Consider the following 121896-nt stretch of genomic DNA (forward strand, 5'->3'; position numbering starts at 1 on the left):
AGATTTACACACAAGTATAGCCATGTGATACTTGATGAAGAGGCAAAAACATACACTGGAGAAAAGACGGGCTGCCAGGAAAACTGAATGTCTAATCATCATCAGAAGGAAATTATATGTGTGCCTATCAATCACCGCACACCAAAATTATCCATCTCCAAGTGGGTCAAAGACCTTAATTTGAACCCTGAAACTCTAAAACTCCTGGAAGAAAACATAGACAGTACCATAAAAAATTTAAGAGAGCAAAGGGACTTTCTGACCAGGACTCCTTTTGCCCAGAACTTAATGTCAACATTGAACAGTGGAACTTCATAAAATTAAGATGCTTCTGTGCAGCTAAGGAAAAATCTACTGAATGGAGATGAAGCCTACAGAATGGGAGAGAATCTTTACAACAGTCCATCTGATTAAGGATTAATATCCAGAATATACAAAGAGCTGACAAAAATGAAGAGAGGAGGAAAACAAATGGCCCAGTTGAAATGGGCTCAGGCTCTAAACAGAGAGTCTTCAACTAATAAAATAAAATAAAAATGGCTAAGTAATACCACAAAAAGTGCTCATGGTCCTTAGCAATTATGGAAGCACAACTTTAAGCTATGCTGAGATCTCGTCTTACCTCATGCAGAATGGCTAGGTCAGCAAAATAACTAAAACTGACGTCACTGTGGTCATGGGGAATCGTCACTCATTGTTGGTAGAAATGAAAATTGCTGTAGCCAGTCTGGAAATAAGTATGGAGAATTCTCCAAGGAAAACATGACCAGAGCTGAGAAACTCAGAAGGTTTTCTTGTGCATGGTCAGGTCTGCTTTTTTTAAAAAAAGTTAAAATTAAATATTTTTTTTAAATCAAAACTTATGAACTCTTTGGATGTGAAACAAGCCCAAGGAAGAACAGGACAGTCTGTTTCCATACTGCTGTAACCAAAATCGACAGGATTTGTGTTTTATTTATAGACTCTTACAGTCTTGAAAGATGTTTCCCAGAAAGCTGTTCTGTTAAGTTCCGACCAGCTACAATTCCAAGGTCACCCTTGTCCTGTTGACCTCTGGCCTCCCTTCCCTATAACTGATCCTTTCCTGCCAATGCCTCGCATTTGCAGCCTCAACTTCAGGCAGCTCCTGAGCCAGTCCTGACTGAAGCAGGAAAGAGAAACTGAGCTTTTCAGACACCCGAAAGATACAAAGATTGTGTTACCATTGATTCTGGAAGCCTGTAGTGAAGTCTGGGTGTCCCCCGTGCCCACCAGGTCATAACCCTGAGTCAATCTACATCCAGGCTCTCCACAATGTCCCCTTCATGGGCACGCAGCTGACTAGGTCCCTGTTTAGGTCTGGGAGCGCCCTTCTTAATGAAGCAAATCATCTAGACCCCAAAACTATATCCACCATCCAATGAGCCACTGTAGAAGCCACCGCTTACTTACTTACTGTGATCCTGGGCAGTTCTAATGGAAGAGACCTGAGAATTTGTCCTGCATAACTCTGCCTGAGTGAACTGAAGCCCCAGCCCAACCCCCAGACATATTCCAATGCTTTCCTGTGCTCCCTGCCAGCTTCCCAGTCTTGCCCACCAAGAAGCAATGTGGTCCACAGCCTTTTATTACTCTCTGTATCCTATTTCAAACATCCTTTGTTCACGGGACATGTGCTCTTTCCAACCTCACAGAATTCTAAATTGCATCCTGACTCCAGATCTCACTTACATGTAGACTCCGGCACACACCAAGAGTTAATTAACTCTGTATCTGATGGCGTATTGTTCAGCCCTAAAAGGAGGAGATACTGTCAGTCACTTGCCACAGAGGAAGGGATGCACCCAGAGGATACTGTTGTGAGCTAAGTAAGCTAGACACAAAGAATTAAATGTTCTCCTTTAAACCAATACGGAGGCTAGTCCAGTGGTTGCCAGTGAAAAGGACAGGGGGAAATGGGGAGACATGAGTCAAAGAATGTAATGTGAATTTAGGAATGCAGTGTAGAGCTTGATTCTGAGGAGGGCCTTGCCTCTGGTATTTACTCTAGCAAACAAGCCACAGTCACTACCACACTGTATTCGCAGAGTCTGCAGAAAGAGTGCAGGTTGTCTCCCCGATGACATACAAAAAGAATTGCACAAGGTGACAAGCCTGAGAAGTTGTCTGAGAGTGGTCATAACTTCACTGTGTATAAAGCCATCATCATATTTCTGTGCCTACGGATCCGGCCAACAGCAGAGCTTGGGCTGGAAAGTTCTAGGAAGTAAAACTTGAATTTCACACTCCAAACACTGTACTGCTGAGCACAGACCATGTGATGGACACACACCCTGCTCCAGCCTCCTGAGCTCCACGGCTTCCTGGGCTCTGTATGTATCTCCCCACTGGGGCTTGTTTGCCCAGACATTTCTAGTTGACGTACTGTATGATCAAGACCATGATGTTGTCCCTGCTCTTCACGTGGTAAATGTTCTCTCTAAAATTTTCTCCCAAAACAATGTAGTCTACGCATAGCAACACAGTATCTAGGGTGCGCTTAGATTATCTTCATATATTACATCAGACTGGGTAAGGGTCCTGAGTATTAGTGGGCTTTGGTATGCTACCTTTGGAAATCCTAGAGCCAACCTATTCAGATCCTGGGCTCTGCATGCAGAGATGGTAAAACGTTGTGTTGAACACTTTACATATATACAATAAAAGTTTCATTACAAACTAAATAAGTTACATATATGGCAGGGACGTGAGACTCATTTAAGAAGAAAAGATTATTAAGGAGAAATATGTGTTGATTCTTCAAGCTGAGTATTTAATGAGCTATTGTTGTACAGAAACAGATAAGTACATTAGCTCAGGGAGAAAGCACTTTATGTTCTGTTCTGTCTGTCTTTATTATATTGATGCAGAACATGTATCTGTGTGGGAATTCGGAAGCAAGCTCTGCCTTCACCGGAAGCAAGCTCTGCCTTCACCCCTACAGCTGTATCTCTGAAGGTAGTCTGCAGTGTAAACACCCCACTTTGTGGGCAGAGGACTTAGCTGTGTTTTACTCAGTGAACTCTGGACACACAGAGAAGGTAGCAATGTGACTGTCTCATTTCCAGGACTTTCCTGTTAGGGAGAGGCCCCTCTAGGCCCAGGTCCCCTGCTGTGTTCCTTTCTGAGTTTTTTTTTTTTTTTTTTTTTTTTTTTCATCATGATTCACAAGACATAACATGGGAGCTTATATTAGCATAGAGACTGACAGGAAGAAATTGAGTCTGTGGGAAATGCCTTCCGCTTTCTTCTTTCTCCACAATTATCATCCAACTGCTTCAGTAAACAACAAAATTGTTCCCCACACACATCATTACCATTTACAAGATTAAAATAGTCTAGAGGTCGGGAAGACAAACACAGGTTGGCTTGAGCTTTCGAGATGAATTGCTCTCCCTAGCTAAAACTTTCCTAACCCCTACTTTCCTGGGGGGGGGGGGAATGAAGAACAAGAGGCCAGGCAAATGTCAAGCTGGCATCTCTGTACCCACACAGGAAACTTTTTGGAGACAGACCAAGATGAGGAAAAGACGGTGCTCCACAAAGCCTTGGCCAGGCAGATTCTCCTCCATGAACCCCGAATTGCTTTACCACCATTTTTTTCCTACACTACTCAGACTTGAAGCCTTAGAATTCTTCCCAGATCCTGGTCAAGTCCAAAATTGGGAGTCCTGAAGAAATCATTTTATGTTGCTCTCTTTGTTAGAGGTGTGATTGTTGCTGCCTCTGTTGGACAGTACTGGAGGTGGACTAGACTCGGAGTCCTGCTATGCGCAGCTGTTGTCTTTGACTTGATAAACCCCATGTGTGTGGTGTTGTTGGCTTGGGGTCACGACTATAGCACCTATACCAGGATCCTTGATACCCTGTTCCAGGTAAAGATGGAAATAAAGAAACGCATAACAACCATGTGCTGGATACTTTATGTCAACTTGGCACAAGCTAAAGTCACTAGAGAGAAGGGAGTCACAATTAAGAAATGTACTGGTTGGTTTTGTGTCAACTTGACACAAGCTGGAGTTATCACAGAGAAAGGAGCCTCAGTTGGGGAAATACCTCCATGAAATCCAGCTGTAAGGCATTTTTCTCAACCAGTGATCAAGGGGGGAGGGCCCAGCCCATTGTGGGTGGTGCCATCCCTGGGCTGGTAGACCTGGGTTCTATAAGAAAGCAGGCTGAGCAAGCCAGGGGAAGCAAGCCAGTAAGTAACATCCCTCCATGGCCTCTGCATCAGCTCCTGCTTCCTGACCTGCTTGAGTTCCAGTCCTGACTTCCTTTGGTGATAAACAGCGATATGGAAGTGTTGCTTCTTGGTCATGATGTTTGTGCAGAAATAGAAACCCTTACTAAGACAAGAAAATATGTGTAATTCCATTCACAAAATAAATATTTTTAAAATGTATGTGAGGTTTTGGGTAATAACACCTCCCCTCTCCAAACACATTTACGCACCCCAGGAAATTCTGAGAAGTCCATATAACTTTTCAGAAAGAGACAGCAGACAGTGCTTGTTAATCTCATCCAAGCAGCAATAGAACCAGGCAGAACCCCAAGGGGAGCCAGGGAATGGAACCATCTCTTCAAGGCTGCCAGGGCTCTTCACATCCCTCTACTTCCCCCCCACTCCCCCTGCTCCCCATGCAGAGAGCTCCAGGCAAAGGGCCTGGTGTGTGCCTTCCCTGCAGGGAAAAGTCCCCTGCTTGAATGTGCAACCCAATGCCAGTACAGAATGCAGGGAATGCTGGTCACCTTCCAGACGGCAGCAGGAAGCCCAGGATTCTAGACCAGTGCCTGTCTGTTCTGTGCTGTGTTGTGGGAGGCAGCACCTGCCTGCTTTACTTCATGCTGTGAATCTGAAGTGGAGCCCCTGGGGCCTGGGAACACGTAACCAAACAAAGCCGGAGCTCCGTTTCTGAGTTAGAGAGGACTGAATTTTTTAAAGTCCATCTCAAAGTGAAATTCACTAAGGAGAAATCCAGATGAGGTGCCAAAGGAAAGCGAACACTCAGTAGAGGGACAACATTGCCACAACAGGATCTAGAATCTTCCCATGTCCCCAGTATCCCCAATTCTCAACCTCTGGGATCTCAGTGGCCACTTAGCATCTCAGCAGAGTTTATTAAAGCCAAGGAGAGTGTTCATTGTGGTTATCTAGAGGTAGCCACCATGAACTCTTGACCCCCACCCCCATCTGCAGCTACGGAGACAATGAAGGTGTAGTAGTGTGGCATGTGTTCTGGGTGAGCCAGGATGGGACAGAGGCAGCAGGTGGCGTTCATTTGTCTGAATGATATCAAACTTTCTGATGCCTCTCTAAGATCGAATTTTCTAGAGAACACGATGTCTTCAGCCTTGCCCAAGGTGTTGGTAGCCCTGTGTGAAGCTGAAAGATGCCCCTCCCTGCTGATATCTGCCTTTCTAGTTCAGAGGCGAGAACAGGAAGAGCTGGAGCCCCAGTCACATAAACCTGGCCCCAGGGGGGTTTGGAGGGGACCCACCAGCAAAAGTCAGTGTGTTTACAAATAATACATGTAACTACTGGTCAGAGCAGAGTCCTAGCCACAGACCTGGCCCAGGGCTCCACACTCAACATGGTTTTCCCTTTCAAAGACGTGTGCCCTTTTATAAATAAGATCTAGGCAAATTGCAGCAGCCTTAAGCAATAACCTCTAGCCCTCTGTCATTCCTTCCGCCAGAGTCTGTTCATAGGAATCACTCCACTAGAGTTCTCCATGCTGTGGAGATAGAAGACAGCTCACACGCACACGCATGCACGCTGGAAGCTTTGCTGTGCACCAACTTTCATTATCACGTTGTTGAGGGCCACCATTTAACACTGTCCATTAAAATAGTAACAGATAGAGGGCCCAGTGATACTAGACACCGAACATGGCTTGATCTTTGAGGACACAGTGAGAGGCGGGGCTAAGACACTTGCCCGACCACAGTGAAAGGCAAAGATAAGCTACAAAGGCAATGACAACAAGGACACAGGGACCCTCTTCCATTTAATATAAAGGAATAAAATTGCTTTGCATAACACTGAGGCTTGATGATAAAACATTAGAAGGAGATTATTCTCACTTTTGCTCAGCAGCCTGTTCAATAAAGAGACCAGGGAAGTGGGGACAGACTGGAGGACTCCTCGGTCTCCGGGAAGCCTGGGCTTTTTTTGTCGGTGTTGATCTGGGCCTGCTTCCAGAACAGAAGGTCTCAGAGGACCCTGGCTGGCAGCAGCTCCCGAGGGCTCATTCTAACTCAGACCCTCAGGTTCCAACCTAGCCCCACTGAATCAGAAAGGGGTGTTGGGAGGAAGCCATGACCTGTAAGTCTGGTGCTACTCAGTTGAGAACTGCTATCCTGAGAGAAAAGGCCAGGGTGACCTTGCTTGCTCTGTATGGGCTGAAATTGCAGGCCAGATGTAAAGCCAGCCCCAAGCCCAGATCTTGTCCTGGGGCAGATCCCTGAGCCAGAGCATTCATGACTGTGACTTCCTGTGACTCCGAGAACCACCTGGGAGGGAAGTGTGCTCTCTCCTCAGCTACAGAAGTAGAGCACATTTTGAAACTCCATTTCTGCCTGCCTCTTGCTCCCTTGCCAGGTTGAGGAAGGGAGAACCCCAAGACTACATTCAGCCAACCTTCATAAAGTGTCTAACCTTTAGCTGGTCTTCAGGTGAAAAACTGTTCTGTTCCTTCTTGAATCTTCCCAGAGCATAGTACATCCCGGTCAATTACTTTGATACAAAAGGTATCACAGAGCCTCACTAAGTGCCTAATGTTGGGATTCTGTAAACCCCAGCCCTCAGTTACCTAGCAACAGCCAGGTATACCCCACCCCTCAATTACCCAGCAGTAGCCAGGTATGCTCCGCCCCAGTGACCTGACACTATAAAAGGAGCTGCTTGACCCCTCCTCTCTCTCTTGCTCTTGTGCTCTTGCAGCCTTGCTCTCCCACCCCTACCCCTTGTCTTCCCCTTCCCTTCCCCCTCTCTCCCCACATGCTCATGGCTGGCCTCTACTCCTCTACTTCCTTCTCTTTCTCTCTCTCTACCTCTACCACCCTCTTAACTCTCCCATGACTTGAATAAACTCTATTCCGTACTATACTGTTGTGTGGCTGGTCCCTCAGGGAAGGGATTCCCAACATGTGCCCCTCAGAGGCATCTCCCTTGCCCTCAGGCCTCGCTGCACCTCCATGGGCCATATGCCCCCCACTCTCTTCATCCTTCCCCTAACATTGGTGTCGAAACCCGGGACATCATCTTTTCACAACATTGGTGCCCCGTGACTTTTTCCTTTCAGTGACTTTTCCTTTCATTGGTGCCCCGTCATCTTTTCCTTACACCTAACACAGGCCCTTGGGAAACAAGGTCCTGGATCATCATTTGGTCTGATCATGAGTCCCTCATGGCTCCAAAACCATACAGGGCCTCGTTACTTAAATACATAGTTTGACCTTGTGCCGCACAAAGGCAAAGTCACCATGGAAAAACATCAGTTGTGTGAATCTTTTGTCAGCTGGAACATTCTTATCTCCAGATGCCGTGCAATGCACTGTGGGCAAAGAGCCATTATTCAAAAAGGATTTGTCTGCTTCTCTTTAAAGAACAGGAGGGTCTCTTGGCTTGAGAGCTCTAAATATAAGTGTATGTAAAATATATTACCCTGATATTTTTACTATCAACCATCAGCAACTACCACTCTCAGACATTAGAATGCATGTTCTTTGATACAGCTCGGGTAAAAACAGCTGTCCTATGACAGACAACAGGGAGCCACCAGCAAAGAGAGAAGCCCACGACTGCTGATTGGCAAGCTTCTATTTGTGGCTTATATTCAGGGAAGTTGGTGAGACTGGCTCTATTTCTTGTGACCCAAACTCTGTATAGTAGGGGATGTTTAATTGGCAAGTTAACCAGGAAGAGATGGGGCATCCACGGACTGTCTGCTGCCCCACTCATCTGGAAGCTGCTCTGTTTCCTCTGCAAAAAAAAAAAAAGGAGCCCTGAGCAATTGATCATTTGTCTGCCTCAGGGGCCTCTGAATTCTCCAGAGTTCAGCAAGCCAGCCACTTACCTCCCATAGAGGAGAGGCCACAGGGGCTGGAAGCAAATTATCTTTAATGAGCCTGGAAGGGTCCCACCTGGGCCCAACCTACTCTCTGCCACATAAAGGTCCCTTTCTTCTTACACCCCTTTATGCCTCATTTAAATGACCCCCACAAAGGGCTTCCAGACCTCCTCCATCTCAGAGTCTAAGTTCATTAATACAGTCGGGGGTGGGGGGATAGCAAAAGCACACTTTCAAAAAATGAGACGTGTTGCTGACACGGCCTGACTCCCAGTCACTAGCCCTTAGGTACAAACACTGAACAAACAGTGCTGGCCTCTATCTGAAAAGACAAGAGAGACTCCTTGGAAAAGACATTTATTTGTTGAACAAATCATCTTTAAAACACATACTTTAAACCAGATACTCTGCTAAGTCTTAGCCATGATAGATCTTTATCTGTTTTGTGCTTATTATAACAGGCCACCTAAGACTGGGTGATTAAGTTGTAAGAGAAAAGAGGAGTTCATAATACATCATTTTATATTTCCTGTTTACTGTAAGACTGTTTGGGACTGGTTAATTAGAGAGAAGGAGAGAGAAGAGAGGAAGGGAGAGAGAGGGCTTGAGATTCTAACAGTTCTTCTGACTAGGAAAGCCAAGGTTCTGGGACTTGGAAAATCCAAGAACGTAGAAATCCAGGGTCCTCTAGCTCCAAAGTTCTGTCAAAGCAAAACCAACTTCCTTTCAGTCTGTGATGCTAACGGACAACCAAGAGCATCTCAGAGAACAAGACTGGGTGAGAAAAATCCTGTGAATGCTTTCCTGCTCATGGATGCCCAAGGGCATCTTTCTATATAGTCTTGTTAATTAAGAGAATGGAGAGGTGTGGATGGAGTTCTTCAAGGCAAGGATAATCTCAGACATGAGGCACCCACGTGTGCTTTCTCCAGCTCCACTCAGTAAACCAACCTCCACACCCTGAAATGCAAAAGTACTTAATGCAGACACGGTCATGAGTCCCCTGATAGCCAACACAAAACTTAGAGTGCTTGTACAAGGCATAAATAGTAACTCTAGGAATCCAGCTCAGCTTCAAGACTTCTTTCCTGGTGGGCATCATGTCTTAACTTTACACTGATCTTTTACTGCATGCTTTGAAGACAGTATCTTTAGCATGGTCCATGTATAAAGAATTTTTGATGATGATAATGGTGATGGTGATTATAATAATGATGTCTTATTACGACAACGATGATAGTGATTTTGGTGATCATCATCATCATGTGATGGTGATGAAGAATTTGCCTATAGGGAATTGAGCTTCTCCCACATAATTTCTGAGTTCACTGAGTGCTTTTGAAAACTGTGGACGAGGGAAGCCTAAGGCAGACAGAGTAAGGCACAGCAGCATGGTCATTTACAAGCAGGGCTTTGGCAAGCCTCTCTGATCGCTGCTCTAACTCATATTGGCTAAAGAGTCATCACAGAACAGGCAGAATCTCCACTCCACCTCTTTCTTTGGTCCCACACAAATGGGCTTTCGAAGCACAATACCCCTGACAGTGCCCATAGCTGCCTTCCTTCCTGGGAAAGAACACTGACTAGATCCCAAGGCCATTAATAACACCCATGGGAGATACAGACCAAGAGTAATCAAGAAGCGTAAATGCTGGTGTGATGTTTAGCACTGACTGCCTGGAAAATGATCTCTGTGCATGCCTGATTATGTTCATCATCTTAATTAAGATGGGAAGACCCACCCATGGAGGAGACCTGCTTCCCAATGGGAACTAAGGAGCAGCATACTCACTCCTTTCTGGTTGTGGATGTCACATGACCAGTTATTGCCTCAAGCTCCCGTTACCTTGGCTTCCGTCATGACTGTACCCTTCAACTGTGAACTGGAGTAAATCTTTCTCCCTTAAATTGCTTTTGTCAGGGTATTTTGCCACAGAAAGAAGAGAGGAAACTAAGACGAGAATGACAAGGATGCTCTATCTCCTTCCGGTTGATCCCTTCGCTAGATTAAGAACAATACCAAGGCTATTTTCTGGTTTTCCCCAGCCACTGGCCGCTTCATTGTCTCCGCCCCTTCTAAACTCCTCAGGAAGCCCCCTTCTCTTTGCTTTGCTCAACTCTCCTTCCTCGGCCTCTGAGATATTAAAACAAGAAGAATGGAAGGATGAATGGATGTAATTGATCAATGCCTGCCTTCTCCTATGACTCTCAGGCATAGCCAATGCAATGCCAAGCTAACGATCCAGATGACAGTAGCTATTGTCACACAGGTCCCCACAATCCATGCCTATCTGCAGAGGTCAGAAGACACTGGGTTAGAAAAACGTCTGTAGGAAACACTGATAAATGTAAGAGTCGTGATGAGCCTTGGTCATTGGGTGATTTAATCTTTACCACCAATGGGGACGGCAACTGTAAAAGCAGAAGAGCCCAGTGCCATAGTCCTGAGCTCTTGGGCTTGCACGGCACTCGGACTTTTATTATTTACGTACCCCTGTTATTATTGCTGCTGTGACAAATTACCACAAACTCTGGAGATTGGAATAACACAAGCTTATTATTATGGTTTCTGCAGGTCATAAGGCCACCCTGGGTCTCGCTGGACTGAAGTCAAAATGTATCAGGGCTACACTCTTCTCTGACCCGGAGGAAGAGCTCAATTCCGAGCTCCAGTTATTGGACAAATAAATCCAATTTCTTGCATTCTAGGACAGAGGTCTCAATTTTGTTGCTGGCTGGGAGGCAAGGCAGTCTTCAGTTCTCGGGGGCCTTGCGTAGGTTGTTGTGTAGGGCACCTACATCTCAGGACACATCTAATTTGCCTCCTGCCTGGAACATCTCTGCCTTGGGCTTCTGCTGCATTTCATGTCCCTTCATCTCTACTTTAAGACCCTGCATGATCATAATGGGTCTGCTTGCTCAGACGACCCATGATTGTCTCCCTGTTTTAGAGACTTTTCTGAATTACAGGTTTCAAGTCCCCTTTGCTGTGTTATCCAATCTATTCATCCAAAGGCTTCGTGTGCTCGCATGTGGATATCTTTGGGGGATATCACTTGAACCACCGCTCTTGGTGCTAAATGACTTTCCTAATCTGCAGGAGAACAAACCATATTCTCAGCAGGATAGAGCAACACAGAGTTGAAGCCAGAATGGCTGAATTTAGAGAGAGGCCCCCAGAACTCAGGAAAAACTAGCAAGAAGACGTTGGGCTGCCGCTGTTTGGAGATGGACCACAAGTAGTCAACCCAGAAAGAATTTGGAGAGTGGGGGAGCTAACCAGGAAGCAGCTCTTACCAGAAAAACTAGGCAGACTTTCTGCTCATAGAGGCAGAGCAACCTGGAGCCAAGTTGACTAGATGTTAGGCCTACTGGGCTCCCAAATCAGAAGTCCTTCCCTTTCTGAGACTTATAAGAGGGTAGCTTAAAGCTCTAGGTCACTTTTCCATGTTCCAGTTGGACAAATTTGGGGTTGAAAGGAGCGTACTAGCCTCAGATAACCCAATTGCACCAGCATCACTCACTACAAACATTCACATACTAAAAGGTGGACCAACCCTGCTTTCTTCCTCTGTGTTTTTTATGTGTGAGTTAACAAGAGACCAGCTCCTCTGAGCCCCATTACCTGATAGGATGCTAATTACACTCCTACCCATAATAAAGATAAAGATAAAAAGGGGTGAGGTCTGTTCGACAATGGAAATACAGGAGTCACTAGAGGGCTCCCTTAAGCATGTCACCTGTGACAGAAAGGCCCCACAACCTGTACAGAAACAGTTCAAAGCAAGTCTCAGCTCTTGGCACCTTCTCCTTCACCAGGGGCAGAGCAATTGTTCTGGCTTCTGGAACCAACAGTACTTGTTCCTACACCCCATACTCCAACTCCTCTCCAGATCCCAGAGGCCACTTTTCTTTCTGGCTTCTCTGTCCTCCTCTTGAGTTCTATGGCCCGCTGCTCTGATTAATTTTAATTCCCAACTCCTACTGTAGTAGGAATACCCAAATGAAACTGTTGAGTATCTGTGAAGGTATTCCCAGGCAAGACCCTGCATTCCAATCTACAGACTTGAGGAAACAGATCACCCTCCCTAAAGTGAATGGCATCATCCAGTCTGGAGAACAAAAAAAAAAAAAAAAAAAAAATGAGAGCTCATAGTGGTGGCCCTGGATGTTCCAAAAGCTGGGCCAGGAGCATTCCTTGAGCCCAGGAATTTTTCCCTTTCTGCCACCTGCTTGAGATTTGGAATTGATCTTTTTATGCCTTTGGACTGGCTCCTTGGGTTCTCTAATATTTGCAAGTCCAAAATGAATAAGCATCTTTACTGGGTCTCACATCAGCCAACAGCAGGTGGCAGGATGTCTTCACCTCCCTAATCATATGAGCCAGTCTGGCTTAAGTTTCCTCCTCTGTACATCTTACTGGCCATATTCCACTAGAGGACCAGCTAGACCACTGACCTACCTGTGAGTTCTATGTCGATGATAACAGCTTCTCTGGGTACTTATTTAAAGCAAAGTTTTCCAGAAGAGAAGTAGAGTGTCCCATGGAGTGAGATGTCTACCTACCAATGCCTTTGGGTTAGTTTTTAGCACCCAAGTGTCTAACAGGCTTTTCTGAGACTTCCCTTGACTTGAGGAATGTGAGAAGCGAAGTCCAGAGCATCAGACCTGCACAAAACCCTGAGGAGCAGGATGGCAGAGTTGTGGGGAATGACTGCCAATTGACTCTAAAGCTGAGGTTACTGCCTTGCGATGTGTTGAGTTTGTCTGTCCCAGGATACTCACTACTGAGATTCTCATGTAATCCCGAAATTCTCTTTCACACACCTCCGAGAGCTTGCTGCATGGCTCCTAGGGGATCACACCACCTCCCGGGAACTCAGTGTACTCTGCTGTCAGCAGAGGAGCTCAGATGACATTACAACACTTTAGCACAGTGGACTTCTGATCCTGGCACACTTCTGCCTTCCCCAGACCCCAGTGACAACACTGACCTGTGCACGCTGTGGAAAGGCCCACGTTTGCCCTGTTCTAAGGTTTTCCCAACATAGGCAGGTTCTACAGTAACCTTATAAATATGATCAAACACAAGTCCGGGATGTTAATGGTTCCATCATAGACATTAAACTCCTCAAAGTTGAGGGGTCTGTTGTAACACATCTATAATTTCACAGTACTTCCCAGAGGGTACACTGCAGTTCTCAGTGTAGTTTGCAGGTTCTCAGATGCATCACAGTGAAAAGTGGGGGTGCCAAGCCTCACCCCAAAGCCAACTCACTCAGAATTGTGAGGAGAAGGAAACGGTTGTGATTTGTTTTGGTTCTGGTGTTTGTATGTATGTATGTGTATTCCTTTATGTTCATGCACATGTGTGTGCATACCAGAACATGTGTGCACAGAATATAAAGGCCAGAAAGCCTCAAGGGCCATCCCTTAGTTGTTATCACCTGTTTTTCAAGACAGGGTCTTTCATTAGCCTTGAAAGAACCTAGAAAAACCTGAAGGATGGGTTTCTGTGTGTGCCTTTGGGGCATCTTGATTACATGAACTGCTGGGAGAAGATACTTCTTCACTCTAGGTGGGCGCTGTTCCCTGGACAGGGAATCTTGAACTGTGTACGTGGAGAAAGGGAGCTGAGCAGCAGAAAGTGTGTTCTGCTCTAGATGAGATGTGACCAGCTGCTTCAAGCTCCTTGTGATAGATTGTGTCTTGAACTGCCAGGGTCCTTTATTACAGAAACAGGAGAGGAAACTGAGCCATCTTGACCTTTGCCAGTTAAGCTGGGCTGGCCATCTTGCAAGCCTTTAAACATGCAGCTTCTCCACCTCCACAGAGCTGGGTTCTGTAGAAGCATGTATCACCACAGGCAACCTTTCATACAGGCTCACACTCAGTGTGCCCTAGTTTCACAGAAAGCCCAAAAGTGTATCCTTTACAGTCCCCCCCCCCCCAAACGATTCATTCTAGTGAGAGTCAAGCTTCAGACAACACAGGTAGAGGAAAACACATATAGGTACTCTTCTATTGATTGTATATTGGGATCTAACCATCTGGTCAACCAACTTGGTCAACAAAAGGGAAAGAGTTTCTACTTCTGCGAGTAAGACATCCTGTGTCTATCCCAACTGCAGGAGTAAAGTCAGGGCTGCTTCCTGGCTTCTGTTTCTGGTCAGTTTCTTCACAGTGATTATGCCTGCCCTTCGGCATCGTATTATTGTTTTTGGAGTGATGGGCACACACGCAAAAGGCCAAGTCCTCCCACCAGCTTTTAGGTAAGGAAAGGAAGCTTGGCTATTAAGGGGACAAAGCTAGCCTAAGAATAGGAAGACAGAAGTCGGTGCCTTTGGTCAGTCGCCTCTGTTTGTCGTTTGTGTTTGTTAGATGTTAGAATGCAAGACGGTGCCTGGGGAGGGAGGTTTGGAAGGCTAGAGAAGATTCTTCGGATCTTTTCTAGTCTTTCTTCCTGAACATCCACTGGGGAAAGAAATCGTCCTTGGCACTTTGCCCTGCTAATATTGATAATGGTTCCCTCGATGCAGACGAGACACAGCTCTTAACACAGGCAAGAGATAGTATGTCACAGCCACCAGTCACTTGAGCTCTTTCCTCTGCCCCACGTCAGGCATGTGGATGCTGAACAAAGGAAAGAAAAGCTGGACAAGTGGAGGAGTCAAGGCAAGGCTTCGGTGGGCAGTTCAGACACTTTGTATAGGAGCAGTGAGATAGCTTGTCAGAGCCTCTGCCTACAGCTCAACTCCTAGGCCTAGCTGGGTGCGAAGCCTTGGGCCCTTATAGAACAGCACCTCATGGGGAGAAGGAAGAGACTGTGACCTTGGAGGATATGAGAAGAACAAATAGTGACTGGCCTTATTAAAGCAGTTCCCCGGGTTACTTGGTACCAGAATCTCCCAGGAACGCTTGTAAACAAAACAAAACAAAACAAAAAACCCTCATGTTACTGGTGCCCACCCACAGAGGCTTTTGCCCCAATACCATTATGTTTATGAGTCATTAGGAAATGATACAGCCTCCTCATGACTTCCTCACAAGCTCATCAGCCATAGTCTGTTTGTCTTTTAACAAAGCAGTGAGAAAGCGAGTCTCCAGCAGGGCAGCTCGCCCTCAGAACTTGGGTTGCGGCTCAACCTACCCTGGCGGGTACTGAGATCTCATTCTGAAACAGTTAGCTGGCCTGGCCTCACCTAAGGGGAAACTCAGCTGTAGGTATGTGTCAGGAAGGCTGTGTGACACTTGAGAACTCACTGACAATGTGACCAGGGTTAGATTACTGCCTTTTTGAGCTGCTCTGGTCAGATTTCCAGATGTGAGAGAGGCCATGCAGGGACAGGAGTGCTCTGCATGGACAGTGTTCCACTTTGAACTCACGATGCCCGGCAAGGGGAAAGATGGTGTGCTCGTGTGTATGTGTGTATACACAGACTTAGGGCACACAGCAATTCATGGGTCTCAGTGGACATATAGAGTGAGTGTGTGTGTGTGTGTGTGTGTGTGTCTGTCTGTCTGTCAGTCTGTCTGTCTGTCTGTCTTTGGGTTGATTACTTTACCCTTTATAATTGCCTTTTGAATGTCCATGTATTGAACCATGAGATGCAAAAGTGCTGTATTAAGTTTTTCCAGAAAAAAAAAAAAAAAAAAACACAAGAGAACGGATGGTTTACTAGATTGGATTACATTATTGGAGACTGGGTAGTCCCACGGTGACGTTTTCCACACTGGTGAGGCAGAAACCCACTGGCTACTCAGTCAAAGAAGCTAAAAGCCACATATCATTGGGGACCAGTGGAGTAGTCTCAGTCCAAAGCTGAGGGCCCAGAAACTGCCTGGGCATCCCCTGGAGAGTTGCTGGGTGGTCGGTGTTAAATGGCTGAAGTCACGGGAGTCTGAAGTCAGACTGAGACCCATAGGCACTGGCAGCTGTGGCGGCCACTCGTTGGGGAGGATGGAGTTTCCATGTGGCTCTCTTCTCTTCCAGTTCGTCTGGGCCCCAGACTGCCAGCTGGTGCTACCCACGTTCACAACTGGTCTCAGTTTTGATCTCATGTCAATGCTCTATGAAAATGTCCTCAAAGGTACACCAGAGGTTCACTTTACTAATCTCTTAGGCATCTCTCCATCTAACCAAGGTGACAGTTACGATTAACCACCCCTGAAAATATAGAATATTGGTGTGGATATATAGAATATTTGTGTGTGCGGGTGTGTCTGTGTGTGAGTGTGTATGTATATTTGTGTGTACATGTGTGTATACGCAAGTAAGTGTGTGTGTGTGTGTCCCTACACTATTAGAATCTACATCCACATTAGAGAACTCTGCACCAGAGGGGTAAATCTTCACCCTTTCCTAATCCATCTATACCCTATTTACACCAACCCAAATTTTTTCCTACTTCTCAAATAAAGGCAACCATTTCTGTTTAGTCTGTGTTTATTGACCTACATATTCTGCGTGCTGCAATATACCAAGGATATGTAATAAATTAATCATCAGGAGAAGACTGGAGGACAGTTTCTGATGTCAATAATATGTGTATAATTCAAGGATCTTTCTATCATCTGGGTTTCGAATTAGGATAACGATCAGTGAGTCCTCTCTAAAGAAAACACTCAGGAACTTTCCATTTTATCATAGCACCAATTCATGCCTAAGTATGAAACTTGGCTCTTTTTTTTTTAAGCTTACAAACAAATTCCAGGGGAAAATCTGTATAAGACACACTAAGAAGAAAACATTTGAAAGACTAATAATATTCAAATTAACAATACCAGTTTAATGATGGTGTTTTTCTGAAACCAAATTAGTAGTGTTGAGTTCAATACTAGAAAGCACCTCAGGTCTGGCTCTGCCTTTAATCAGCTTTGAAGTTTGTCTTTTGTGGTACTAATTCGGCAAAGGCCTATTTACAGAAGAGAGCTGCTCGAAATGACTATATTAATGGTTTCAAGGCTTTGTCTGCTAATCGAGAATAATCAGACCTCAGACTTAAACAAAACTTACAAGCATGAAATTCTCAAATGAATCTTCAGAACTGTATCTTCTGATAACACTGGAGGACTCCTTCAATTAAAGGCAAGCTTAGCATGGTGACACTCTTGAGTTTGTGTCAAATTTCATCTTGCCACTGCTTGTATTAAGAAAAAAAATTTTTTGCAAATGTAATACTATAGTTAGAGAGGGAAAGGAAGAGAGGGTCAGTGGATGGAGGGGTGGGGAATCCCACGATGTTCCTACCCTAAGCTGGCCTCAAACTCTTGATCTTTCTGCCTTGGCCTCCTAGGTGCTGAGATTAAAAATACCACCCCACCACCAAATTAAGATATGATACCTACTTTAACAAACTTTAAGTTGCAAAATTCAGTTGAAAAAAAATAGTGTATCTGCTTTTATTTAGCACCACATTGACGGGCTGGAGAAATGGCTCAGAAGTTAAGGAGCACTGTTGGCTCTTCCAGAGGTCCTGAGTTCAATTCCCAGCAACCACATGGTGGCTCACAACCATCTGTAATGGGATCTGATGCCCTCTTCTGGTGTCTGAAGACAGCGACAGTGTACTCACATACAAAAAATAAATAATTCTTAAAAAAACAAACAAACAAACAAACAAAAAACAGTGCCGTTCGGCATCCTGTACCACTAGACTTTATCAGATGACAAGGCTCAGCTGATCATTGGATAGTAAAAGCCTCACTTCATCAATCACTTTGATTTCCTCTGGTTTCTACTTAGACCAAAGTGGATTGGGTACAGAAGTATAAATCTAATTACAAGAACATTATGATGTTCAAAAATTAGCTATTTAGATTAGCTTAGATTCATATTTTTAGTTTTTTACTAGAACAAAACTAAAACTAAGAAAAAATTATAAAGGGTGGTTGGAGAGACGGCTCAGGGGTTAAGAGCACTGGCTGCTCTTCCGGAGGTCCTGGGCTCAATTCCCAGCAAGCATGTGACAGCTCATGATTGTCCGTAACTCCCATTCCCGGAGCTCTGGTGCCCTCTTCTGACCTCTGCATCAAAGTGGATCACAGACATATATAAAGATAAAATATCTATGCATACAGAATTTTAATTAAAATGACAATAATTATAATAAAGAAATCATATTATAAGAGGCAAGCCACAGAGATAACACGTGTAACCTTCATTTGAACCAGCTTTCTCCTTTGGGTCTCCATGCCAGCCTATACGAAACTCTGCTCACAGAAATTAGATTAGTGAACTAAATGCTCAGTACCCAATGAGGAAAGGATAGAGCAGGGCCCTAAAGAAACAAGACTTTACTAGCCTCCGAATGGAAAGCAGCTACAACTTGATTTCCTCACATGGGTGCCAATGGCCTGGAAATCCCTCTCCTGTCTCTCTTCATTGCATTTCATTAGGCTTCCTGATGTGGGATCTCCCCTTACCTTCCTGTAACCAAATCCTGTGAACCAAAAGCAACCTCAATGTCCACCACCACCCCTTTCTCCTCATTACCTCATTTTCCAAGTGTAAATCACTTGAGTGGTAGAAGGGTCTGAGAATTCTCCAAGGTAGTTGTTGCTATGGCTTGAATATATACATCTATACATATACACATACATATATATGTGTGTATATGATTGGATGTATATGTTTATATGTACATATATACATGTATGTGTATACATATATGTGTATATACATGTATATGTATGCATATATGCATATGTGGGCATATGTGTACATGTATATATGACTATATGTGTGTGTGTGTACATATGTACATGTGTATATATGTATATGTGTATATGTGTATGTATGTATATGTGTATATATATGCATGCCCTTGAACACTCATAGAGAAACAGAATTTCCATTACAGAGAATTGAGAGATGGAGCCTTTAGAGGCTGTTAAGCCATGAAGCACTGCCTCTATGGATTCATAAACACTTTATAAGATGACTTAATAAACAAGTCAGCATTTTCCATTTCTGCCATCATGGGAGACATAACATTTAGCCAGTCGCACCACAGGATGTCGAGAAAAGAACCCCCATCAGACCCAAAACTTTAGACCTCCTAGCCTCTGGAACCATGATAAATAAAGTTCTCCTTTTTATAAATCACTAAGTATGTGGTATTTTGTTAGAGCAGCAGAACCCAGCGATGTCAACCATTATATGCACATCAAACGCCACAGAAATAGCCAATAGAGCCTGGAAAGATTGGGCCTTTGGGGTCAGGATGTTCTTGTGGTATCTCCCCTGCATGGGCCAGAGGCTTTACAGTTCTTATCAGAGTGACTTTCACAGGCCTGTTTGTACACAAGAAAAGATGTTCTTAAAGATCATTGCTTATTTTATGAAGAAAACATATCTGACTTGCAACTTCCAAGGTACCATCTTCAGACCATGGTCTTTGGGGGGAAGAATCACATTATTATACAGAATCATGCTTTCATCCCTGCCTCAGTCCCCAGTGGACTACGTAGGAAAGAAGAGAGTGCATTCTTTAGTAACGGTAGAGTTGGTCCTATAGAGACGAAAGCAGCTCTGACCACTCCACCAGACTGTCTGGATTTCCCATCCTTGGTTTTACCCCACGGGACCTGACACTGGATCAGGAGGACACTGTGCAGCCCACGTCTGATTATGACCTCTCTGTTCTAACACAGGAAAACCTAGCATGTCCTAGAGTTTCCAACAAAGCTTCATGAGCAAGATGAGAGCTAAGAAGAGACTGGGCAGATGGGACTACACCTGCTGGTGTAGGTGGGGTGGCTGACAAGGAACCCATTCCCAGATGGGAGGGCCCGGTGCCTGAAATACTCCCATCTGTGCAGACTTCAGAGGTCCTGGGTTCAATTCCCAGCAAGCATGTGGCAGCTAATGATTCAAGGCAGTGTTTCTCAACCTGTGGGTTTGGGGTCCTCTTGGGGATTACATATCAGATATTTATGTTATCATTCATGACGATAGCAAAATGACAGCTATGAAGTAGTAACAAAATAATTTTATGGTTGGGAGGGTCATCACATGATAGGGAATTGTATTAAAGGCCCACGGCATTAGGACAGTTGAGAACCGCTGCTCTAGGGAGTAGCAGAAGACGGGCTGAACCAGCAGGACAGGCTAGAGCAGAGCCAATAAAACATCAGAGTCTAAGCTTAGTCCAAATGCCACACAGAGCTACCATATCCTTGAGCAAAGAACAGAAAATGTAGGAATGAACCAGTGTTTGAAGGGAATTAATTTAGCAGTGCCTGGCAGGATGCATTGGGCTGGAAACAAGAACCCTTTCATATCACCAATATTGGTGCAATAATCCATCCACCATAGCCCCGGATGGTAAACTTGAGTTTCACATAGATGTGTCATGCATGATAACCCCTAAATCTAGAATTGTACTTCCCAGACAGTAGTTCCTTGCTTCACTAACTAAATTCACTACATAAAGCTTAGTAATGGAGACACCAAGAATCGCAGTATCCCTTCCCCTATTCTAATAGATCTTTCTTCGCCACACACACTAAGTCTACAGCCATGATTTCCTGTTTGCTGTTACGCTAAAACGAGTCACCAAACCTCCTAGTACCATCCCAATCCTCTCCCACTAGCCAAGACAGGAAGTGGAGAGGCCAACTTGACTCTATCAGAATCTCAAGAGCAAAACTACCATTAATGCTGTTCTAGTCCAGTGCCACAGGCCAGAAGTAGTGACCAGCGTCTGGCATCCCAGCTGCACTGAATGCCAAGGCAGAAGGATTGGTGTCCTGAAGGCCATAACAAGATCCCTTCCTCAAAACAAAAGCAGTCTCAGTGCCAGGATCAGTACCTATGGTCACAGTGTGTTGTTGCCCAACAGCCATCTACAACACTACGGGGACCTTCAGCTATAAACATTTATTTTTGCTCATGAATTAATGGATGGGTTGTTCCGTGCTGCTGATCTGAACAGTCCCACTCCTGGTTCTAGTCACCTCTGTGACCTTGCAAAGTCACCTCCATGCTGCTCCGGTTTGGTGACCGCACCAAACTCTAGTTCCCCGAGTCAGGGTAGTCAAGGGTGGAGCATGACAGGACGAAAGGCGAGATTTACAGAAGGCATCCACGGGTCCCTGGTGATGTCAATTTTCTACAGAGCCTGGAAGGAAAAAGGCTAGATAGAAGAGACTCAGATTCCAAAAGCAGACCAAGAGCTTGAGTTGAAAAGGGGAACTTCGCGGTAGAATTAGGAAAGGCTTGGCAGAGTTAAAGAAGAGAAGGCAGCCTTTAGCATCAGGATGTATGTGTTACTGGTGGACCTAGTGATTTATTCTCAGTTTCCATCCCTGTCTGAAAGCCTCCTTGTTTTCTTCACTGTCTACAAGTACAGATACTTTGTTTCCCATGCTGGCTTTGCCTTTTCCTTCTGCATTCAAACACAGTCTGTTCACCTTGAATAAACACACACTTGACCTTCTGTGCCTCTCCAGATACCAACATCCTCTGAATAAAAAAAGAAGGAAGGCAGAAAATGTATTGGTGTCCCGACATGGCTGTTTCCTTCAAAGCAGCTCGGGCCATGACCGTCTGGGGAAAATGTTGGCCTTGCCACCGTTTGTGAAGCTAAAAGATGAAGCCACTGTGAATCCAGTCTCTCTTGACTAGGGATGTGGAATAACAATCCCAGGAGCTCGCAGCCTGTGCAGAACTGTGCAGAGAGGAAAGCGCAGCTTCCACAGAAAAGCCCACCGCCCACTTCCCAATGACAGTTCCTATAGAAGACAGGTACAAAGGACATATCTGTGGGGCCTGGGAAGGGCCCCTGGTTTCTCAGTGAGGAGACTGGATCTTCAGCGTTGGGCACAGCAGAGGAAATGTCCAGGACCTCAGGCCATTGGTATCTAAGAAAAATGGAAGTCCCTAAGCAAAAGTATGTCACCCGGGGAGACTGTCAAAGCAGGGCTCAGAGGAAACGGAGGCACCACCAGTAGTAGCTGGTTCAGTAGGCAACCATAAGTGTTGGCTACAGGACCATCAGCCAACCCAGACGAGAAAACAGAACCCAGGGTGCTGTTTGGGGCGGGGCTGGGGGGGAGGAAGTTAGCATCGGTAAAGTGGACGGTCTGAAGCAAAAAGCTGTGTTTAGGCTAAAGCATGTAGACGAAAAGGTGTGAATTCCCATTATTCATGTTAACCATTGCCAGACAATGCCAGTGACCTAAAGTGGGTAGACAAGTGCTCAATCTGCGCCAAGCTGCCAGGGTGGCAAGCTTCCTCTCCACTGCCCCTAGAATCCTCAGGGTTTCGTTGTCAGTGCAGACCAATGGTGTGCACATAATGTGGAATGTGTCCCAAACAGGAGGGACAAGTCAGGCCAGGAACTCAGAATCTACAAAGGAGTCTCAGCCACCTCCTATATCTTCTGCCTGGACCATGAAGAGCTTCTGGCCACATCCTAGCGCTTCAAGGTCAATCTTAATGTCCTCCCCTTAGTCTCCAAACACAAGATTCACCATCCTCACTTAGACCCGCAGTTAGACTGGGTATATTTCTACTCCCTTCCCCTCCTCTGCATTGACAATAATTAATGCTGACACAAACCGCCACAGAAGACACATTCTTAAGACTGTAGACCACTGATTTTGACCTTAATGTTGCTCTTCTCAAGCAACATTAAGCAACAAATGCAATGGATTAGGGCAGTCGCAGGCAAACACAAGCCCGTGGGCGGCTGGGGGCGGTAGTACCTGCTCCCACCCCGCAAGTTTCCTTTCTCCTGGGAAGAGAGTGCCATCTTGTGGACAATCAGTGAACTTAGGCATACGCCACTCCATTTTCTTCTTTCCTTCCTTCTTTCTTTCCTTTCTACCTTTTTCCTTCCTCCTTCCTTCCTTGCTTCCTTTATTTTTTAAGTTATTTAACTTATTGACATTTCAGTCGTTGCCCTTCCTCTGTCCCTTCAACTTCTCAGAGGGTGCACCCCACCCCCACCAGGCCACTCCTTTCTGTGGGTCCTCGAGTCTCTTGAGGAGTAACATCTTCTCCCACTGTGGCCAGACCAGGCAGACCTCTGCTGTATATGTGCCAAGGGCCTCGGACAGGCCTTCGTATGCCCTTGCTTGCTTGGTGGTTCAGTCTTTGAGAGCTCCCTGAGTTCTGGGTTAGTTGAATCTGCTGGTCTTCCTATGGGGTTGCTCTCCCATCAGCTGCTTCAATCCTTCCCCTAATTCAACCTTAGGGGTCCCCAACTTCAGTCCAATAGTTGGGTGTAAGTATCTGCCTCTGTGTCAGTCAGCTGCTGCCAGGGCCTCCCAGAGGACAGCCATGCTAGGCTCCTGCCTGTAAGTACACCATAGCATCAGTAATAGTGGCAGGAATCGCCCATGAGATGGATCCCAAACTGGGCCTGTCAGTGGGCAGCCTTTCCTTCAGTCTCTTCTCTGTTTTTGTCCTTGCAGTTCTTTTAGACAGGAACAATTCTGGGTCAGAATATTTGACTGTGGGTTAGTAACCCTGTCCTTCTACATGAGGCCCTGTCTATCTTTGAGTTCCCTCTCCCCACACCCCACAGTGTTGGGCATGTCTGCTAAGGTCACCCCCTGAAGATTCGTGCACCTCCCAGGTTTCCGGCACTTTCTAGAATGTGCACCCACCTCCCACTCCCCGAGGATGCTTATTTCGATTCATTCTCTTGGCTCTCTGGACTTCTCTCCTGTCCCTCCATCTGATTCTGTCCCCCTTTTCTCCTCTCCCTCACCTCTCCCACCCAGATCCCTCCCTCCCTCTGCCTCCCCTGATTATTTCCTTCCCCCTCCTAAGTAGGATTGGAGGCTCCTCACTTGGGCTTTTCTGTTTGTTACAGGTCTTATAGTTTGCGGGTTGTTTCCTAGGTTTTCTGTACATTTTGTCTGATATCCACTTATTAGTGGACATATCATGTATGTCCTTTTGGACCTGGGTAACCTCACTCAGAATGACATTTTCTAGTTCCATCTATTTGCCAAAATTTGTGAAGTCGTCGTTTTTAATAGCTGAATAGTATTCCATTGTGTAAATGAACCACACTTTCTGTATCCCCTTTTTGGTTGTAGGACATCTTGGTTGTTTCCAGCTTCTGGATATTACAAATGAGTCTGCTATAAGCATAGTTGAGCACATGTCCTTGTGGTATGATGGGGTGTCTACTGAGTATATGTCCAAGATTGGAATGGCTGGGTCTTCAGAACTATTTCCAATGTTCTGAAGAACCGCCAGATTGATTTCCAGAGTGGTTGTACTAGTTTGCAATCCCACCAGCAATGGAGGAGTGTTCCTCTTTCTCCACTTCCTTGCCAGCATCTGCTGCCACCTGAGTGTTTGATCTTAGTTGCAGAAGACACACATACTGTATCACAGCTCCAAAAGCATACAGCGGAATGAGTTGACTCCACTTATCTGTAGAGAGGAACTCTCCTGCTCACTGCTCAGAGAGTGCCAGCACTTAAGAGCCCGAGGCAGGAAGGTTGAGAGTTCAAGACCAACCTGAATTACACAGCAAGACTCTCTCAAAAAGGGGGGGGGGTGGGGCTGGAAGGATGTCTCAATGGTTAAGAGCAGTGACTGCTCTTCCAGAGGTCCTGAGTTCAATTCCCAGCAACCACATGGTGGCTCACAACCATCTGTAATAGGATCTGATGCCGTCTTCTGGTGTGTCTAAAGACAGCTACAGTGTGCTCACAGACAGAAAATAAATAAATCTTTTTAGAAAGAAGGAAGGAAAGAGAGAAAGAAACCTAGAAGGCCGGATCTAGAACCCCATGATCTAAAGAATTGCCAGGCAACACCAGAAATGACCAACGGAGAAGCCGTGTCTCCTTTAGAGAGACAGAGTTCACAGGTCTCAGGTGTCTGGCTCTGAGCTGCTTTCTCAAGAGAGGTGGTGGCACATAGGAGGCAGCACTGTGACTCCTGTTAAAACTCCTCAGTGCCATGTACCTTGATAAATATGTGGTTTTCTTCAGGCAAGCTCCAATCTCATCTCCTCTACCTAGGAGGTTCTGAGGATTCTCGCCTCGGAATCAACAGTGGGATGAGCAGACTGTCCTCCGAGCAGGATAAGGCTTCTGAGACAACAGGACTTGTTCAGTGCCTCATGAATGCCAGGAAACCAGCAGAAGATCTTATTTCATCCTTGGAGCAACTCTGTAACCACCAACTACCAACTCAGTTGGCGAATAAGGAATATGGGAGTTCTAGGGGACAGTAGGGGAGCTGTTCAGGGACATTCCATGTGATAATAGCACAGCTGAGGTGCTCAAATTGTGGCCTTCAGAGCTCAAAGTATGTCAGTGTCTCCATAATGCCTTAAGTGGAATAGACCAGAGTTCAGTGGAGACATTTTCGATATCATATTGCTGCAGAAACAAGACCCCAGGTTTATGCCGTGTGGACTCTTAGAGCCACACTCATATTTCTGCCCCCTCTTCTGTTATCTGAATCGCAGGCCTGTTTTCTCCGTTCTACACCAAAGCAGACTAAAATACCTCAGAGTCATGCCCTTCCCCCTTCAGCCTCCTGTTTGGAATATGATCCAGTGAACCCCGAGTTAGATGCAGACTCTCAAGGACCCAGATGTGAGGAGCCAAGGCCAGAGCTGTTGACCTGGGTGTGGGCAAGGTAGGAGCAGGGGAGGGGGGGAGCAGGGGAGGAGGGGAGGGGGGAGCAGGGGAGGAGGGGGAGCAGGGGAGAAGGGAGAGCAGGGGAGAAGGGAGAGCAGGGGAGGAGGGGGAGCGGGGAAGGAGGGGGAAAGGGGGAGGAGAAGAATCAGGGGAGGAGGGAGAGCAGGGGAGGAGGGAGAACAGGGGAGGAGGGGGAAAGGGGAAGGAGAAGAATCAGGGGAGGAGGGAGAGCAGGGTAGGAGGGGGAGCAGGGGAGGAGGGAGAGCAGGGGAGAAGGAGAAGCAGGGGAGGAGGGAGAGCAGGGGAGGAGGGGGAGTAGGGGAGGAGGAGAGGAGGGGTGTAGGGGAGGAGGGGGAGCTGGCAAGGCGGACGGAAGCAGGGGCCAGCTGCATGGAGTCTCTCAGGCAACCACTTTGTGAAACACGATTGGACACTGACAAATGTGTGTGAATGGCTCTTTGGCAGTGAAGAAGCAACTGTGGTCACATCTGGTGGCCCTGGTGTGGGAGACAGAGTGCACAAACTGTGCTCGGGGGCTGGAATCCATAGTAGCCTAGCTACACTAGAACTCCGGAGAAAGAAAGCTGAAGAGTCGAGCCACGCTGAAGTACTCCGCGTGTCCGTGGGGCTCCACACTGATGCTGGCTTATATAAGAGCAGATGGCAGGGGGAGAAAACAGCAATTCCAACATGGAGGTTCAAGGGGAGCTTCATGGGGCCAGTCTGGTTGACGTTTAATCACCCAGGTGCAGCAGGGCACACGCGCTTGAGCCCCTTGCCCTGTTTTCCTACAGATATCCCCTGCCTGTGGAAGAGCTGAGAAAAAATATGCTGTTGGAGTGGGGGTGGGGGTTGGGTGTCCATCATAACAAAAGGACCTGGGCTGGAGAGGTGGCTCAGCAGTTAAGAGCACTGGCTTTTCTCCCAGAGGTCCTGAGTTCAAACCCTCTGCACTCAATTCCAAGAGATCCGATGCACCCAGGGGTTCTGTAGGCACCGGGTATGTATGTGGTGCACAGATATACATTCAAGAAAACACACACACTAATAATAATAATGATGATAATGATAACAGCAATAATAATTTTTAAAAATTAAAGGGGACTGGATAAAGTGGGTTTTCCTCTGCCACGTGTGGAATGATAAATGTGGTTTCGTCCACTCAGAAATGCAGCTCCAGACGGCTCCCCACTGCAAGGACTGCTCATGGGCCCTGTTTGAGGAGGGAAGGAAGGAGCTCCTAAGCTGAGAGGGTCAGCAAGCTGGAAAACTCAAAGTTGAGAAAGAAGAGTTAGGGTCTTGACCGGTAAGAAGGGCGTCCTGCTGGAGACTGAAGAGGGGACCGGATGGTACCACCTGCTGCCAGCAACCGGAGCGAGGCTCCGCCCACTTCCACTGTGGGCTCCTCTGGTTTGCTTGTTTGCTTTGCTCTGACTCATGTTCAAAGGCGGTGGGGTTTGTTGATGTTTTGGATGAAGAATGTGCCTTCTGAGAAACAGAATTCTTCCAGCCTGATCTGAAAGGGAAGGATCAAGAATATGGGAGCAACTTTGGGGACACACCTCCTTAGCAGGAAACCATGTGAACTTTTCCTTTTTCTCTTTTTCTTTGTGAATGTACCAGAGTTTGAACCCACTCAGCTACTGAGCTAAACTCCCAGCTCTTTGCTTTGTAAGACAAAACCTCATTAGATAGCTGAAGACTGGAGACAGAGGCAGGGGGATGGCAGGTCACAGAACCTGTGTATAGTCTGCCTGTGTACAATCTGTCTGTGTACAATCTGCCTGTGTATAGTCTTCCTGTGATAGTTTGCCTGTGTACAGTCTGCCTATGTACAGTCTGCCTGTGTATAGTCTTCCTGTGTATAGTTCTGCCTGTGTATAATCTTCCTGTGTATAGTTCTGCCTGTGTATAGTCTTCCTGTGTATAGTCTGCCTGTGTATAGTCTGCCTGTGTACAGTCCTGTGTACAGTCTTCCTGTGTATAGTCTGCCTGTGTATAGTTCTGCCTGTGTATAGTCTGCCTGTATACAGTCTGCCTGTGTATAGTTCTGCCTGTGTATAATCTTCCTGTGTATAGTTCTGCCTGTGTATAGTCTGCCTGTGTATAGTCTGCCTGTGTATAGTTCTGCCTGTGTATAGTCTTCCTGTGTATAGTCTGCCTGTGTATAGTTCTTCCTGTGTATAATCTTTCTGTGTATAGTTCTGCCTGTGTATAGTCTTCCTGTGTATAGTCTGCCTGTGTATAGTCTTCCTGTGTATAGATCTGCCTGTGTATAGTCTGCCTGTGTATAGTCTGCCTGTGTACAGTCTGCCTGTGTATAGTCTTCCTATGTATAGTTCTGTCTGTGTACAGTCTTCCTGTGTATAGTCTGCCTGTGTATAGTTCTGCCTGTGTATAGTTCTGCCTGTGTATATTCTGTCTGTTTATAGTTCTGTGTACAGTCTGCCTATGTATAGTTCTGCCTGTGTATAGTCTTCCTGTATATAGTCTTTCTGTGTATAGTTCTGCCTGTGTATAGATCTGCCTGTGTATAGTTCTGTCTGTGTATATTCTTCCTGTGTATAGATCTGCCTGTGTATAGTTCTGTCTGTGTATAGTCTTCCTGTGTATAGTCTGCCTGTGTACAGTCCGCCTGTGTATAGTTATACGCATGCCAACCTCAGGCCAACTATGTGCTGGCTCCTGGCTGGCCATCACCTTTTCAAAGACTGGTGCATTTTTAGTTCGCCTACTTACAGCAGTGCTAACTGTGGGCCACAAGCTTTCCAATAGAGTAGGAGACAGGGTGAGTAATGGGATTTTGATCTTAAGAAGGCTGAGTTTCCACATCTAAGTAGCTGTGGCATGCTGGAACAAAGAACTTATTTTTGCCTTGCAAGGTAAGCCAGAGCTAAGAAGGCAGACTGCTGGGGCTGTGCAAGTTGACACATGCTCCTTAGCCCAGAAGCTAGAAAGGGCAGACGGGTCATGCAGGAAGGTGAGTATTGACCCTGCCACCTGTCCTCACTCCTTTAGGCTGGGGTGGGTCTCTCACCAGAGTCTCTACAACTCTGGGAAATCCCAGGGCTGTTGATATCAGCCTGAAACCGCCCACAGACTCCCCGGTCCCCGGCCTTGCCACTTTCCTTTCTACAAATGCCAGGATTCCCTGTGTTTGCTGAGTTTTCCATTCCTTGTCCAAAAGCTTGGGTGTCTGTATGCTAAATACACACATATGCTGGATTCTATCTGGGGCCAAATGTTTGGATTACACAACACTGAGAAAGAACATCCACATGGTTGAGTTTTCCTTTAGATAGCTACTTGGTGCTGGGTAAAGATGGTTACTTTAGTTTTTAATAATAAACAAGAATGGCCGGGCTGGCTAGTGGCAAGATAGAAATCACTTTCTACGTCTAAAGCTGGTGGACATTCTCACGGGACTGAACTTCTGTTTTCTTCTGAGGTCCTTCATTCCAGAGAGTCACATCAGGTAGAGCCCTATGCCCAGCGTAAGAAGCAACTGCAGGGCTGAGGTCCCCTCAGATTAACCTGATGACACCAAATACAGGGGACCAAAGGGCGGGTAAACTGTAAAGAGGGTTTAAAGCGAAGCCAGAGAGGCCCAGATCCTACGCCCAAAGCAGCCAACTCGGTTAAAGATCAAGGAATAATCATCCAAAGATGCATAGATTACAAGATGGCTCCTGTGACCAGGGCTGAGGTGCTGGGCCTTGAGTACAGCAGACTCACTACGTGCTGGTCAGAAGATCCAGCTGTAGACAGGATCCTCATGTCTTCTGTGTCTGTATAAGAACAGCTTTCTTGGAGGACTTCGTCACAGAACCCAACAGCTGTCAGGATCAACCGTGTCACCTCTGTGTTGGTTAAACCTCAACGAATCATTTTCCTCAGTATCATCTAAGTCAGTGTTCCAAGTCCCAACCCCTTGAGTAAAGAGTGAAATGAAAAATAAATTAGCATGACAGTACTAGGGAGGAGGAGAGGCTTAGCACAGGTGAAAGGTGATGAGACAGGAAAGGTGACAGTGACTATGAGGAAAGCCATTATGTACATGTGTCTTAGTCGGGGTTTCTATTCCTGCACAAAACGTCATGGCCAAGAAGCTAGTTGGGAAGAAAAGGATTTATTCAGCTTACACTTCCATATCACTGTTCATCACCAAAGGAAGTCAGGACTGGAACCCAAGCAGATCAGGAAGCAGGAGCTGATGCAGAGGCCATGGAGGGATGTTACTTACTGGCTTGCTTCCCCTGGCTTCCTCAACTTGATTTCTTATAGAACCCAGGTCTACCAGCCCAGGGATGGCACCACCCACAATGGGCTGGGTCCTCCCCACTTGGTCACTAGTTGAGAAAAATGCCTTACAGCTGGATCTCATAGAGCCATTTCCTCAACTGAGACTCTTTTCTCTGTGAAAACTCCAGCTTGTGTCAAGTTGACACAAAACCAACCAGTACAACATGTATGAAAATGCCATAAATAAGCCCATGGTTGGTTGGTTTATTTGCTTGCTTGCTTTATGTAGGTATGTATGTATGTACGTACGTACATATGTACTTATGTATGTATGTACGTACATACGTGTGTACTTATGTATGTATATTTATGGAATACTTATGTATGTATAGTTATGGAATGTTCTGCTTGCATGTATGTCTGTGCACCATGTATGTGCAGTTCCCAATGAGGCCAAAAGAGGGCACTGTATCCTATGGAACTGGAGTTATAGACATCTGTGAACTATCGCGTGGGTTCTGGGAATTAAACCTCAGTCCTCAGGACGAACAACCAGTCCTCTGAAATACTGAGCCATTCCTCGATCCTCCATGAAGCCCACTGTTTTATATAAAATTAACATATGCTAACTGAGGTATAAATTTAAACCAATAAACTGGGGCCCCAGAGCATAACCCCTATTAAGCTGCCATTTCTGGAGGAGGTAAAGAAGTGTAGCCTAGTCTGGAAATAGTAGAACAAATCGCTCACATTATAGTCCTTAGATTCAGGGTTCAAATGCCAGTTTCTACAACATAATTCATGTTTGGACACAAGAAACTGGCCTTCTCTGAGAAAGAGTACAGAGCTTCTGAAATGGCTCATTTTTTCTGAGTGAAAAGGATGCCCTGTGGATGGTGACAAGCATAATGACATCACTGACTTCAGGGGAACATTGTATGCTCAAAGGGCAGGACAGTGGCTTCTCTCTGACCCCAGAGAATGCTGTGGCCTTCAGTGTTTATCACATGCTTTGCAAATGGTAAGACACTCCAGTGTCAGGTGTGCTGTTGTCTGGATTTCTAAAACACTCATGAAGGAAACTCCAAAAGCTGTTTTGAGTGAGCAACAGGAAAATACAATGTTTGTGCCATTTCAAGTTGTTGTGACTATTCAAAGTTTCAAAGGCTGAGTTTGTTTGAGGAACCACGCTGCTGGATGCTTTAGGAAGAGCTAGCCATGGTCTCTGCTCTTTTGAGAAGCTTCTAATCTTGGATGGACACTTACAGTTATATGTGAGAGTGTGTTTGGTTGAAATCAATAGAAGAATACCTGAGTGTGTACAGAGGAAGGGGTCTTTGCATCTGAACAAGAGACTGGGACTTCGTGGAGGAGGAGAAGGTGGCCTCACCCACCACCAAGTCCCACCTCCCTTCTCCCTGCCTCCTAACAGAGCACTCAGTCTCCCAGCCTCCTGTACGGCAGCAAGGGTCTGGCTACAGTGCTATTCCTGCATCCAAGAGAAAGGCTGCTGGAGCCTGTAAATGGTTTTCTATTGGGTGAAAGGGATGCTCACTCATGGGCATGCAGATTCTCTCTCCTACCTTCCAACATGGTGTGTGCCGCTCCAACAGACTCTTTGCAACCAAACTGCAGTGATCCAGCACATCTAGAGTCTGCCTTGAGGCTTCTCCTCATGGGAACAAGTGAGTATTTTTCATGTCTCCGTCACTATTGGTCTAGTCTGAGGTCACCGGCTGTTGAGAGCATCCCTCAGGACAGAAAGCAGAGGCACAGAGGTGAGAAAACCCAATGTTCTTTCCAGGGAGCACAAAGAAGCCCTGCTACGCTAGAGCATTAAATGATAACAACCACCACAATAATAATAATGAGCTGTTTTCTAAAACCAAGGGGGAGAATAGAAAATGCTAGAAATGTGAACTGGGCTCTGCGTTGTGTGGTAACTTTACAATGAACAAGTTAAGAGCACACCAAGCTTTTGTGAGGGAAAATTTTATAAAAAATGTGCTCCAACCCAAAATGCAGAGAAGAGGTGACAGTTGTGGCCCGGCCCTAGAAGGTCACTTATGCTACCCTCTCCACGGCTCAGGGGACATTCCAGGAGAAGGAATGGGCAGTATGTAAGAGCCAGATGATCAGGTGAAAGGCTGTACCTTTTTCTCTAGACCTGATACAACCATTGTAGTTCCTTTCTCCTATCAACTCTAGCTGCCTGCACTGGGCCACAGAGGACTGGCTCTACTGACTGTCCTAGAATAGGGGACCTCGGGGACCCTACCCCCTTTCCTCTGAGCTATTGATAGACTCTGGGGTTGGGGGAGAGAGGGAGCGAGGGAGAGAGAGGTTTGTGGGTTGGGAGAGGATAAGGAGGGATGGTAGTTGTGGGAGTGGCCATTATAGCCAGGGATGATAGCCGTGGAAGTGGTCAGTATATACCATGTGCATGCTCAAGACTTTAGATTAGAACTCTTTAAAAGAACTGTGCTTTAGGGAAGATGAAGTTGGGTAGTTTGGAAGCTAAGAGAGAGAATCCACAGCCACTGGTTCACAAGCTATGGGAGATGTTCAGGGAGAAGGTGAGAGACTTTGGCCTTGGGTGTGTGAAATGAGAAAAATGGAACATGGCTTTTAATGCTTTCTTGGTAACGATGCAGTCTAGCTTTACAAACAGCGTTTAGAGGGCCACATTCGTGGTCAGATTCTATACATGAGTTCTCACCACTTACTATCTCTCCTCCTACACAAAACTGCTTTCAACTTGGCCAGCAAGTGTGACCCAGGGTGTGCACAGAGATCACCTTACGGTATATGGAAAGGACCCACGGATAAGGAAGCTGGGATAGTCCTCAGAATGTATCTGCTTAGGAAGTAAGACGTTGAAAGTTCCGGAAACATAAGGGAGCAATGTCGTCAAGCACGTGCTTGGACGACAGACAGTTCCAGACGTGTTGACACACTTGGCCTCATGTCTGCTGCTTGTAAGGCCGGTGTTATTCCCTTTACAGCCTGGGAGACTAAGGCCTAGAGCGGCTCTTGACTGGCAGGGCTGAAAAGGAGTTTTAACCCCCAAACGCATAGCCTCAATTATAGGCTACGCTGTACCCCAGTACATTCATCTGCTGACACCCTGACCCCACTCTCACTCCAGGGTCTCGGAACAGGTCTACATTTAAAGGTAAGGACTTTAAAGAGTCAATAAAGGTAAACTGAGGGCCCATGGGTGAGCGCTGATCCAATGTGACGAATATCTTTATATAAAGAGATTAAGACAGAGACACACGGGAGGAAGCTGCCTGGGGGCACCCTGGGAAGACTGCCTCCTACCAGCCAGAGAGAGGTGACAGGGTGACAGGGCTGCCCTGCCTATGTCCAGATCGCAGACTTCCAGCCCTCGCTGATGAGACAGTGCATTTGTGCTGTTTAAGCCACACCGTCTGTAGTTTACTATGACGGCTACAGAGAAAACTAAAACAGCATCTTAACTGTCTGTCCCAGCCCAGTCTTTTTCCTCCTCCCTCCTACGTCAGAGAGGCTAAAGATGCTCTCAGTGGGAAGGGAGCACAGCTCAGAAGTCTCTGTGCCTCCAGAATAGGCCCAGAGCATCAGGAAAGATCCAGCAGACTCAAAAGTCAGCAAGGCTCCCCCTCCCCCCCCCCCCGAAAAAGATAAACATTCAATCAGTATTTGACTTGGCAACTGAATCCTTATGTATACAAATTAATTCAAAACCAGTATTTAGGAGGCCGGAGAGATGGCTCAGCACATAGAGCGCTTGCTGAACAAACATGAAGATCTGAGTTCAAATCCCCTGCCATGTAAAAAAGCCACCCGTGCGGTGTGCACTTGTAACTCCAGCACTGTGTAGACAGGAGGATAGAGTGATCCCTGAAGCTTGCTATCCACCAGGCTTAGTAAGGGACGCCTTTAATCCCAGCACCGAGGAGACAGAGGCAAGCAGATCTCTGAGTGTGAGGCTAGCCTGGTCTATATATCAAGTTCCTAGACAGCTAGGACTATGTAGAAAGACCCTATAAACAAAAATTAGGTAAACAAATAAATGGATAAATAAATATTTGGGCCAGGCATAGTAATGCTTACCTGCATCCTAGCCCTCAGGAGGCCAAGGTAGGTGTTTGTCTGTGAGCTCAAGGACAGACAGAGCTACATAATCAGGCTGGCTCAAAAAGAAGAAGAAAGAAAGCAAAGGAAAGAATTGCACTGAATAGAAGCAGAATTCCTCCTGTCATTATCCCTAGACAATACACTATAAGAATTACTACAGAACATTTCCACTGAGGTGTGACAACCAGCGCAGAAGTTACTCCAGCATCCAGGAGGGTCGCAAAGAGCATATGCAAATGCCATGCACTTTACACAAGCTTTTGGGAAGCCTTGGGCGCTGGTGCCTGCAGGGGTGCTGGGCTCATCCCGCCTCCAAGTGCTGAGGGGCAACCGCACGAACTTCTCTAATCCTCTCTAAGCACATCTCGCTTTTATATCATATATATAGTTACTGTCGCAGAACTACACCAGAGAGGCAGGAAGAAAATGCCATTCGAAGAAAGACCCGCCCCCACCGCCAGCCCGCTAAGGGGGAGCAGACAACTCTCCGTGCTTCTGTCCAATTACAGTATGGTTTTCTACCTCAGCATACCACAAGCTCACTGCAACTAATTCCCCGAGACAGTGTGTGTGGATGCACTGTAAACCCCAAGGGTGTGGCGGGCAACAACACTGATGTCCACATGACAGAATCTAGAAGCTCCTTGAAGACCTATCACTGGACAGATCTATGAGGGACTGAGATGAGACTACCTCCCCCTATAAATGCAGGTGACAGCATTCTATGGACTGAGCAAGCACACTGAACACCGCCTCCTCTTCCTGCTCCCCACTGTGGACACGTGGTCAGCTGCCCCCCCGTGCCTGCTGCCGTCCCTTCTTCACTGTGGTGGACTCTGTCCCCTCGAAGCTAAATTGCATCCTCCTTTCCTTAAATTGCATGTATGGTGTATTTTGTCAGAAGAAGAAAAGCAATAAACAAAGGGTGTCACCCTCAAGATAGTGGTGACATACTAGCATCTAGGTACCCAAGATGAGGCCTGGGACCATGAGGAGGCCATAGGACGTCTCTAGTTCCCCACAAACTGTCATTCAGAGAGGACACAGCCCCATCCACATCCATCCCCACTGTGAATGTCCATATGTCAGAAAGCTGTGGTGTGATGCTCTGTACACACACAGACACACACACAGACACACACACATACACAGGCACATACACACAGGCACATACACACAGGCACACACACAGGCACACACACACACAGGCACAAACACACAGGCACACACACAGACACACACACAGGCATACACACACAGGCACACACACAGGCACACACACACAGACACACACACAGACACACACACAAGCACATACACACAGGCACATACACACAGGCACACACACAGGCACACACACACACAGGCACATACACACAGGCACACACACACAGGCACACACACAGGCATACACACACAGGCACACACACACACACAGGCACATACACACAGACACACACACACAGGCACACACACACATAGGCACATACACACAGACACACACAGGCACACACACAGACACACACACACAGGCACACACACAGGCACATACACACAGGCACACACACACAGGCACACACACAGGCACACACACACATAGGCACACACACACAGGCACAAACACACACACACACACATACACACACACTCCATAATATTTTAAGGAAGTCCACAGTTTTGTGTTGTATCACATCTGCAGCTATGTTGAAGCCTATAAGCAGGACACACCTGCAAGAATGATGACAGATGGACAGACAGACAGACAGACAGAATGTAAGCAAATCATGACAGCTGCTAACACTCGCTGTAAGATTAGCCTCTTGAGTGGGTTGAGGAACTGTTCTATTCTTTGGATGGGAACTAAAAACGTTATAGTTTGAAAGATAGCAAACGTGGAGTTTTAATATTGGGGGATGGTCTGTGTTCTTTGGGACAGTTCTTGCTGACATGATTCCATTCTGACATGGGACTTGGGACTCTGATTTTTAGATGTCTTTTCTTTAAAACTATATTTATTTTATCTGCCTTCATGTGTGGTTTCCATGCATGCCAGTCCCAAGGATCCCTAAAGAGGGCATTGGCTCTTCTGGAACTAGAGTTGCAGATGGTTTCTGGGTGCTAGAACCCAAACTCTGGCCCTCTGGGAAAGCAACTGGTGATCTTGATCATGGAGCTGTCTCTCCATCCTGGTACATCTCTAACATCTCTCCATCTCGAATGTTCCCTGGGAGGTGTTGGTTTGAAACCAAGTCTCTATCCCTCCAGCTCAGCTATTGTCAAACTGCAGCCCAGGCAAGTGAAAGTAACTTGCCAAAGGTCTCAAAGCTGTGCCAAGGGCCATGTGGCTCAGTGGTTACTATAACTATGAACATGAGTCACTTGCTGGCCCAGCCCAAACAGGAGAGTTCAGAGCAACTGGGATCTGCAAAGGCTCCCGGAGCTCTTCGCAAACGGACATGGGCCCAGAGTAGAGCCTGGACCAAGGCTTCTGTTTTTTTTTTTTCATTCTCACACACCGGACACCCTATCAAGGCCAAGAACCGGGATCACACGTCTGCTGCCCGAGCAGGCTGCTACCGCACAACCTCCGGCCAATTTCAGTGGTTAGGCAACTCTGCTTCCCCCACAAGAAACAGAGCACTGAAAACCCCGTGCTCACCACTGCGTACTGCAGAGCCTAGTGTGTGGCCTGCTTCCCATGGTAAAATGAACACCAAGGAGGAAGACGCCCGGCCACAGCCCTGGCCTCATCTGAAAGAGCAGGAAATAGCCACGGTGCCGACTGGGCAGGAGCAGCATAAGGGCGGCATGTTTCCCCCACATCTCAGCTGCCCAGGCTACTCTGATTTCTAGAAACTTCCTTCTCAAAATACGTATTTTTTTTAAATATCAGGATTGCTTATGGCACTCAAGGGCTGCACTTCCTGCGTTCACAGCCCGGCTGAGAGGTACGCAGGCTGTGAGTCAGAATCCCAGGGCTTCTAAGTCTGAAGTTCACACTCCTTTTCTGGATTCATTTGGTAAAGGACTGTGATTCACAGCTGCCCCGATGTGGAACCAACTCAGCTGTCCATCATCAGGGGGTTTAAATCTGGTGTCGATGTGCACAGATAGAGTTTCATACGGCCAAAAATGGAGATTTAGAAGTCACAGTGCTGAGGGAACTGAGCCAGAAAGATGGACCCTGTAGTTTTCCTCTTACATTAATCTAGACATTATGTATATAATATAGACAATACCGATATTTATAATACACTTATTTATTTAAATGATACCGGAGTGGAAGAAGGACTATGAAGGGGGAGCAATGATCTAAAAGGTGGCAGGGGAAAGGGAGGGGGAAGGGCTGGGGGAGGAATGACAACTATCACATGTTCACTCCCACACAAGGAATCTAGATATGACATGAAAGCAGAAAAAAGGCTAAGGGTAGGCAGGGACCCAGCAGGAGCCAGGATAGGGGCTCAGCAGAGCAGTGGGGCAGGGGGTCATCATGACAAGCAAACTACAACGGCATGCAGTGACAAATGCCATTTTCAATCCTACTATGCTGTATGTTAACTATATATATATATATATATATACATACATATATATATGTATATATATATGTATTTTAAAAGACAGCAGCTCAGACACGTGGAGTTTAATATTAGGGGTGGTTTGTGTTCTTTGGGACAGCTCTTGCGGCCACTAGTCTCTCCTTCCAGGGTGAGCTCTCTACATCTGCCAGAGCCTCCTTAGTGGGATCATGATCCTAGGACCGGACATCTTGCCACACTCTGCCCATCTGTCTTGGACACTGAGCAAACCTGAGGACTGTGAAGCTTTGAGTCAGCTATGACTCACAGGTGCCACTGCCAAACCGCACACAGACTTCCAAGTCTGAGGACCAACATTAGGCCAAAAGGTCCAGTGACAGTGTCCATCTTCTGTCACAGCGGAGGTGTCCTTGATCTCAGCCTCATTCCTTTAAACAGACGTGGGTTCCTGAGGAAACTTTCCCCAAGTCCATCGAGCTTCCTAGAGAATGTCAAGAAAGTGGAGGTGAAAAATTGAGAAGAAAAAAGTAAAACACCAATATCCACTTTAGGGAGAAGGTGGGGGGAGTTTGTAATTAGATTTTAATTAAAAATTTTAAAATTACTATTCAGCCGTTCAATGGTGATAGAAGCCAGAAAACTCAAGAAAATCAACAGAAAAGCTACCTTAACAAAAAGAATATGGAGTATGTCACAGAATAATCAAAAAGAGGTCAGTGCAGGGAACAGAGACCTTGGTGAGGAAGAAAAAGACAAACAACCAAAACCCATCTTCGTGTGGGAGAAGACTTCAGTGTAATAACAAAATTGACGGTTTATTTTATTAACGCACAAATTAAGAGATTTCATTGTGGCTTCCTCCCTACTGTGCTAGCCACGCCCCTCCCTCTGGGTCCCTCATCCCTGCTCCTGGTCCCTTCCTGCCTCTAAGCACTCCCTCTTCTGCCTTCATGTCCTATCTACATATTTATCTATAAACCTGGATTCCAGGAGTGATTGTGTGACGTGTCTTTCTTTCCCTGAGGGAAAGAAAAACCTTCAAGACAGCAGAAGAGGACCAGGCTCAGAGAAAGACACCAGGTTGTACTAGCACTTGAAATGAATTCCTAGACTTGATGTATCAATGTTAGTCTAAAACATTATTTAAAAATCTCCCAAAAATGTTATGAAGAACAGGGCAACACTAGCAGAGCCTGGTATACGAGATATATAAGAATTAACATACTGATACAGTGCTTTTAGTATATATAAATTAAATTTTATATAAATTAGATTTTTTCCTTTTTAATTTTTTTTTTTACTTACTCACTTTACATCCTGCTCACTGCCCCCCTCCCAGTCATCCCCTCCCACAATCCTTCCCTCCTTCCTCCTCTCCTTTTCTTCTGAACGGGTGGAGTCCCTCCTGGGTATCTCCCCACCCTGTACTTCAAGTCTCTGTGAGGTTAGGCGCTTCCTCACCCACTGAGGCCAGACAAGGCAGCCCAGCTAAAGAACACATCCCACGTACAAGCAACAGCTTTTGGAATTTAGCCCCATCCTGCTCCAGTTGTTCAGGACCCACATGTAGACCAAGTTTCACATCTGTTACACATGTGTGGGAAGGCCAAGGTCCAGCTGTGTATGTTCTTTGGTTGGTGGTTCAGACTCTGAGAGCTCCAAGGGCCCAGGTTAGTTGATTCTGTTGGTCTTTTAGAGTGGCCATGGAGTCTCAAGAGTAGAAATATGGCGCAGTGTGTGGAACAACCCTACTAAAAAGCCAGGGCTCCGAGAAACAATGCCCAAGACTTAGCTTCTTAGAGAAATAGAGAAGAGAAGGGGTGAGGTATATGGCAGAGGGGCTTGCTCATCCCAGAGCTGGAAACAGCCCCCCTTCTTCCCTATGACCTTTGTTTCTCTCTCTGAGACCACTGGACTACAAACTACAAGAAAAAAAAATACAGGTTGAACAGCAACACCCCATTATGATACGGTGGTCAGCATCTGGCAAAAAAAAGCATCCAGCCTCAGCGTCAAAGAGAAGATATTGTAATATTAGCAAAGATGCAGAGGTTAGAACCCTGCCTGACTAGAACAGAGAGCCCGCAACAACGGTACAAACAGAAGCCTGTGAGAGCTATCCACGCAAAACTCTGTGTAGAGGCAGCAGTAAGCAGCTACGGTTTGCTCTTAAAGAGTATAATAAGGTCAACTGAACAAAAAGACATTCAGGGCATAAGTTACTAATCTACTGGGAGGCAGCTGATGATAATAATAAAAATTGCTGCTTTGAAGACAGACTGGCTATAAGGTCTGAGTGTAGGAAGGCTCATTACAACGACCCAAGGTGTCCATACTCTTGCCTGAAGGTAATGGCAGACTATTGTGGGACACTTAGACTTTTCTGTGATAAGTCCCACAGGTGCTTCTGGACGTGGCGGGACCCTGGGTGACTTTCCTATTGGCCACCGCAATGCCTCACACTAGCTCAGATTCAGTAATATTTATATTATTGTTAAGTTCATTGCTTCCACGCTGACCAAGTATGACAGCTTCCTCTCATGTTTGCGCTCGCTGTTTGGTCTCCATCTTGATCGTCTGTCAACAGGACTGATTTGTGTGACCCAGATAAGCTGCTGGCAGCTGCGACTAGCAGGCAGTCGGGACTCTCTGCACCCGGCAGCCCCCATACAAGTGCGTGTGTTTGCACGTTAGGACCTGGGCTGCGGCTGAGTTCTGTTGTGAATCAGGTGTTGAAATTGTGTAGCCTCTCGGCTTTTGGTCGAGACCAGTGTTGTCTGACCTGGAAAGGAAAAGCAATTTAGGCCACGAATATTTTTCCCAGAAACACACTCCCTGTCCCAACCTGAGTAAATGTGGGAGAAGGAGTCCCTGGAAAGTTCTGGCTCCGGAGTGGTGATGGTTATTTTTAGGCTGTGGTTGGCGTCATGGGGAAAGGAGGGCTGGCCCCCTGGGCTGGGCTCCCGGGTCCACATTCCAGGAGCTATGGGCCGGTGAACGGCTCTTTTCTGTGGGAGGAAACTAGACTGTAGGGATGAATGGGGGTTCTGTTGGGGATTTGCTTGCCCTCTTGTCAAACTGTCCCTCTCCTCCGCCCTTCCCCTGGCTGTAGGTCCTTTCTTCCCTCCTGTAGTCTTCCCTCCCATCTTTCAGAATCACACCAGAACGGGTGACCGCCCTAGCGAGCAGAGAATCTCCGGTTCCACTGCCCCAGAAACTGTCTCTCTACTTGTCTGCTTCCCCCTTGCTGGACTCAAATGTTTTCTGGCCCATGACTTAGACTGCGTCCCCGTGGATGAAACTTTAAAATAGTACCCTATGAACAAAATCTGCTAAAAGATAAGAGTGGGTGGTTTCAGGAAGTCTGAAATTGCAGGAAGCTACCAAATTGAGGTTTAGGCTTCCGAGAGTAGCTGGGTGACATAAACTGGTCTTGGTGGGGGCAGAGTAAAAAAGAGAGAGTGGAGGGAGGCTGATCAGGGAGGAGTCGGGCTGAATATGATTGAAATGCATTAATCCTCAGAGAATAAAATTGTTATTTAAAAAAAAGAATCCTTTCTTATGTCTTAAAGATGCCTCATGGTTGTCTAAAAGGCTTAAGATCTGCCCTTCACCTTTGAGCCCTTATTCAATACAGAATGCACCTTTGTACATGATGTGCTATAGGGTGCAGCTTCTTTTCCGTGTGGATGGTGGTCAGATGGCTTCTGCTCCCCTATTATTTCACTTTTCTTTGTCACCTTCCACGTCATACAAATATTCCCAGTGAGCTGGCGTTTTCCTACCCTACACTAACAATTCACTACCTTTTTTTATCATCTGTCTCTCCATGTCATCCGGGCTGTAGTAGAACTTGCTCTGTAGACCAGGCTGGCCTTCAACTCATAAAGATTTCCTTGCTTCTGCCTCCCCAAGTGCTGGAATTCAAGGTCTGTGCCACCATGTCAGACACGAACAATCCACTATCTCAGTGATTGTTTCTTTGTAAAGAGATTTAAAACGTTGACTCTTCTTATTCTAGGCTGGTACTGGCTTTTCTTGGAGGCTTGCATTTCCAAATAAATACTAAAATCAGCTTGCCAAATTCCATGAAAAGCCACGTTGGTATTTTTAAGAGAAATGCTTTCAGTCTAGAGTTCAAAATTAGAAAGGTGGACAGATGTGTATTCCTACACTTATTTGTGTCCTCTCTATGGCTTTTCTATTAGTAAAGACAGACACAATCATTAGATTTGTATCTACCTATTTTTATTTTAATTACGTCTCAATTTTTCCCCAAAGTTCCTCTGGCCTTTGCAGGGGTCTGCACTCAAAGGTACATACACAACTCACATAATTAAAATAAAATACATATTTTTGAAAAGTAGTTAGCAAAGAAAACATCAATACAGCCAAAAGAAAGAAGAATAAAAACAATGAAGGTTTGAGAAGATATTAATAATTAAAAATACCATTTAGACATAGAATAAAATGTTCAATACAGAGAATCTGGGTTTTGCTATGCCTAACAAAGCTAACAAGCATCTGAAAATACTGATAATAATAGAAAGAAAAATAAGTCAATATTAGGAATATAAAAAAATAAAGTATAGCAAATTCACCAAGGTCAGAAAACCACTATAAACAAATTTATACACGTGAGCAGAAACCAATGAAATGGAAAAATTAGTGGGAAAACATGAATTATGGAAACTGGTTTACAATAGAAAAAAAGATTGGATCATTCAAGAATCACTAAATAAATTGAGTTGGGAGTAAATAAATAACCTTCCCTTTAAGATCTTGCCCCCTTGGGTAGTTTTAAAGCAGATTTAATCAGACTTCAGACTTTAATGCTGAAATATCTGACAAACTCTGAAAAGAAATGGAGGATCATTTCCAATTCAGTTTGAAGTTACAGAAATTCTTCATACTGTGTGTGAAAACAATGAGAGGAAATCACAGGCTGATCGTATTCTTGAACATGGGTGCAAATGTTCAAAGCAGACTTTCAGCAAACCATCTGGATGCAATGGTGGTGGAGGCAGGAAGATTATCAGGTCAAGCTCAGCCTACAAGTGTGGCCTGAGATAAAAGTCTAGCCTGGGCTACAAGTCTAGCTTGGACTACAAAGTAAACTAGAAACCAGAGTAGGTTATATAATGAGACTCTGGTTAAAAGTGTTTTTCAGAAACTGAGAAAATTATTTATATGTGTGTATGTGTGTGAGAGAGAGATAGATTCATACATGTGTGTGTGTGTGTGTGTGTGTGTGTGTGTGTGTGTATCCACATACATGGCATATGCATATAGTACATATATATGCATATGTACATAATATGTACACATATGTATTTAACAGTGGTTGTGGCTAATGTGAGAAGTAGAAGACTAATTTAACACTTGAATTCTACTGAATCTCTGGAACAATATTTATGAGTTGAATGAGAAAATCCACATGGTATCTCTGTTGAAATTATATATAATATCGGCTTATGGTGAAGAGTTTTGACAAACCACAAATAGAACTTGCAGAGCGTGATAAAAGGCATCTACCTATAAAATAACCCCTGGTAAACTCAGTGTTCAGCAGGAAGGAGACCTGGATTCCTGCTTTCATACCTCCCAGCTGGAACACGGAAGAAGCAGGGCGCATGAAGAGATGTGGGAGCCAGAAAACAAGAGACACAACAGACTTAACCTGTTGGTAATAACCACGCAGAATTGTGAGTTTGGGAATTGTTAGAGGGGCTCAAAAGGTTTCCAGTGACAAATGTAACGTGAACAAGCCAGCAGGTTTGTAAACTGCAGACATTAGGAACCTTTGCTTAGGTTCTGCTAGAATTCTCTCTGGAGCTCCAGTCCCTGGGAAATGTGAGCCACCAGGCATGCGTGCGAAGGACTGAACTCAGCAGTAGAGCAGTGGCCCTCAGCCTTCCCAGTGCTGTGACCCTTTAATACAATACAGTTCCTCGTGTTGCGGTGACCCCAGCCACAAAATGATTCTGTTACCTCATAACTGTAATTTTGTTACTGTGATGAATCATAATGCAAATATCTGATATGAAGGACATCTGATATGTGACCCCCAAGGGGTCGTGACCTACAGGTTGAGAACTATGGGGTAGATGCCTTTAACCCCCTTTAAATATCTCTCCAGCCTCCCTAAGTTCCTTGATAGTTTGCCATTCTGATTTCTAATATAAGCATCTGTCCGATACTTCCTTACCAGTATCGCAATATCTCATACATTTAGGCTTGTAGTATCCTTAATTACAAAATAAATTATCTTGTTTTTCATGGAATAACATACAGCTTGGGTGCTACCACAAGAGGACCCTAAGTGAGGTGAGTAAATTGTGTTCCTTCTCAGGCACTAAGCTTCCCACCCTTGATGATTTATGATTTGGGGGTGGATTGGTTTTATTTATTTACATAAACAGCTCCATCTGAAACTCTTGATTTGCATTTCTGCCACACATAATCATGCTTGGGAGACAAGCCTTGGTTTTGGGTGTCACCATAGTCTGTCCAGGGCCCCTTGTAGCTTTTTAATTCTGTGACTATGGCACAGTTTATGAGTCATTTCCCTTCTAAGGGACACTTTAAAAATTTTTCAAGTTGGAGCCATAACGAACAAGGTTGCTGTGAACAATCTTGTGGGTTTGTGAGGACACACATACCTGGATGTCAGTTCATTCTGTGCCTCTGAGTAAACGTGCTAGCTCAAAAGGCATGCACACCATCAACATCAGTGGGTAGCGGCCATATACTGCCCAGCACTGTGCCCGCCTCCCATGTTCTTATCACCTCGAGATATCCAACATTTGAAGTTTAACCGTTTTGACTGTCTCAGGGCTTCTACTGCTGTTAAGAGACACCTTGACGACAACAACGTTTATGAAGGAAAATATTTAATTAGGGCTGGCTCACCGCTCAGAGGTTTAGTCCATCGTCAACATGGTACGGCAGCACGCAGGCAGGCATGGTGCTGGAGAAGGAGCTGAGAGTACTACATTCAGATCCAAAGGCAGCAGGAAGAGAGAGAGAGAGACACTGGGCCTGGCTTGACCATCTGAAACTTCAAAGCCAGCTCCCAGGGACACACTTCACTAACGAGGCCACGCCTCCAATTGTGCCAGTCCCTATGAGCCTATGAGAGCCATTTTCATTCAAACCACCACGCTGACCACAGTGATGTAATTTCTATTGCCATCATCCTACCATGGTCATATTAAATATTGCTAATATTGGGTAGAAGAGAATGCCAGCTGTTGCCAATGAAAGTAGGTGGGCTGTGAGAAAAAAAGATTATTAAATATAACTTAAGGGACATAGGCAAACATTTTAAAACACTTTTTATTTTATTTTTCAAGTTCTTTATTCTTTTATTTCATGTGTACTGGTATTTTGTCTGCATGTATATCTGGGTGAGGATGTTGGGTCCTCTAGAACTGGAGTTACAGACAGGTGTAAGCTCCCATGTTAATATTGGGTTTTGAACCTGGATCCTCTGGAAGAGCAGCCAGTGCTCTTAACCACTGACCCATCTCTCCAGCCCCATAATTTTTAAAGCATTTAACATGCTTTATTTGGAATTCTAGAATTCTATTTCCCAAAGAAATAATGGAAAGAAGTAATATTTGAAGCAATAGCTAATTATTCTCTAAAAAAAAAAAAGTCCCATAAATTTTAAGCAGTATATACCAGAATAAATCCCCACTAAGGCCCTTACAGTCATAATTCCAAATACTAATAAGAAATATCTAAAAGCAACCAGAGAGAAAAGAAAAAATATGAACTGTGTTTTGAATGTGAAATGCCCCCTACAGACTTGTGTGTCTGAGCACTCTGTCCCCATGGGGAGAGCCCTAGCTAGAGAAAGGTAATGGGGAGGGTGCTACTTCCTGTCTGCTCTCTGCATCCCAACAGGGGATGCAGTATGACCAGGTGCCTCAGCTCCTGCTGCCATACCAACCTGTATTCCCTGGGCCTGTGTGCCGAAACAAACCCTCCCTTAGGGTGCTGCTTGTTGAGGATTTGGTCACCAAGACAAAAAGAGTGACTGATCCCTTTACTGTAACTCAATGCCCATTTTTAATTAATCATAATTAATTATGATTTCTGAAGGCTGGCAAATGAAGCTGGAAGATACAATGATGTTTATAAAGATGCAATCTGGGTGTTGTGGTCACTTCTAGGAGTCCCAGCAGTCAGGAAAATTTCCTTTAGTTCAAGGACAGCCTAGGGCTACAAATATCTGCTAGTCCAGTAATGTGTAATGGTGGCCAGATACGTGACAATACATAGCTCAAGAAACTAAAAATGAGAGGCCTAAGAAAAAGTCAACTTAGAATGTTTATCTACTAACTGTGTGTTTCAGGAACAAAGATGAAAGAAATATATTTCAGGCCAATAAAAAAACAGACAACTCTTTAATATCAGAAGCTCAGCAAAACCAGCAGCCAAGCAGTTGATAAACTGTTGTGGAAGCCACAGGGTAGGTTTAGTTGGCATAGAAGTCTCTACAGTTGTTAATAAAAGGAACTGCTGAATGCAACTGTTAGATCTGAAACAGGTTGATGTGTTGCTGGAAAATAAACTCCTGACCCCTGGTGGCCTTCCCTACCAAATACAAATCCTTCACTTCTCTACTGAAAAATCTACAGGCTAACATGGAACTTCGGAGGCTGGGGTCTAGTCAGCCAGAGAGGGTGAGCCAAGCAGATATGCAATACTGAAGAGAATTCAAGGACTTAAGAAAGAAAACAACACTCTGGTAGGACACAAGGACACACACATGGACACAATTAACGTGTATCCTTTTACCTCATCTCCTAGTTTGAAATAGTTTTTCTTAGCAGAACAAATCCACATCTCTTGGGCTATGGACAGTAACGTTGGTGTCACACTCTGTCCCTACCCACAGCCTAGGTCACAACTGCCCCAAACTCAACTGTTAGGTGTTGAATTTGGGAACATCCACAGGGCTCCCTATTGAATGAGTGTCTTAGTTAGGGTTTTACTGCTGTGAAGAGACACCATGACCAAGGCAACTCTTCTAAGGACAACATTTAACTGGGGCTGGCTGACAGGTTCAGAGGTTCATTACCATCAAGAGAGGAGCAGGGCAGTATCCAGGCAGGCGTGATACAGGAGGAGCTGAGAGTTCTACATCTTCATCTGGAGACTGCTAGAAGACTGGTTTCCAGGCAGCTTGGGGGAGGGTCTTAAGCCATGCCCACAATGACACACCTACTCCACCAAGGCCACACCTTCCCTGGGTCAAGAATATACAAACCATCACAATAAGGGCGCCAAGACTATCTTTTTGTTACAGCCATGGTAGTTTATGGTCACACTAAAGGAGTAAAAACTGTCTTTCAGAGAAAAAAAAAAGCCACTTTAAGCATGAAGAAATAAGAAGTTAACATAGACTGAGGGAAAGAATAGGGAGGGAGGCTAGAGATAGAAAGAATATGAATGAATGAATGAATGAATGAATGAATATGAACCAACTGTGTGTTCTGATGGCTTTCTGTACACAGCCTAGTCTAGGCCTTCCTGAAGCTTAATAGAGCTTAGGCTTCAGTTTCTGTGAGATGTCCCCACTTCCTTCAATGAAGGACCTTCTTATCTTGAAAGGGAATTAAGTGGAGGGGAAAGAATGAAGCCTAAAGAACAGACACAGAAAGTCTGGGGAGATGGCTCTGTGCACAAGGGCACATGCTGTGCGCGTGTGAGGATCTGAGGCTAACGCCCCAGAACACACACAAGGGGGTGGGCGTGGCTGCACCTGCCTGGAACCCCAGCATTCAGAGGAGGGAATTAGGTCCCAGCTGCTCACAGGCCAGTCAGCCTAGATGAGAGGATAAGGTTCCGGTTCAGGCAGAGGGGCGTAATCACTGACACACTGATGTGGCTTCCAAGTGTGTGTGTGCTTGGGTGTGCATAGGGAGTGTGCTGGCCATTCCTATTTCAAGTAGATACAGAAACTACAGGTATCTTAAAGGAGCCTCGGTTGAGGAAATGCCCCCATAGGATCCAGCTGTAAGGCATTTTCTTAATCAGTGATCAATGAAAGGAAGGCCCAGCTCATTGTGGGTGGTGTCTCCCTTGGGCTGGTGGTCCTGGGTTCAGTTTAGGTCATTTTAGACACCTTGGCTGTCTGAGAATAAGAAAGCCACGAGGAGCTAGCCAATAAGCAGCACCCCTCCATGGCCTCTGCATCAGTTCCTGCCACCAGGTTCCTGTCCTGTTTGAGTTCCTGTCCTGACTTCCTTCAATGAACACTGTTCTAAACCCTTCCTCCCCAACTTGCTTTTTGGTCACGATATCTCACTGAATCAGTAGAAGCCCTAAGTAAGATACTTCACGCCAGAGTTTATGTGATTCTGGGAGTTAATCCAGGGCATCCTAAATACTAGGCCAGTGCTCTAGCAATTGAGCAACACCCACCAACCTTAAGGCAGGGTCTCACTACAGAGCCCAGAGTGGCCTTGTACTTGAGATTTTCCTGCCTCAGCATCCCAAGTGCTGGGATTATAAGTATAACAAAAATGATCATCATATTTGACTCTTGAATATTATTCTAATGTCCAAGCTTCTAAACCAAGACTTAGCCAGAATGTCTCTGGAGGGACTGAGCGGAAGTGGATGGGAGAAAAAGAGGGCTGAATAAAAGGAAGGGAGGCTGGGCAGAAGGGTTTCACTGAGAGCCAATCTGTCTAAAATGACCTAACCTGAACCTGAGATGCAGGAACAGTGAGAGGTTACCAATCGCTTCCCTGTGTAAATGATTTTTTTTTTAATTACACTGGTACATGAGAGCACAAGGGGGGGGACCTATAAAAGGGCTTTTGTGAAACAGCTTTTCAGAACCCGTGAAATAACAAAAGGCCTGGTTTCCATCTTGGGGCTTTTAAGCAGTCACATCAAATAGAAACACAGCAGGTCCCAGGGCCACTGCTGCTTCTAATTAAGACCCCAAGGTAAGGCAGCCCATTAGGGGGCCCAGGGCCAGCAAAACACAAGTCCCAGCCCTGCTGCTAACAGCAGAGGCTGATTTGAGCTCACTCTGCTGTGTTATACCGCGTTTGTTCTCAGCCTGCATTAACAGTAGCAGCCGCACCTGCCTTCCAGACACCCTGCAAAGCACGTTCATTCTGACACCGATTCTCTTGTTCAAACAGCCCAAAGCATGCCAAACAGATGTTAGACAGAGGAGTAGTGGGGAGCGAGGCAGGTTTTCACACATCCTTGTGTGTGTAGTGTGTGTGTGTGTGTGTGTGTGTGTGTGGCTGTGTGCGGCTGAGGGTAATGATCCACACACACAGTTAGTTATTCTTTCTTTCCTTTTCAAAACTGTAACCCACCCACCACACAGGGATCAGCTTGGGGGGGGGTGGGCCTGGAGCGGGGCAAAAAGAAGACCCTGTTTCTGCCATCGGAGACTTATTCTTGAATCTCCCTGACTATTTGGGCCACCTGGAAGGCTTTGGGAAGTGCAGGGTTTTAGATTCAGTACAGTTGGGGTGGAGTCCCCAGAATCATCATTTCTGTCTATTCATCAGGTGATGCTGATACTACAAGTTTAGGGACCGTGACTGGAAAAATGACAGCTGTAAACCAACAACGCAATAGGGAAAAAGGGTAAAGAGACGCACGCTCAGCGCGGCCTCCCCGACCTGGCTTTGTTGATATTTTTGGGACACAGCTGGCAGACAGAAGAGGCAGCTGTGTTTGGAATGAAGGCCGATATGTGAGCTGGCAAGCCCACAGCAGGCAGAGAGGTTTTCAAAGTGATATCCAAGCGTGTAACAACCTAGGCAAAGTGGAATTGACCGCCGCTCTCAAGGGGGCTGTGAGCCTGGGTCACCTCTGCCATTATGGGGACTCAGCACAGGGTCCCCACTCCTCATGGCTTCCTGTAGAAGCTATGTTACCTGACAAGGCTGACTTTCATCTCCCCTGTGGGAAAACCAGCCATTGGGGGAGGCGCTTCCCCAGCTTGGCTCCAAGTAAGGAACCTTACACAGTCAGCACATTCTGGGTTTGCTGTTTTGGCCCTGGCTGTACTGTATACCTCCAGTTCAGCTCCTAGGCAGGCATCCCTGTCACCCACTTAGTCCTGCCAGAGAAGACCATGTTGTTAGTTCTGTGGAGCAGGAGGATCTGTCCTAAGGGCCGGCCAGCAGAGTGAAGGAATTCTGCATGCAGTTTTCCGTGTGGTTTGTCCCCCATCCCCACCCCACCCTCTCTTCACCCAGTTCTCTGTGAGTTTGTGGCTGTGGCAATGACTCAGCCGAAGTCCTTAGTCCTCTCAAACCAACTGTAAGCCTTGGACAAGATCAGATACGTAATTGGAGTTTCAGAACCCAATACAAAAGAAATTATGTCAGACCCCCTCCGTAAAAACAAAATTGGGAAATTCAAGATGCTAAGAGTGAAATGTGAAACTGAGCATTCGTCGGGACAGGGGTCCCTGGGTGGCCGGGCTGATGGGGTAGTGCCTGCTCGTAGGATCCATGCATGACTTCCGTGTTAGGTAGGATGCTTGGCGCTCTCCCTAAGCAGAGTGACTGGTTCTCTGTTGCAGGGCTGCTAGAAGGAATGGGAAGAGGGAAGTCAAAAGGAAACTGTAGGCCCTCAGACAGCCCTCCCTGGCCATGGAAGAGGCAGACAGGCGCCAACTAGTGATGCTCGGGGCAGCTTCACCTGGATGGCATGTGTGAGCAGCCATCTGTACACCTGCAGCAGTTGTCCAACAAGGTTGTCCAGGGAAAAGAAGTGCAGACCTCCTATCATCAAGGCAGGAGAGGAAAAGCAGGCATAAAAGGCGTAGGCACCTTCTGTGGGGTTGCTGCATTACATGGCCGACTTTTGGAGGCCTCTGCCGGTATTAGAACCCAAGGCCTCTACCACTCCATGCCGTCACCAGCCCCGGTATTCAGAATTATAATGTATAAACCAGGGAGCTCTGGGTCCCTCCCAGATGCATGTGCACGTGTCTAGCTTTCTTTCCAGCAAAATCCTAGTGGTCTCTATCCTACCACAAACTATCCTGGAACTTGGTGGCTTAAAATACTCAAACTTCTACTGCATTTCACACTTTTGTTTGTAAGGAGTGCAGGTAGGGCTCTATTGTTTCCCATGAAAGGTATTGGGCAGAGCGGTGTAGAGGACCCTCCATGACTGGTTTCCTTTCTTACCTTTAAGACGGGGGTCTCTCTACATAGCCCTGGATGTCCTAGAACTCACTCTGTAGACCAGCGTGGCCTTGAACTCAGAGAGATCTGCCTTCCTCTGCTTCCCAAGTGCTGAGATTAAAGGCATACACCACCACCACCTGGCTTTTCCTTTTTTTAGAGTCAAGGTCTCTCCACATAGCCCTGAAGTCCTGAAATTCACTATGTAGGCCAGGCCTTAAACACACAGAAATCCACCTGACTCCACTTCCTAAATGCTGGGATTAAAGGCGTGGGGCAGCACACCCAACCAACTGTCTGGTTTCTTGATGGGATGGCTAGAAGCTGAGCTCAGATGGGACCTTCCTAAGTACCCACATAGATAGTGAGCATCTCATGTGGCCTCTCAGTGGGTTGGGAAAGGGCTCCAGCGAACCCAGAGAGTGTTTCGAAGCCAGCTTTGGAAATCCGCAAATGTCACTTTTATCATATCCTGTTGGCCAAGGAAAAGTCCTGACCACACTGAAGTAAAGAATCTTCACCGTGTGGTGAGTAGTAAGGACCACTCCCACTATTGCTCCATGGCAAATACAGTCAGTACTAACAGAAACAAGCTAGTCTAGCCTAGCCTCATAATAACCAGACAGGAAAAAGATAATAGTTTAAATTTAAAGTAGAATCAAGGGCTGCAGAGATGGCTCAGAGGTTAAGAGAACCGACTGCCCTTCCAGGGGGTCCTGAGTTCAATTCCCAACAACCACATGGTGGCTCACAACCATCTGTAATGACATCTGGTGCTCTCTTCTGGCCCATAGGCATAGATGTAGGTATACATAATAAATAAATCTTTAAAAAAATAAAGTAAAATCAAATATATGAGACAGTCCAGTTTTCTTATTTTAATCTATTATTTGACTATAAGAAATGGGATTCTTAGCTGGCCAGTGGCACTTTTAATTTTAGCACTTGGGAGGCGGAGACAGGTGGGTCTCTGAATTCAAGGCCAGCCTGGTCTGCTGACTGAGTGTCAGGACAGCCAGAGCTACACAGAGAATACCAAAAGTAAATAATGATCCCTCTATTGCAAGTTAAAAACAATAATTCACTAGGCAAGGTAGTATAGGACTGTAATCTCAGCACACAGGAGGTAGAAGAGGAAAGATGAAGGGTCCAGGAACAGCTTTACGACACTGCTAACTCAAGGCTAGCTCAGGCAACATGAGACCCTGTTTAAAATATTAGGAACTTCAGTCCATCAAAATTCCTTGTTTGTCTTGAAGAACTCAAAGCACAGACTGCGGGGCGTGTTTGCTAACTCAGCATGCACGTGCCCTGTGAAGCCCCAGACTCTAAAACCAAATGACCTTTGTCACAGCCCCTTCCACCTCATCCCTCCACGGTCCCCTCAGCTGAACCTGCAGTTTCCCAGGATAGGCCTCAGCCCCATCCTTCTCAAACAAAAGCGATTCATTCTCTGCCTGGACCGACGCCAGGCGGTGTGTATCACCCAAAGCTTTCCTTTCTCAAGGTCTGCAGTGTTCTTGCTCTATCTGCCTGTCTGGGGAACTGGTCACTGCACCAGCTCCTGACAGTTTCCCTAGCGGCTCGACTCCAGATGCTACCATTCCCCCATCTCTCACAGCCCATCGGACCCTGCACCTTCACAGTCTTTGTTGCCATGGTGATCACTTCTACACAGTAGTCCTCATGCCCAGGGTGCCTACTTCAACAGCCTCTGGCAAATCTGAACTTTCACTGTTTTAATCACCTTTTCTGTTAAGCGTTTTTCAATTAGCCTTCCCCATGGCTATCCCATTAACACTCAATCCCAGAGCTCCTCAGCCTTCTTCCCTTTTCTCATAACTGTTGAGTCACCATTAGGGTTGTCATGTGCTTGTGTCTCTCCATTCTCCAGTGATATACAAAGCCATTTGAGAATGAAGACCATGGTTTATGCGTGAGGGGCTTTTTCTCAGTGCAGATTATAAGGCTGAGTTTACAATCGATGACCTAAAGAGGTATACTGAACTCAAATGTCTCAAGCAAGCTGCATAAATTCTCTCAGGCTCTGGACTAATGCTATATATGTTAGTTGGTTTTTAAATCTCCATCTACCAGTCATGATCACACATTAACAAAACTGTGTGAAATGAAAAGAATTTTGGAAGCTACACACAGCCCAATGGGATTTAGCATCTTGTACAAATAGAGAAGAGGCTTAAACATCATCAGATGGACCCATAGTAGTGAGGTCCTGGCAGGTAAACTTAATGTAAGGAGTCAGACACTAGACAGAGAAAAGAGAACAAGAAAGGCAAAGCCAGGGAAACCAGCCATTCTTGAGTCCAGAGAGAGAAGAAGTAGGTGCCCCACTCTGTAGGGAAGAGGTCCTGTGGGAAGTGTGAAGAATGAAGTTTTGGATCCAAAGCCCCACACCCTCAAAAAACCAGACTTTAATTATCTTCCATATCTTACAAAACTGGAGCCAGTGAGGAAAAGGACAAACCACAGAAATTCATTCTTGGCTCTCAGCAGACAATAGAGCCCCAAACCACAATCTGAAAGTCTGTTTGCCGCTCAGCAGGCAATTCAGAGACCAAAATTCACTGACATGTCTGGGAAGCTCCCTAGCTCAGAAGCCAAGCCAGAGGGTTAGAAACACTTGCCAGCGCTCTGCTCTGGTACACTCTGTCCCTGCCCAAATCTACTGCCAGAATTAGCTTTGCTCGTTAATTTCAAGTAAAGTATCTCCTTGTCACAGCTGGGGCCCTTTATCAGAACAGTGGACATGAGAGTTTGCAGTAGAAAGATGATTTCCGGTCCCTCAGAATTCCCTGGTACACTAAGTCATGACCCAGAGATCTGAATGAGGCAAGGAAACTTCCAACGGCATTCAAAAAGTAAATAAAGTTCCAAGAAATATCTTTGCCTAAAGTGTTTAAGAGTTGGCTATTAAAAACAAAGACAACAAAAATTCTTTGGGATACTTATAGTGTGTGGACACACACGCACACACACATAACACACACCACACACACATCATACAGATACACACATACACACAGCACACACACACATACATACATACATACACCACTCATACCATACACACATACACACACACACACCATACCAAACCACACACACACACATCCCACACACCATACACATACGCCATACTCACACACATACACACCACACACATACATACACACACACCACACAAACACCAAATACACACACACACAAATACACACACACACACACCACACACACACACACACACACACACAGCACACACACCTGCCTGGCCACGAGCACTCGCATATGTGAAGGCCAGAGGTTACCTTCTACTCTGTTCTCCTTTTGAGACAACGGCCCTCACAGCCCCTGTAACTCATCAGTTCAGCGGGACTGGCTGGTCAGCCCCAGGGCTTCTCCTGCCTCTGCCTTCATCTGCTCTTCCCTTCAGCTGCACAGCACTGAGCCTGCTCACACCAACTGCACATCACTGTGCCTGCCCTTCACTTTTCACTCACAGGGTCTTGTGTTTGCACATCAAGTTCACCAGCTCTGAACACCGAGTTGTTCTGCAATTCAGCTTAATGGTTCAAATCCCTGTGAGGTGCAGATACTAAAGTCACCCCTCCCTTGGAGTGTCTAATGTGGGGCAGGACTGACCAGAGGACTGATAACAAACACAGTAGCCACACTCAGGCTAACAAAAGAACACACAGGGACGGCACCTTACCCAGCATGCATCTCCAGAGAAGACTGTCAGGAGATGTGGCTCAACTGAGAATGACTGAATGCCTGCTTTCAGTCAGAGTCTCTATGAAGCACCCTCTGGAAGCATTACGGCAGGAACGTACAACTTTGTACCAGTGTGACATGCTGCCGACATCTACAAATGTGTTGAGTAACATTCATCGTTCCCCTCCGATATTTGAGGTCAGGGGACCAAAGGACATGATAAATTGTTTAGGGATATTTACTGTTTTGAGGAGAAGATCATTAACAGCAAGACTTGAGGTCAGAGCCTTGGAAATATAGCAGGTGACAGAGGCACTTTGCACCAACAATGTCCCATGGCTACCTCAGGAAGCCAGTGGTGGTAAATTTCCCTTCTCCCCTGGCCCATATGGTCAGCCTGGGGACAATTATTTTCCCTCTGGAATCAAAATCTCCTCCTCCAGCTGTGGGGAAGACAGAACAAAGCTGCCAACTGATTATTATTCAAGAACAAAGCAGGCCATTTATTTTAGCAGGTTCAGGGCCATTATCTCTCCAGGACACAAGCTGCAGTGTGAGCTGCCTTTATCTGCCTGCTTCCCTTCGTCCTCAATCCTTAAAGAAGTTCCTCTCTCTAGAACAACACAAAATGAAACAGGGGAGGGAACTTAGCTACAGCCACCATGACCCGGGAAAGCCTCTTTCTCCCTCCTTCCCAAAGGCATTAGCATCTTGGTCTCTTGAAGAACCCCAGCAGATGAAAGAAGATTTCGGCAGCCATCTTTCATTTGGAACAAGAGGAGCATCACACCCCCAGAATCTCTACCATCAACCTTGGAGATGTCTTTGCTACTGAGAATCCTAAGAATTGGCAGACAAAATGCAGAACTTTCAGTTCGATTTGAATTCCAAATGAGTTTTAGTGAGTGACTATTGCATTGGTTAGATATGTTTAAAATGACCTGCTGTTCATCTCGAACTCAAATCGGCATCATCCTATATTCTCATGTGCGAAACATGGCAGCTGGTCATCTGATCAAATCTCTCCTCTCTGTCCGTCCGTCCGTCCCTGACTGTGACTCAGTCTCCTACAGGACTTCAGTAAAGCAATGAAGAATTCCTTGGGTCTAAAAGAGGATTTGGATAAGGGGTCACAATCAGAAATGTGCAGGAAGAATGTGTTGAACTAAGCATTAAGTAGCAGAGATAACCCTCACCTAGAGTCACATGAACTGCTCGGGCCTGTTTGCCTAAGGTCGTCCTGAACAGATGGAAAGCAAATAGATCGTGTTTGGTGCTCTCGGAATGAACAAAGCCGTTTCCTCCATGGGAGCCTAAGAGAAAATCTTCCCTTGTACACCAGGAAAGAGGTGGAAACACCTCCCTCTCCTGGCTCCATGGGAAAACTCTAAGGTGGCAACCAGATTTCTAAAGCCTCTTGCTTTCAAATCCTCTGCTTGCAGACTCCCCCAGGAAGAGTTGGGGCGCAGGGCCTGAAGTCCTGCTCAGTTCCAACTCCTGATAACAGGAGCCTGCCCCCGCACATACACCACTTCCTCACGGTCCCTGAAGTATTCACACACCTCCAACAGCTCACCTCTCCCCAGCCAAAAGACTGGTCCTAGCAAGACACCCTCATCAGAGTTGGATCCCAAACCCCTGCCTCTCTTTCCCTCGGAGCAATCAACCAACAGTGTCTTAGTCGGGATTAATTACCATGTCTGTGCTGAAATGCTGAGACCAAAGCAACTTGGAGAGGAAAGGGATTTTTCGGCCTATACTTCCACGTTACTGTTCATGGAGGAAGTCAAGACACCCTGGTGTCAGGAGCTGATGCAGAGGCCACAGAGAGATGCTACTTACTGGCTTGCTTCTCATGACTTGCTCTGTCTGCTTTAGAACACAGAGCTACCAGCCCTCGGATTGCTCCACTCACAGTGGGCGGGGCCCTATCCCACCAATCACTAATTAAGAAAATGCCCTGCAGGCTTGCCTATAACTTGATCTTATGGAGGCTTTTTTTTTTTTTTTTCAGTTGAGGTTCCCTCTTCTCAGATGAGTATAGCTTTTGTCATGTTGACATAAAACTAACCAGCACAGTAAGCAACAGATCTTATTCCTGAAAGTGACACTTGAATTGAAGACTAAAAAGCAAGCTTCTAAAACACAAGACCAGACAGGAGGGCTTTATGATGCATGTTAGTGCTTGATAGAATTCACTTTTATTCACTTGATCATAATAATTAATAATTATTATGAAGTGACAATGTACTGTTACATATTACTATATAGCATATTATTTATTGTTGTCGTAATTAACATTAGTATTTGTATGTATTGGTGTGTATGGAGGTGTGAGCATGCCACAGTAGAGGAGAGCTTTGAGGAATCAATTGTTTTTAGTCCTGAAAGAAGACTTTAACCTCTCCAATATTTACCATTTAGAAGACAGAAAAAGAATGGCCATCACAGTCAACAGTACTATTTTTTAAAAAATTTTAAAAAAAGACAGATTAAGAAAAACACAGTCAGATTTTGAGGTAGAGATGTTTCTTTTTCTATCTTACTTGTGACTTTTTCCAGTGCTGAAGCTTCAAGACTGTGTGGCAAATAGTCTCCATGACTTTCTTTCTTGGCTTCTTGTCCTTAGATATTTTGTTCTTGAAGGTTTAAATGTTTCTCAATGTTGCTTATATCCACCAGTGAGAAGACACTCTCTGTGTATTACGGTCTTCCATTGTTTCACAGAAATGAAAAGACGTCTCATAATTAAGCCTGCATTGTGGGAGGGAGCTGAGCCTTCTGTGTGACTATGATGGTGGCTGGTAAGACCATCAGGACCCCAACTGTCACCAGAGAGAAGGTCATGTAGGTCATTCTCCCACTGCCTTCTGCCAGAGGATGCCAGCCTGATGCTTAATAGAATATATTATTATATAAAGCCAGACATATGTCTTTATATGTAATACATTTTATATAATAAATTACATGAAGCCAGTAAGTGAAGGTATGTCCAGAGGCTCAGTATGTTCGTCCATCCATCCATCCGTCCGTCCATCCCATTCCATTCATTTATCCATCTATCCATCCATCCATCCATCCATCCATCCATCCCATTCCTTCCATCCATCCATCCACCCATCGATCCATCCATCCATCCATTCGTCTGTCTGTTCTTCTGTCCGTCCATCCATCCATCCATCCATCCATCCATTCGTCTGTCTGTTCGTTCGTCTGTCCATCCATCCATCCATCCATCCATCCCATTCCATTCATTCATGAATCTGTTTGTTTAAAGTCATTCATTGCGTTTCTCAGATGCCAAATACTATGCGCGATGAGAAACACAAAGCTCAGTAATACACCATCCTACCACCCAGGAAATCACCAACAGACCTACAAGCAATAAGAATGTCATGATGCATCTTGAAACGTAGAACCAAAAGAACATCATATCACAACCAGGGATGACTTCGATCCCAGAGGACATTTGTCATGTCTAGAGACCGCTTTGCCATGGATTGGGTGAAGGCTTTTACTGGTAGCTAGAGGCCAGGGACACATGTAACCTCCCTGCCTCAGTGCCTACGACAGCCCCCCATGGTGAATGATTATCCAACCCAAAATGTCAGTGATACCAGGCTGATGACCTCTGGCCTCACGGGATGTGCAGTGATATGTTCAGTTCTTTCTGTCAGCTTAGTGCTCTGAGGCCTGTCAATCATTTCTGTTCCTCTCCCACCTCCATCGCTGTCTGGCTTTTGCCCCCAGCCAGTTTGCCTCCACAGCTTTGACTTACTTATCTGTAGAATAGAGTTCAAATCTCTAAGCTCTAATCCCTTTCAGCCTGAGAGTCTGTGGTTTATTGGGCCCATGTTTGTGTTTCCACTGAACTCTGCTCCCAACAAGAAGATGCTGAGGCCAGTGACTCTGTTCTGCTTCAAGTCAGGGAGATAACCCGGCTTCCTGTGCTGCAATGGAACACAAATCTCGGAGAAGGCCCAAACAGCCTAGCTCAGGTTTGCTCTATCACAACTTACGCTTCCCCATCAGTACCCAAGAGCCGTTTAACTTGCTCCCCGAAACCCCAGGTCTGAAGAAAAGGTTTGAGCGAAAGAAGCAGAATGGAAATTTACTCAGATGCTGTTTCGGTGGTTAGATCCAACCACAAAGGACGCTTCATTGCCTTTTGGGGGTCTGAGACAGCAAATAGGACAGGAAGAGCCAGCCCAGGGTGTGGGGCAGTGGACTACGGAGAGGTAGGACTCTAGGCGTCTGTGAGCAGCCTTAAAGGGAATCTCTTGTTATCTGTCTCCTTAAGGTCAGGGTAGACTGGATTCTTAGCCACATGTTTCAGACAGTAAGGCTGTGTGAATCACACTCAGAAACTCTTTGCTGTTCCCTTTCTCCTGTGATGTTTTTAAAGCTTGTCCACCAAACAAAAGGAGCCTGTCAGGACTGGAAGACAAGAGCAGGTTTGAGACACGGGGGGGGGGGGGAGCTCGAGAAGGGTGTCCAGAGGCTCCAGGATATAAGGCTACTTCAGTATTCAAGCAGAGCTCACTGTCACCAGAGAGTAGGGAGGCAGCAAGGCCAGGGCTGGCTTTGGCAGACACTCTGGTTCCAGGGTCACTAGACGCACTGTCCTAGCAGAAGTGTATCCAGGTCTGCAACTAGAACGCCTTTGTGCCATCCCCACTGCCACCCAGAGCCATTTGAGGTAGCAGTCTGAAAGCGAAGAAAAAAATAAGCAATCTTTATTCCTTTTTAACTGAGAGAAAAAGAAAAACACTAAATTCCAGACTCATTCCATAACACACCCAAGGTACTTCAGCTGCTAGACTAGGATTAATGCTAGACACTCCATTAATGTCAGATTTGCCCCACAGAAGCCATAGACAATAAATGCTCTCAAGTCAGATGGACACATATCTTGCACTGGCTGTTTGGTCTTGTTTGGGGAGACAACAGTATGATTTGTAGGTAGGAGTATATGGCAATCTTTCTTAAGACTTAATGTCTCTATGCATGTATATGCACATATGACTACAGTGTCTGCAGAAGGCCAGATGAAGGCGCTGCGCTGGTTGCCTGGGAGCTGGACTTGAAGCTGTGAGTTGCCCAGTATGGATGCTGGAAATGGAACTTAGGTCATCTGGAAGAGCAGGAAGTGATCCTAACTGCTGATCCATCAGTACCTGTGCAGCAGATCTTAAGTGTACAGCTCAGTGACGTTCATGTGCATGTACATTTATGCAGAATGCAGGCAGATCAACTACAAATCCTTGGCACCCTAGAAAAACCCCTCACTCTGTTTTATTCACAGTCAATGGCCCTTTCAATAAATATCTCCCCCCCCCCTTACATCATGAGAACTTACTTTTATCTATTTCTCACATCGTCAGAATCTTTCTCTTTTGGTAACATTTTGCACCTTCTAGCATGGGACAAGATGGCATTGTATGAATGTACCCCATTTATCCATCCCCTTGTGGAGGCTATTTGGGTTGTTTTTAGATTTTGGCTTTTACTGCTATTCAGTCTAAAGATAGGAGCTGGGTGGGAACTCGGCTGCTATGGATGTTAACTTAGCCTCTTTTAATTCCTCTCCAAACAAACGCTAATCAAGTCACCCTCCAAAGGTCTCCAAAGCACTGAGTCAAGAGGAAGTGTTAGAGAGCCCCAGGTGACTTTCAGCCCTAACCCTCTAATCTCGCCTTTTTCCTGCCTGGTGGCTGCTGGTCTGTACCTGCTTGAGCGGCTCAGCAGAGGCCTTTATCTGCAGTAAGCACAGAGGGTGGTTATCTCTACACAGGGATGTGACCTATGCACCTGAAAACTCAAGACCAGGGATCTCACTAAGTATAAGAAAAATACCAATCTCTTACCTCTTCAGATGACAACTGGAGGAGGGGAGGATGAGATAAACATTCCCCCCCCCCACCAACACCACCACCAGGAGTAGCTTCAAAAACAAACAAACAAAAAAACAAACAAACAAAAAAAACCCTTTCTGCTTTGGTTTTAATATAGTTTTTCCCATCAAAACCCACACTCTAGCACAGAGGCAGGCCCAGAACAGCACTGAGAGACATAGGCACATCTGGGAGGGATTCAGATCCCAGGAGGAATTAACACATGTCTCTTGGAAATGGGCTCTCAATCTCTCTAGACCGGGTTGGTTACCACAAGAATGGGTTGTTATAAAGCAAGCCTGAGAAGCCCACTCTTTGTCCCCATTTCTCCATCTCCTCCATCTTTTGCATGAGTATCTCTCCTTACCCTTTTGTTCCTCCCGATGTCCCAGTGAAGCACTTTTTTTTTTTTTTCAAGACAGTTTCTCTGTAGCCTTGACTGTCCTGGAACCCACTGTATACACCAGACTGACCTCTAACTTATAAGGAGCCTCCAACCTCTGCCCCCCCGCCCCGAGTTCAGAGATTAAAGGCATGCACCACCACCAGCTCACAGTGAGGTTCTTATCAAAACCAGACAGATGCTCTTAAACTCCTGGAACCAAAATATATTTCTTTGCACTGTAAGTTACCCAACTTCAATCAATCTCTGGTAGTACCAGAAAATGGGTTGAGTCACTTCCTCTTTTGCCTCCATGAAAACCAACATCAGTTTCTCCTAGGGATGCGTAGGAAGAACAAAGCCCACAGTGGAGCCATGAACCGGGTCTCCCTCCAAAGCTCCTCCATCGGGCGCACTTTCTGGGCCCCGCAATGCATCCTACTTTGCTCGTATCCGGATAGGTACGTCTTTCTAATTCCGCCTCTACAGGCTGAACCTAAGTGCAGCATACCACCTCACTCCATCCCAGAGGGGGGCATCCTTGGACATGTAGAGGAAAGAGCAATCATTTGAATGATACACACATTAAATCACTCTGCTGAAGGTTTAACCTATGAGGATCTGCTAAGCTGTAAGCACTGAACTGCCCAAAATCAAAGTTACTACATCTGTGAAACCAAGCATCTTACACAGGCACCCACCAACTGCCTACAGGAGTGATCTATGATTTGTATTAATTGGTGGCTTGGCAGGATCTAGAATTACTGAGGAGACAAGCCCCTGGGCCTGTCTGTAAGGGACTATCTAGATTAGACTCACTGGAATAGGAAGGCTCATCCTAACTGTGAGTTGAACCATCCCATGGACTAGGGTTCCTTACTGAATAAAAACAAGGTGGGGGTGGGTGTCTAGAGGGGTGGCTCTGTGGTTGAAAGCACCTGCTGTTCTTACAGACAGCTCAGGTTTGGTTTCCAGCACCCACAGGCTGGCTCACAACCATCTGTAACTCTACTTCCAAAGAATCTAATGGCCTTCCTGGCACCGGGCACTAACATGGCGTATGGATGAGTGTGCATGTGCAAATGTGGGCATGCAGGAAAACACTCACATGTACAAAATAAATACATCTAAAAAGGAAAATGACAGACAAGACCAATATTCCTTCATCTCTCTGCTTCTTGACTGTAGGTGCATGTGACCAGCCACCCCCTGCCACCACGCCTTCCTGGCCATGATAAACCAAACCCTTCCTTCTTTAAGTGGATTCTTGTTGGGTATATGGTCGCAGCTGAAAAAAGAAGTACCTAATACACCTCCTAAGGTGAGGTTCTCAGACTGCAATCAAAACACCATGTACAGGGTCCCTCTGGGCTCACCCTTGATCTCTCTTCTCCTTCCTTCCGTGGTAGCTCTATTCTTTTGTGGGCTCAGAAGAAAAGAATAGAGAACAAGGAGATGTCACGGTGGCTGCTAAAGCTGCTCAGGTCCCTGTATCCTTCTTTAGAAACTGTTTTTCCCTAAACATTTGCCTATACATGTCTAGGAGAGCCTTCTGGAGACCTCAGCTGATCCAGGGTACCACCATTTCCCCTAAAGCCTTGTGTGGAGTCAAGGTGACATCCCACCCACTTGGCTTTACTAAGAACTGGGAGGAAATAGTTCACTGGGATACTAAGGAGCTGGTGGAAGCCCCAGAACTCAGGGCTCCCAGCCCAATGACAGGCAGAGCTGGCCCTGGTCTGTAACTGCCTTTTTCTAAGCCGGACTCACCCTCAGGACATGAAAGCCACAACATTGTGTGGGCAGCCAGACAGTGCTATCCCACGTCAGCCCATACCTGCCAGAGCTCTCACGTAATTTTCTGACCTCTCGGGCCCTCCACCCACCTCTTGCTCTTTCCAGAAAAGTTCTTCCCCAGAGTTTCCAAATTCAGAAGAAAGAAAAGGAAGATTTCCTTCCATTTTGATTGTGGATGAAAATAAATCAATTGTTAGTTTCTTTCCCAAAATCCGAATCAGAAATGAGCTGGTCCCGGGCTGTCAAGGACAAATGTGAATGTTTTCAGAGGTGTTTTTGGAAAATCACGGACAGTGGCCAGGAGACGAACCTGCTGGGCTGTGGATGTTGGCATGGAGATTCAAAGCAGGAAATTCCTTACATAACTCCCTCCTCTCCCAGGCCTGCTGGGAACAGGAGAGTCCAGCTCCTCCCTGGGCTCTCTCCTGTTCCCTGACTGCTCCCCACTGGGTCTGAACATGGCTGACCATCCCCTTCCATAAGGCTCCACATGTCTTTTCCTCCTGTGTAATGTAGCCAATGAACAAGTGAGGTACTGTCTCCATGGAGCTTTCCATTCTAGAATAATCCTTCTGGTATCATACCCACCCCCACCTTCCACTCTCTAACCTCTAAGAATCTCAGATAGACAGACAGACAGACAGACAGACACACACACACACACACACAACACACAACACACACACACAGTGTATCAGTCAGGGTAGGCTATTTACTACAACAAATGCCCCAGCACCTCAGTGAACACAATGGTGGTTTCTCATTTGTTCACATTTAATAGCAGTGGATCTTCTGTTTTCTTCGGCTCTTCTCTACAATTTGGAGCATAAGGAACAGATCCCAAAGTGCTCGGAGTGAACCCCACAAAGTTGGCAGAGATCTGGTCCCCCGTGTTCAGTCGGTGCAGCCATTAGTGGGCCTAACCCTTTTCCCCCTGACTCCCTGCTCTGGCCAGCGCTCCCAGCCTTACATAGACATGGGAGCTGAATTGCCCAAAGAATTCTTGCACCTGGCAAAGAGCCCTCTGTGCACATGGACACTGTGGGAGGACATTCTGGTCTGGCCTGACACTAGCCTACATGTGTTACTGAGTCACCGACGATGGCAGTCCTAGAGCAATGGATGGATGCTTCTGTCTTGGAAGCCAGCACTTCGTGACTTCATCTGTGCTTCTGTTGTTGGACCAAATGACCTCACTTATGGATTTAAAATAGAATCCAGACAAAAGGTGCTGGCTGTGTAGACAGAGAGGGAGGATTCAGGAGACTCTGGATAGCAAGCCAGAAGAGAAGGCTGAAAGCTGACACAGGCATTCTCGCTGTTCAGAACCGGAGACTTCTTTCTCCATCCATCTGTCTGTTCATTCATCTAACACTTTACCTACAGACCAAATGGGTCTATTCGTCTAGCTGATCAGCATTCCCTTGGCCATGCCTGACTTCTGAAGACCACATCACCAAGCATGATTGCCAAATGGGTCAGGATATCAAGAGGCAAGAGGTGGAATGAGAAAATGAAAGAATGTGAATGTGAAAGTCTGGATAGTAACAGCAAGAACATAGAAAGATCTGAGGTTGTTCAGCTTTAGAGCCAATCAGCAAACACCCAAGAAAGCCCTGTCCCCTCCAGGTTCTTTGGACAATTCTTGTAGATTTATAAGTTCTATGAGAAAGCAAGACACCGGAAGCCGGTTAGTATCAGAGCCAGGAGAACTAACTTCAAAAGGTGTGATCATATGCTGGGTCAGCTTATACAGGATGCCCAAGTGCCAGTCCTTAGAATTTCAGAAGCTTGAAAGCTGCCATTTAAACCACTTAGTAGCTTCAGAGCAGCCCTGGAAGAAGTATGTTCACCAGAGAAACTGGCAAGCAAACTAAGGTTTTCTCCCTGAGAACTACCACCCCCAAAACTGATTAACCAACCCCCCATTAAGGGTTCTGGAAACAAAGGCTATGAGGCAGGCTAGAGAAGGAATTTTGCAGCAGTATCTCATAGGCTTAGGCTGAAACCCCAGGTCCCCTAACAAGGTGGCCTTGAATGGATTCCTTGACCCCTCTGATCCTGTTTCTTCATGTATATGCTTCATCTATATGTTTCTGAATGCAGAGTCTATAGCAGGTATTGGTCTCGGGACTTTTACAATTAATTCATCTATTTCTAATAGCATTCTTCAGAAAGGAAACTGTCTCCCCATTCTGCAGAGGGGAAAATGGAGGTAAAGGTAGATGAAGGAACCACACTAAGACCTCACAGCTAGTAGCTGTCAGAACAGCAAGAGCAAGCAGCCTGCCCCAGAGCTTTGCCTGGCTTCCAGCCCTGAACTGCTTAATCCAGTGGTCACTGGCCACCCCACACTACAGAGGGCTTCATCTTGGTTGATTGGCATTGAAGATGCAATCACATGCCCCAGATTGCACAGAGCTTGGTCTCTGGTTTACTGCAGCCTGGCTTCCCTTAAGGTCTTACCACCATCCTTTGGGAAGTGTTGAACTTACAAGAGGGTTTTGTCTCTGGCTTTTCCTTTAACAAAGAGAAATAGTAAAGTATTTATTAATTAGAACCCAAAGGTCCTTGAACTATATCTTAAACAGAGACTCGTCTGAAGACAACAGCGCAGCCAAGCAGAACTGGAATAGCAGGCAGGTTGTTCTTCGAGTCACTGCAGTGCGTGGGAAATGTGTTCTCCTCTGAATGGGGCTGCGGCCCTCTATGAGATGCCGTCTATGAGATGTTTGTGTGTGTACGAAAGCTTTGTGACTCCGGGCACCTTTATTTTTAAACGTTAATTCTCTAAATTAGTGGAAACACAATGGAGCCACTTCACACTTAGGCTGAGTATGAGAAGCTTTGACTTGTGTGCATCACATGTGTGGTTTTCCAGACACAGAATGTTCAGGGGTGAGTAGGGGTAGAGAGAGTTCATTAATAGAATTAGTCTTTCAACCCTGCCTCCTATCAACCAGAAAATACTTTCATACAATGTCACCCCAAAAAAGAAGACAGTGATGTGAGACACATATAAAACTTCAAAGATTTTTGTGGTGTGTGTGTGTGTGTGTGTGTGAGAGAGAGAGAGAGAGAGAGAGAGAGAGAGAGAGAGAGAGAGAGAGGCCTTGTTAATGCTGCATTGACTGTAGAAACGATACCTTGGAAATGATAAATTAAGTAAGTATAATTAGATTTAGCTACACCTGTTTCTTTGACTTTAAGGGGGCTGCTAGAATTTGTAATTACACGTCTGCAGGGAATACTGCTCCATGCTGACCTCAGCATTGTAAATACTCACCAGTTAATGCAGGGGATGAGTCTAGCACAGAACCTGAAACACGCTGAACAGCCGAGGGCCATTATCTGTATTAGTGACATCAATGGCCCTCACTGATCCGCGGGGAGCTCCAGTGGAGGTAACGGGGACCACGTGGTGTCCACTCTGGTCACTGTCTCTACAGGCCGGAAAGTCATAACAGTAAGAGATTCTTCAAAGTTCTCCAAGTGTTCATATTGTCCTCTGGAGGTCTGGGAAGGTGAGAAAGTGGCACATGATTAAAGATACAGTTCACATGTCCACAACAGCGTTGCCTGTACACGTGAGCATCACATGTGCATGCATGTGAGATCAATGTCAGGTGTCTTCCTTAATCCCTCCCCACCTCACAAACCTGGAGCTTACCAACTCAGGAGCTTACCAGGTAGGTGAACATCTGGTCGCCAAGCCCTGGGGTTCATCCTGTCTCTACGCCCCGCCCCCTCATCACTGAGGTCACAAACACATGCTGGTGTGCCTGCCTAGTTCATACTTGCTGGGGATCAAACCCAGGTCCTCACACCTACACAGCGAGCAAAAGCTATCAATACACTCCCAATACTTTTTAAATGATGATGGGATAACACTTCCATGCTGTGAGAAGGAAAATGATCTAGTTGCTAATTTGGCACAGGACAGAGAGGTTCAGTGGCCTCAGGGGTCAAGTGGCAAGCTTGGTCCCCAGTATAGTAGAGTTTAAAAGTATATAGAACCTTCAAGATGCGGAGTGGGGAGCTTGGTGCAAAGTAGCATTGGGGCATTGTCCTTGGAAGGGATTAATGTGGCTCTTTGGGGAACCTGGTTAGTTAGCATGAAAAGTTTTTACAACTAGAGAAAACCCCTCCTGGAAGCTTCATCATGAGATCTCTCTCTTCCTCACAAGCATCCCCACTGAGGTGTCTTCTGCCATCAGATCCCAGCCAGTGTCATGCTTTTGACCCTCCGGAAAAGTGAGCTAACCAGACCTCTTTTCTTTACAGCCTGTGTAGAAAGAACCATGAATGTGAATGGGCGCTCATCCCCAGCCTCCTGCATAGGCTCAGAAACTTTACAAGGCAATACCTGTCCTCCACATCACCTGATCATTCTGCTTCTCACAACCTGCCAACTCCCCACCTACCCAGAACCTAGGAAAGGCGCCAGACCCCAAGACCCATAAGTCTAGCTAGCTCCAGGGAAGGGTAGCAGGAACACTCCACCCCAGTACTACAATAACTGTGTTGTCCTACAGGCAACTCTGAGCTCCACCAGCCCCGCTGTCTGCCAGGCAACCTCCCAGCTCTTCCTCCAGCCCTCAGTCCTGGCTCTGAAGTAGTATGTGTGGACGGGGAAAACAGCCAACTTCTCGCCGGGCTCTCTAACAAGTTCCGCGGGTCTGTTTGTTAAAGAAAAATTCCAGTGGGCGCATCCAACACATGGGACTCAAGTACAGAAATTATATTTATCCAGCCCACTGCCAAAGAGATCACATGCCCCGTGAGTCACTCCAGATGTGCTCAAAAACAGAGCCTCTGTGTGGAAGCCCAGTCCCCTAATCCCAGAGAGAGTTAGGTTAAGAGAGGTACCAACTTCTGTCCCACCCAGAAGGCAGCATCTACCTCTAGACTGTGGAGCCAGGGAGAGGCCCTTGCTTTCCCTATAGCAAATAAAGGGCAGTGAGAACTCTGTCATCTCAGAGAGAAGAGCAGGGGCCCACCTGTGGCTCCTGGGGTCCTGTGAGAATAGAAGGTTATTTTGTCTCCCTCCTGAAAGATGCTTTGGAAGGTCCTGATGATGCTGCTGGTATTTTCCAGCACCCAGGCCACTGTGTCCTGCAGGTGGAGCAGGGGTGAGTTGTTTTTATTCTTGTGTTTCTCTGGTTCTCATTCATCTCTCTTGAGTAGAATTGTGGCTGTGGAGAGGAGTTAGAGGGAGGAAGACAGGAAAAGTCCTGTGCCTGCTTCATACGCCAACTTTGCCAGTGCCCTGTGCTTCCTGGTGTGGTCCTCTTGGTGAAGGGTGGTGATAGAAATGCCGGTGGAAGAGCATCCGAGCAGCTGATTTGAGAACCTGATGGAGGTGGGGAGGCTATTGCTGTTTCCAAACGGTTGACGGTTGCAGAGAATGGGAACAGGCTCTCTGCAGATTCCTGGCTGCTACTGCTGGGACAAAGCCCCTCAGAGAAGGTGTCAAGCTCTGCTGCCCGAGTGATGGAACGCTGGCCACTGGGACGAGGGAGGCTGCTTGCTGCCTGGGGGACTAACACACTGGCCAAGAATGAGGTCTCCAATATGCTATGGGTGTGCATTTTGGCAACCAGGTAGAGCCTGTCTGTGGTGGTGGGTAAGGGAAAAGGAACAACTGGGGCATCCATCCAATGTGCCTGGCCCCTGACATTCCCATCAAGCCTCCATGTAAAGAAGGTGTATGTGCAAAAGCTTTTCTCTCGTGTGACATCTTCTCTCTCGGACGCCACTTCTGAGAACAAGGGTGGCATCTTTACACTGGTCTGACTGCACTAGGCAAGCACCGGGGACATATTAAGCCAGCCAGTTTATTACGATCAGGAAATGAAGAAATGGGGGCGCTACCCACCCCATGCCAGTCTGAGGAGAAATCTTTCCTCTGAGTTCAGCTGAGTTCATCTTCCCAGAAAGACCTAGAAACACAGTGTTCCCTCAAGTCAGGCCAGATGCTATCTGTAGAGACCCCATGAGGGGATGAGGATTGGCATGGTGACAAGGATGTGCCCCCTCCTCCTCAGGGACGATGTTGGACAGGGAAAAACCGGCCTGAGCAGCAGAGAAGCATTTGCAATGGAAGAGAGGAAGGAGTTTGAGGAACTTACCATTTGTTTTATCCTTTCTGCCTAAGCCTGATATTAGAGACTGGCCAGAACATATGTGTTGCTGAGATGCCAATGACATAGACTTTTCACACACACACACACACACACACACACACACACACACACACACACGCCTGTCTGCTCATCGTGTGCATAGTTTTTAAGAGCAGCACTTGAGGGTGGAAAGCAGAGAGGTCTTAGAATTGGACTCTGTCACCTACACTTGTCTCACTGGGAGCACAACTTAATTTGCCAAAGGAGACAAAGGCGACTTCTCTTCTTAAGGCGCTGGCTGTCAGGAAGTCAAGAGAGGACTGGACGTGTGAGAAGGCTCCTAAACACTCCCGTGAGGACTTGGAGATTTCACTTCTTGCTCTAACGAGCTGCCTGCATGATCTCTGGCAGGTTCCCGATTTCTCTGGATGTTGTTAGCAAGTAGCATCCTGACAATTACAAAACACGTCCTCACAAGGCTGATTTGAGGATTATATTCAAAACTATGCTACAAAAATTATGTACATATATGTTAGTGGCTACTAACCACTCTAGAAATCTAAGCATTTTTCCTTAATAAAACATGCTTGACAGCAACATCTGAGGCTCTTTGGGGAAGGTTTTCCCAGCAAAGACACCAGCTCTAAAGGATCAAGGCCAACACAAATGACCAAAAGGCCATCATGGGACAAGGTACAAAAGGTTAGATGTACGGTCCAAGACAGTGTTCAGAAGCAACAAGTGATGTGGGGTCCATCCAAGTTTCTTCGAAATTCTTCCACAGAGTTGGCTTTTATCTTTGTTTTTTTTAAAAACACTTTTTCTAATTAATTCAATTCTTGTCCCCTTTAGGTCAGCTCAGTTGATAAAGTGAATTCCATGCAAGCATGAGGGCCTGAGTTACCCCAGATTCCATGTTAAAAAAAAAAGAAAATCTGGGTCAGGCCTGTGTTGTAACCCTGTCACAGTGGAGGCTGAGCACAGGGTCCCATCGCTCACTGACCACCAGCCTAACCCAACTGGTGAGCTCCAGGCCAATGAGACACACTGTCCAAAGACAATGGACCATGTTCCGGAGAGTAACATTCTCCAGGCTGTCCCATGGTACGTTCCTATGTGTGTGTACACACACACACACACACACACACACACACACACACACATTTCCCATAGGTGTTGTCCCTTTTACCTTATCCTTACTCCAACTCTGAACTGCCACCCTACTTTCAATGAATTCCCTAAAAGGAGTTTAAGGGACACTCTCCTTATGAGACTGTACTCTTCCATCTTTACCCCCTACTACACCCTCCCCCCACAGACACACTGCTCTATATAAAAAGCAGCCAAATAGGAGTCTGCCCTCTGCCAGGCAGCCTTCCTCTGCCCCCTTTCCCAGCCTCCTTTTAAGAAGTGCTCTCTAGGATTCCCCCCAACCCCCACCTCCCAGGGTGGAGATTTTACAACCAGTTCCAGGACTGCCCAGTCCAGCCCCACCAGCATGACGGAGTCTCGGTGACTCACCTGTGGTTTCTGTGGTTAACAGGGACAACCTGAGGACACTGACCTACACACACAGTCCACGTCTCGAGGCTTGTCGTGGCAATATCTGAGGGGAGTGGGCTTGCCTGACCTTAAAACGGTAAAATAATACATACATAATAACCAACAATCATAAGTATGTTGTTGTTAAGGACATATAAAGTATCTCTATTTTCTTACATTTATTTATGTGTGCGTATGTCCGTGTGCATGTGTGTGGACACATATGTAACTCTGCACACTTTGTAGGAGTCAGTTCTCTCCTCCCAAGACTGGCTGGATGGCAGGCACCTTTCTTGCTCAGCCATCATCCCACCCCCACTGAAGTATTTATAAGACAGGTTAGTAAAGAAGGCAGCCCCGAGGGTTACTGTGTGTCTTAGAGTTGTGTTTGTCCTTGTTCTTAGATGCTCTGCCAGGAAAGGGTTAATGTTGGTCTCTGCAGCACTGCCTAGTCCCATGCAGATAACTATTCAAGGGAAGTAGAGGGTGGGGGAGAACCCCCTGGTAGAGGGCTCAGGAGATCTGATCCCATGTCCACCTGAGTTCAGCCCCACTGCCCTGTACACCTCCTTGCCATTGTTCCATCCCCCTGTTGTAGAGCTTTCTAGTCAAGATAGCTCCTCTACAACACTGTCTCACTGGAACCAGGCACAGAGAAGGCTGGGACTGTGGTTTTCTCCAAACAGCACCAGTTTTCCAAAAGGCTGGCCCAGGAGCCAAAGAGTGGCCAGCATCAGAGTCTGGCAGAAGATCTTTCATAAGCAAGAACATTTCCCTTCCACACCCAGAGCTGCTTCAAGAATTCATTCACAGTGGCACTGTGCTTTGGCTGAATGTGGTCTGCAGCTGGTATCCTTTCCAGCATGTTCTCTGGTGCAAGTGCTATACATGGCTGAGTGGACTCCACTTGAGGGCTCTGCACACAAGAATGGGAGCAAAAAGACAAAGGTCAGTTTCAAACCAGGATTATGAAAAGTCAGAGGTCAGACTCCATCGTGACCCTGCTTCCTCCCTGGGAGCCTTGGGGCTGCACTCCAGGTCACAAAATCTGCACCAGATAAAGCCTGGGGAGATAGCAACTACCCTGACTAAGATGAGAAGTAGCTCCTTCTTAGCAGGAGCAGGGACTCCTGAGAGATAAGGAAGAAGAATGGTACCGATCAAAGTCTGCTTCACTGGGACCAGACCTGGAACTTTGAGCGATGAAGAGAGACTCACTCTCTCACAAAGAGGAAGCTTTTATAAAGCACCCCGAAAAAAAGCAAGCTCAGCGGCAGCGCAGCTAGGGTGGCTCTACAGTATCATTCATCCAGCCAACAAACAGTAATGGACACGATACTAGGTACCAGGAATACAGCGATGGGCAAAGACAGGTCCCATCCCCACACAGAGCTGACATTCTAGTGAAGGGCACAAAACACAAGCACATAGAGAAAGATCATTAATTTGCTGGATGGTAACATAGTAAGGTCGGAGGCTAGAGTGTGAAAGGATTATCATCCTAAACATGGTAGTGACCAAAGGCTCAATTGGAATTAAGAAAAAGAACCACAAGAGACCCGAGAGGTGCAGGAGGGAAGGCTTGTAATCTCTGTGGAGCTTGGGAGCAGATATTTCAGGGAGAAGAAACAGATATGCCTTGAGAGAAAAGCTTGCCAGAGGTGTTGAGAAACAGTGAGGTTGAGGACTTTGATCTGGGAATACTTGATACCGTGTGAAGCTTGGTGGGGATGTGTTTGCTTGTTTGTTGGTTGGTTGGTTTGTCCTTGGGAAAAATAGAACCACAGAAGGCTCTGGGTGCAGTGACATCTCCAGGTCGCTGTTTCCACAGACTTACGTCAGGTGCTGTGCTAAGTACAGAGTAAGGATGACCCAGGGGTAGAGCTAGAGACGCCATTAAGGGAGATGGTCAGGGTTAGAAGACCAGGAGGCTGTTAGAATGTGGCAAGATATAAGCAAGTTCCTGGTAAACTTGGAAGAGGCCATCACCAAAATTTGGTTGGCTGGATATGGGATGCTAAAGGAAGGGGAAAGCCAAAGATGGCAGCTGAGCAACTTGGGAAGATGAAGAATGCTGGAGAGAATACAGGTGTGTGTGTGTGTGTGTGTGTGTGTGTGTGTGTGTGTGTGTGTGTGTGTATGTGTGTGTGTGTATGTATGTGTGTGTATGTATGTGTGTGTGTGTGAGTGTGTGTGTGTGTGTGTGTGTGTGTGTGTGTGTGTAGTCCTATAAGATCCAGTGGAGAGAAGACAGGAGTGGGGAGGGAGAGAACAGGCTGAATCACCCGCTCAGTGTCTTCACGGAGGCTTCGTGCACATGTGGAGGATGTGATCCACGAGCCCCCAGCAGAGGAGAGGATGGAGGGTGTGTGTGAGAAGCATGTGACTGGCGTGAGAGAGGAAATGAGAGTGTGAGCACATGAGGAGACCGGCTGCTGGTCAGCAGCTACGGGTGTATGTGAGAGGGTGACTGAGATTGTAAAATACAGGTGCTTAATGTGGCGAAGTATCCTCCAAACAGACGCAGGTGTGCAGAGTCAGGAGATGGCCCCATGGGTAAAGGTACTTGCCAGTAAAACCTCATGACTGAGTTCAGTCCCTAGCACCCACAGTTGGAAGGACAGAATCGATCCTTATAAGTTGTCCTCTGACCGCCATGTGTGTGAGTTATTTAAGGACACCATTTTATAACAAACACATCTCTCTCAAGGTTATTCGGAAATGAAGAACAGCCATTCTCGTGGAAAACAGACTATTATTGTCTACCTCTGACTGAGAGATTAGACTCTGGGCCTACAGGCTGGGTGTCATGCTTTCGATCCTAGCTCTAGCAAATCTGGACCAAGGTCCTTAAAAACCAAGTGTCCTCATCTGTAAAATGGGAAGTGGAGACAGCTCTCTGTGGACGCATGAATAGACACACCCTGCTGGCAGACTGCTCTGGGGTTATTCGCTGTTAGTATGTGGATGTCTTGCTTTCGTAGCTTCTGTTTGCAGTCCAACGGTGTCCTCTAACCTGGAGGCATGGATGGGGCTTGCTGGATCCAGTTTCTAAAGTAGCTTCATTCACCTGGGGAAATCTTAGCAGGTGAATTACTTGTTCTGTGCTGGTCAGTCAAATGTGTCACCGATACTCATTTGCCCATGACGGAGGGGACAATCTGTTCTCACTCTCAAGGGTACCCTGTACCTGACTTTTAAGCAAGGAGACTGGTGAGTGCCAGATATCCCCAAGACAGACACATGGAGTAACCCTCATGTAGATGTTCAGACCCCCAAAGAGAAGCTTGGTGATTGGGCTGAATGTGGAACTGTAGGGAGAAAAGCAAGCAAGCAAATACACCCCAGAAAATGTACTCAAAGCAGTGATTCCGAGCAAGCCTCTAACAATCTTCTTGTCTGAGACTCTGGGATCCTGAGGATGTGGGTGTACTCTCTGGAATTCTCTGGTGTTTCCATTTCTCGCCCTCTTCTTCTTACCGTCTGGTGGGAAGAGGATGCTAAGCCTGATAGTGGTCCAGGACTCTCCCCTTGCCGAACTTACCCTGTCTCGCAGTTCATGGGTGGCTCACAGTAGCATCCTTAAATCGGGGTTGTTGGTTTATTTAATGTGTAGTTGCCCTTTTTTAAGTCACCCCTATCAAGCCAGCCTTCTGAGCCTTACAATAGGCAAAGCTGATGGGGAAAAAAAGAGGAAAACTCAAATTTTATCCCAGGAGCTGGCAATCCCGAGAGCCCTTTTCAGGAGGAGAAGGAAGCAAGACACCAAATGTGCAGAATGGGCAAGAGAGCCTCAGAGGCAGATGCTTGCTGAGGGGTGAACAGGAGAGGAGAGCATTCCTGGGGAAGCAGGGCTGTCACCCAGCAATGTGGGAGCAAGCCTACTTTCAAGCTTTGTATATGTTTAGTTCAGACCCAGCTAGCATTGCTTTTAGCCACAGGCCTTTTTGGCAGGATTCAGCCTTCATCATTATGGACAAGAACATGGGATGGGGGCGAGACACGTGTTAAACTTTCTCTTCCATGATTTGACATTACCTGGAAAGACAGAATTATTGCTCGTTGGCTACCTCCAGCATCTCGAGGTTGCCTGCAGAGTCACATCTAAGCAGCTGAAGAGCCACTGAGGTAGCTGAAAGTAAGCTACCCTTCAGAAACCTAGGGAACATGCATATCTCTACCTTACCCAACGCACAGGGTCAAGGTAGCAATAGGAATATAAGGAGAAATATGAACTACATAGTTCTAAGAGGCAGACCAATGTAGAGATAGAAGAAGAAAAGGAAAGAGGGACCCATCTCTAAAGTACTGTGTTCCAGATGGATAGTTGTTTTAGTGATCTCTGGGTTGTATTGAGAGACCCTGTCTCAAAGAGTAAGGTGGAAGAGTGATCAAGGAATATATATTCCCAGGCCCAGTGTCAGCCTTTCACGTGTATGTGTGCATGCACACACGCACACACACACACACACATACAAACATATACATACACACACACACACACACACATGAAAAGAAAACACAAAATATTCGTGCACCCTGCACACTTCCCACACAACCACCACCCTAGTCTGGAGAGCTCCAGCTACTGCTAACCCTAACTAACCAGTGTCATTATTAGCTATAAGAACAGCAGCTCTGATGACAGTGGCTATCACTAAGCTCAGATTTGAATGAGAAAGTGTTAAGAATTAAGGGTTCCCTAAGGTAAGAATAATAAAAGATATGCCCTCAGGAAAGGGACGAAATAAAGAAAGCACCAGCCCGAGATGTCTGTAACGTCCCTAGGGAGCTTGTAATCACGATGATGTACAGAGAGGCCCAGCCCATGACACCCTTCCCTTTCCCCGCTATCTGCCGGAGATCAGATATTTTCATGAGACTGCCTACACTAAGGAGGCACCTAATGGACTGACACTTTAAATTTTCCAGTAAGAAAGATGTTCTGGAACCATAAAAATAATTCAGCAGTTAAGAGCTCTTGCTGCTCTAGCCTAGAACCTGGGTTTGATTGCCAGCAATCACATGTGCCTCCTTTATCTGCCTGTAACGCCAGTTTCAGGAAATCCAACAAGCTCTTCTGGCCACTTTGTACACTGAATGCATGTGGTACACACACAGACACACAGGTACACACCTATACTCTAAATAGAATACATATACTTTTTTAAGATGTGGCAGACAACATGGAAGAATGAAGGTACACTTCCTTCCTTCCTGAACTGTACACTTCCTTCCTTCCTGAGGAACTGGCCTGTACACTTCCTTCCTGAGGAACTGACCTGTACACTTCCTTCCTGAAGACTAGCTCTCGTGGTACCAAAGGACCTAGGCAAGCCACCAAGGGAGAAAACCAATCGATAGTCTACCCAGCTACAGCTTTGCCTTATGGACAACAACAAAAGCTAGAACAGCAAGCTGTCCCTAGAAGTGCAGTAGTGGTAGTTTCGTCTTGGTCGTAACCAGCAACCATCAAACTAGACTTAAGAGCTGCTCCGAGGAAGGAATCCATGCCGGGTACTGTAAACGTAGCCTGTTACCTGTAACTAGTGAGGCCATGGGGTCTAGAAAACAACCTACTACTGACACTTCACTAAAGCAGTGTAACATCTAACTGCGCTCTAGCTACATAGCCTTGGCCTCACGTGCAAGTGTTTCTCTCACCCCATACAAAGATGCTTCTCTTTGTGGCAGATAGAAACCATTACAGAAAGCCACAACTGATCAACACACAGAGAACAACCAACCACGGAGTTCCCGCCCAAACTGATATAGATACAACATAACTCTTCACTTAAGACTCAAGGGAACACCTCAAAAGAGAGGGCAGAAAAGTTCTAAGAGCCATATCTGCTGTGGCATAGAGTCTTCTACATGTGACAGGGACCTTAACAATGGCAGCAGAGCTGCCATGCCAGCGTGGATAGGGAGTCTCACAAGGCTCACAGAAGCAGAGCTACAGACAATTGATGGTTGCCTGGAGAGGAAGAATCAATCTTTTCTCAGGGATGAGGCCTCCCCACCATCCCTGGGAGGGTAGCCGATTCCAGGAGCTCAACCTGAAACACATAGGAACAACATTAATGAATTCAGCAAGCTGTGTTTATAAATTTATGTTCGTTCAGATATATGCTTATATGTATATAATATATACATATCAGATATATACATATACATATCATATACATATCATATATACATATATACATACACATATACACTTATGTCACTTATAATTAAATAATCAGATACCAGGAGCTGGGAGGAACATGGGAGGAGCTAGAGGAGGAAAGAATAGAGGTGATATAAATACAGTGCTCCTGTAAAATTCTCAAAAAGTAGATTAAGAAAACAAGGATGTTCTGGGAGAACTGTGGGCACGACCCTGCCCTGAAATAGTCCCTCTCCTACATCCTTTCAGGGCAGAAATAGGAGAGAGGCCCATAAAAAGAAGAGGAGGGAGATGAGGACCTGAGTTCAAATTCTCAGCACCCGTGAGAAGCCAGGCATGAACCTGTAACCCCAGAGCTGCAATATGGACACAGCAGGGTCCCTGGGGCTGCTTGACCAGCCAATCCAGCCAGAACAGTAGCCCCATGTTCAGTGAGAGACACTCTCAAAACATTACGGTGAAGAGGTGACAGAGGAACACATTCCAGCGTCAGCCTCTGGTCTTCCTCTAGTGCTCCCACAAGCAAGTACAGAACACACATGTGTGTGAACACAGGCACACACACAAACACACAGAAATAGCTCGCTCCTCGTCCCACACCAGGTACCCATGTTTCATTTCCTACAAGGAAGACAGAGGCAAAACGTACATCCTGCTGTTACTCTCACTTTGTACCTCCAGATTCCAACAGGCACATAGAAGCACAAAGCCACGTCCCCCTCAGCCCTGAGGAACTTGTGGCACAAGCTACGACAAAGGCCAGCTTTCACGCAAAGCAGTATCCAGCTGCTTTATATGGGAAGCGGGAGGTTTCAACAGTGGGCTTTTCATGAAGGTTCCTTTAGGTTGAGATGTTCTTTTACCATTTCTGGTGGAAATCACTCTGGAAGGTTTCACACAGCTCCTGCCCTCATCAGCGCATAACTTAATGCACAAAGCATAAGCACCCATGCTATGAGAAGTATGGTGCTCAATGTCAGAGGACCACACTTCTAGTCGTCCGGTTGTTACATTTCTTTCTCTGGTTTTCTAATGGTCACAGTCCTCTTCTAACCACGGGTTTGTCAACCATTAGTGACTGGCATCTGATACATAAAGGGGCTGAGCATGTGGCAGGGGCTATTTGATTCAGTCCTGAAAACCTGGGGCTTGTCACAATCATCGTGTATTCAAGAATATTCTGTTTTCTCCATCAGTGCCTAGTACCCACCAGGAACCCACCCATCTTCTTCCAGCTTCCATGAGTCCTTGACTGTGCAGTAAATGCATTGTTAAATCAGCTGGATTTGGGGGGGGAAGCTCTGAACTTTCAGACACATGGTCCCCTAGAGCCCTGTCTTCGGGTCTTGCACAGTCTGCTTTCTTTCCTCTCTGCCCTGTCTGAAGATCCTTGCATCTCTGCTTCAGAAGCTGGGTTAGCCAAAGTAGCCATCATGACGCTAAGGCTGCAGTGCAGACTGGTTTTAAGCATTCAGATGTGCTGTGTGATGGGCAATAGTTTTAGGGTCTCCCTTGTAGGATTAGGAAACTTCTTTGCTTGTGGTTTTATTTTTTTCTATTTTGCTTTGTTTTAACCTAAATTTCCTAGCACAAACATGGCCCAGGCAGAAAAATTTTTTTCCAGTTCCTTGAATGCTCCTGATGAGCTACTAGTCTGACATGCCTGGGAGCTTTCTGAGACAGACACAAGAGAGTCTTCCACCTGCCCTCACCCTAAGTCCACCCACTTTCAAGATGTGCTTGAGAGGGCTGCCCTCAAGGTTACCCACCATGCATGACAGCCCCACAGGTCAGTCTCTTGTCTCTTCCAGCTGCACTGTTCCCAGCTGCCCATCGGCCAAAGAGGTCCTTGTCACTGCCATTGAATCCAGTTCTGCAGACCTCCCTGGAGGAGGTAGAACTGCTGTATGAGGTAAGTAGAGGGAAAACCATCAACCGAAGTCACCCAAAGACACAGATCATCTGAGAAGTGGTCTGCCTGGGGCCGTGAACTTGGATGGTTGGTAATGTGACAAGGAAGCCCTAAGCTATCCCTGGAGGTGATAGAATCTGGCGTACAAGAGATTCCTGGGACGGCCTCACCTGTCCATGTGTCCTGACAGAAATGACAATATTCAGAATCCAGTGAGGCTTTACCGTAGGTGCCTCTGGCACACCCTGGCACAGAGTGGAAGGTCCTAAGTGAAAGCTTAAGGCATTGCTTGTCTCTAATGTCCAGGCAAAGCCAAACCAGAACCTCTGAGCCAGTTGTGTCTCTGAGCTTTGCCTGAAGAACAGAGGTGCTGTCTGCCTACTCCACTAACTCACCCAAGTTTCTAGGAGCCCGGACTAGCCCACATGTTTTCTTTCTCCACTTATTTCTGCTTTCCTGAGACCTCACTCCTCTCGGTCACGGGGTGAGTTTCTTGAGGTCACTTGGTTCAGGCCAGGAGCTTTAACTTCCAGGTCTGAACTTCAGTCCATTGGTCAAGAGTCTCTGAGCCTGAATCTCAACTGTCACATGGAATTTCAGTGTGATCCCAAATATCCCCTTCCAGCTTCGATGGCTATGGTAAAGTGAAGCCAGAGATGCGCTTTCAAACACTACCCTGGGCAGCCACCTGCCAGAGCCTTTGCCAAGCCTCGAAAATGGGAGTTACAAACCCATGGCTCAGAATGACAACCAGCAGTGTCGTGGAAGGCAGAGAACAGAAAAGGGAGGAGAACTGGGATTTGCAGTCTTTCCATTCTTTGAATATTAACTGGTGTCCTCGTGGCCCTGGGCAGGAATGAAGATGATAGATACAGGCCCCATTCTTGCAAGCCAGCGAGATACAGCGTCTCTGCATCCCGCTACCCCCAGCCCCAGCACAACACTCTGCGTTCTTCACATTCCCACTTCTGGGTATCATTTTACCTATGATGGTCAGTTTATACTTCAGAAGACCTTCAGTGGGTAAGAGGGACAAAGAGAAGATAAGGATCACTTACCTACATGGTGGCACTGTGGATGACACCAAAAACTATGTCCCATTTACCCATATTTGTCCCGCAGGCTTCCCATACCTCAGTGGAGTAAACACTGTAGCTGATCATTTTACAGAGAAGAAAGGTGGGGCCCAGAGAAGTTAAGGAGAAAGATGAGAGCTGAGGCTTAGGTCCCTTGGATTCTAAGTTCTTCCTACGGATGCCTTCCACATGTGGATGGTGACCTCTCACTCTGTCCTTAACAATAATTTGTTTCATGTTTGGATTCTTTTTAAATCCCATCTTTCTCCACAGCTCTTGCTAGCTGAAATTGAGATCAGCCCAGACCTGAAGATCTCCATCAAGGATGAGGAGCTAGCTTCCCTGCGAAAGGCCTTGAATTTCCACTCAATCTGCAATAACATAATCCCCAAACGTATCCCAGATATACGAAGGTTGAGTGCCAACCTGGCAAACCACCCTGGAATCCTCAAAAAAGAAGACTTTGAAAGGACAGCCTTAACCCTGGCTTACACAGCCTACCGAACAGCCTTGTCGGAAGGACATCAGAAGGACATCTGGGTCCAATCCCTCATCAGCCTATTCCAGGCCCTGAGGCATGACTTGATGCGGTCCTCAAGCCCTGGAGTGTCTTCCTGAGAGAATGGCCCATGCTAGGATGTTGAATCAGTGACGGGCACACACAGTCTTCCAGAACTTTCATCCTTTACTACACTTGCAGAGAAATTTACTTCCCACATAGAATGGCAAAGATAAATGAGTCACCCCTATGCTTTTTTGTCCCTTGTTGCTTTAAGACAGACATATCTGACCTGTGATATAATGTTACCTGAGAAAAGGCTAGACTGGACTCCCAAGATGCCTGCAGAGGTCAACTGGTCTACCTGGTAATGGGCAGACATCTCACACCCAGGAGTTAGGACTGACAACAGAGTCTGGGCCTGGCAGGAGGGTGGTGGGCAGATTTCTTTGGTTCTAATTAATCTGTGCTGAATAAATATTTTCTGGCAGGTTCTACTTTGAATATAAAAAGGCAGGGATGCATTCAAATAAATATATTAGCCAAGAAGGTTATACGTGGTTTGTCCCAAAGCCAAGGAGAAGAATCAGTGTTATGGTGACCTACATGGCTTGACTCATCTTTTCTGAAGTTATTCTGAAACAGGAGAAATAGGAAGGACCCATGGAAGTGCTAGCAGTCCACCCATGCCCTGCCATTTCAACGTAGAAGCCAAGCTAAAGCATAGTGCCTTCCTAATGAAAGAGGTGACACCATTATGTTCGTTTGTCCTAAAATACCATAGCATGGTCAGCAATTGGGTGCTCCTGAAAAAAAAAAATCGATTTCAGGTGACAAATTGTTTACCTTTCAAATGCTGAATATTTTTTTTTTTTGCTTTACAAATGTTAGTTTGATATCTGTTCATTATTTATATTAAATACAGGTTGATATTTAAATGATATGTGTGCAATATCTTTAGCCCTTGTTTGATATCTAAATTATTTAGGACATTCTAATAAAGGAGGCAGACAACCCCCAGGTTCCTTCTTTGTAAAATGACTACAACCTTTGAGGTTCTACAGGAGGGGTCTTGTGTCTATGGGGTCTGCTGAACTCTTAGAAAAACCCTCTCTCCAGCTCACACACAAGAACAAGCAAGCCCTGTCCATCTTGTGTGGGGTCCTGGGGTTCTCTGCTGCCCCCTCTCATGGAGGTCATTAAATCATACTTTTTATTGTTACCCATACACTTGCCCCTGACAGCTATCCTTCTTGAACAGCCTGGCCCCTAACCAAGCCATCCTATGCCGAGGTCACAGGCTGTGACCTGTCCGTGGAAGGGAAGCACCTGGGTTCTGGATGGCTTTGTCCCAGCACATAGATCTGGCTTCTTTCTTCTCTTGGGCTCCAGCTGGATTCTGGGAAATCCACTACAGAAAGTAAAATATTTGAGTGAGGGCTCTGCTGGACTACATTCTGGAAAAGAGGATATTTTGCACTCTCCATTTAAGCATTGTGTCTGGACTTTCCCAAAATCTTCCAGCAGGTGAGCCTTGCCTGTGTGTTCTAGCTGCATAATCTCTTTGCAGAAGAGCTAGTCATTTCTTCCAAACATGACGTTTCTCAAACATGAACCTCCCCCTACTCTCCTGCTCAGAGAACTAACCCTCAGTCCTTCTCTGTCTCACCCCTGAACATTCTTCATAGATCCCAAACCATTTCTAATGCTTTCTCCTTCCCTCCCTCCCTCCTGTGTGTGTGAATGTGTGCACTGTATGTATGTGCACACAGGGGAGTGCACCTCCTATGCACACAGAGGTCAGAGGAAAATGTCAGGTGTCCTGCTCTCTCTCTCTCTCTCTCTCTCTCTCTCTCTCTCTCTCTTTCTCTCTCTCTCTCTCTCTCTTGCTAACTCTCACTAACTTGGACTAGGTTGGCTGCCAGAGCCCCAGCAGTCCTCCTGTCTCTTCAGCCCTCAGTGCTGGGGTTACTGGCGTTTGTGGATGATGGGGATTTGAACTCAAGTCTGCATGAGTGGTCAGCAGATGTTCTACCCATGAGTTGTCTCCCTGAGGCTGCTTTTCGCTCAGCTTTTCTCATTTGCATACCACGTGTTCTCTCTGGCAGTCGCTCTGCCTGCCCTTTTCTGTTATGTCTAATGTCCCAATAGCTAGATCCAGTTATGAATATCTGGGGGGTTTTACTCATCTCCACCCTCTTATAGCACCCCGTCTCCTCCCCTCTCCGAATCCACTCCACCCACACTGCTCCCTTTGTTGCCCTTCAGATATAACAAAAGTCAGCATGCAGACACAGCTGGACTCTGCAGAGCCGGGCCCATAATCCATAGCCAACTCTGCGCATTCACTCTTTGTTTTCCTGGGTGTGGAGTGAGCAGGGACCAGCAATACCTCAGTTCCTACACAGTATGCAAAACCCTCCCAGCAGCTTTGCCTCCACCTAAAGACTCCACCAGATCCACCCTTGTACTCAGGTGCCCAGTGGACGACCAACGTGGTAAGCTACCTACTATGCTGTAAGCTAGGGAGAGGGACAGAGGTAAGCTACCTACTATGCTGTAAGCTAGGGGGAGGGACAGAGGGACTGGAGTTGTGTGAGGAGAAAAGTCATTCCAGGAATCAGTGGTAAATCATTCACCCAGCACACACACACACACACACACACACACACACACACATTCACAGTTCCTTCTTGCTCTGTTCGTTGGGCTCAAACCCTCTGGGTAAGTGCTCTGCTACTGAGCCCCATTACATCAGCAGCTCTGCACACTGATGTGTGACAGACTTCTGGAAGGTTTCCATCTTGAGACACCATGACCCTATGACCTTTGAACAACCCTCTTCCTGTTTCTCCACACACCGAGGCATGTCTTTCTTTTTCCATGAGAGTTTGACTGCTCCAGCAGAAGCATGGTGGTTCACACCTGTATCCCCAGCACTCAGGAGGACCAGAGTTGAGGGTCAGCCTGGGCTACGTAGTGAGTTCCGAGCCATCCTGGCCTAGAGATGCAAAATAAATATTTTAAGAATTTGACTACTTTATATGCCTTTTTTTTCTCTTTTTTTTTACACAGAATTGACACACTCCTTAGCACTATTCTGGACAGTGGTTTTTCCATGTGGGAAGCTGATAGGTCAGGGCAACTACTGGCCCTGCCATGCAACTTGCTTTACTTCGTTTTATTCAACAGATTTCACCTGCGGTGTATACGGCCCAATCACATTACTAAACTCACTGGAATCTTCCTTACCTCAGACTATCTTGTAGAGGAATTTGAAGCAGCTTCTGGGTTTGACAGGAGGCGTTCGTTTCTCCAGCTGTTTATTATTATCCAATCTCTCTCATCTCTGTAACCCAAACATCACAGGCATGTGGCCTTGTTTATTCTGCATTTCTGAACCATCACAGAAAATGAGGCAAGGATGTCATAGCTGAGCCAGCCTGTCTCTGACATGCAGGTAGAGGTGACTCACTATAACCCATCATACAATAGCTAAATGACTTCAAAGACCTGTCCGTAGTGCTACTGGCCCTGAAAAATCAAGGAGAACTGGTTTTGTGGGGCCACTTCTCCGGACGCGGTACTTCTAGGCCAGGGATCACTTCAGAGGGCCACGGTTGCACAAGGTGCCCAAAACCTGTGAATCCAAAAGAACATGGGTTCACAAGATCTGGCTTTCGATCTCCCAGATAAAGGTGATCTGGTCAAGATCATTACTTAAAAGAAGTTATGGGGTTTTTTTTTACTTTCTTTCTTTCTTTCTCTTTTTCTTTTTCGTCTTATTCCAAATCTGTCCTTTCTGAATATGAAAATGGAAGAAAAAAAAAAAAAAAGAGGCTAAGCCATTTCTGCAGATGAAATTCCCAGTATGATTATTAATGAGCCTTGTCCCTGTGGCTCACATGGTTCTGCATTGTGTCTCTTCTTGTATCTCTGTCAAGGAGGCCAGCCTGCTTTCCTTATTGGTAAAGAGCCTCAGAGCAGTGCACACCCACTCCAACTGGCATCTAGACTTTTCCAGAGGAGAGGGGGCCTTTCCGTTCTTCCCAAGCAGCCCAGCATCTTCCCTCTGGGTTCCTTCTTCCTGCTGGCTCTGATCTTTCTACCTTGCAAGTGACCAAGAAGTAAACTTTGCCTGGAAGGAGGTCTTAATACTGTTCAGTCCGGGACACGTTTCTCTAGAATTAATGTCTATATTCCCCCGTCACCAGATGTGTCACCTTCCTGAGTGGTGAGCAAGTGACTCTCTCAGAAGAGCTGTGTCCTCATGCTTGGAAACAACGGAGCAGTGCTGGGGAAGGGGGGTTATGCTCAAGGTGCTGACCAACATCCAACCCCTGGGATGCTTGAGAAATGGAAAAACAAGAGAGCCGCCTGGGTTCTGCCAAACCAGCAGACCCCCGCTGAGACCAATGAAGGGCCGCCTTCAGATGCGATATTGGCTCATTCTTTTCAACTTGCTGATAGGCTTTGAGAAGTGGGCGGAACCACTGCCCTCTGCCCTGTCCCATTGGTTTAGAAAAGTTAAAGGTGGGTCTCTGGCTAGTTTTAGTTCTGTAACAAAAAGGAATGTCTTGGAGATTCTTCACGGCTACTTTGGAAGTCCAGACTTCAGGAAAACTATAGGTAAGAGCTTAATCTGAAGGAAATAAATCGAAACAGAGTTAAGGTGTCAGGTACTGAGAGAGCGCCCTCCTCCCAGTCTGAGGTCTATCTATGCCTCAGACTAACACCCGTGCTGGTTTTAAGGGAAGGGGCCACCAGATTTTTACCAAAAGTCAGCCAGGTCGGAGGTAAAATAGCAGCTACCCCCAAACAGGTCACCAGAAAGAAGAAAAGCTACTGGTTTTCTTTTTTTCTAAAGCTTTAAATGATTCTTCAGTGCTGACCAGCAGCCGAAAGCTCACTGCTTGCGAGGACTTCTTCTGGCATCTAGAATGAAGCCACCCTCTTGTTAACCACAGAGAGAAAACCCACCGCCCCGGTGGACACTCCTTCTCCAGCTCCTTTTCGATGGCCACAGCACTATGCTGCTCAGTCCCACCTAAGGCAAAAGGCAAGGAGCCCAGCTTTCTGAGGAAACTGGGGACAGCCACCCTGCTTTTCTGCTCCCGAGACCAAAGAGGACTAACTCTTGGAGGCCAGGAGAGGTGCGAGAAGTCTTTCTGGACTGAGAGAGGAGCGTAGTGCGGAGCAGAGGAGAAGACCATCGAGGACTCGCTTCAGACTGGTCCACCATGGGCTTGCTGCAGAGCCTTCTCCAAGCAAGGAAGCTGCTGTTGGTGATCTGTGTGCCGCTGCTGCTGCTGCCCCTGCCCACTGTCTACCCCACCAGCGTAAGTAGCAGACTGCCTACTCCTGTCAGGGTATCAGTGGGAGTGGGGGAGCACAGGAGAGAGGCCTGAGGGAAGTGGAATGCTTGCGGGGCACCCCAAAAAGACTTCACTGAGATCTGGATAGATTTATCACACTTCTCTGGAGGAGACCAGAGTACCTTCCTCCTTAAAACTATTATTTACATCCCTCTGTCTCAAGATGGGTTCCCCAATTCTGCACTCATGAGCGCGCACGCGCGCGCGCGTGTACATACACACACACACACACACACACACACATACACACACACACACACACGCTCACACACCACAGACTGGGAAACCATAGCTAAAATGACTGTCATGTTGAAAAGGTATTACAGGAACTGTGGTTGAGCCCATAGAAAGGACAGACTGGAGCCCCTGTTTTTCAACCTGTGGCTATCTTATGTGACAGCCACGAGAGATGCAAAAGGCTCTTCACTATCAACCCAGAAAGGGAAGATAGGACGGGGAGGGGGACCTTTCAACCAGAATATGATAATGGCCATCCTGAGCCTTCTACGCATACTTGCAAGAAGTGCATATTGAAGTTGAAAGCACAGCTTAGCCTGTTACTCTGGTCTCATGCTTAAAACCCTCCACTGGCTTCTTCTCAGCTCTTAAAAACAACAACACAGACCTAATGCAACAAGAAAACAGAAATGCAAGAACTCTAAACCATGGCCTAATTTTGGAGCAGGGAGGTCAGAAACAAAGAAGCCTCTTGGACCTTCATGGTCTCCCTTCCTGTCTCTGCTACCCCTCCAGCTGACATGGTCCTGAGACTTTAGGGGAAAAATAAGCTAAGGCAGGTTAACTACAAGAATATCTCCCACATGGTTCCCTGGGGCATTGGATAACCAAGATTAAGTTTAAAAAGTTAAACAGAAGGGATTATCGTGGTCTTGTTAAATACAAGCTGACTTAAATCTATAGCAAATAAATAGTTCATCCTGCCAAGGAGGTACCAACTAAGTGTGGTCCGGGATTAGCAGGGAGGGATTGTGGTGTTTTGTTCATGGGCTGTATAACAGTTAATTTTCTGCTTGGTCTATGTAGAACCAACGCTTTGAATTTTCTTTTCATGGTATTTTTTCCCTCATTGACAGCTTAGTTTAAAAAAAATTCCCATGAGCAACACATTACCCTCATTCACAGAGCAGTGTTAGGAGGCCCTGCCTCCCGTATCATCAGCCTTCATCTTTGGGGACCTTAGCACCCACGGGAGGCACAAACTAGGTACATAATGCTGGCTACATCTCTTGCCTGTCTCCCACCCCTTGCACCCAACTTTGAGATCCCGATACTAAATTCCCTAGAGTTCCTAGGTGGGGTTGCTCATTCTGGGCTGCGACTGTGAGAAGCAACTGAGTATCTGGGCAGAACCTTCAGGTTGCTGTTTGCAAATTCTTCCAAGTGACAGTTCACAGCCGCATTTTAGAAGGTGTCAAAATACCTTTTCCTCTTTCCTTGCCTGATTCTTTAAAGTCTAGACTCCAGGAGGTTTCAGAGGAAGAGGACAGGGCTGAAGCTTGTGGCTGTGTGGGATATCACTTACTTAGCAGACAAAAGGCCCTAGACTTGATTCCCAGCAAAGAATCACCAAAAAAGATATTCATCTGAACACTTCAGCGCCTCTAGTGGAGGTTGCGTCCCAACCTTCCAAAGGAGATTCTTCAAAGTGTCCCCTTCAGTCGCTTGTGACAGCAGGTGAACAGATTTCAAACCCCTCCTAATAAGGTTCGAGAGGGATTTGACTGAGTGGGTGAAGTGGAAAGGAACCTAAGTTAGGGTGTAAGGTGGAAACTGTCTTCTCAGGGGAAGGCCACTTAGAACACTTTCCCCTTTTACTGTTGGTTTCAGGGTTTGGTTTTCTTTGTTGAGTTTTGGTTCTGTTTTGCTGGCAGTGTCTTGCTATGTATCCCAGGCTAGCCTCAAACTCACAGTCCCCCTCCCATGCCTGATTTCAGTTCAAATTGGAAGCAGAAGGAAAAAGAAATAAAAGCTATCCATAAAAGGCATTCCTGACCTGGGTGCTTATGCGGGGCCTGGGTGTCCAGAGCAACACACACAGAGGGAGGGGAGCTGGGTGTTCAGAGCAACACACACACACACACACAGAGAGAGGGGGGAAGGGAGAGAGGAAGAGAGACCTGTTCACCAGCATAAATTTACCTGCCTGCCAGAGTCCGGGTCAGGTACAGGGGCAGAAGACAGTAGCAAGGGAGAGTAACAAGAATTCTATAGAGTCCCAGGGACATCTGAACCCATAGTCTCCTGTAGGTGGAGAGGGCTGGGAAATGGTAGAAAGAGGGTAGTATGGATTCTGTGGGCAAACAAAAGATGCTCTAAAGACATCTTTTATCCTTCTAAAGAAAGCTACAAAACAAAACAAAACAACAACAACAACAACAACAACAAAACAATAGCAGTTTACCCTGTTCTTTTTTAAAAAATAACTTTATTTATTATATATTAAGTATGCTATAGCTGTCTTCAGACACACCAGAAGAGGGCATTAGACCCCATTGTTGTGAGCCACCATATGGTTGCTGGGAATTGAACTCAGGACCTCTGGAAGAGCAGTCAGTGCTCTTAACCACTGAGCCATCTCTCCAGCCCTACCCTGGTCTTAATACTGCAGAAGACAGGTTTTTCTATTAACTTATCCTTCTGGTATTTACAGCTGAAAAGATTATCTCTGCCTATCTAACTCTTACCAATTCAAATAAAATGGTACATAACAAAGAGACAATCTATCTTCCTCTCTCTCTCTCTCTCTCTCTCTCTCTCTCTCTCTCTCTCTCTCTCTCTCTGTCCTTGTCACTTAAATTAGGACCCTATAAAATAACCAGGACAATGGCATCCCAGTGAGGGACAGACCACCTCTGCCACTTCATCCTAACCTGGAATTAAAACCCTTCCTCCACAAAAGGGAAAAGTGGAACTTTATTTCCAGTGGGAAGTTTCCAGGCTTCCCACTTTCCCATCTCACTCAGATGGAATTCTGTTTCCACAGTAGAAGGATGTTTCTGTGGCATCAGGCCACGGGCATGGCTTCCAAGGGCAAGAAGCATGAGGAGGCCATTTCTCTAAACTGCATCCTCTTCCTAAAGGTATCAGTTCTATTATGTTATCAGCAATTCCAAAGTCTTATCTCATCTGATCCTTTGACCCTAGAGGAAATCTCAGTGGGAGAAAGTCAACAGTGGGCTCATTTCCATTTCCTAATGCCAACCTGCCTTAATCCATGACTATCCAGAGGGAGCAAGGTCCCTTCCAGCAAAGCCAACTAAAAGCTCCTACTGCCCGTCACCGGTTCATGAGGAGCAAGGTACTCCATGCTCCTTGATGGGCATGCCAACTGGAGGATAGGCAAGCCTGCTCCCTATGTAAACACTGACAAAGCCGGCCTGGGTTCTCTAAGTAATTGTCCTCTCTGCACCTCGGAATGTTACCATTGTTAAGATCTCACACAGTGACCTCCCCCAAGAGTAAACCTCCTAGACTTCCTCAAGACCACCCCTGGCACCATACAACCAGCATTGCTGGAGGCTAAGGCCAAGAAGGATGGGGCTGTGGCAAAGATGTCTTTATTTATCCTCTGCACTCTTTGGTTGCACAGTGTGGTTTTTGACAAATTGAGGAAAATACTGGTAAATTTTCCAGATTTCCCACTCTCCCATTCCACGCAGATGGATGGTATTCTATCCCCTTTGTAGAAAGGCGTTTCTGTGGCAACAGGCCATGGGTATGGTCTCCAAGGACAGTGAGCACCTTTTTGGGACTGTCATAACTCAGGGGAGGAGGTACTTCTGATAGCTAAGTGAGAAGAGGCAAAGGATGCAGCTAGGCACAGTGCTCCACACAGTGCTCTACACGGTGCTCCACACGGGAAGACCCAAGAGCAAAAAGTGAGCCCCTCCCAAGGGTCCTTAGAGCCAAAGCTGAGATGACAAGTCTGTCCTCCCTCCTCTAAAATGAACCTCTCAGACTAGGGTTTGCTGCGTGTCCCCTACAGTGTACACCAGACCCCCAACCCCAGGAAGAGCACTGCCATTCACTGCTGGTACATGGTATATGCTCAGGCTGAGAACTGAAGGGGAAAATAGCCAATAGTTCTCCCTAACAATTCTTTGGATTAACATCTAAGCCAGATGTAGTGATGAAGGCCTCGAGTCCTAGCTGCTCCAGAGTTTGACTTGGGAGGATCACCTGAACCTAAGTTTGAGATCAGATCAGCCTGGTAACATAGCAAGACCCTGTCCCTCAAAACCAAACCAAAACAGCACACACACACACACACAAACCCTGTTGAATCAAATGTGTTGAATTAATATTTTGAAGCAAGAGAGTTAAACTGCACTTACTTTAAGACAATGAAGCCTGCTTATATTTTGATGGGAATCTTAAATATTAACACCACAACGAAAATCCAATGATGCCAGAGAAAAGATGGGTTCAAGGCCATGCTGGAAGGTCTTCAAAGTCTCTCTAGAAGAGTCCTGAGATAGAAGCCCACCCTGGAGGCTATGAGGACACAGCATGAAGCCCACCGTGTGTGTTATTTTTAAATCTTCTTACCAATTTTTAAATCTTCCTTTCAATGGGTATATACCAGATGCCCCAAATTCTTCATGCATCATAGGCCTGGGCTGAAGTTCAGGATGACTGCCCCCAGACCCCACACATGAACCAATCACACACTGATCTGTTTTCTACTACCCCCAGGAGCCACCGGTATCTCAACGACTTGACTCAACTATGCACCACATAAAGCTTTATAGTCCGTGAACCTGACCCCAAATGCTGTGTTCCGAATCAACTCTCACCCTCTGTACTGTACTACTTTAAGAATCACCAGAGCTGGGCCTCTCAAAACCCAGGGCCCACCAGGATATGCCATCCAACCACATGGCCAACCCCGATCCTTCCAGTGAGCACCCATACATCCACCCACAAACGGTGGCTGCCATCTTCGTTGGCCAATGTCAGCATAGCATCTCCCAGGGCTGTACCCTGCCGCCCTCATGGGGTCTAAGTGTCTATTGCCTTGGCCCTGGGTCTCATTTGGAGTTTTCATGGCAACCAGTGTTCCCGTGACTAAGCTGCTCTTTCCTCCCCTTCCAGGAGGCTGCGTGTGCTTACGTGTTGCTTGTGACCGCTGTGTACTGGGTGTCTGAGGCCGTGCCTCTTGGAGCTGCAGCCCTCGTGCCTGCCTTCCTCTACCCGTTCTTCGGCGTTCTCCGATCCAGTGAGGTTAGACCCCTCATAACCCAACCCTGTCCTCAGGTCTGCTGGACCAGTGAAGGAGGCCTCGGAGGACAGGAGATTCATATGCACGTGATGGGGGGAGGGCTCCTGAGCACTAGGCTTTGTGTGTGCTGGTCCAGACACTGAAATATCCCCCTTCTACCTTCAGCTCCTTCAGCTCCTTCGAAGTGCTCAAAACTTGCCACTCCCAGGAAGCCTTCCCTGACCAAACACAGACAGTTGGTCCTTAGATTTGAAGTTGGGGGTTGGCTTTGTTTTGCTTTTACAACAGGGTCTCATTATATAGCCCTAGCTTTCATAGAACTCATTACGTAGACCAGGCTGGCCTTGAACTCAGAGAGATTCACCTGCTTCTGCCTCCCAAGTGCTGGAGTTGGAGGCACATGCCACTGTGGCTTTCTGATTTGTGACTCTAGGAGACAACAGCTGTGTCTTGTATGTCCTTCCGACTGCACCCACACAGGCAGGAGGCAGGGCTCCCATCTGCTGGGCTTCCTTCCCCCCCGCCCCATATCTGAGCTCGCATGAAGGATAAACTCCCGTCGTTGACAGGGGTTTTCTGTTTCCCTGTCCACTGGCTTCTCTCTCCTCTTCTGAGATAAAACTGCACATTCCTGATGCTTCCTCCAGACCACTGCGTGACCTCTTTGCCTACAGCCAACCCTCTCTGCTCACCTTACAGCCTTCAGCAAAGCTCAGACTGAAACTGCTGGTGACAAACCCAGGCTGTGACCAAATGTCATGACAAAGCCTACCTACAAACAGACAAACAACGACAACAACGAGAGTCCTGAAGGGGGGGGGAGGAGGTGAATGGTGAGCCTCCTTCCTTCGCCTAGGGTGTCTGATGAGGAAGACTGAGGTGGGCAGGGAAGAGGCGCAGGAGGCGAGCACGGAGCAGGTGACTGAGTTCCTCTAAGAACCAGCGCTACATTAGAAGTGCTGCGCTCAAATGCTATCGAATACAGAACCCTCAAGATTTCTAAGAAATGAATATCAGGAGCCCCAATCTCCACAGGAGGCTTAGAGAATTAAATGTACCCCAGTTGTGCAGTAGAAAGCAGCAGGATGTACCTATGACATTGCAGAGTCTGTTCTCTTACTCCCTCTACCAGACAAAGAAAATCCCTAACATATATAGGACATTCATGGTGTTATCAATTGCTAGGAATTGTGGGCAACTTGCTCTGAGCTATGAGGAAGAATGAAGCTGGCCTATGGGCTGCCTTAACCTTGAACAACAGGACATTCATTTTTTCCCCAATTAGTCATTTATTCCGCTGGTTCTTTATCATTATTATTAATTATTTATTTACTTTACATTCTGATTGAAGCTTCCCTTCTCTCCCCTCCTTCCAGTCCCTCCCTCCAATCTCCACTCCCCACTATCCACCCTTTCCCTCCTTCTCCTCAGGAAAGGAACCTTGACATCAGCCTTGGCACATCAAGTTGCAATAGGCTCATCTTCTATGAAGTCCAGACAAGAAGCCCAGGTCGGGGAACGGGATCCAAAGGCAGACAATGAATCAGAGGCAACCCCTGCTCCCACTGTAGGAGCTCTGCATGAAGACCCAGATGCACAACTGTACTCTTGTACAGGGGGAGTAGGCCCATCCCACGCATGCAGAGCATTCTTGAAAGTTCCCTCGATGGTTGTATTTGGTCACCAGTAGAACAACTGGTGATAAAATTGACAGGCCAGTTTTTGTTAGTTTGCCTTCGATTTCTTTTTCCTTTTTCTATGAGGGGTCTAATAGTAGTCATATCCTAGGGAAGCTGTGAGCAGGGTTTTGTCCTTATAGATATGTATGTAACATAGAAGAAGAGCATACAAAAATTCCACCTCTGAGCACAGACCTGAAGGCCAACCCAACAGGGAGACGCTTTGGAGGCAATGGTTGGGGAGGGGAGGTGGCTTTTGAACTTGAAAGAATTAGCCTTCCTGTGTGATTAGGAATTGCAATTCTGGGAGGGTGGGCTTAAGGAGACCTGTTTTATTATTTGAGGCCGAAATCTTAATCCACTGATGTCTTTAGATGGGCGGGACAGGACTATTAGCAATTGGGGTATAAGAAACAGCTTAGTCCAAATATAGTCTGTTCAGCTGACCTTAGCTCAGGTTAAAGAAAAATGCCTACAGGAGAGAAGACATAGGTGATAGGCCCTTGAGGACCAGCAGCAGAAACACCCATTCCAAACTCTCTAGGTATGCCCTTACGCCAGCATCATAGCTCACGGGGGAAAGCAAGGTATTTCTCCCCAGGAGCCTCAAAGTCACCTATACATTCTGTTTTTAACCCAGTTTCTGCTCTGCCCTCACCTTCCTGAGACTTGTTCTCTCCGTTTCTTCACTTTTAAAACCCTATAACTTAACTAAACTCTGGTAAAATGTTTCTGAAGGTTTCACCTAAGAGTAGCCCCCTTCCCTCCGAGCTAGCTTGATGCTTTCAACAAGACGATGTGCACCCTTTTTTAAGTGGTATACAACAGATGTAGCCTTCTGTAGAAACACATTCTCTAGGACCTGTGTATTCCAGTGCCCTCCGGCCTCAGTTCTCAATTGCTGTTGCTTCTTGGGGCTGGAAAAAGCATGGTCTCCATGAACGTATGTGAATGGGGTCGGTCCAGCCCTGGGCCTGTGGCTTTTGTCCTTCATATCATTCACTTGGGATTCTGAGTTCCGGATCTCCCATTCAGGGTGATACAGTACCCAGAGAGTGATCAGGGTAAATCCGCCATTTCTGCCCATAGGAGTCAGAGCACTGGAGAAAAACAGAAGCAGTCCAATAGGATAGTAGGATCGCAATAACTGTAGATAAAGACATAGAAGGAGATGGATTTGTTAGAAGGAATTGCCTCTCCTGTGCTATTGAAATATTCGATGACCTGCTTCTGCTGCAGGAATTCCAGGGGAACCCTGGGTGTGAGTGCTGTGAGCCCAGTGACCTAAGGACCAGGGGAGCTGGTGGCCTAAATGCCAGTCCACAAGCCAAAAATAAGATGAGAGGTTCAGGCCTCAGAGCTTCTCCCACTTTATCCCGGGCTCCATGGAAATCGTCATCTGGGCACTGTGTTAGTTAATCTTCTAAAAGGGGCCACCGTTCTCTACCCTTGTTTTAAAGAGAAGCAAACTGCAACTCAGAAAGGTTAAGTAACTTAGCCAAGTTTGCCCAGCTAGTAAGCAATAGATCCAAATCTTATATGGATCTATTGCTTATAGGGGTGTGTAATTGTAAAACCTAAACTCTTGGTTCCTTGACCATTGTACCAAAAGCGTCCACTTAGTTAATAAATAATGGGCACAGCACCTCAGTCCGCACAGGAAGCTCTTCCAGAGGTGAGTTGGCCAGAACATCAAAGATCTGGATCCTGAGAAGCACGAGGAATGAAGAAACGATTTAGGGAGACATGTTTTCCGGCTTCTGTGCCTAGTATGACATGCTCCATCCAAACTAACCAATGACAGGGCTAGAAGGAACTCCCCACCATAAGTACCAAGTGTAAGGGAAACTCAGGAACTGGTTGCTGTGTGCAGTCCTTATATTCCTGTTCCAGAAGGTCCGAGCCAAATGACCACATCGGGGACACTAGACTTGAGATGGACTTTGTGCCTTGGCAGATGATCAGACACTAAAGTCTCCTTGACTTTAGGATTCTGCCATTAATTTTTGACTAGGTCTTTGTGTCTAGCCTAAGCTGACCTCAGTGATCATCCTGCCTCTGCCTCCAGAGAGCTGAAATTACAGGGTAGCATTCCAAGTATTCTACCCATATCACCTACACTCTTCTCCTGAGTGCCCAGTAATAGCGCCCTCTGCTGGTGTGCAGAACTCCATCCTGGATTTTCCTTTTGTTTGGACTCCACTGTGATTCTTATTGACCTTAGATTTAAAGTCTTCTTACTACTGGGAAGCCTGGGCGGAGAGATTACTTCCGATAGTATCTGTATGTTCTGTCAACCTGCCTCTGCCGCCATGCTCTCCCATCAGCTGGGCCAGCATCCCTGCACTGCAAGTCACCGGTAAAGCCTCACCCAGATTCAAGGTCCCGCCAGGGCAAGAGAGATTGGGGGTGACCCCCACTGGGACAGCAGCCATGTTCCTCTGATATCTGATGTCATCCACCTGTTTCCCTGCTGGCTCCACGTCTTTCTGACCCTCTGGATGCCTGCCTGTGATACAAACCCTGTTATCTCTGTTTGTTCAACCCTGGGGGCATTCCCCAGCCCAACTCAAGACCAGAACCTCTCCATGGAGGCTGACCCTCCTCCTGCAGGCAGGCCCTTCGGGATGCGGGCCATCTGCCATAAACTCAGCCTGCCCATCAGCCCCAGCTGAACTTCATATCTAAATTGTATGTAAAGCTGTATAGACCCTGTAGCCTTTGAGGCTAAAACTTCATGCTTTTCTGTGCAAGGAAACAGCTTTCTCTGAGCCAACACCAGACCAAACTTCATGCCTGGCCTCAGAGCCCAGCCCCCTGCCTCAGCCTTCCTACTCTAAGCACTTCACACAATCCCAGATCAGAAACTGGGGAATAAGGTCAAGATCTCCAGCCATACAGAAGCTGGATTAGCTTTGAGGTCCCCTGGATATCCATCTAGGTCTTCCTGCTAAGGAAGAGCTTTACATATTTTAAATTTTTTTATTTATGTGTATGGGTGTGTGGCTAGTGAGTCTATGCGTATTGTGTTCATGCAGGTGCCCTTGAAGGCAGAGACTTGTCAGATCCCTGGAGCTGGAGTTACGGGCATATGTGGGTGCTAGGAACCAAACCTAGATTCTCCAGAAAAGCGGCAAATGCTTTACCACTGAGCCATCTCTCCAGTCCCCTCCCCCAGATAGTTTCATAAGCAACAGTACTTTTTCCTCCTTTCCTTCTTTCTTTTCCTTTTCTTTCTGTAGTTCTTCATTTATTTGTTGAGGGGTGGGTGAATCTTACTAGGTAGCCCAGGTTGGCCTCAAACTTTTAATCCCCCTGCCTCAGTTGGTATGACAGATGAGTGACACCAGACCTGACTCGGTATTTTCTCTTTAAACCCAACCTTGAGGCTCCCAATATGTGGAACAGGAGGAAGAGCAAGTCCTGCTCAAATAGGTTGGGTGCCTAGAGTACCAGATGCTTGGACTAATCCTTCATCCCTTCCTTCCCACGGCTACCCCTAGAATCTGCTGCAACAGTGTGTTCCCAGGAAGGAAGATGGGGTGATGAGAAGATGAGGCCCCTGCAGGGCATTCTCAGTGTGACCGCATCACAGCCTGCAGGGAAAGGCAGAGAGGGGCAGACATGGCTGACCATGGTGTGTTCTGTCCCTGGCTTTGACAGGGCTCAGTGTTACTGGAGAGCTGAGTCAGGCATCCAGTTCTGGGTCTAACGCTGCAGATGGATCCAACCTGTGACCCTTAGCCCGCATGCACCCTCACAGAGCTATGAATGCAGTCCACTATAAAATGTAAGGCGGGGAGTTAGAGAGTTCTCTGGTGAGGTAAGATTTCAGTTCAGATCTCCAGCACCTATGAGGTATGGCTGCAGGTGTCATAAGTCCTCTTTACTGAGGGTGAGAGAAAAGTGGAATTTGGGAACTCAATGGCCAGCCAACTTGGTGAAAATAGAAATAGCACACTTTGGGCTGAATGAGAATTTTGCCCACATTTGAAAACCTGCCAAATTGTAAGTACCTGCCTCTGCCCCCTCATGGTCACTGTGAGGCCCCTGTGCTGTTCTCAGTGTGACAGCATCTATCACAGCACCACTTAAGAAGCAAGAACGAGAAGCCAGTCATCTGTCTGCCCCGCAGGAGGATTGCCCCAAGACAGGTTAGAGCCCACATTCTTTGTAAGGGAAACAGCAAGATGAAGTTATATCTGGGTTTCCATTTTCAGACATCTTGGAACAGAGCTACAATCTTCCTCCCACTTAAAAAAAAAGTTAAAAATTAATTAAAGTGATACTTCATAGTCCTTTTCCCACACACACACTTATACATTATGTATACGGACTATGTCCCAAGTCTCGCTGTGGTTGCCTAGAAACATTGAGCATCAAATACTAGATAAATTATGTTCCTGGGTGCCCTGCAGTTTTGCCTCAGAGAGCCAGAGTTCCTGTGTCCTTCTGGGGCTCAAGCCTGTGGCCACCTTTACCTCACTCCACATTTTGCGTTAGGATCACCATTAACTCTGAGTCACGTGAACACGGGTACTACAGTACATCCGTGGTTCTAATGACTAATGTAGCTATTATATGTCTGGAGGAGAGTACCATATTACAGAGTACATACATAGGGACAACCCGTGTGCCAATGGGGGGCAGGAGAAGTCATACTCTTCTGGGAAGAGTTTACCTTAAAACTTAGGGATTGTTTCTTTCTGGAATTTTGCATTTAATATTTTCAGCCACTCTCAGCCTTGGGTCACTAAGACCACAGAAAAGTAAACCTGGAGGTAAAGAGGTGGCTGTAGCCAGGTTGTAATCAGTAGATTTGTGTCCAGGGAAAGTAATAGTCAAAGCTAACAAAAGGCTCATTAGCAATTCCTTAACAAAAGACTAGTCAACAGGCTTCCCCAGGTTCGCTGAGAAAAACTGGATCTCTTCCAGGTCTGGTCTGCCCCTCCTGACATTTTCTTCTCTTATTTCCTTCATTTGCTGGTGCTGGTCTACCAGAGCCCTAAACTCAGCGCCCACACCCTGGCTTTGAGTTCTTTTTCTTCTTTGATGAGTACTTCCTGCCGGTCACCGATCACGTCTCAGGGCCCAGCTGTTCTGTCTCACTAAGGCTGCCAAGGCCGCCATGACTTATTTAGTGAGTTATGAATCTCTGCTGTTGCTATTTCTTAGGCCAGAGTGACCCAAATGACGCCTGTTAGCTTGTCCTGAAGCCTGCAGCTCCTGGATGAGACAAGTGGGTGTGGAGCAGGGCTAACAGCCACTGGCTAATCTCCAGAGCCCAGGCGCCTACTGTACCCCTCTGTGATGAGATCTTTTTAAGGGGACCCATCTCTTCTAAAATGCAACCTCCAAACACTTATTCAGTCCAAGTCAAGAGTGTGGCATCCTGAGGAAAGCCACAGAACTGAAAGGCAGAGAAAGCAATGACACATCACAAATCCATGTGCCTTCTTCCTGGGAGGAAGGCCCTGTTAGAACCTAGTGCCGCCAACAGGTTCTGCTGTTAAGTCTCCCAAGCCAGTGAATACTAGAACTTGGGGAAAGGTTGAGGACTTTTGTGCAGATAGAGGACACCGAGTGACCTGAGCATAGAAAATGTATCACATGAGGACAGGGGAGGGAGAGTCAGTTCTGGCTCATGGGGGTGCTCCTCCACGGTGTGGGCTGCTGGGCTGGGATAGGACCAGGAGAGCTGTGCATGCTGGAGAGAGGCTGGGAGAAGGCGAGAGCTCTAGGAAGTCAGGAAGCATGTGTAGTCAGTGTTTGCTCCTTTGTGGGTTCTTCCACCTTTCTCCATTCCTTCAATCCCCTAACATCAGATAAGAGAGAGAGAGAGAGAAGAGTGTAGAGGAAAGGAAAGAGATCCCTAAATAAAGTCAGGGGTTGAAAAGGACAAAATGTTATACTTAGACTACTTCCTACAGATTATGGGCATTGAGTTTCTTGTGGCAATTTTGATCTTCGACATCAGGATATCTAACTACTACTGCTGCCACCACCACTGCCTCCTCCTCCTCCTCCTCCTCCTCCTCTTCTTCTTCTTTATTTGGGTGTACTACTTAACAAACTGAAACCAACAACAAGCAACAACCCACACTGCCTCTTGGGGCGCTAGCATTTATATCCCTCTGAAAAGTCCCCAAAATTCCAATTGTCACACAATTGCAGAAATTATCTGCATCTGGCAAAACCACACCTCTGCTAGAGCACAAGGCAAATCATAGTCAGCTGCTGTGGTCAATCTGAAACAGCCACATATCTCCACACATGAGATTAAAATGAGCTAGAGAGATGGCTTAGTGGTTAAGAGCACTGACTACTCTTCCAGGGGTCCTAAGCAATTCTTAGCAGCCACATGGTGGCTCACAACCATCTGTAATGAGATCTAAGGCCCTCTTCTGGCATGTCTGAAGATAGCTACAGTGTACTCATACACATAAAATAAGTAAAATTTTTTTTAAAGAATTGTATAAAAAAGAAAACCAACTTTAAAAAAAATGAAAACATATTCTTACAGTATTTCTGTATTTTTCAGACACCAAAATTTCAAAACTGTCACTACAGCAGACTTCAGAAAATGGTTAAGATAATCCTCAGGAATCTGGAGTCTTGGAGACTCCCCGGAAGAGTTCTAAATAAGTAAATCTTCTTATGGAAGGGAAGTCAGTGCACTGGAAAGCTTGCAGACACCAGCCCTGAACAAGATTTTTATTTACCAATGTGAAGAGCAGGCCTGTGGCTTTGCTTTGTGCATGAGCCTACTTAGTGTGCAGCTAATCACCCCAGACCAGGTGAGTCTTTGGAAAAGTCCCCAGCAAGTTCCCAGGAACAGGAAGAGGCACCAGAAATCCTGGTTGTCGGTGTGGCAGTCCATGCTGGCTAAGTTTGCAAAACTGGCATTTAATCTTGGCAACAACATTATAAGGTGGGGATTTACATAATCCTGGTTTTTTTGTTTTGTTTTCTGTTTTTTTTTTTTTTTTTTTTTTTTTTTTTTTTTCATTTAGAAATAAAGCTGAGAAGGGTTGCATACTCTTCCTAGGGTGGCTGGCTCTGGAATTCTTACTCTTTCTACTTGAGGATGCTACTTTTGAATGCACAGCCTATATCCAGAGCCCCTGGCCCAGATAAAAGAGTTCAGGGAGGGTGCTTGAATTGATTTAAACCCATCAAGCAATGAGAAAACAGCACACAGCTAATAACACACTGGAGCTGAGTCTTTGATTGGCACCAAACCTCAGCAGGTACAGTCAGTGTCGGGACTGTGTGCTGGCCAGTGCTTCTGGACTGACTGCTCTGCTCCCAACTGGTTTCCAATTGGTCCGCCTTATACAGCACGTTACCTCATAGGTCTTAGCTTCGTCTGTTCTTGGATACTCTGCCTCTGTCCTTGCACCGTGACCTCAGACACAATCCTCAAACTTTGAGTTTGTTGATCTTAAAGTTAAACACAGCCAGTATATGTCCAATAGGGCTGGCACAGAACTCAGAGGAGAAAGCAAATGCAAACTGAGAAGCACATGGAGTGGAGAAGGTGTCCTAGTCTACACGAAGTCCCTCCTCTCACTCTAGGGTGGGACCCAGAGAAACTAGTCTTACCTCTGTGTAGCACTCACTGAGCCTTCTAAAAGACATCACAGACAAACTGGTGTTATGGGGTGTCACACGCCAAAGAAACAGAGTACACACTGTTGTGACCAGCCTCCCAGGGAAAAAATTATGGTCTCATCAACTCTCCAGCAGCAGAGAGTGGGGGGTCATAGTGTAATAGAGGGACTATTCCCCACAATTTCTATGTCTCACGTCTGCTATGAGGTTTCCTCTTAGCAGACAAAGGAAAATACAACCATGTTCCCAAGCTAACTCACAGAGGCCAAAGAAAGAATCTAGAAAGGTACTTGATCGATCCCCACAGCAAACCTGCCAGCATCCAGCTATGCTCACGCCTCCTAAGGGACAGTGTCTTTCCCAGAAAGGCTTCAAGCCACTCATAGTAGACCGTCTACGGCCTCTGGGAGCATTAGTGACCATGACCAGCTGAGAGGTAAGCTTGGGACAAGAGCTAGGTCAACCAGAAGCACAGGTCTTTGCCTCTCCATATCAACTCAAGCCAATGAGATGTTCACGGGACAAAAAAAGAACAAAGAGCTACAGAGCAGGTGCCTTTGTGGTGGTTATACTGGGTTTATTTGAACAAAGTTTTAAACGGAATGAAAACAGAGAACCTATCGTGAAATCCAGCAGACTCCTTCCCTACCTCTTCTTCACTTTCCTTTTACCAAGTTCCTTCCATCCAGCCTCAGACTCCGTGCCTTCCAACTCAGCTACCCCTTGGTATTCGTCACCATATTCCAACATGCTGTCCATTAGTTCTTGTCATTACTAGATGACACTTCCTGTTATGACAGATGAGAATTATGTTCTCTTACATCCCCCACCGTGCCTTGCTTCATTCTCCAATCAGTAATTAACTGTATTTGGGGTGTGTGTGCATATGTGTGCATGTGTATATGTGCCTGAATGTGTGTGTGAGCGTGTGTGCATGTGCCTGTGTATATGCATGTGTGTGCCTGAGTAGATGTGTATGTGTGTGTGCCTGAGTGTGTATGTGTGTGTGTGTGTGTGTGTGTGTGTGTGTGTGTATGTGGGAGGGAGCAGGACTGCAGGTGTGTGTGTGTGTGTAACTACAGGTATATATGGGCCACCGTGCATTTGTGGAGGTCAGAGGACAATTTTAAGGAAATAGTTCTCACTTTCCATCTTGTTTGAGGCAGAGTCTCTCTTGTTTCTGCCACAATGTGGCAGTGTATCTAACCCAAGAGCTTCCTGATGACTCTATCTCTGCCTCCCATCTCCCCCTCAGGGGTACTGGGATTGCAGACGCATGTTAGCAAACCTAGCTTTAACACGGGTTCAGGGAATCCAAACTCATATCTTTCAGGCTGGCCGGCACACACTTTTATTCAGCCCCTTGACTTTTTGACATTTAATAATTCAAAGATAACTCTTAACTCTTAAGATGACACTGTTGACTTCCACATATTTTATGATACTTAAATGTCCTTTACTGCCATTAAAACTGTTCTGTCACCTTAAAAGGCATTCTAGGTTAAAAGTTCTCACTTTCTGCTACGGACCCTCCAACTCTGACAGTTATTCATTGAGCATCTACTTTCGCTTGTTATTCCGCTGTTGGCAACCCAAAGTTTTTACTAAAAGACTGTAGCAGTGGATGTAAAAACTCAGCCCTGATCTCAGCCTTGCCCTGAGCAAGCCATGGTGTGTGGGATTAACTAAAGCCACAGTCCTAGCCTAGCCCTGAGTGCTCTACAGTACAAAGAATTAATAGTGTCCCCAGGGAACAATCAGACCCTAGAAGCAGAGGAAGGTGTTCTGGAGGGCACCAGGCCTGACCTTGGCTCTGAAGTCTGTTCCGAATGTACAGCCAGAGATTAAGACAGAATGTTCCAACTGAGAACATGGGTGGTGAGAAAAGGGATTCTGGGAATGGAACAATCCAAGGATAGGGCTGAGACAATGTGGGCAAGAAGGGAGAGTTAACCGAAGGGAAGGACACAAAAGATGTGTGTATTCTTTCTTTATTAATGTATCGTTTTCTCTCATTTGAGTGAAATGGGGGGGGGATCAAATTGTAAAAGTACCTTCAAGAATCCTACCCCACTAAGTGTGACAGTAAATCTAGTTTTTAGTTTTTGAGACGGTTTCTCTGTGTAACCCTGGATGTCCTAGAACTCATTCTGTAGACCAGGCTATCCTCCAAGTCAAAGATCCACCTGCCTCTCTCTCCCCTGAGTGCTGGGATTAAAGGTGTGCACCACCAACGCCTAGTGGAGTTGGTATTTTTAAATAACCAACTACTTTAGCTAGTGGTTGAAAGCTTGTCCAGCATGGGAGAGACCCTGGGCTTGATCTCAGAGCTGAGGAAGATGAGGAAAATACCCAGGCGTTTGACTAAACCTCACCTCCCTGGTTCTGCTTTACCAGCCTCTGACTCTGAGAACACACTGTACCGGCCACGGCCTTTCCCCAGGTGGTGACTGACATTCCTGCTCTGCCTACAGGTGGCGGCTGAGTACTTCAAGAACACCACGCTGCTGTTGGTGGGAGTTATCTGTGTGGCAGCCGCTGTGGAGAAGTGGAATTTACACAAGCGCATCGCTCTGCGTATGGTCTTGATGGCTGGAGCCAAGCCTGGCATGTGAGTCACATGTGGGGGCCTGGGTCACAGCAGGATGTGCCCTTGAGCTGCTCTGCTAAGTGGGAGATGACATCGGAATTCGGGACTCCTACCCCCTGCACCTGTGAGAGAGACCCGATAACCATGGAGACAGATCTCAACAGTGGCCCCAAGGTCACTCTCACCTGAATCTAAGGAATTCTCTTGACAGCCTGGACAGCAAGCTTGCAACAGCTGAGGGCCTTGTTAGAAAGCACAGAATGGACCAACAGAAAGTTTCTCAAGTTTTTAACCTGGAAGTTAGAGTGCACACAGGTCACAGAATTGGGTGGCTTTTCCATTGTCATTTAAGAAGCCCTGAGCATCTCTTCCCATCCCCCCCCCAGCTGCTGTGGGGGGGAGTGCTTCAGACCACAGATCCCTCAGGCATGCTGTATCTGACCATGAGCTCACATGCTCCCTCTTTTTTTATTATTATTATATTTATGTGAGTACCCTGTAGCTGTACACACCCGAAGAGGGCATCAGATCCCATTACAGATGGTTGAGAGCCACCATGTGGTTGCTGGAATTGAACTCAGGACCTCTGGAAGAGCAGTCAGTGCTCTTAACCGCTGAGCCATCTCTTGAGCCCCCACATGCTCCCTCTTTCTCCTACTCTGCCATCAAGAGGCCCAGCAAGGGGGCGTCCTCACCCTCACAGAGGTGGACAGTTTTGTGTGAGCCTCGCTTCTGCTACCCCAGATCTTCTTGTTCCCCTTCCCTTTCTCCACCCCTAGTTCACGACTTTTCTTGAATCTTACGTAAGCTGCCTCACCAGCTGGAAGGGCAGACTAGAAATAATGCAGCCTTGTTTTCCTCATTAGCCTTTTAGACTGATCCATGTTGGAACTCTGAAGCATGCCCCTGCCTCCCAGGGATGCTAAGTAGAGCCTTGCTAAGTGCATCTTAAAGTTCCCTGCAGCTAGTTGCCACTGGGACAAGTAGTGGGAGAACTGAGGGTCAGATAAGTATGCTGACTTGCACAGAGCATGGAATGCCTTGGACGTGTGCAGGGAGGGGAAGGAACCCCCTTATGCATTAGAGACACACCGCAGAGCTCCACTTAACATCCAAACACAGAGAAGGGAGCAACCACTGAGTCCATACCCTGAGACCTTTCTATCCAAGCTATCCTTTCCTTCCTTAAAGGCTTGTTTCCTGGCCAAGGTCCCTAGCCACCATATGGGAGTCGTTTGCAGGACTAATGCTGACCATAAAGTGTTACTCTGTACCAGACTCCAGGAGTTTGAAGCTGAATGGCACCCGCGGGTCGCGAGGGTCATAATTCAGCAGGGTGATGCTCTGCCCCAACTGTCCCTCCAGGCTACTGCTGTGCTTCATGTGCTGTACCACCATGTTGTCCATGTGGCTGTCCAACACCTCCACCACCGCCATGGTGATGCCCATTGTGGAGGCGGTGCTGCAGGAGCTGATCAATGCTGAGGAGGAACAGCCGGAGGGCAACTCCGGCACGGAGGAGGCTGAGCTCATGGGTACAGTTCACTGGGGTCATCTCCCCTTTGCCCCTTCCCCGAGGATTCCCTGCCAGACGGCACTTGGGACACTGCCCAACCTGGTGCTCACCCCTCGCCTGTACTCTAGCCTCTCAGCCATGCCAGCTGTCAGAACCCAAGCTGTCCTGAGCCCATGCCTAGTCCTTCTGCCTACTTTTCTTAAAGATACCCTCCTCCACCTTCTCCTTGTCCAAAGCATGATCACAAAACCCTGGGGTCTGTCTGCATCTGTGGCCCCACTGTGCCTTTGGAGCAGAGATACGGGGAGAAGGCATTACACCTCTGCCCCTGCCCTGAGCCCCTGGCCTTCCACATAGAGGGTCCACTCCAGCCTTAGTTTTCACTTCCTGTGTTTCTTTACCACTTTAGGAGCTGACGTAAGCAACAGACAAACTTCTGTGGAACTCATCTTTGTCAATGAAGAGTGAGTATGACCATCCTCTTCCCAGACAGAGCTTCTTGGGCCCAGTGGAGGGGACAGGAAAGATAAGGCCAAATGTATCTCCTTTAGATGTGTGCCAAGATCACCACCTTGTCTCCTTCCATAGGATTTACCTCTCAAGATCTTGAGGGGGTCTCCCCGAATTCCAGAACACTTGGGAATAAGGAGGAATAAAAAAACCAATGTTAAATCCAAGTAGATGTAGGAGCCACCCTGTGGCTGCCAAGTACAATTACGTCTGTACTGATGTGGTTAAACTACGAGGAAACAGACACAGAGAGGGACAGACACAGAGAGGAACAGACACAGAGGGTGACAGACACAGAGAGGGACAGACATAGAGAGGGACAGACACAGAGAGGAACAGACACAGAGAGGAACAGACACAGAGAGGGACAGACCCTGAGAGGGACAGACACAGAGGAGGACAGACACAGAGAGGGACAGACACAGAGGAGGACAGACACAGAGAGGGACAGACACAGAGGGGGACAGACCCCGAGGGGGACAGACACAGAGGGGGACAGACACAGAGGGGGACAGACCCCGAGGGGGACAGACACAGAGGGGGACACAGAGAGGACTCAGCTGAAATGGTTTCATCCTCATCTTCCGGCTGTCTTCCACGGTCACCCTGTTCTTGCTGCTCTCCACCTTTGTTGGTGTCTTAAGCAGATGCCACAGCTTCTCTGGCCCCTCAGAGAGGTGTGGTGATCTCATTTTCAGATCCCCAAAGGGCTAGTCCAGGTTCGTATCAAAACTGCGCTGTTTCCAAAGTTTCTCTGTGGGCCCACAGCTCTTCCCTCGAGCAGAAGAAGGGACAAGAGTTGGTGAGGCTAGGAATGGACCATTTGTTGTCCCTTGTCCACTGTCCCTCACTCTGCCGTTTCTGTAGTCTCCAGGGTTGGGGTAAACTTGGGGTACAGAAAAGACCAAAGGGCAGCAGGACTCCAGGGTAGACTGCTGTCTGAGACCCAGACCCTAGCTCTGTCACTTGTGAGCACCCTGCTTCAGGGTCCACAGGTCACCCCCTTGAGGTGACCTCTTCGTCACCCAGACAGACCTGATGGCTGTTGGCTCTTGGCTGGCCATGCATCACTGCCCTTGTCTGTGTTCTGATGGTCTAGCCCTCTTTGTTTCCTGTGGTCACTGTTTTCTGGGCAGTGCTTTTGCAGATGGCTCCAGTCCTGCTTTCTCCCGCATGTCCACTCCCTGAGGAGATGGTGTTCGGAAGAGCAGGAGGTATAGGCAGCCCCTATGACTACATCACTCTCCTCTCTAGCCTTCCTGCTATACTGTATCAGTAACAAACTTCTAAAACTAAAGCTCACCTGCACCTAGACTCCTCAGATTCCTCTGTGCTGATGGGATCTGGGGTATTTGGTAGTCTTCTTGTGACCAGTACCCTCCTGCCTTCCGAAGTGGTCCTAGCTTCCCTTCTTCGGACAGTCTAGGAAGAAAGCAAAGCACCTTCTCCAGAGAACCCTTTCCTGGAACCCTCCTGCAGCTCCCACTGATGCAGCCTTGACATGCTAATGGCCACCGGACTTTCTGTCCTGTGTGTGAGTGACCAGCAGTGTCGCCTGCCTTCAGTGGGTGAGCTGCTAGGCCCACAGTCCCCTGAAAACTCAGTATGTCAGTGACTCCAATTTGTTCCCCTCTTCCTCCAAGGAAAAGACTGGGGAAGCCTCGGATGTGGGAAGGAATCGGTGTGTACAACTGACTGACCCTCCTGCTGCTGTCACCTCGGATAAGCGTGTCCCACATTTCTTATTCTAGACTGTGGCCTCCTTAAGTCGGGTAGTAAGGACACCATTGGGGCACAGGTTCTCCAGTGAGCCAGTGGGAGACCCCTGAGCACCCACTTCCGACAGCCCAGTGCTAAGTGGTGATGTAAAGAGATGCTTGGATCTTTTATGAGGGTTGACAGTGTCATAGAAAACGAAGTCTAATGTAAGGGCCTGCCCCCAGCCTGCCCTGTGTTTGCTATGTATCAGAAATACTGGTGTCACTTCAAGCCAAGCTGCCACTCTGTCCTTGGGAGGAAGCAAGCCTCTGGTCTTGCATCTCGAGAGTCAGGAAAGACTGAGAAAAAACTGGTCCTCTTTGTGGGCTAGACAATTTGAGTATAAGATTAGGATCCTTATACCAAACAGCCAACATGAGGAAGAGCATTCCTCTCACCAAGCATGATCTACTACTCTGTTTCTTCTGCTTGTTTTCAGCACATCGGCTGCAGACTTCGCTTCTCTGATGCAGAACAAGGTATGACCTTGGTTTCCCTCCACCCAGGGCTTTGAGATCCCTGGATTTCCCTCAGGATAACTCATGCACCAAGATGCCTGGTGGCTTTTCTACAGGCCAGCAACCCCGGTAGATTGACAGCGGAAAGGTGCTCACTCAGGCTGGGCATAAGAAGAGCCATTGGGGCTTCTGACAAGACCATGGGTAGTTCTGAACTCCAGCTCTGAGTCCCGGGTAGATAACAAAGACAATATGATTTAAATAAGTAAAATACAAGTTAACTGTTTTTATGGAAACCAAAATTCGGACATTTCAGTGTTTAAGCTTGGGGTTTTATTCCTCTCCCTGGGAATTCCAATTGTAAAATCTTAATATTTAAGAGAGGAGGGTTTACCTGTGTACTGTGGCTAAATCCCACCCTTTCTCCCTAAATGTTTTCCATCTTTTCACAAGAAGTATAAATAGCCAGTTAAACTGCAAGTCTTTTTAAGATTTTATTTTTACTTGTGAGTATGTATGTATGTGTCTATGTATATGTGTATATGTACTTACGTGCAGAGGCCTGCAAAGTCCAGAAGAAGGTTTTGGATCCCCTAAAGCCGGATTTCATTGTGATAGATTATTTCTAATGTTTTGCATTGTTAAAAAGTAACAGAGTTCTTCATTAACCCCCAGAAAGCTAGTTTTTACCTATGAAGACAAAGTAACAATCCCTAGGGGTCAGAGCTTCTTCCCCTGGCTGGCTGGAAGCTGTTAAGATGGAGCCTGATCTGATGTAGGGGTGCTCTCAGGAATGTCCTCCAACGCCCCTAAGTCCCACAGTAGCAAGCTCTAGGATAGTCCTGGGACAATCAAGTGTCTTTCTGGGAACTTGGAACTCTTCCTAACAGTGATGGCTTTTGTCCCAGCAGAATCTGAATGGTGTGCCCATGGTCACCAAATCCATCAAAACAGCAAACCAGCAGCAACAGAAGAAGCAGCATTCCTCACAGGTAACGGAACCCTATATGATTATCTTCCGCTTCCTAAAGGCACTGGCCCTGACGTTATCAAGGCCTCTGCCAGTGAGCTGTCATTGTCATGTATGTCTGATGTTCGTGCCACAGAAAGGAAGAACACAGGCTCACTGGACATCATCAGGAGCCAAAATGTGCCAGTGCTTGGGTCACAGGTTTTTTCATCTTGGTAATGCTCAAGGTTGCTAGATTTGAAGTTCAAATGATTCTCTGAAGGCATTTTAATGACACTATAAATATTTTTAATTACATTTAGTGTGTGTATATGTGTGTGTGTCTCTGTGTGTGAGTGTGTGTGTGAATGTGTGTCTGTCTGTGTGTGAGTGTGTGAATGTGTGTCTGTCTGTGTGTCTGTGAATGTGTATGTCTGTGTGTGAGTGTGTGTGTGTGAATGTGTGTGTGTCTGTGTAGTGAGTGTGTGTCTGTGTATATGTGTGTGTGTGTGTGTGTGTGTGTGTATACATTCACAGAAGTATGCAGGTACAAATGTGGAGGTCAGATGACAACTTTCAGGGGTCAGTTCTCTCTCCTTCTACCATGTAGGTTCCAGGGATTCAACTCAGGTTGCCAGGCTGTGAGGCAAGTGCCCTAACCCACTAAGCCATCTTACCAGTCCCCATTGCAAATACTTTCTTTAGTGTCCTGAGATTATAAGCACACTTGCTTTTCTGGACAAATGAATCTTTTCCTGTTGCTTGAACACTAAAACAAAATGTAGAAATACAGTGAGTGTTGAGGCTGCTCCGAAGAGGTGCTAGTCGCCTGGGGCACTTGGTTCAGATTGTTTTTAACCACTGTTGTCTCACGTCCTTCCCCATCACCATTAATAAATGTTGCTATTCCACCTTCATGTAAAAATAACTATCTGGGGCTGGAGAGATGGCTCAGTGGTTAAGAGCACTATCTGCTCTTCCAAAGGTCCTGAGTTCAATTCCCAGCCAACCACATGGTGGCTCACAACCATCTGTAATGAGATCTGATGCTCTCTTCTTGTGTGTCTGAAGACAGCTACAGTGTACTCATATATAACAAATAAATGTTTAAAAAAATAACTATCTGGGGCTGGAGAGATGGCTCAGTGGTGAGGATCACTTGCTGCTCTTGCAGAGGTCTTGGGTTCAATTCACAATAACCACAAGGTGTCTCACAACTGAGTATGACAACTCTAGGGGATGGAGCCTTTCTCCTGTCCTACCTGAGGGACTAAAGCACATGGCACAGCCACATACATTAAATAAATAAACCAACACGTTAAGTGAATAATATTGTAAAACTCAAAATAATGAGCATCTTCTATTGACATAAAACCAAAGTGGGGTGCTAGAGTTCATGTGAGAAACAAACAATGCTGTCCATATTTTTATTTTCTTTTATTGGTTATTTTATTTATTTACATTTCAATGTTATCCCCTTCCCGGTTTCCCCTCCACAAGTCTCCTATCCCCCCCCCTCCCGCTGCATCTATGAGAGCGTTTCCCCACCTGCCCACCCACTCTTGTCTCAGCAGCCGAGTGCTCCCATAACCATCGAGCCTCCACAGGACCAAGGGGCTCCCCTCCCAGTGATGCCAGATAAGGCCATCCTATGCTACATATCCATCTGGAGTCATGAGCACCCCCTGTGTATTCTTTGGCTGGTGGTTTAGTTCCTGGGAACTTTGGGGAGTCTGGTTGGTTGACACTGTTGCTCTTCTTATGGGGTTGCAAATCCCTTCAGCTCCTACAGTCCTTGCCCTAACTTCCCCATTGGGGTCCCTGCACTCAGTCCAATGTTTGGCTGTGTATATCCACATCTGTATTCGTCTGGCTCTGGCAGAGCCTCTCAGGACAGCTATACCAGACTCCTGTCGCTATGCACTTCTTGGCATCAGTAATAATGTCTGGGTTAGCATCAATAACACCAACAATCCTAACAAGCCAGGAGCCCTTGGGAGGTGGAGGGAAAGGATGACATGCCTGAGGTTATCCTCAGCTACATAGTAAGTTTGAAGCTAACTGGGGATTCTTCAGACCCATCTCCAAAAAAGAAAAAAAAAAAAAAAACTCAAAAGAGTTTAAATGTCTAAATACATGTCTAAACGATTTGTATGTGTATATGTGAGTGTCTACATGTATGTATATATGTGGACCACATGCATGTTTGTTGCCCACAGGAGGTCAGAAGAGGGCATCAGATCTCCTGAAAGTGGAGTTATTGGTGGTTGTGAGTCACTGGATACATGTGCTGTGAACTGAACCCACGTTCTCTGGAAAACAGTCAGTGCTCTTAACTTAAGCTTAACTTTGACTTAAGCCAAATGGCTTACAGTCCAATGACACCATTCTCAAAGGCCAGGAAGCCATCTGAGTGTCTTGCGTATATTAGTTCTTTTGTCCTGCACGACTATGTGGCTGAGGATATATGATGTTGCTGAAGAAACTGAAGATCGGAAGCAGGCTTAGTTAGCACAGGAAGAAGGGAATTTCTCCATCTGATGCTGGACCTCAATATCTGTCCCCTGAACCAGTGTATGTCCTGCCCCTCTGGCTTCACGTGCCAGAGAGCCCACGCTGACTGTGGGATTCACTGATTTCCCTTTGGTAGGAAAAACCAGGAGTCCCGACCCCCAGCTCCAAGAACCAAGAACTGAATAAGAAGAAGTACAGATCCCACCATGACCAGATGATCTGCAAGTGTCTGTCTCTGAGCATATCCTATGCTGCCACCATTGGTGGCCTGACCACCATCATAGGCACCTCCACCAGCCTCATTTTCTTAGAGCATTTCAACAAGTAAGTAATTCACTCTGTCACCAAGTACCAAGTGAGCACCCTCTATTGGTGGCTGGCCCAGAGCAGGACTGGGTGCTAGGGGCATGGCAGGAGCCAGATCAGAGCAGCTCAGAAAGCAAGCCAAGCATGGGATTCTGCTCAGAGAGCTCATCCATCCACAGAGGCTCCTCCCCAAAGAGGAGGTGCTTATGGGGCTGCCTGGATGGTCAGGCAGGTAAACTAGATAAGCATTCCAAAGAACCTACTGGAGCGAGAGGGGTCTGAGGCTCAAGAAAAGGGTACTTAAAAGAAATGGCGGGGCAAAGGGGACCAGGGAGGGAGTGGGACAGATGACAGAGGGCTGGCAAGACCCACAGAGAGCTTGGACGGTACCCAAAAGAAAGGCCACGAGACACGTTCAAGGAGTTTGAAGGAGTGAGGAGGTCAACACTGTGGTTTTGAAAACTCACGGGAACCGGGAAGCAGAATGGAATTGTGGGGGTAGCAAGAGGGAGGTTAGAAAGAGAGCTCTTTGTGGCCTTCGAGGGAGTACCGGGGGAGGAGGAGGAGGAAGGGGAGGAAGAACAGAGATGCATCTGTTCAGTTGAGTCTGCATGGTTCTAAATAATGTAGCTTCCTCTGCACTTGGCCCTGCTGCATGTCTTCTGAGGGCGTTCTTGGCTCTACCCTCCCCCCAAATACCATGAGGAAACATCATCTGCTCCTTGCCCCTCACCTGCTCACCTGGTCTTTACCCTTCAGCCAGTATCCGGCGGCAGAGGTGGTGAACTTCGGAACCTGGTTCCTCTTCAGCTTCCCCATCTCCCTCATTATGCTGGTGGTCAGCTGGTTCTGGATGCACTGGCTCTTCCTGGGCTGCAAGTGAGTACCAGGGCCCTGCCGCCCAAGCACCAGGGTTCTCCCAAAGGCTCTGCTCAAAGTGCGCATGCCCAGAACCAACGAATGGTCTGTACTTTGGAAGTGCAGGGGACACACCTGGGAGCTGGTCTCTTCTGAGACTTGACTGTTCCATGAGTTCTGCACTTCCCTCTCTGCACAGTGAGATGGTCTTAACTCTATACATGTATACATATGCACATGTATATGCATATGCAGACACACACACGTCCTTCAACTCTCTGACGCCACTCATATATATACAAGACAGTTGTGTGGGAGCAACTAGACATAAATACCCAATTGCACACCCGTAACACATAATTACATACTGATACACCCAAGCCATCTCCAAATGGATATAACCTAAGGCCAGGGGAAGGTCTCAGAGGGGCTGGATAACTAGACAGACAAGCTGGACAGACAGAAGGAGGAGGGCTGGTGTGTAGGTGAGGACAAAGTGATCACAGCAAGAGAGGAGCCTGTATGTGACCTCGGGAGCACAAACACTTTTTACTTCTCTGCTTGCTCTTCCTTCTTAGCTTTAAAGAGACCTGCTCCCTGAGCAAGAAGAAGAAGACCCGGAGGGAGGAGCTGTCAGAGAAGAGGATCCGGGAGGAATATGAAAAGCTGGGAGACATTAGGTAAGAGCTACACAGGTGCCCTTTCCCTGACCCAGTGCAACAGTGAAGGGAACCAGCAGCCTTGTTCTTGGAGTCCTCCACATTGACCGAATTTTCCAGAACTCTGAATCTAAGCATGCAGAAGGTGCCATTGAATGTCAGAGCCGTGCTCGCCCGGATTCCAGTGCCACCTGTTCTATCTCCAGAGTCCAGGGTGTGGGTGGAGTATCTACTGGAGCAGCTGGAGGAAAGTCAATAAAAGAAGGCACAGACACTCATAGAACAAAGTCCCTCCTTACAAACCAGGGCTCCTGCACTTCCCAAGTGAGCCACAGATCTAGTTACCACTCCCAGGGCACTGTGGGCCCTGGTGCTATATTTAGAGCACAAGACAACATCAAATGCAGATTTAACGATATGAGAACCAAGACATTACTGACAACCTCAGATGTGTCCATGGGTTCCCACAGTTCCCCAGTACCACCTTCTATCCAATGCTTTCCTCTCTCAAAGTGCCCCCTATACAGAACTTTACGTAGAAATAAAAATGAGAGAGAAATTATATTTCTCTAAGTGTTCATTTATAATAAATAAATGTTCATGGCATGGCATTTATAAAATATAGGAAAGTATAAGAAAAAAGCAAAATGGTGAAATTATTATGCCCTAGTGTTAATTGTTAGCATTATATACTGCTTCCCGTGAATGAATGTGTTGTGTGTGTGTGTGTGTGTGTGTGTGTGTGTGTGTGTGTGTGTGTGAGAGAGAGAGAGAGAGAGAGAGAGAGAGAGAGAATTATGTGATTAGGCTGGGCTTATAATCCAATTAAACTTCAAAGGCTGAGGCAGGAGGGTAAATTGAAGACCATATTGGTCTTAGACTATTTCATTTAAAGTCAAAGGGAGATGGGATGTTAATTTAGTGGAAAAGCACTGACTGAGCATGCGCCGAGCCCCGGGTTCAAGCCTCAGTACCACAGGATGTGCATATTATAAATGTGTGTGTGTGTTTGTGTGTGTGTAATGCACGCATGTTTATAAGGTTCGCACTGAATACAGTTGTAGACCTATGTCCCTATGTCATTCATTCTGCGGTGGCAACATGACTGTTAGTGGCTCTCATTTTAACAGTTACACCCAAATGTATTTGTTGTCATGGACTCTCATTGGATACGCAACACCATGGTTATTCCCGTTTTTAATAATAACTCGCTGTACATTGCCAGTTATTGTCTCGGGTGACGGGAACAACCTGAACTAAGATATATGGTAAACTGTCCTAAAACATTGGTTGGCAGCAGTCTGTGCCCCCACAGCAGATCCTGAAGGTGCTCACTGTCTGACGCTCCGCGGAAAGGCTAAGATTAAGCTTTTTTTTTTAATGCATGGGGCCGCTGTGATTTCTCCACTCCACCTCCATTTCTCCAGGGCTCCCTTGTGAGATCTCTCCTAGTTCATGGCCAGCCATTCTAGGGCTTAAGCTAGTGACTGTGATTTTTGTTATTGGTGATCTAAATAGAAGCTTCCAGAAGCCACGTGAAAAAGCTGTAAGCTCCCCGTTCCTGAGTGGGTCTTTCTGCTACCATTGACAGCTACCCTGAAATGGTGACCGCATTTTTCTTCATCCTGATGACAGTGCTGTGGTTTACCCGGGAGCCCGGCTTTGTCCCTGGCTGGGATTCTTTCTTTGAAAAGTAAGTGATGCTCTCTCCTCTTGAAGCCCACCCTCGCTCAGTCCTAAAACTGTAACCACGGGTCACAGAAACCTAGGGCGAGTTTTGTCCCTGATAAATTCATTCTTTCTGAGGAAGCAGCTGTATGGGTGGGGCCAGGAGAAAACACAGGGTTGGCAGTCCCTGTCTGGGGTTGGAACTAGGGGCTGCCATTTACCTTCTGTGTAACCTTCGTCATCTTACACAAGTGCTTGGAGCCTTACCTAATTCCCAGGAAGCTAAGACCATGAAGGGGAAAACGCCCATAAAGTACTATGTATATTGAGACTGTGGCCTATGGAGGAGGAAGCCACCAGGAGGGGTATACACAGGCCAGCTTACCACTGTGAACACATAAGCTCCTCCAGCACCAATGTTGGGTGTGGTCCTCCCAGGAGAGAAACCCATGTTCTGCTTTTTATCTAAACAACTCTCATCACTCCCAGAAATCAAAGACTACCTGGCTGTCAAATTACACTAAGGCTCCCTTAGGGAGGCTGTCTCCAGACAGTAATGCAGCCCACGGTAGCCCAACAACTGGCCAAAGTTGGGTCGCTGTCACTGCTGAAGTGTGTCCCATGAAGAGGTGCTGTGTCCCCACAACCTGTCCTGAGACCATGTAGCTCTTGAGGGTTCCCAACTCCCTTCCTGCTGTCGTATCTCGTTACTAGGAAAGGCTACCGCACTGACGCCACAGTCTCTGTGTTCCTCGGCTTCCTGCTCTTCCTCATCCCAGCGAAGAAGCCCTGCTTTGGGAAGAAGAGTGATGGTGAGAGACACGTGGACATTTAGTCCTTGTGAACAAGATGGAAGGGGAGGGTCCTAAACCTCAGTCTGATTCATTCACAGGATTCTTCCCTTCATAGAGGGCTGATGGCAGAGGAGCTGATGTCAAGGGACAAAGTTGGTCAGAGTGGCTTTATACCAAGTCAGAATTTTCAAGGCACTTTCCAAGGCCCCTCAGACTCCAACCCAAATAATAGAGCTAACACCCAAGCCCTGCGATGTACCTGTTAGCTAGACCGCTCCTTACCGATCACGCCTCGAGGGGCAGTGGTGCTCAACCTGTGGGACTCAACCCCTTTGGGGGGGTCAAATGACCCTTTCAGGGGTCTTGCCTAAGACCATCTACAGATCAGATATTTGTATTATAGTTCATAACAGAAGCAAAATTCTAGTTATGAAGTAGCAACCAATATAATTTAGTGGTTGGGGGGGTCTCACAACACGAGGAACTGCTTTAGGAGGTCACAGCATTAGGAAGGTTGAGAACCGATGCTCCAGGGGCTCCTCTGACTCCATTTCCTTCTATCTGTGATGCAGGAGAAGGCCATGAAGCCTCCCGGGGGATAGAGCCCATCATCACGTGGAAGGATTTCCAGAAAACCATGCCCTGGGAGATTGTCATCCTGGTGGGAGGAGGCTACGCCCTGGCTTCTGGCAGCAAGGTAACAATGTGGTTCTCTTCTTGGTCAATGATTGGTCCAGAAGCTTCCTAAAGGAGTCCATCACAACCCGGAAGGGAAGACTAGAAGTTACTAAGGGAGACTAATGGTCACCAAGGCAACACAGCAGGGCAGATGCTCTTTTTCCTCCCCGGCCATCTCAGTTGGTGCCAAAGGTCACAGCACACTAGCGCTGGTAACTCCTTTGCAGGGCCCACACTGTCATAAGCAAAAGGAATTTGGGGGTTTGTAGGCATCTCCTTTCTGGGGTCTCATAGTACTGACAGGGGGTAGGTCATAAGGACTCATTGAGACCCCAAATGACAACTCAGTAGCGTGTCTCTTTGTCTATATGCCTAGAGTGAGCCTCTCAAAGAATCTCAGCTGATGTTGACAGAGGGTTGCTTGACCCACTGAATGATATCACTCAGTGTGGCATCTTCTCTGTGAGGCTTGTGGAAAACAGCAGAGGTATCTCTGCCATCAGCATTCTGTGAAGAATCCTGTGAATGAATCAGACCGAGGTTCAGGATGCTTCCCCCTCCATTTTGTTCATATGCACTAAACTTGCCCCAAACTTGGTGTGGTTTAAATCTTAAGATGTATGTGTGTGGGTGTTTTGCCTGTGTGTATATATGCGTACCTGGTGCCTGCAGAGTCCAGAAGGCACGAGATCCCCTGAAATTGGAGTTAGGGATGGTTGAGATCCACCGTGTGGGTGTTGGGAACTGGATCCAGGTCCTCTGCTAAAACAAGTGCTCTTAACAGTTGGGCCTTCTCTCCAGTGCCAACCTGGTTCTCTTTCGATTGTGCATTCCTATGTCACCATCAGCAGCCAACAAAACCCTTACATGGGGAAGGAACCTCAGGAGACCCTGAGGCCCATCTCCTCCCCACTGACTGATCCCTCCGGGACATTTATGCTTGCACACCTCCACTGACGGAGTACTCCCCACACAAAGAATCGGTACTCACTGCCAGCCAAGTTTTGTTTATTCTCCGTCTGTCCTGGCTGTTGGTTCTGGCTCTGTTTTCGGGAATTCTAGGTAATAATCATTAAAGCATTAAGTAGGTGCTATTGAATTTTTTTTCTCAGCTAAAACTCCGAGCTCTTTTAGCTATCTCAGAGGTCACACTTCCTGGCCACACGACAGCTTTCCTCTGCTGTATTTAAATATGGTCCAGTTGCATAGTTTTTATGAGGTTTCCTTGACACGCATGCCACACTAACATTGAAATGGCAATCACTTGTGACTCTTCTTCTTTGCCTCAGTGGCCACTATTAAACCTCTGTCCCTTCAGCATCCCCTGTATTTGTGCTGTCAACATTTCTAATTGTGTTCACAGTTCTATATTGAGTTTTATTGAATTTCAGTTATAAGTTTGGCCTGAGCCTACCTTGGCAAGACCTATTCTTTCTTTCTTTCTTCCTTCCTTCCTTTCTTTCTTCCTTCCTTTCTTCTTTCTTCTTCTTTCCTTTGTTTCTTTCTCTTTCTTTCTTTCTCTTTTTAACACCACAGTTCAGTTGTCTCTATGAAACTTTTTTAAAAAGATTTATTTTTTTTATTTAATGTATGTGAGTACATTGTCTCTGTCTTCAGACACACCAGAAGAGGACATTAGATCCCATTACAGATGGTTGTGAGCCACCACGTGGTTGCTGGGATTTGAACTCAGGAGCTCTGGAAGAGCAGTCAGTGCTCTTCACTGCTGAGCCATCTCTGCAGCCCTGACTCAGACAATTTGAATAGTAGAGCAAGTTAGGTGACAGCTGTGCCCTATCTACTGAGTCAGAAGCTACTGCACAGTTTTGACGCTGGTCAGGAAAATCCCATCACACCAAATATGTTAAAAAGTCAAGTACGTCTTCATTTGTTATGCTTCCTCTAACTTGGCACCAGAGTTTATTTTAAATTTCAGTGTAGAAGATTTCTGTTGGAAAACTAATCATCATTAGACTGTTTTACTCTAGTGCTAAGTACCATTTGGCTAACATGATAAATAAGTTTCCATTGTCTCCTAAAATGCACCGTTTCTAACTCACCTGATGGCCCTTCCTGACCCGCCTCTTTCCAGTGTGATGGCGTAGTCATGAGTTACGAGAAGAAACAGTGACAGCTGCGGGGGCTACAAAGAGCTTTATCAATTATTAACCAACACTGTCTCCCCATGCTGTGTGTGCCTATCTCAAAGTTCTCCCCCTGCCTCAGCTAGAGCAGAGAGAATTCTGAGAGTCATCACTGGTCTGTGAGCTCACCATGATGCTGTGAGAATCCCTGGAAGTCTCTGAGCTCTTGCTGACTTTAGCAAAGGGAGCTTGCCGCCCACCACGCAGTTGGTCTTTAAGCTTGATGAACCGTAAAACGTTGACGGTGAAACATCCTACCTTAGCTTCCGAACACTCTCCGTTTCCTTATATTGCCTTTGCAGTCTCTAGGATACTCTGCCAAGAGTCCAACTCGGCAGTCACAGAGAGGAGAAAGGTGAAGACCTACGATGTATTTGTACAGAAATTCGATACGGTGGGAGAGGCGTTAGATTAAGTTAGGAGAGGAAAATCCCTCACCACTGCGCAGGAGCAGGTTGTCGGATTGGGAGGAGGATGAGAGTCACACTCAAGTTCAAAGTCCGGGGTAAAGACCTCTGGTGCCCCAGGAAGGATCTTATGGCCAAGGTGGGTGGCTCTAATGCCCCATGAGCAGCAAACCCAAAGACAGAAGGCTGTACCGCCTCGAGACATTTCTGCACTACACAACTGATCTAATCATAAACTCAACATGGGCTCCGGTCAGGCCAGATAGGGCAGCTGAGGCCTGGTGGCCCTCCCAGCCAGCATCCCTGACACCTCGGCCCACCAATGCCCTCGGGAACCTGCTGACTCCTTCCTCACTGTACCGCCTCCTCCCGCAGAGCTCTGGCCTCTCAACGTGGATTGGGCACCAGATGCTGTCCCTGAGCAGCCTCCCGCCGTGGGCTATCACTCTGCTGGCATGCGTCCTGGTGTCCATCATCACGGAGTTTGTCAGCAATCCCGCCACCATCACTATCTTCCTGCCCATCCTGTGTACCCTGGTGAGTGAACAGGACGAGCAGACGGCCAGGTAGCGCCCCAAGCTTGGCCCAGGAAACGGTTCCTATGGCAAGTGCTCTCTGGCCACACCCCCCTAAAGGGCTGGTGTTCCTCAAATGGCAATTAGTAAAGTAAGATTATGTCAAGAGCTTGGAAATACTTTTCAAAAGGAAGAAGCAGAATCAATTTATTTGCGGATAGCCTGGGCTGTGTAATAAAGCCATCTCAGGAAAACAAACATATAGCAGTCACCACCTCCAGTCATCGGCCTGACCCCATGAGCAGGAGAGAGATAAGCGAGGAACGACAGCCCGATCCCAGCCTGTTGACAAAGCCTCTGGAAACAGGACACGAAGGCCCGTGTTGATCTGCTCCAAAATAATCCTTCCGGCTCTCCGGAAGCCAGTTCACATGGCTGCTCTCAGCTCAGCTGTCCCCATGCTCCTCCTCTGTCACCTTGCATGTTGAGCGTTCGAGGTTTTTATTTGTTTGTTTTTGTTTCTTTGTTTGTTTTGGGGGGTTGTTTGTTTGGATTTTTCAAGACAGGGTTTCCCCATGTAGCCTCGGCTACCTGAAATTCTCTAGGTATACCAGCTTGGGCAGATACACCTGCCTCTGTTTCCCAGTACTGGGAGGAGTACAGGAATTAAAGACATGGGCCACCATGCCCTTCAAGAATTTATCTTAAAACACAGCAATATTGAAAGCCGTGGGTTCAAATCCCAAAGAGAGCAATTAAACTATCTTCCAAGGCTGGGTGAGTCGCTCAGATCTATACCTCAAGGGGATTCTTGCTTCAATTAGAGCCACTTTATTCGTGAGATTTTTCTTTTTTTTTTAAAGAAGGGATTTCGCAGCTAAAGAATTAAAACTTCAAGAACCACGTCATTACGATGCTGCTGCCTCCTCCTCAAAGCTCAAATATCCATCTTCGGAACTGTCTCAGTGTTCAGCCCTTGTGGGTCACCATGCCCAGAGGGCAGGGAACCAACTGTCCCCAGAACATGGTGTCCCGCACCGAGCCATCAATCACACTGTACACAGGAAATGGTCTCCTGTTCTCAAGGTTAATGTCATGTCGACTCTCTCTTCTAGTCCGAAACACTTCACATCAATCCACTGTACACCCTGGTTCCGGTCACCATGTCCATCTCCTTTGCTGTGATGCTGCCTGTGGGCAACCCTCCCAATGCTATCGTCTTCAGCTACGGGCACTGCCAGATCAAAGACATGGTGAGCTATGGGTGCCCTCTGCCGGGCCCCATTCCCCCAGGGTAGGGGATGGTTCTCTGTGTGGGCTTTTCCTCCAGTCTCTTGTTTCATAGCGCACTCTCAGCGTGCTCTCTGGCATGTGGAAAGAATGGGTAAGAAGGTTCTGGGTTGGCCTGGAAGCTCCAAGGATAGCATGGGATCTCCCTAACTCTCATCAGGAAGAAAGCAGGCACAGAGATGAAGCTACCCAGGGCACAGGCTGTGGCCCGGTTCCAGAAGTCATGAGTTTGCATAAACCTTCCCTGGACACGTGCTGATTTATTCATACATAATGAAGTATGAGAAAATGTATGAACGGGGGGGAGGGGGCTGGGGAGAGATCTTCTAAGAACAGGATCCTTCTGTTTAGTTCTTACCCAAGCCAGAAAGTCCTGAAGCAAGGACACAGACTAACATGCCTGCACTCCAGCTTCGGGTTTCCAGATGGCTGGCAGGAGGTGGCTCTGCAGAGGCGTCCTGTGGCTGCCTCTTGGTGTTGGACATACCCACTTTCCACTGCCCAGTCTATAATCACGGCTCAGAGCTGACCACAGGTCTAGGAGAAATTAAACTAATACGAACCACTGAGGCCCAACGGTCTGAAAGGGGGTCCAGTCACCCTTGCTGAGGTGAAACTATTTTCCTCAGCAGCCACACGAGCCAGTCGTTGGAGCCAAGGAAGCTTTTGGAGACCTTTTCCACCATCATCATTGGGCTAACTTGGAGGCAGGAGATCGTGGCCTTTCTTCTCCCCCTCTTACTGCATAACCCTTAGTCTGCTCACAGAGTTCAGTTCCCCTGCCTCCCGTTTCCACTGTGTAGCTCTCCTGGGGTCCACAGTGGCAGCTGGTTCCCCTGAGTAAACCCAAGGTACTCTGTGTCCCTTAGCTATCCTCGGAAAGGGGAGGGGAGATGGTAACAGTGAAAAGTACAGCTTCGCTTACGTTCTTAATGTACGCGAGCACCCGGGAAGCGTTACGTTCCTGCTCAGCTCTCCTTATGTTTGGTCGATTTCCCCGGGATTTTGCCGCATGAATGACGACATTCCTCAGAGCTGGTGTCCCAGGTAGCTCACAGGCTTGCTAGGCTTCTACTGTAAGATGAGAGAGCTGCAGGTGAGAAGCAAAGTCTGTCTCTCCCATCCCCCATTACCTCCCTGCCTTTCCAGTCCTTCCCCCTTGGATGCAATGTGCTGAAGCAGAAGCGAGCAGTCCAGGCAGCCACTGGGGGGATTCAGAGCTGCATGGGGACAAGGCCAAGGCCAGGCCTGAGAAGGGTTCACTTTGAGACTGTCTGGCTGCTGTTGACTCAGAATGACCAGGGTTTTCTGGCTTGTGTCCTGCAGGTGAAAGCTGGCCTAGGAGTCAATGTCATTGGCCTGGTGATCGTGATGGTGGCCATCAATACCTGGGGAGTTAGCCTCTTCCACTTGGACACTTTCCCAGCCTGGGCAAAGGTCAGCAACATCACTGATCAGACCTAACACGAGTGGACAGTTACCTAGCACAGCCAGAGCTGAGCCACGGAAAAAGAAAACTACCAGGAACACATCCACCCCCAGACCCAGATGGAGGATATTCCTGTCACCAGTGTCCTCCACCTGCCACCAGGCATGTTGGCTGTGTCTCCCTCCCGGCCTGCCTGCTTTCCTTACCACCAACTCTCAAGAAAGGCCACAGCTGCTCCCCTCCTGAGTCCAGCCCTAACTCTTTTTGAAGACCAGAAACACTGCAAGCCTCAGTGCCCCAGGGGGAAGCCTCACAGACTGACTGGCCTCACTAGGCTTTGTGTTACCTGTCATGCCTTCCTAGAACTCAGAGCTAGCCAGAACATTCTGCCTGTGCAGATCAAGAGACCTGTGACCTCTCTTCCGGGAGAGAGCTTTCCCTGTGTTCTCAAGCATTTCTGTCCTATCTCTAGAAAAAGGTAACCTCGGACCCTAAGGCTTAGGAGGTCCTCCTGTGGCAACCTGTGCTTTCCCCAGTCCTATCTGCCTTAAGTCTCTCTTCAGTGGTCCCCCTGCCTCAGCACCAAATTCCTGTAAAGAAAGAATATTCTCCTTCAAAAAGAGGCTGGTCTGATTCCACCAGAGGAAAGAGATGGAAACAAACCATCCTGAGATCAGCTTCTCTATGCACCGTTATTAACACGGGAGATTCAATTGCCTCGTGAGTGTGGTGGAGGAAAAGGATTTATACCTGTCTTATTAAGGAAGACCAAAACTACAATTAAGACCACAGTAGGTTTGATATTACACTTACTTCTCCATTTAATAACTAGTTTGTTTCTGAGAATACCAGAGTGGTACCCAAAGGCCTTGCCAGCCCTTCCTATGCATCCACAAGCCCTTCGAGGGGTAGATGCGCCTTGGGTTCTTTACAATGTATTAAACTCTAATTGCTTAATAAATGTCTCTGATGACTACTGCAGAGTGAAGCCTCCTCCTTCCTCCCGA

General features: G+C 46.8%; 2 protein-coding genes across 2 annotated transcripts; both read left to right on the top strand.

Moving 5' to 3' along the window:
* Positions 1–67612: 67612 nt before the first annotated feature.
* FAM180A (family with sequence similarity 180 member A) lies at positions 67613–80055 on the top strand (the record flags this gene model as incomplete). The annotated part of the gene is made up of 3 exons (XM_080932544.1): positions 67613–67742; positions 78261–78361; positions 79711–80055. Exons 1-3 carry the CDS (start codon positions 67667–67669, stop codon positions 80053–80055), a joined length of 522 nt encoding a protein of 173 aa, XP_080788670.1. The 5' UTR covers positions 67613–67666.
* A 5121-nt stretch (positions 80056–85176) lies between these two features.
* On the top strand, positions 85177–121128 carry SLC13A4 (solute carrier family 13 member 4; the record flags this gene model as incomplete). Its single annotated transcript, XM_080931960.1, has 16 exons — positions 85177–85275; positions 90427–90555; positions 102321–102457; positions 103802–103971; positions 104362–104416; positions 106660–106699; positions 107590–107670; positions 110278–110465; positions 111207–111326; positions 111884–111985; positions 113556–113657; positions 114347–114444; positions 114999–115123; positions 118031–118192; positions 119286–119423; positions 120787–121128. 16 exons carry the CDS (start codon positions 85177–85179, stop codon positions 120922–120924), a joined length of 1884 nt encoding a protein of 627 aa, XP_080788086.1. The 3' UTR covers positions 120925–121128.
* Positions 121129–121896: the final 768 nt, after the last annotated feature.

The sequence above is a fragment of the Micromys minutus genome (genome assembly GCF_963924665.1).
Source record: "Micromys minutus genome assembly, chromosome: 18".
NCBI lineage: Eukaryota > Metazoa > Chordata > Mammalia > Rodentia > Muridae > Micromys > Micromys minutus.